The 101,428-nt window shown below is 42.7% G+C and overlaps 2 protein-coding genes across 7 annotated transcripts; both read right to left on the bottom strand.

Moving 5' to 3' along the window:
- Window positions 1-23,881: 23,881 nt before the first annotated feature.
- Window positions 23,882-33,968, bottom strand: zgc:77752 (uncharacterized protein LOC393862 homolog). Its single transcript, XM_052034120.1, has 5 exons — window positions 33,759-33,968; window positions 32,504-32,584; window positions 32,020-32,138; window positions 29,197-29,334; window positions 23,882-26,317 (listed from the first exon to the last, which is right to left on the bottom strand). The coding sequence occupies exons 1-5, from the start codon at window positions 33,935-33,937 to the stop codon at window positions 25,695-25,697; spliced, it is 1,140 nt and encodes a 379-aa protein (XP_051890080.1). The 5' UTR covers window positions 33,938-33,968; the 3' UTR covers window positions 23,882-25,694.
- A 19,784-nt stretch (window positions 33,969-53,752) lies between these two features.
- LOC127580443 (inosine-5'-monophosphate dehydrogenase 1) lies at window positions 53,753-80,909 on the bottom strand. Of its 6 annotated transcripts, none has more exons than XM_052033919.1 (16): window positions 80,670-80,891; window positions 73,209-73,257; window positions 72,270-72,371; window positions 71,035-71,109; window positions 69,318-69,524; window positions 68,358-68,445; window positions 67,765-67,964; window positions 67,305-67,395; window positions 66,861-66,956; window positions 62,838-62,981; window positions 60,592-60,736; window positions 59,967-60,110; window positions 59,704-59,778; window positions 57,649-57,732; window positions 55,973-55,989; window positions 53,753-54,202 (listed from the first exon to the last, which is right to left on the bottom strand). In XM_052033919.1, exons 1-16 carry the CDS (start codon window positions 80,765-80,767, stop codon window positions 54,102-54,104), a joined length of 1,716 nt encoding a protein of 571 aa, XP_051889879.1. In that variant the 5' UTR covers window positions 80,768-80,891; the 3' UTR covers window positions 53,753-54,101. The 6 variants fall into 6 exon arrangements, with proteins under 6 accessions (XP_051889879.1, XP_051889882.1, XP_051889881.1 ...); XM_052033922.1 differs by having other exon boundaries at window positions 57,678-57,732; XM_052033921.1 differs by lacking the exon at window positions 55,973-55,989 and having other exon boundaries at window positions 80,670-80,890.
- Between the last annotated feature and the right edge of the window lie 20,519 nt (window positions 80,910-101,428).

Genomic DNA, 101,428 nt, shown 5'->3' with positions numbered 1-101,428 from the left:
CATCATCTGCAGCTTTTTTCATTTTGCTCCAGTAGAATTGATTATCTAGTCAATATCTCATTGCTCTTTGAAAGACTTTACAGTGCAAAAATGGTTGCTCAGTTTCCAACAACAGTGACCATATGTCAAGTTTCTGTAGGTCCAATTATAAACCACCCAAATCCTTTGACTAGAATCCAGTCTGTATTCTGGGCATCCAATACTGTAGATTTAAAACTTTTAACAAATTAATTAGATTAGTTTGTATCACACCATCCCAACTGCTCGAGTCAACTCCAGATTTTAAACTCACTCCCTGCTGTTTGTTACTGTAGGTTCAAAACTTCAACATGGATCTGTTGCAGACAGCCACACACCTTTGGTACTTGAGTTTATTCTGAGTATTATTTATTACTTGTCATTTATTTTATTAGTTATTTATTATTTATTGGTATGTTGAGTTTATTCTGAGTATAAATTCTCCCAAACCTCTTACTTATCTTTCATCTTATAACTCACCCTCAGATACATTATTCCACACATAATCTCACCCCTAGTATACCATCACAACCCCTCTTCCATCCCCACCGTCTAGCTCACCCCCCCACCACCACTACCACCATGACCATGCAAAACTCCTCAATTACCTTCCAGCTTAAATTTCATTTCCATGTACCTGCTACTTCATGGATAACCTCATCTCTTCCAACCCCACATCAAAACTTTCCCAATGAACTTCCAGCCCATAGTTCACTCCGGAGAGTAATTCTATATAGAAACCACCTAGATCCATTGATAAACATTGATTAATTTAATATTGAAAACTCACATGTATTCATTCTAAAGTAACAGCCAGAAGTGATTATGTTTGCACTATACTATTTATTTTATGAGTTGTGTTTAGTCATAATGTAGATTTTCATGGATCAACAACCTGTTATTCAAAAACCTGACTGGCCAGAAGCAGGATAGTCCAGCACATAGTAAGATGCTGATCAGATTTATAGCCCACATGTTCTCCAGCAGAGGGAAGAGTGCTTTGATTACTTTCCCAATGGAATTCACAGTAAGCACATGCTCTGTTTCTTTGGTGGAGTCCTCAGCATCAACTTCCTCACTCGGTCCTGTATGTCCTGTGCTGCTATCCATGGGGTCTTCACTCAGCGCCCTATTCCCAATGTTGATTCTGTACTTCTGCTCACTCTCTCTCATGCTTCCACTGAAGACTTCCTGATACTCATCACTTGCTGCCATGTTCTGAGTGTTATTATCCTGCTCTTCACCCAGTCCCATTCTCTCCCAAACGCTCACTTCCATGTCGCTCTTCCCCTTTTTGTTAATTCCTGCTCTCTCCATCATTTCACTTCCCAGTCAGCAGTGGTCATGGTGGGCATTCACACCCAGCTCTGGATCTGACTTCAAATACCAGCTACAAGTACAATAACTGTCTTCGAGTTGACGCCTCAAAACTTCTGTGGGCCCCGCCTGAAACAAAGAGTTTCCGTTTTAAGCTTTCAGTGCCGATACTGACTACCGCTGCGCCAAATTTGTGACCGTAACAGGGAGAAAACACTTCCATAAAATTCAGGACTGGAGGACAATAAATTAACTCTTAAAGGGCTTTGCAATTTCTGAGAAACTGGTTTAGCTATTTTTCAATTCACTCTTTGCTCTTGCTATTTTGTAAATCCCCCAAACTGGACTGGAAATGTTTGGCAGAACAATGTAAATGGAGGTTTACTTTGTCTCTAATTTATGATATCCCTACCCTGGACTCATTGGTAGGCCAGTGTGGGAGCTTTACTCTGCCTCCAACTCATGCTGTACCAGTCCTGGGAGTGTTAGTTGGGACAGGGTAGAATGAGCTTAGTTGGTATGCTGTACCTGCGCTCGGTGTGTTTGATGGGACAGTGTTTTACCTGGCATCCAACCCTTGCCATGTTCAGGCCCCCTTCCCGCTTCCCTTATCTCCCAAGCACCCACCCTGTCTGGAAGCATTTCATGAAGCGGTGTGGAGGATGTATCTAACTCATGCTACACATGAACGCTGTCTGAGAAGGAAAATCTATCATCCCTTTTCTGAGCTTAGTTTGAAAGATGAAAGGATGGTGCACAACTCACAACGGTTGTTTTAACCATTTCTTTCACACAATGATTTCTTACCTTCTTACCCAAGAACCGAGAATGACACTAATCCCAGCACTCAGCAGAGGTTTATTCTCGGCTCCTCATTCAATCTCTGGGTGGAATATAGAAACGTAGCAAGTAATTCCAGCAACCTTTGTGATATCATCTAACCACCAACCATCACAATGAGATTGCAAAGGTCATTATCTGATACTTGGTTATAATACACTTGTGTAAATATCCTTGTGTGTTACAGGATGTAACTTTCTGGCATATACTTTATTATTACACTTAGAATATATTTTATTTTAGCGCTCATTGTGTTATGTTGTGTAATACTCCGCACAAGTTAAAAGATATGTTACGTCACAGAGCTTGACATTCATGCAAATTCTATCAGCCATAAAAACACATGCTAGAATCCTGCAGGCTCCCACACCAGTTTACCACTGTGCCTTTAGTGAATGATCTCCGTTGCCACAGCTTGCTCAGTGGGTACATGTGCTTGTTTAGGAAACATCAATCACAATGTTCCTTTGGGGTTGAGAATGACTTGCTTCTACTCCTGATTTTTGAAAAGTGTGTGATTTCTTTTTATGTGGTGTGACCATTACGCACCAGCTACCACTGCCTTGACAGAGGCTGGTTGTGATCAAGTTGTAAAGAGGTCCAGGATAACTGAAGACTAAACTCTGCTGAATGTACTTGGTACACATACAATTGTGGACACACACAGATACAGCAAACCTCATGGAGATGCACTCAAACTGTGCACACTCATGTGGACGCAAACACTCTTGACCTCACTTTTTTTCCTTGGACCCTCTTTCTCACCCTTCCTTTTCAATTCTCTATCAGTTTCCTCTCCCTCTTATCCTCCCTCAGTCCCTCTTCCCTAACTCCTTCCCTTATTCTCCATCCCTCTTTTCCATCTCGCTCTTAACCCTTTTCCTTGTTCACTCAATCCTGTCGCAAATCTCCCTCCCTCTCTGAAGCCTCCCTTCTCAAATGCCTCTTTAGTCAGCTACCTCCTTCTCCCAGGTCCCTTACCACATCATCCTACCTTTCCCTCTTTATTCTTCATCTTCCCTTCCTGTGGCTTCCATCTTCCCTTATTCCTGTAGCTCCCCTCCCCACCTTGATGACCTGCCCATCTCCTCTCCTCCCCTCCCCCATCCTTTATTCCATAGTCCATTACTCCCTCTTTCTCCTTCTCCCTATCCTTCCCCTCATACTTACCCCACTCTCCAGCTGCTGGCCACTCAGGGTCTCCCAAGGTTAGCTCACCATTTGCCTTCTCTAATGTCACTCCCAGATTGCCATTGGCCTCCTGTACCCATTCCTGCACATTGTGTATGAGTTATTTCAGGAATCCAATGCAACAGCCAAAATTAACCTGCACTAATTCACATTAGACCTGAAACTTTTAAAGGGGAGGTGGATGCAACTCAAGGTGCACTGACATTGACAAAGGCAGCACAGACATGGGAGAAGGCACCTCGTTTCCGTGCTCCATAGCTCAGTCCAAGAGATGAACAGAAGTTAAAACATCTAACTGAGAAACTGACTCCATTAGTGACCGTGCTTTAAGTGTATATCATGCATAACTTGACAGGGCTTGCAATTATTTCCAGGTGAAACTGGGCCCATGGGGAAATTGGACAGGTATTCTTCCAGTATATTTCACGCACCTAATAATAATGTCACAAATTGCTCTCAAGTCAGAGGTCACACGTACCTTCCCTTACTGATATAAATTGGAGCTCTGGGTGTACAAAAAATGGTGGAGGCTGAGTTTCAAGATTTAGGAAGTTTATTCATTTTCTTCGAGCCTATGAAAAGCACATGCTCACAAATACAGTTCTTACTAAGATCCACCCAAATGGCATCTGCTAAAAAGCATGGAAGTGTATCCGTGACAGATCCTCCCCCAGATGCATTGACCCTGCTGGCCTGGAGAACACAACCGTCACTAGGGACATTCAGTTATTACATCTATTTGACTACTTAAATTATTCATTACTGCATTCCGCACCTCCACCCCCCAAGCTCATTCAATGTTAGTTAACAAAAGCTTTCCAATACTGTGGAGATCTCCTCTGGCGGAGTACATGACCTTCTTTTGAAGGAGAACAGACTGCAAATGGTGATATCCATAAATGTACTTATGGAAGCACTACACTCTTTACCCATATGAGAGTGTTCATTCACCAAAAAGTATGCTTTTTCCCCTTTAAACATGTGCTTGCCTTTTACAGTCTGTTCCACACTTGCAGATTCTGCAGGTGTTCATCTCCTGAAGCTCCCTTAACCAGGATGTATTCGAGTATGCAGCAACTCTGTGCATGCCCTGTAGCAAATGCTCTTTGGTTTTCTGAAAGACAACCTCTGAAAGGTGGTCAGTCATACAGTACGTGAACAAGTCATGGTGTGTATTGACAGTTAAAAACTTCTTAGACTGCTCCCTTTATCTATTGATCCGCATGACTCATATCCAATTTAGTGAAGCAGTACCCTCCAGACTAAACTGCAGATAAGTCTTCTGTTCTAAGAATGGGATTCTGTTCCAGGGACAAGACTTGTAATTCCCATCATGCTTTAACATTTGCATAATGAATGGTGTCTATTCAGGGTACTCAATAGGTTCAAATATCTTCTCTCTGAAAAGCCTGTCATTTTCTTCTTCCAGTTTTGATTTCTTGACTTGACCTTGACTTGAAGAACAATGGTGAAGCATTGGGATCAACATGAATTTTGGGTTGGACACTGTTCAGTATGCCCAACTCATCTTTGAAAGCTTCTTATTGTCTCCCTAGCACCTTCTGTAATGTTCCATTCTCACCCATTTTAACATGATGACTGTTCCACCAATCCAGGGGAATTTTTTCAGCCAGCCTCTTCCCAACATGTTTGGTCCGGAGCCTGCAATGGCTACTACTGGTAACATTGTCACCTGTCTTTGACATATCACTGTTACATCAGCAACTCTAATACTTTAGTACTTTCACCTGTATAATTTGCTCTGTCTAAGTGCAAGTGTTTTCTGCCACCCAGCTGCATATTCACTCTTGTTCATTAGTGTAAAACTGCATTCAGTGTCAAGCTCAAATGACTCTGTCATTCTCTTTCATGACATTCAGTGGTTCAAGCCACTTCTGTTAAGCCAGCTCCTATTTCATTAAACACTGTGAACAGTTTCCCTGCAATCTTTACTTATTTGGTGGGAATGGTGAAAATCCTTTCTTTAATTTATTTCCATTTTGTTTGCTCAACTTTATTTATACTTTATACAAGCTCTGGCGATGTAGCCTTTTAAACAGTGTACGTGGAGGAACAGCACCTCATATTTCGCCTCGGGAATCTCCAACCTCGATTTCTCTACCGGTAAACCCGCCCCTTCTTTTTCTCCCCCCCCCCCCCAACTCCTTTATCTTCCCTTATCCCCGTGGCTCCCTTCCCCTGCCTTGATGACCTGCCCATCTCCCCTCCTCCCATCCTCCATCCTTTATTCCTCTCCCACCAGATGCCTTCTTCTTCAGCCCCTTGCCTCTTCCACCCATCACTTCTCAGCTTATTACATCTTCTCACCCTCCCCCACCCACCTACCATCCCTCTACCACCCGGACTCGCCTGTCACCTGAACTCACCTATCACCTGCCCGCGTGTGCTCCTCCTCCTACCCCCACCTTCTTATTCTGACTTCTGCCCCCTTCCTTTCCAGTCTGATGAAGGGTCTCGGCCCAAAACGTCGACTGTTTATTTCCCTCCATGGATGCTGCCTGACCTACTGAGTTCATAGAATCATAGAACAGTACAGCACAATACAGGCCCTTCGGCCCACAATGTTGTGCTGACCTTTAAACCTCGCCTAAGACTATCTAACCCCTTCCTCCCACATATCCTTCTATTTTAAATTCTTCTATATGCTTATCTAGTAATCTCTTGAATCTGACCAATGTACCTGCCTCCACCACCACCCCAGGCAACGCATTCCATGCCCCAACCACTCTCTGGGTAAAAAAACCTCCCTCTGGTATCTCCCTTGAACTTCCCACCCATTAAAGTTCCTCCAGCACTTTTTGTGTATTGCTCCAGATTCCAGCATCTGCAGAATTGCTCGTGTCTATGTGACACTTTTCTTGCCTGAAGCAGCATTCAGACAACATGTTTACCTCTGGATAGTAACGGCTCTTGTTTACCTTTTTAAAATGATGTTCAGTTTGCTTTGGGAAAGTACATTTTGTCATTTGTCCACCATGCATGCTATTACATGAAACAGCCAGTCTCACTTGCAAGCCCTGCATGTTTTTACTTGCTGTTTCCACTGTTTGGACAATTTTCAGTGAACTCTCAAAGTGCCGGTTCACCTCTGCTAACAACTACCTCTAAATCTGGTCATCAATGATCCACCTGTCTCTTAGCATTTGAGAGAGTGTGTCGCCATAATTACAGTCTTATGCTAACTTCCTCAATTTGGCTACTGTTTTGTTAGGTTTTCTTAAACCTGAATCAAACGTAAATGTTTGTATGTTCTTGCTTGGCTTTCGGTTAATGTACATCTTCAACAAATCCACCAAATCCTTATGTTTTTCATTATCAAGTTTCTCTGAGCTCAGCAAGTTTCTCATTAAACTATATGTGGGAGCTCCCACCACATTAGTTAGTCTACACATTAGTCTATGTCCTTTGTAACAAGGAAATGTGACAGTTTCACCCAATATTCCTCCTGTATCTGTCTGAAAGCCAAATGTTGCAGATGAACCTAGCAACATTTTCCTTTCCTTATAATTCTTTGTAAAGTGGATGGTTGTTAGATCTTCCTTCTCTCCACCTCCCCCTCTTTGGATCTACCTGACATTGGAAACAACTTGCCACTTTTCCTTCTTTGAATATTGATGGAATGATACTACATTCAGGCATGGACTTGGCGCTCTGTGTGAGCTTTGCACTAGTGTAATAGGGGTCTCTTCTGAGCAATAGGCCTAGAAGTGTGTGTCCTGATAGTACGCCTGAAGTTGGGCCTCTCTTCATCACCATCTATCATCCTCCTCCTACTACTGCTGCTGCATGAGAGGTAAGGCTGTGCTCTCAAGCTGCAAATATGGAATGTGCAGGAGACAATGTCAAAGCCGAAGACCATCTCTCGGAGCCAAGGAAATAATGTTTTATCAGAGCTTATTTAGTTGAAGAATTATCACTCACTTGCAAATACACCTTACAATCTGGTCCTTTTAAACTTTTACTTGATCAAACAATGTTCTCTTAATTTTTTTTTGTCCCTTATAATCTACAATATTTATTTGCCAATTTCTGTCCATGCAGGGATAACTTATACCTAGTCTGTTACTTGGCATTACAAAAAATAAACAACACAGGAAAGCCATTTAGCCTAACTGGTTTATGTTGGTGTTTATGTTCACATGAGTCTCTTCCAACTTTCCTTCATCTAACCCTAACTCTGTATCCTTCCGTTACTTTCTCAGTCATCTAACTTTCCTCCCCTTCACTGCTTCAGGTGACGGTGTGTCCTCTACTCTTGAGGCACAGATGTTTCTCCTGAATTCCCCACTGGATTATATTAGTGGCCATCCTGTTTGTCTGGTATTCCCACAAGGGTAAATATCTCTACATTTACTCTATCAAACCCCAGTATAATCTTAAACACTCCATAATCATAAAGTCTTCCTTTTTCTAAAGAGCACCACCTGTTCATTCTTTCTAACAATTAATCCTAGCATTATGGAAGAGTCTCATTAACATAATTTAAAATAAATTGCGAAGGATTAAAGTCAAATTTATCACTACCTCACATCCACAATGGCTAAAATCAGTTCATTTAGTACCTACTCAGAATAAACAATAGCTATCGTACAATAATCCTTAGCCTGCTGATCAGAAGTGGAACATACCACACATTAAACCAGATTAAACAGGATAAAACCAATTAAATTTATTTCTACTTAAATACTTTACATAAGCAAAGGCATTAGACAGTACAAAGCAGTTTTGTTTTTGAGGAGAATTGTTTTCACTCTTGATTATTTCTTACTCTCTAGTGGGATTAAAAAAAAACTTTTCAAGAAGGGAGCTTCCCCTGAAAATAAATCTCACTAAATGATCTAGTCTTCAGAAATTTGGTAAGAGTTACAGGGCCACAGAAATATCCTCTTTTTTGCCCCATTTATTTCTTCAAAGCAAATACCTCCTTTTAATATCAAAATCATGACCCTCTATGATGATATTAGCCAATGGTAAGGAAGTAGGAAGCCACTATTTTGTAGAATCAGGCCCATGGAAGGTGTTGCCATTTTAACAAAAGGTAAAAATAGAGACGATCACTTCTCTACCTGCTATCTTACCACAACAATTGTTGAAAATTCTACTGAATGTAATTCAATACCACACCATGCTGCCAGGCTGTGGAATTGAATGGATTCAGCAAACAATGTTCAATGCAATGCTTAAAAATGACCCATATCACAGCAGGAACAAAGCCAAGTGATGAGAGTTCTTGTGTGGTACTTGCAATGTTTGCACTAACAATAAAACAGCAGCTTTGACAATTTATCACTGTTGTCATCATCACCTCCCCTCCATTACCAATTGTGCATTTTAAAAATGGGTGTCATGCTTGTTTAGTTATAAGCTGTGCATTTCAGAATGTTCTATCCATTCTCTCTCTCACCCCTCACCACCTTCCACCTCTCCCTACCTCAGAAAATACTTCATTTGCATTTTTGAACAAAAGTGAACTTTCACAATAGTCCTTCACAAAAGATGCTGAATATGTAAATATTGTGTAATTTCCTTACAAATTACACAATAATCAATTTGATAGCTGGTGGAACAAACACCCTCTGACTTTTTATATGAGCCATTGAGAAGGTTGGCAGTGGTCAGAGTACAGAGGAATTATTCATAGAGTTGGAAAACACTGAAACAGGCCCTTCAGCCCAACTCAGTCATACTGACCCTAAAGCCTATCTATGCTAATCCCACTTGCCTGCATTAGCCCCATATCCCTCTACTCCTTTCCTATCCAACTTAAATTGTAGAGCAGCAGAGAATTTTGTAATTTTTATATCGTACACAAAGGTAAGGTTTATTGATTGAACATAAATCTGAACATAATCGAAGCAATTCATAGCAGGCTGATCTCACAGAGCAGTAACTCAGCCAGTCACTGTTGGGAGTGAAGAAGTACATGTAAAATATGAATATCTGATGCAGATTGTAAATAGATACTTTTGTTACAACTTGGGTTATTTTATTGTAGAAATAGATATTGAGCTAAAACACAAGGTCAGGCATTTTATGGGATTAGCTGATGTGATTAATGCCATACAGACACCAATGAAAGTCCTGAATTCTTAAACAGTTTTCATTTATTCAGGAAGGCAAGGATTACTCACAGTGTAACTTTACAGATTCATGGTTTATTCAAGATAATGATTAACAATGAAGATGAGAGGCAGTGACAGATTTAATTGACAGTGTACCTTTAGCATAATTTAATAAATTAACACAAAGGAAGAAAGTAAAATGCATCACTGAAGCTGAATTCTTTCTTTCAATAATGCACAAAATAACTAGTTGTGAGTATCTTAAACTTGCTACTGTTACACACTCAACATTACCTCACTAACAGTAGCAGAAAGATGAACTGGAATCTAGGTTTCTCACTGATAATCTCCTTGCATTGCAAGGAGAATAAAAACTGGGATTAATGTAGGATTGGTGTAAATAGGTGGTTGATGGTTGGTGCAGACTTAATTAGCTGAAGGGCCTGTTTCTGTGCTATATCCCTCTATGATTTTATTCCAGGTGGAGCAAAGGTTAAGGACAGGGTAAAGCTCCCTCAACACTATCCCGACAAATATTCCCAGGGCTAGTGTAGCTTGAGTTAAATAGAGCGTAAAGTGCAAAGTGACAAAAATAATGCATTCCCAAGTAATGTTACTCCTTTTTCAAACTAACCACTACGCAATCATGTCTCTTCAATGGTTGTAACTATCTTTATCCAGACAGTCAATGCACCAAGGTGTTGTAGAGCAGTCAGAGTGTTTTATAGACTTCTACAACTTACAAGATATCGGGGTGAGATGTGGGCATCATCAACCACCTGGCTCATAGCTTGCAGTTCCAGAATTCAGAGCTTCAGAGATCATTCGCAGCTCACTTGAACTATTTGGAAAGGGTTTGAACCCTATACATTCTGATACAGAGGTCCAAATGCTGCTACTAAGCCAAAGGCTCACTCATTGACAAGGCCATTAGTTTAGAGAAAAGAAAACAAAAGTGCCAATGTCTTTCCTTATCTGTGCCCCTCCTGGGTATGGCTTCTGCTTCAAGAAGTTATCTGCCACATTTCATTTCAGGCCACCTTTATTTATCACCACCCACCTTTCCTTGGCTCCCACCTTGTGCTCTAAAAAACTCCAAACATTCCCATGCTATTTGGCAGCAATTGGGAAGGTTCGTGGGATTTCAGACCTTGAAATTTTGCTTTCATTTGCTCTTCCCGTGTGAAGATATCTTCACCAAAGTTGTTGTTCTCACCATGCCTCGAGTGAAGAGATAATGCGAGCGTTTCTCCCTGATGATCATTTTCAACTTCTGCGACAACGCAGCAAAATGCTGCATGTTCTCTTCCCCACTCTGAAACAATAAAGCAAAATTAATAAGATTTGCCATTTTATTTGATAAAGAGGAAGACCTGTGGTGGTTCATATTGATGGGAACCAGATAATGGGGCATGTTCAGCACTGTGATGCACCAAGCAAAATGTCAAAGAGTAAAAGGTGAAAAGTCAAGACCACTGTGCAGGACAGCAGGTTAAGAGTCAAGGGTTGAATTGAAGAATACCAGGTGAACCATCCACAGTGCAGAACACCATGGTTACAGTGAAAGAATGGTAAATCAATAGGAAGTTTGACTTTGCCAGATGTTGATTTTTAAAGCCTACAGATTGAAGGGGGAAGACAAACTTAGGGAGATTCCATAGTTCCAAGGGCTGTGGAACAATGAGTTGGAGTGGGGCAGAATGCAATGTCTTTATTTTGGCTCTGTAAGGAAGCTCTGAGGATGCTCTGTGGGCAGAATATTCAATATATATGTAACAAGAAGTGTATGTTTAAGGGAGAGAGGGAGAGGCGGAGATCAAACACATCGAAATGTGTTAGACAGACCAAGTATTCTTCTAATTCCCCAGTGCAACTAAAATTCTCTCCTTAGTTATAAGAAAAGACTTGGTTACAGGCACCTCTGATTACAGGAAAACAGCAATCATAGCAATAGCACAAGATCCCTCAAATAGCAATGGGATAAATCACTATATAGTCCATTTCAGTCATGTTAGTTGAGGGTAAAATGTTCATCTGGACATCAGATAGGATTTTACAGATCTTCTGTGAAGTATAGTTCTTGGCTATTTAACACCCACCTGAGAGGGCAGGTATGCCCAGATGTAATACTTCATCTGAAAGACAGGCCTGCAATGTGGCAGCACTCCTGCAGAATAACAATGGAGTGGGAACCTAGTTTATGGGATTAAGTCTCTGAAGCTGTATTTGAAACCACGACCTACAGAATAACCACTGAGGATAAGATTACACCAATAGTGGAATTAAAGTTCAAACCTTTGACAGTCTTGGGCATTATAAGAGCAGACAGGTGCATGGACACATGTACATGGGTGTGAATGAATACGAGGAAAGATCACAGAGTTGAAATGCCAAGGCTTACCCCATTGGGCTCCTGCTCCCTACCTGGGCTGTGACAGCGATCGAAGGTTCCTACCTGAGTCAGAGCTTGGATCATTCGGCGAATTATGGGATCTTCCAATCCAGAGGACAAGCCAGTAAATTTACTGATGCAATCCAATATGCAGTTTATTGTCGCTTCCTGGCACTGAGGGATGACAGAGAATGTGTTGGGGAAAACGTGGATCAACTTATGATGCAGAAACAATAGAAACCCTTATTTCTAGATCTAGGCACAAAAATGGACAAAATCTCTAACGGCCAAAAGAGCATGGCAGCTGAAGTCCCTCACAATTCCTACCTGTTATCCCTTTGTTTCCATATGGCCTCATAATGGGTGCAACCTCATCTCTCCCTGACCTGCCCTTTGTGAGGTAGTGGGATTGGGGATAAAGTCCCCCAGACAGGGACCTAACATCACCTGGACCACAAAGCAGGGTCAGACTAGAAGCCAACAAACCAAAGGGTACCAGACTAACTTCTATTCACAGTGTACCGTCAGCTGGGAGAGCATGGGCTGTAGATCCCCAGGAGACCAAGTTTTTTCTTTAACTCAATCATACAATTTGGGCATGTGAGCGGGAATACCAGAATTTATTCGTCATCTCTAATTGCCCATGAGAGAAAAAATATTAGTGTTGAGCTGCCTTCATGAACTTGTACAGTTTGTTTGATGATGGGACATCACAGACCTTTTCTGTAAAGAATTCCAGTCTGTTGATCCAGTAACAATGAAGAAACGGCAAGATATTTCCAAGTCAGAATGGCATGTGACTTGGTGTGGAACTGAAGGTGGTGGTTTTCCCTCGTGCCTATAGCTCTCATGCCAGTAGGTAGTAGAGGGGTCACAAAGAGCGGGGGTCCCAGAACAGATCCCTGCAGAACACCACCAGTCACCAACCTCCAGGCAGAATACGCTCCATTTGTAACCACTCTCTGGCTTCTATGGGCAAGCCAATTCCGAATCCACACAGCCAAGTTTCCCTGGATCCCATGCTTCCCAACCTTCTGAAAGAGCCTATCATGAGGAACCTTATCAAATGCCTTACTAAAGACCATGTACACCACATCCACTGCTCTACCCTCATCAATGTGTTTTGTCACATCCTCAAAGAATTCAGTCAGGCTTGTGAGGCACGACCTGCCCCTCACAAAGCCATGCTGACTATCCCTAATCAGACTATCCTTCTCCAAATGCTCATAAATCCTGTCCATAAGAATCTTCTCCAGTAATTTTCCCACCACTGAAGTGAAACTCACTGGCCTGTAATTCCCAGGGTTATCCCTACTCCCTCTCTTGAACAAATGAATAACATTTGCCACCGTCCAATCATCTGGTACTACTCCTGTGGCCAGTGAGGATGCAAAGATCATTGCCAAGGGCCCAGAAATCTCTTCCCTCACTTCCCATAGTATCCTGGGATATATCCTGTCCAGCCCCAGGGACTTACCTATCCTAATGTTTTTAAAATTCCAGCACATCCTCCTTCTTGACATTGAGATGTTCTAGTTTATCAGCCTGTTTTACACTTTCCTCACAAACATCAAGGTCTCTCTCACTGGTGAATACTGAAGCAAAGTATTCACTAAGGACCTCCCCTACCTACTCTGACTCCAGGCGCATGTTTCCTCCTCTATCCCTAATTGGCCTGTTCTTCACATATGAGTAGAACGCCTTGGTGTTAATCCTACTCACCAAGGCCTCATGCCCCCTTCTAGGTCTCCTATGTCAATTCTTAAGCTCCTTCCTGGCTACCTTGTAAGTCTCTAGAGCCCTGTCTGATCCCTGCTTCCTAAACCTTAAGTATTGGTATTGGTTTATTATTGTCACTTGTACCGAGGTACAATGAAAAACTTGTCTTGTATACCTTTCGTACAGATCAATTCATTACACAGTGCAGATGCAATGAGTTAGTACAGAGTGCATTGAGGTAGTACAGGTAAAAACAACAACAGAGTACGGAGTAAAGTGTCACAGCTACAGGGAAGTGCATTGCAGGTAGACAATAAGGTGCAAGGTCATATCAAGGTAGATTGTGAGGTCAAGAGTCCATCTCATCATATAAGGGAACCGTTCAATAGTCCTATCACAGTGGGATAGAAGCTGTCCTTGAGCCTGGTGGTATGTGCCCTCAGGCTCCTGTATCTTCTGCCTGATGGGAGAGAAGAATAAGCGTCTTTCTTCCTCTTCATGAGATATTCCACATCTCTTATCAACCATGGTTCCTTCACCCTACCATCCTTTTCCTGCCTCAATGGAACAAACCTATACAGAACCCCCTGCAAGTTAGCACTACAGCTGGGAGGTTGTCATGGTCCACAGTGTTTGCTGTAATTTGTACATTCAGCTTCTTAATATATATTAAGAGAGTAAAGTAAATTTGCTGAAGATTGACTCCTATGATGGTGGTGACTTCAGGAGGTGGCTGAGATGGTTCATTCACTCTGCACTTTCATCTAAAGATGGGTGCAAATCTTCTGCCATAGCTTTTGCACACACGTGTGTGCTTCCATCATCACTGATGAGGGTCTTCATGGAGGGCCTTCCTCATTATTACACCACCATTTAAGAATGGATGTGGCATAGTTGATGAGCCTTGATCTGATCCATTGGTTATGCCCACAGTAAACTGCTTCTGCTATTTAGTACACATTGAGCTGTGTGCTATTGCTTCATCATGGACCTCTGGCTTGATAGGAAGGACAGAGTGGGGGAAATACCAGTGTTGAGGTTACAGATTGTGGGGTTTGATACAATACTCCTGCTTTGATGCCCAGTTTGAGCTGCTTAGTCTGTCCTAAGTCTATCCCACTTTACACAGTGGTAGAACCACACAACAAGATGAAGGAGGTCCTCTCAATGAAGTTGGGATTTGGTCCATTGCTGTCCAGAACATTGCAAACGCAACACTCGATTGGTGAGGACAAGACCAAGTGAGTTCTTCTCTCTAATTGATTCTTTCACCTCCTGCCAGAGACCCAGTCCAGTAGCTTCGTCCTTCAGGACTCAACTGACTGTGGTATTACTGAACTGCTCTTGATGATGGACACTGTAATCTCCCCTTCAAACAACATGCTCTGCCTCTGCTACTCTCAGCAGTACTGTTTCCAAGTTATAGTCAATATGAAGGAATAGTAATCAATCAGGTGAGGGGGGGGAGGGTGGTGGTGACAGGCATCAGGATTCCCTGATGTTTTCCACACTGGACTTGACCATATAAAACTTCATGGGGTGCATAGTCAATGTTGAGGACTTCCAGGGCCATTCACCCAACAGTATTATGGTGTCTCATCATCCCTGATGGGTCTATCCCAGTAGTTAGAAAAGTCATTGCTATGGATACCGGACGCTGGATGAAAGGTTCCGTGGGATTTTACAAATATCTCATGGTTTGTCTGATCACCACTGCTCATACAAGCTTTTTATTCCAGATTTATTCAATGCACTAAATTCAAATTCCTTAGTTGCTGTGATGAAATTTTAACCTATTTCCTTAAATCATTAGTCCAAGTCTCTGGTTTACTAATATAGAAACATAACTGCTTTGCAACCATAATCTTCTTCATAGAATCTGTCAGTGGAGGGAATCAATCCACAAGTACACAGGTAAAAGACAGACACACACAGACACACAATCCAACTGTGTGATCTCATTCTATGCAATGCCTAAGGTTTAAATAATCTCAGACAAGGGTTACTTCATCTGCAGAAAGTCAGGGTCACGAGGTGTATCAACCCAACTTTAAGAAGCACCCACCTTCTCCAAACCCCGCAGATTATGCTTGTCTGTTGGTTTTGACAACAGTGTCACCACATCTTCCGATCTCAGCAATGGCTCCTGCAGAGGGAATAAAGTTGATTAGTCACCAGCAAACTCAGAGACAGAACCAATCCCATTATCTCTCTCTCTTTCTCCCACTCATTGACCCCGATTTCCTTTCCTCTTTCCCAAAGGAGCAGACTCCTCCTGTGGATATAGTCCATGCACCGTACTGGTTCACCCTGTCTATGTGTGTGGATTGACCAGCACAGACTCCCAACCAGAATTGCACTGTGACCTGGACCTACAAAACAAGCAGCTTCCACCTAGCAAGGGCAGAAGGGTAGTATAGTTGTAGTATAGTTGCTGGAAGCCTGAAGTAGCAACCCAGAAAACAGGAGTTCAAAGCCCAGGATTGCACTTTGACAACTTGAAAAAAAATCAAGAAATAAAAAAAGTGGGAGCAGTAATCATCGGCAGACTACTGTAAAAATCAATGGGCACACTGATGTCCATTCAAGAAGGAAAACTTCTGCATTTACTGGGTCTGGACCTAGATGTGACTCCAGACCCCACTGCCAGAGCTGTGCCTTAACTCTATTTTGGGGTGCCTAATGAGTCGCTCATTCTATCAATCCATCGCCATTGGTTCAAGAATCAGGCCAGTACCACCACCACCTTCTCAAACCAAGTAGGGAGGGGCAATAAATGCCAGTCAAGGAGAAGATTAAAGTGAAATTTGGGATGTCCTTCGAGACCATGAAGCTTAAAATTCAGGGCAAATGCACAAACATTGCTGTGGGTTGTGGCAGGCAAAAAGCCAAGGCAATGCTGTAGTGTTGCAGTCCTGTTGCAGTTCTGAGTTGTCTTTTACTTAAGCAGATTAATGACCTTGAGATGTTCCAGCCAGCACCACATCAGTGCACTGAGAATCCTGGGGTCTTCTTCAGCACCCAGTCGGCCCCAAGCCCCTTCATTCTCATTTAGCTCCACCTTTAAGAGAAGAAGAAGAGACCCATTAAATCGACAACATATGTGGAACAGGATGCCTGGAGGATGCAGAGAGAGGCAAAGGAAAAGTCTGGTACTGACAAAATGAAACAAAGAGAGACGGAGAGACAAAGGGAGAGACAGAAAGACTGGCAGAATGAGCTTCCCAGTTCTGACATGAAACATTAAATCTGCTTCACATTCCACAGGTACTACCTGACCTGCTGAGTGTTTCAGCATTTTCTATTTTCATTGGCAGAATGGGAGGCAGAAAAGTAGAGAGATAGAGAGAGAGAGAGCGAGTGAGCGAGAGAGCAAGAGCGAGAGACAGGGAGAGAGACAGAGAGACAGAGAGAGAGACAGGGAGAGATACAGAGAACTACAAAAAGAGACAGAAAGAATACCATAGAACCATAGAACAATACAGCACAATACAGGCCCTTCAGCCCACCATGTTGTGCCGACCTTTAAACCATGCCTAAGACTACCTAACCCCTTCCTCCCACATATCCCTCTATCTTAAATTCCTCCACATGCTTATCTAACAATCCCTTGAACTTGACCAACCTATCAGCCTCCACCACCACCCCAGGCAGCGCATTCCATGCCCCAACCACTCTCTGGGTGAAAAACCTCCCTCTGGACATCTCCCTTGAACTTCCCACCCATTACCTTAAGCCATGCCCTCTTGTATTGACCGTTGGTGCCCTTGGGAAAGAGGCGCTGGCTGTCCACTCTATCTATTCCTCTCAACATTTTGTATGGCCTCTGTCATGTCTCCCCTTATCCTCCTTCTCTCCAATGAGTAAGCCCTAGTTCCTTTAGTCTCTCCTCATAATCCATACTCTCCAATCGGGCAGCATCCTGGTAAATCTCCTCTGCACCCTTTCCAACACCTCCACATCCTTCCTATAATGGATGATAAAATAAAATAGTTCTGAAGTGTAATGTGAAAAATAGAGCAGGCCAATTTGTAGTGAACAAGATCCCAAAACAAAATGAAGTAAATGAATAATCGTCTATTTAGGTACAAGTTGAGTGAAGGATATTGGGGAGAGGGGTGGGAGTTTGGGGGGGGGGGTGGTGTTAAGAGGAACTGTACTGCTTTTCTACAAATATTGTTCTTGGATCTCTTCTATCCACAAGATAGCAGATAGGCTTCAGTTTAATTATTCATGCAACAGATGACACCCTCTATTAAAGTCCTGCAGTCCTGCCTAATCAAAACATGAACATTGGTGGACAATTAAACAGGAAGAGGTTACTCCAAGTTCATCCCCCATTCTTAACAATGCCAGGACCCAGCACACGAGTTCTATTGATTAAGATAAAGTGCTCTCCACCATGTCAGTCAGAAGGACGTGGTGAATGATCCATCTCGGTTCCCTCCTGACATCACCTGCAACACAGAAACCAGTCTTCAGTCAGTTCACTTCACCTCACGTAATGTCGAGAAACAGCTGACAGCTCTGGACACAGCAGGCACCACAGCACTAGACAGTATCCCCGCTGCAGTACTGAAGGCAAGTGCTCCAGAACCAGCCACGCCTCTAAGTTGTTCAATGTAGTTACAACACTGGCATCTACCTGACACTGCAGAAAGTTGCCCAGATATGTCCTGTTCACAAGAAGCCTGACAAATCCAATCCAGCTACATACTGCCCTATGATTCATCAGCAAAATCATGGAAGCTATGGTTTGAAAGTGTATCAGTCAGAATTTACTCACCAATAATCTGTTCATCAATGCTAATTCTGGGTTTCACAAGGACCATAAGGTTTCATATCACATCAGAACATGAAACCAAAGAGCTGAATTTCAGAAGTGAGCTAAGAGTGAACGACCTTCGTACTAAGGTAAGCATCAAGGGGGCAGAAATGGTTGGTAGCCACACCATGCACAGAGGAAGGTGATAAGTTTGTTGGAGGTCGATCATGATTTCCTCAGAATTGTGACCCGACCATCGTCAACTCTTCATCAACGACCTTTCTTCTATTATAGTCAGAATTGGAAATGTTCACTGAGGATTTTTCATTCATAACTCACCATCAATCAAAGCACTCCATGTATACAGACCTAGACAACATTCAGGCATGAGCTGATAAGTGGTATGTAACATTTGTATTTCAAAAGTGCCAGGCAATAACCACCTCCAATGAGAGAGAGTCTGACTATCTACCATTGACATTCAATGGCATTCCGATAGCAATGTCCCCCACAAGCATCCTTGGGGGTCACCATTGACAAGAAACCTAACCGGACCAGCCGCATAAATACTTTATCTACAAAAGCAGGTCAGGGCTGAGTACCCTGTGGCAAATCACAAACTTCCTGACACTCCAAAGCCTTTCTCCAAAGTGTATAAGACAGAAATTAAGAATGTGATGAATATTCTCCACTTGCCTAGAAGCGAGCACTGATGAAGCTCAGCACCACCCAGGACAAAGCAGCCACATCCATTATTTTCTCTTTCATTGAGCCCTCGTGGGACAATTTAAAATGCCCACATTACTGTCAGCTGATGTTGAACATTTGCAGTTGGCTTATTGTGATCATTGGAGTGGCCATCAGAGGGAGCTATACCCCGGGAGAGGCAATGCTTTCAAGTGGAAAGGGTAGTAAACGTTCATCAACCTGGTATGCAACAACAGCCATAAAAACATTAGGCAGTTCCACCGGGCATCAATATGGTCAAACGTCAAATCTGTCCTCACCGATTGTTCAGCCAAATTATACTGGGCAATAGCATCCACTGCGTTGATTGGACTGCATTGATTAGTATTTAGTGGCAGAGATTCCTGGGCCTCTTCATCTTCATCTTAGCCTTAATCTCTATGAATACAAGTGCAACCATACTTCCTGCCCTGTGCACAATGCCTTGCTCACCTCTTACCATAGCAGCACTGGAGCTGATATAGGAATCTCTATTCGTCTACAGTGGACCAGCGACAGGCAAGAAAAGCTCAAATGACTGGAGCCAAAGTCACTTAATATTCCTTAATAGAAATTTAGAACACATAATGTCCTGGATTCTAAAATGTTATTTTCTTTTTATAAAAAAAATCAACCTGGATTTGTCTTTATACGGCAGGTTGGGAGCTCAAGCGGACCTGAGAGGGTGAAGCCCCAGCGGACCGAGCAGGTTGAACCACGGTGAGTAGAAAACCTTCATGAACCCGACATGGTAACACAGCCATTAACAACCACGTCGTTACTTGAAAAAAGATTTACGTTTACATGGCACTTCTCAGGACAGCCCAAAGGTTTTTATAACCAATGAAGTGCTTTGAAGTAGTCATTGTTGAAATGTAGGAAATTTGGGCATAGGAAACTCCCATAATGTGACAATGGCCAGATATATTATGGCCACGTAACGTGCATCAATAAAACCTAGAATCTGTCCTCAAATCAGCATCTACTGACCTGAAAGGGTGGAGGTGGTTTGGAGCTCAAACGGACCTGAAAGGGTGAAGGTAGCATGGAATTTAAGCGGGCCTGAAAGGAATACGGCAGGTTGAAAACGCAAACGGACCCGATAGTGTGTAAGTAGGTCGGGCTCAAGTGGGACCTGAAAGGGTGAAGCAGCGTGGGAGTTCAAGCGGACCTGGAAGGAATACGGCAGTTTGGAACTCAAGCGGACTTGAAAGGATGAAGCAGTATGGAGTTCCAGCGGACCTGGAAGGGTGAAGGTGACATAGAATTCAAGTGGACCTGGAAGGGTGAAGCAGCATAGAGTTCAAGCGGACTTGAAAGGGTGAAGCAGCATGGAATTCAAGCGGACCTGAAAGGGTGAAGGTAGCATAGAGCTCAAGCGGACCTGGAAGGAATACGGCAGGTTGAAACGCAAGCGGACCTGGAAGGGTGAAGGTAACATGGAACTCAAGTGGACCTGGAAGGAATACGGTTGGTTGGAACTCAGGCGGACCTGAAAGAGTGAAGCAGCATAGAGTTCAAGCGGACCTGAAAGGGATGGGTAACAACATTGAGTTCAAGTGGACCTGGAAAGGTGGTGAACATGGAGCTCAAGCGGAACCTGAAAGGGTGATGCCCAGGGCATCATGTGAGTGAACCAGGAGCCAGAATGGGCAGAGCTAAGGGGCAACTAAACCAGGAATGCGCAACTGCAATCGGCCGCAGCGTAAAGCGGGGGGAACAGGGAGATTTGAAGTGGTCCACGAAATGAGAAGAAGGAAGCCGACCTGGCAGAATTAAACAGAAACATGTGGATAAATCGGATTAATTGTGGACAGTGCTGGGGCGGCATGGATTTAAGAGGACAAAAGGGCCTGTTGTTTCTCTGCTGTATGACTTTTAATTGATTGACTGTTCCACAGCGTATATCATAGAATGATTCTTTATATTACGACTAGAAAAGCCTTCACCAACCCGGCATGGTAACACTGCCATTAAAAACCCTCATCTTTACTGGAAAAGGGGAGGCTTACCTTCCACCGCTCTTTCAGGACAGTCCAAAGGATTTTAATAGCCAATGAAGTGCTTTTGAAGTACAGCCATTGTTGAAATATTTGCCAGCCAATTTGGGCGTAGGAAACTCCCATAATGTGATAATGGCCAGATAAACTATTTTAGAGTAAATAGCCCACGCCGCGTGGGAGAACTCCCCTGCTCTTCAAAACAGCGCCGAGGAGCCTTTACATCCATGTAGGAGAACAGACAGGCTTTCATCTTAATAGCTCAGCTATGTGACAAAACTCAAGGGTTTAACACACCCTTTTAACAGTACTAGAGTGTCAGCCGAGATTTGTGTGCTCAAGTCTCTGGACTGGGAGTTTCAACCATAAACCCACACTGCCACAGCAACGCACCACGCATGTTCCACTGAGAGTTAAGAACTAAGATAGGGCTAGAAGGACACTGAAATGTAAGAGTTACTGATATGAAACAATCATTCATAAAACCTCGAATCTGTCCGCATTGTTTGTTCAGCCAAATCAGCATTGGATCTGAATTGGTTCGTATTTAGTGATGTTCCTGGGCTGCTTCTTCATCCTTAGCCTTACCGTCAAATGAATACAAATGCAAACATACTTCCTTTCCCGTGTACAATGCTTTGCACATTTCTTACCATAAACAATACCGAACTAGTATAACAATCACATCAATCAATCTCTAGTGTACAGCAGAACCAGGCAAGAAGAAATGCTCGAATGACCGGGACATTTGGGGCCAAAGTCACTTAATATTCCTGAGCTTACGAAACTTAGAACACAGATCGTCTCAAATTATTCATTCACTTGATTCTAAGATGTTATTTTTCTAAAAAAAATCAATCTAGATTGCCTTCGGTGGTGGAGCTCAAGCGGACCTGAAAGGAATACGGCAGATTGGGGCTCAAGCGAACCTGAAAAGGTGAAGCAGCATGGAGTTCAAGTGGACCTGAAAGGGTTGAAGATAACACGGAGCTCAAGCGGACCTAGGAGGATTACGGCAGGTGGAATTCAAGCGGACCTGAAAGGGTGAAAGTAGGTCAGGCTCAAGCGGACCTGAAAGGAATACGGCAGATTGGAGCCCAGGCGGACCTGAAAGGGTGATGTTCCAGGGCACTGTGTGGGGTGAACCAGGAGCCAGAATGGACAGAGCTAAGGGGCAGCTAACCCAGGAATGCGCAACTGCAATCGGCCGCAGCGTGAAGCGGGGGCGGGGGGAGCAGGGAGATTCGAAGTGGTCCGCGAAATGAGAAGAGGTGCAAGGTGACAAGCCAACGCACCAGCTAGGGGGGAGGATGAACAGGCTGAGAAAACAGGGCGAAGCCACGAAGGGCACGGAGGCAGGCGGGCAGCAGCGAGAAGCGCAGAAGGCAGCAGAATGATGTAAAGAGGGAGCGCACATGGTAGGATGAAGCAGAATCGAGGCGGATAGATAGGATTAATGTGGGGATGGTACAAAGGCGGCATGGACATGACAGGACGGAGGGCCTGCCTTCCGTGCTGTATGACTATGACTCTTTAAGTTGATGAACAATGCCTGAGCTAAGATCATCCAGTGGTTCATTACCTGCCAGAGATGGACTTTAGTCAATAAGTTCATTGTCTACTTCTGGTCCCTCTGACATCGCCCTGGCAACCACTTCCAGGAGAGACCCATGGCCATCAGTTTTTCTGACACGTTCTTTAACTGAGAGGTTCCCATGGACTTTACCCTAAAGAGTAAAAATAAAGTAAAATGACAGTAAGTGTTTGCGAGTGGTTTGTGACCAGACCTGTAGGCAGTACCTCCGATCTGTCATAAGAACTAAACTGGACCTGACGTCTTGGCCTGGTGCCCCCCTTGCACCTTACCCAGTGAGCTCCCAACCCAACACACTGCCACTGCTTTACACAGTTAGCTGAAGGGAGATGTGGGCTCCATTAAACCTTGAGCCTTCATCAATGGAAGTATCCCAAAGGAGCACTCACTGGACACATCTTTGGAAAATAGGAGGAATGGTTTGGAAATCTATTTGCATAAATGGGTGGAAAACGGGATAACTGGTGGTGATTTCCAGGTAAATGTGGGCACTGGATTGTCACTCGGTGGAACAGATGTGTCTCAGTGCAAGTCTCTCATCTCGAAGTTAGAAGATCACTGATGGAAGTCTCATTGGAGAACTGAGCATGTAATCCAGTCTACATTCCGGTTCAGGCTGTCTCCTCTCAGGTGAATATAAACCACCCCCTGCATTACTTTGAAGAAGGGCAGTACATTCTCCCCACTCTCCCAGCAAAGTGTATCCCTAATCCTACATTCACAGAGCCACAGAGTCATTCAGCAGGGAAACAGGCCCTTCTGCCCTGCTCGTCCATGCCAACCAAGATGCCCATCCAAGCTAGTCCCATTTTGCCCATGTTTGACCCATATTCCTCTAAACCTTCCTATCCATGTACCTGTCCAAATGTCTTTTAAATGCTGTTATTGTTTTCTTTCATAAAGTTCAGATTTTTCAGTGAATTTAAAATCCACAGCTGCCATGGTGGGGAACTCACATTGAACTCAAATCCCTCACACTTTGGGTGTTACAAGAGAACCATTCTCTGTGATACTCATGGCATTATACTGCTGCCAAGGCTTTGCTTTAAAGTTAGGTTAGATTTATTCCTCAAACAGTTATCTGATAATTTATTTTACTATTGTTTATGAGATTAGGCTGTGAAAAAATTGATGGTGTATTTGCAGTGTTTCACTGTAAATCAGGCTGGTCGAGGGGCATTCCAAAGTTCTTTCTTTTTACATTTTGATCAGAGATGAATCAGGAATCTACATTTTAACCATAGTAGATTTAACACATTCTTCTACTGTCTATCTAGAGAATGGGTTGACCTGTTGCCTGTGCTGTGTTAGCTGAATGTGGATGGCTAACAGTAAGGGAGGTACAAAGGGAAATGGAATTCCTGGTGGGGAGGGGAGACGTTATCCACTGACCTCTGCTACAAAGAACACACTTTGTGTGACCATCAGGCAAAGACAGGATTGGGAGTGACCATGGTTACACTTTGCAATCATTCTGTGTGCTTCACAACCTCTGGTTATCCCTGTATGCATTTCAGCCAGCGACATACTTCCATAACAGCAACCCCCCACAAATAGCAACGTGACAAAAGAATGGATAATTTATTTTTAATTATATTAGTTGGGGCAAGAATGTTGAAGAGGACACTGGGACTAAATTCTTTGAAATAATTCTGTGGGATCTTTCACATCCAGCTGAGGTGGCTCAGCAACTCGTGATCGAGGTCACCCTGACTGAGTAACTAAGCTCAGCTAGAGCTTCAGTGAAGAAGGTGTTGAAATAACTGGCAAGCGTTTAATCTTTCAAGAAGACAGTTGAAGTGGGTAGAGGATTTCGGGGAAGAGCAGGCCGCGTGTGTTATGCAGCATGGGACTGACCCTGATCACGACACTTTGATAGCCGTCCATACCTTCTTCTCAGTCGTGGGCACGAGGCTGCCAGTGCTCAGCGGGGAATTTGCTTGCCTAGGGAGGATGAGTGGTGCTGCTTGGTCAGTTTGTGTCCATCTCCTGTCCCCTGCAAAGTTGCTCTTCCCTTCACAGCTGATGGAGTATTTCAATGGATTGTTTGACCCACTGAAGACATGTTCCAAAGTTTCAGTTTGATTCTGACCCACTGACATAGGCCGTTGACCGATGATATCCTTAAAGTAGAATTTATACCATTTTAGTCATTCAGTGTGATTGAGTGGGTGGAGCTGGGAGCTTTAAACTATCTGCACCCTTCATCCCCCCTCTCTGCACCAGTGTCAAACTGAATCACTACACTTCCAGCTATTGGAACTGACCACTGCTAACATTGACCAAAATCCCTGTAAAGTGCTGGTCACCACACTGGAGGGGAAATGTACTGGCTCTAGAGAGGGTGCAGAGGAGAATTACAGTTCTGGGGATAGACTCACGAGACCAGCGTCAAGAGATCAGCTGTTATTGAAAAGCAAAATACAAAAAGTGCTGAAAATGTGAAATAAAAGCAGAAAATACTGACAATACTCAAGCAGGTGAGGCAGCATCTGCTGTGAGAGAAATAGAAAGGTCTCTTGAAAAATCATAGACCTGAAATGTTAACTCTGTTCCACTGTCCACGGGCATTGCCCCATCTGTTGAGTATTTTAGCTATTTTCTGTTATTGCTTTTAAGCAAGACTTCTGCAGTTCCTGCATACTCTATCCCGAAAGGGACTCTGCCCTCCCATTGATCTCTTTGCAGAGACTTCGTATACTTAACCTGATCACAGACTCGACCCAAGCATGACATTTTCTTCCAAAGCCCATATGCACCCACATTTTCTTTCCAACACTCACTCAATTAATCTCCTATGATGCCCTGACTTGTCTTGGACTATATTCAGTGCTTCTCCTCAGTCAGATCCTGGCCCATATGTGTTCTGAGTATGAATTACCTTTACCCCTCTATCAAATTTTAGCGCACACCTGCTGTACTATAGATGCTGCCCGAACCCATGGATCAGGTCCCAACATGTAACTAACACTCTAACCAAGTCCCTGATACCTTCTTTGCTGCTCAGAACAGATCCTGGCTCCCATTGCTGACCAACCCCTGACATGTTTCAGATTACCTGTGCATTATATTTGCACGTGGAACTGTGGAGATTGGAGTCACTGAGGGATCGTGATATTCTGGCCGATTTGCCAGATTGAATCTCTGTGCATCCACCTGAGGAACTGGCCAGTTTAAGTAAACCTGCTGCGTCCACGGGTGGTCTCAGCACATTGTCGGGGTCCACGGGCTCCTGGTTTGTCTGGCGAGACTCCGGCAAGGAAATGAAGGAAGCGATGGTTTCTCTGATGCGTAGAGTCACGATGCGGTCACTCCTCTCCTTTTCTTTCTCCACCTGCACCGCTGCACCATCCTGTCTATTGAATGCTATCTGCAGAAGCCTCTTGCAGGCATAGTCCACCATTTTGGGCACGTGTTTGAGCTGCCGGGCCTCATAGCCATGCAGGAGGTGCTGCTGGCGATAAAGGTGCTGCTGCAGAGTGACCGGGTGGGTGTGCGAGCTCGCGTTTGTGAACACTGTTCTTTGAGAGTCCACAAACTGGGCAAAGTCAAAGACCAGGTCAATCTGAGTGCGGGTCTGGATGGAGAAGGGACGCTTGATCCGGACAAACTGCACAGCTTCACAGGGGCTGACCCGTGTGGCATAAACCAGGTAGCAGGCAATCAGGACCCCTGTCAGAGAACAAGGAAATGGATGGTGAGCTTCACTTGTTACAGGTGGGGGAAATATTAATTAAAGTGTTTTACAACTTCTTGTGCTCGGTGCTGCTGGAATTTAAGCAAGAATAAATTCCATTTATCCAGAGGCTTTTATCTAATAAAATGACCAAACCATTTCACAGGAGCTTTATTCAAGAAACGTTGACACTAAGCCACGTAAATAATGTGGGTCTAGTGGGTGAGTTTAAGATGGGATGTAAATCAGTAAAGGGAGGAGTGCCAGATAGTTTCAGGGAAGGAACCCTCTGAAGGCCATGCCTTTAATTGCTAGGTCTTGGCAACCTATGGCAGTGAAATAGGAATCAGGTATGGGGCGTGGAACCTGGGAAGAAGATTTTCTCACAATTGGTGAAATAAAACAGAAAACATTTCTGTAAATTTCTGCCATTTACTTTCATCTGGTGCTGAGTTAAATGCTTTCTCTGTGCACGGGAAGAGATTAGTGTCAGTTATTGTTCGGGTGGAAACTGCTCTGAATTTAACAATATAAATTATCTAGTTGTTCACATCTTCAAAAGACATAGGTTTGTTAAACACTAATTAGCATTTTACAAATCTGTGTGGTTGCCCTTCTCAGTAATGTTACTTTGAATTGAGATACAATGGTGAATCAATGCAAAACCTCAGTGGGACCACAGTAGGAAGGAAGACTGTGCAGGCTTGGTGTCTGGACTATAGGAGGGATGTTGAGGCAACAGAGAGCACACCGCAACTTCCTGAGCACATTGCAGCTTCCTGAGCACATCGCAGCTTCATGAGCACACAGCCCGGCAAGAAGAGCAAAAAAAAACTGGAGGAAGAATTGCAGAAAGAACGTGTCTTATGAGGATAGGTTGAGTGAGCTGGGGCTTTTCTCTTTGGAGAGAAGGACGATGAGAGGTGACTTGATAGAGGTGTACAAGATGATAAGAGGCATAGATCGAGTGGACAGTCATAGACTTTTTCCCAGTGTGACAATGGCTAACAGGAGGGGACGTAATTTTAAGGTGATTGGAGGAAGGTATAAGGGGGATGTCAGCGGTAAGTTTTTTTACACAGAGAGTGGTGGGTGCGTGGAACGCACTGCCGGCAGAGGTTGTGGGGGCAGATGCATTAGGGACATTTAAGAGACTCTTAGATAGACACATGAATGATAGAAAAATAGGGGGCTATGTGGGAGAGAAGGGTTAGATAGATCTTAGAGCAGGATAAAATGTCGGCACAACATAGTGTTCTATGTTCTATGAATTGGAGATGTTTCTGTTAAGACTGAGGGGGATTTGAGGTAAAATGATTCATGTGTATAAAATTATGAAGCAATATAACAGGGTCTCAGAAATTTCCTGCGATTGAATGCTGTAGGAAGAGCAAACAAAAATAGAATATAAAGTGCAGGAGATTCAGGATGAAAATCAGAATTATTATGTTCATTTTCGAGGAAGGTTTGTGAGGCTGTGAATTCACCGGTGAAGTTAGTTACTGCAGAGGCCAGGTCCTGACGGTCTCTGAGCTGGTGCTGGAATGGGGAGTGATGGGGGGAGTGGGGCGGGAGCGGACTGGAAAGTCTGGTGCAAGCAGGCGTACAGGCTATCACAATAACCAATAGGGAGGCCAAAGCCAGGCCAGAGTGCCCGTATGTCCATGATTTGTGTGCATTCAATTTGATCAAATTGAAATTTCTGCACAGACCCATTTTTAACCATACAGAATTCTCCTCGTGTCCCACAGATGTTCTAGCAATGATTTTAATCTTGGCTTCTGGTTACTACAGGGGATGGACTTTCTCTATTTACCCACCATTGCATCACATGACCTGATGCTGTATTATAATTTCCATGTAGTTCTATGAGCCACAGATTCTTTGCCCACATGTAACATTACACTAACAAACCTACGGGCACCCAATTCATCCTCGTCCCTCTGTTGTCTTCTGTGTCTGACTTCTTTCATTTGCCAATGGTGTCGTCATCAGGTCCGAGTGACTGATTTTCCCCGAGCTTCGTTCATTGTTTCAGAACGCATTAAAGCAGCAGGTAGAAGCAGGGAGTTCGGTCCTTGCATCACACGGAGCTGAGCTGACATGCAGCATGAAATCTGATCAACTGGCGTGTTCAGTAGCCATAGAAATAACATCAGTAACGCTGTTGGCTCTGTTTTGTGGAGCAATTGAAGCTGTAATAATTTTTGCTAACACAGCAGAGGTCACGAACCAGTCAACTCGATTAGTTACTAACATTACTATTTGGCTGTCACATCCCTGAGGTGCCCCAAAGCAGTACGTTTATTTGAAGGTTCCTTTTGTTGTAATATTGCCAGTTTGAGTACAACAAGGTTGCACAGACAGATGATGGACATATCAGCCACGTCTGTAATGTTAAAGAATAAGCATTGACTATGACACAGAGGATAACTCTTGGATAAGTACTTCAGCACGTGAGGTCAGATGGGCCTGATTTTAACATCCCTTCCAAAAAATGGCACCTCCAACAGTTTAGCACTCCCTCTGCACCGCAGTGGAGCATCAGCCTAGATTCTTGTGCTGAAGTCTCTGCGGAAGTATCTTAGCTCACAGAGGAGAATGAGAACTGGCGCAAGGGGAATAGAACAAGTGTACAGATAAACAAAAGGAAGCCATTCAGCCTTTGAATCAATTCCTCAGTTGTACCACAGATCATTCCAGCCACCCTTGCTGCACATCTCATGATAGCCTCATTCACTGGGAATCTACTGACATTAGGCTCGATTGAACACCCAGCCTCCACAGCCTGGTGTTACAAAAAGTTTCGGGAACCGGTCAACCAGCCGTGTCCCCCCCATGGCCTTATAAAGAAGAATTTTTTCAGCTGACAGACCTGTCCTCCCGAGTCCTGCATGGCAATGCACAGCCACCTTGCCCTCCTGCACAGCAAAGGATGTCACCTTCACCGCATCCAGCACACGCACCAGCGAAGAGACTCCGAAATCTGTCATTCCGAAGTTAAAAAAATAAACTGCAAATGGGGAAAGAGGGAAAAAATTAAAGGGCAGGCTTCTAATTGGGAAAAGACATTCCTTCCAATGGCAAACTACAAGATGCCTGGCTCCTAATACAGTAATTTAATATTGTTGTAGCAGTCAGTTAATGACGTGGGGTTTGTCTGTAGCACAGTGACACAGTATCTGCCTAAACTGCAGCAACCCAGCTTAGTCTCTCAGCCTCTATCAACTGCAGTCTCACCCTCTGATACTCAGATGGTTCTACTAACTCACCACAGTATCAGCTAAAATTACTCAGGCACCCATCCAGTACACACCAGCCTAACACAGAGACACAAACAAAGTTTTTCTGACATCATATCCCTTGTCACAATTCAGTGTTAACACATTCACAAACATAGATTCACACCCACAACCAACATCACCAAAAATAGGTGAACTGATCATTTATTGGATTGGGGAAGAATTAATGTAAGTGGTGCATGATGGTTGGCACAGACTCGGTGGGCTGAAGGGCCTATTTCCATTCTTCAGTGCTCTGACTATTTATCTCATTATTGTTTGTGATATTTTGCTATGCATCACATTTATATATATAGTGTCAATGTAATTTCTGTATATGAAATACTTGGAGATATTTCTGACAGATTTGATGAGATTCCATCTGAGGGATGTCTCTCTCCCTCTTTCTCTCATCTTTTCTCTTTTTTTCCTTCTCTACTGTTTTCTCCCCTTTCCTCTCTCACCCAGAACTGAACTGGACAGATTGTAAACCCGATAAGACTGAGATGCAGCAGGAATAAAGAAGCAAATTCAGAGTAATTTAATCTGGGAGGCCTCTTCTGTTAAACCACTGAATCATCATGATACTCTATACACTCCACAAAATTAATATAATCATTTATAAAACACGAGTTTTACAGTCCTGGAAACTAGTATCAGCAAGAGTCCCCAGACACCAGCCTGACCTCTGTCCCCAACTCCTAGACATGTGGCGAAGTGATAGCTAGCTTTGTGTATTCAATCCCTCAGACATGGAACCATTCTGCTGAGCCAAGTGTAAATAGAAACGGAGACTTTTAATTACAGGCAGGGAGATCGCACAGTGTCAACCGTTCCCTGTAGCCAGCAGAACCTGTTTGCTTTGTGAACATGAGGGGATCTAGAGACGCTGCTCAGTGAGTTAAACTCTTCCCATTCCAGGCATCCGGCACCCAGAGCAGTTACAGCACGGGTTAGTTACAATGGCCTGGAAATTCAGCAACTCTGTACCTGTTTTAATTTGACTCCAGTATGACTTTGAGTTGGCAGTGTGAGGTTGCCATTTTGGTTTAGTCATCAAAGAGCTGTCCAAGGCCCATATCTGAAACAGGTAGTAAGTGCCTATCATTTGTGTATAAGGAGCCCAAGGCCAGTTTGATTTCCCCTTTACCACAATGGGTTCCCTCAATGCAGCTAATATCAGGCTAGCCACATTCAGGAAAACACAGCCAACACATGGCCTAATATATGAAGGGAAAGGCCTTGAAGGGACCCCACCCAACTGGACAATCTCAGGGATTGATCTCTGCATTTAATATGTGCTGTTGTATTTCCAGGCCACTTAGCACTAACCCTCTCTTCAACCAAAACTGGACCAGTATAATAGATCAAGATCAAAATCAAAATACTGCTGGAAATCTGAAGTAAAAACAGAAAGCGCTAAAAAAGCTCAACAAGTCAGGCAGCATCATAGATTTTATTCAACTATATAATACGTTCCTGCTAGACCTCAACTTCCAAACTGCAGGACATTGTTAGTTTAACACTGATAAGTAAAGGTTGTATGGTGACTTCTACCTCCTCAGGACACTGCTTCACAACCAATGAATTACTGGTGAATGACAGTCACTGTTGTAATGTAGGAAAATATTGCAACCAATTGGTGTAGAAGTGTGAGATGGATGACCACTTAATTTGTTGCTGTGATGTCCACTGAGGGTTAACACTGGCCAGTACCTCATGGAGAGATTTGTCATAGGATCTACTACATTCACCTGAAGGTGCAGACAAGGCTTGGTTTAATCTCTTACTGAAGAGAGGCCATTTCCAACACTATGGTGATCTCTCAGCACCACACCAATGGTTTTTTACCTACATTGCACACTCAGATCTCTGGATACCAGCTGAAACCAAGACCTAACTCAGAGGCGAGAATACTTCCAATTGAATCAAGCTTGGATTGTGGCGAATCAAGCATATTTCCCATCCAATTCTCAGAGGCGAATCTCTTACAATGATTAAAGTGAATCTGACATTCCCTGCATTAAATCCAAACTGAACTTAGAAGGGGTCAAACTTTTCCACCAGTGTTGTTTCGTGGAATCATTAAACAGTAACGCATCAACTGTGTACAGCAGCGGGATGCCACAGTTGGAGTTTCTGTGTGGGCCTGCAGTCAGCAACATCCCAGCTCCCAGGTTTACTGACTTGGTTACCAAAGGGGAGCCTCACCGAAAGGGAGGGCGGGTTGGAGAATCAGGGGCCAGGAGTCCTCAGGTTCTCAGCAAATCACAACTGGCTACATGACCCATGTAAACAGTTTCAGGGCTAATATGGTAGGTGATAATCAATAGGTATCATCATTAAATTTGTCCCCATCTGCAAGTTAGTAAAATTTTTCCAGGTTTGGGGGCTGAGAGTTATGTGATAAAACTTACTATCATTCTCCATGAAGATTTCAGGTAAATATGAAAACCCACTCTTTAACTCCAGGGGGTCTCCACAATGACCATGCTCACCAGGTACCTGCAGATTTATCACAGACTTGATATTTAACCTGTGGGAAGAAAGGAAACAATTTTGGTTCTTATAGTCTGTCGTTAACTGGAATCAGGTCTCTGTGACAGAGGGGCCACAATTTACCTCAGGCCCTTTAAAATAGGAAGGAGATAACCCAGCAATGTCAGTCCCAGCAACAACAAGAAGTAGAATAGACATTCACAGCCCCAATATCACAAGATGTCACTAGGGGCGTCAAGAATGGGAGCCAATTAAAGGGAACTGAGAAGGGGAACTAGAGGGTGGGGATGCGTAACTGAGGAGGAGCAAGGAACTGGGTAAGGGATAACTACCAGAGGTTGAGGAGAAATAATAGGTGCTCTGGTGACAAGATGACATTTGCCTCCACTTGTCGACACCTACCCTTTGAACTGTTTGATGATGCTGAACTTCTTAATGAGATGCGTGGATGGCCTCGCCATGGCCAGGATGTTATCGGTAACCCTGCAGAGTGAGAGAGAGGCACATCAAGCTCACCTTACTTTTATTGTCATCCATTCTCAGGATGTGACTGGCAAGAACATCATTTAGTACCCATCACTAATTGCCCCGAGAAGGTGATGGTCAGCCACCTTCTTAAACCACTGCAGTGGGTACTCACGTGGTCCTATTCAAATGGGATGTTCCAGGATTTTGACTTCCTAATAATGATTAATAAGTCCAACTCAGGGTGGTGTGCTATTTAAATCAGGTCTTCCAATATGTCTATTGTCTTTGTCTTTCTAGGCAGTAGTGATCTTGGATTTGGGAGCTGCTACTAAAGAAGCTTTGGAGATTTCCTGCAGTGCATCCCATCGATGGATCATACGACAAAATAAACTAGAAAGGCTGGACCCTACACTCTCCAAACAAAGTAAGAGCTTATAAAAGCAAAAGAGTTTGCAAGACCTTTATAAAACACAGTTTAGACTCCAGCTGGGTTAAAGTGGTAAATTCTGGGCTTCAGAATTCAGTGATGATGACAAGGCCTTTGAATGAGATTCACTGGAATGGGTCCATGGATGGTGATAAATTATGCAGACATACTGGATAAACTAGGGCTATTCTCATTAACGCAATAATGGAGATAAAATCAATGTGTTTAAAATAATAAATGATTCTGATAATGAAGGAGAACCTGTTTACACAGGTAGGAGGGCCAGTAATGAGGACACAGATTTAGGTATGTTGGCACAAGAACCAGAGATAATCTGAGCAAACAAACTGTTGGAATCTGGAATGTATTCCTTGACTGAAGCAGATTCAAAGCAACTTTCACAATAGAATTAGACGCTTGAGTGAAATTATTTGTGGGGCTACAGGGAAAGAGCAATTGGATGGCTCTTTCACAGAGCTGACACGGGAATACCTAGCCAAATGGTCTCTTCCTCTCATGGGTCATTCAATGATTCTATGAGCATATTGACAAAGGACACATGCCTTTATGTTTCCCCTTCCTTCACTCCCGCATGCTGATTATTCCCAGCACTTACCAATCACATTATAAAACATCATTCTCAACTCACAATTACACTTAGTACCTTTCTCTAGAAAGCTACTGCCAAACTGGGATCTCTCTGGCCACTTCCTACTTTCAGCTCCCTTGCAGTCTGACTAATGATTGTTGGGATCAACCTACCATGCTGAGAACACGCCCCGGATTGCTTGTTGCTGCAAGGTCCAATCACCAGGTCCCTCGTAGCGGCACTCCTTCCCTCCACACACCAGAGAGCAGATCAGATGGGGCGGCACTGCCTTGATGAGGTTCTCTCGAGCTGGGGAGTAGGTGGGACGTGGGATGGGGATCTGCAGGGTCATGCCAGGTTGAGAGTGGGAAGTTCCAAACAATTTTAAACTAGAAGGAGCAAAAGGAGGAAAACGTTCAGAATTAGAGACACACAGGTGGAAGATGGAGCACTGGTGATGTCTGGCAATGGCTTGACGCCCAAAAGTGTAAGTAGATGAGTTTGCAATCCACTATTAGCCATGGGAAAAGAGAGGAGATGAAGAGCTATGAGAATGAGTAGAAGAATAAGGGGCAGAAAAGCAGAGAGAAGCACAAAGGAATGGAAGTTCAGATTCACATTTTACACTGTTATATTTGTTATTCTACATAACATCTGCTTGATTACTTTCAAGTAATGCAGAAGCTGATTATTGCAAGAAACTGATTAGTCAGGTGGAGCACTGATTGTGTCAAGAAGCCCACTGGGCAGAATTAGTTGGTTGAAATACTCCTTCAAGAAATCCATTATTCAAGTGATAGCTGACAAATAGTCTTCCGCAAATACTAATTCAAATTGATACTGAAAGATGCTGGGGTCAATGTCATGACCAATGTGGGACATCAAAGAGATTATCAAACACTTCATTCTTTCAGACTCTCATTGCAGATTACATGTGTGACTATTGAGATATCTCCAAGAGGATTTCTCCGTGATTCAGTACTTGTGCCCATGGAGAATGAAGAGCATACTACATTGCAAGTGCATGGTCCTGCTCTCACAATAAGGTGAATATATCTTGGAGCCCACAAAGACAGGGTTGCATTTCTGTAATGGCTTTATCAGCCGCAGGAGACCCCAACATGCTTTACAGCTAATGCAATACTTTGGGAGTGTATTTACTGTTGTAACACAGAAAAAATAACAGCCAATTCATGCACAACAAGATCCCATAAACAGCAGTGTGCTAAGGACCAGTTTGTTGATAGAGGATACTGCCAGGATACAAAGGATAAATTTCACGATCTTCTTTGAAGTAGTGCTGTGGGATCTTCTATATCCACCTAAGGGGTCAGATATTGGTATAGTTTAATTATTCAAGACACTACCTCCAATTATTACATCACCTTTGCTAAACCAAGATCCACCATTAGTGATTGCCAGAGCTTCTGGGAATATTTATTTGTCCATCACCAAAGGCAGATAATCTATTCATCATCATATTACTGTCAATGGAATCCTGCTGCGTATAAATCGGCTGACCTAAAATTTACTACACTTCAGAGGTGCTGCTCTACCTGTAAATTGCTTCAGGACATCCTGAAGGGTGGAAGGTGTTAAAAAAATGTCCAAGTCTTTCTTTGGTGCAACAGAGTGCAGCTTATTGCTTAACACCTCCTCAGACCCCCAGCATAATTAGGCAGTACCCATTTTGTAAATAATGTAGCAATCAGGCTGAGATCCTAAAGTCCTTGTTGCCCTTCTACAGTGTTTCATTTCTTCTGGTCCCGGTATATCCCTTGACCCATAATTCCTAGGCCCCTGTGAATTAAGAACTTGAAATATTTAATCATATTTATCATCCTTAATCCTGACATTAACTATAAATTTACTCATTTCTGCTAAAGGAATACATGGGTTCGTCATCATTTAGAGTAAATGGGCAGCAAGTTCAGGCTAGTGTACATATGGCTGGGACACCAGCTGGATTAGAGATCAGAGAGTAACTAGTTAATTGGGCTGAGTGTCACAAAGTTAGTGAAAGTTGGACTGGCAGTCACTGGCTAGAGTAGGTAAATTGGGGGTCTCTGAATAGTTGAGATATGGGTCACAAGTTTAGTGCATGTGTGGTTGGAAGTCACATTGTTCAAAATGTTAATCATTAGCCATCTGTGACAAATTGCATTTCTGATTAGTGAATTAAAAAAAGAAGGAATGGAGTGTAGGTCCTGTAGTCTCAGTACTGTTATTCGCACACCGAGGCATGAGATCTATAATCTTCTAAAGCATTTGTTAGCAAAGTGATAAGATCAAACATTGTTTCTTTCTTTATCATGTGGGTTTTATTTCCTTGGTTACTGAATTTTGAATGTATTTATTAAGTAAATGTACATATGGACTGAAAGCAAGGGTTAGCTGTTAATGCAGTCATTGAGCAATGAAAAAGATAGATTGGGTACAGAGTAAACACATTCACATGAAACAGAAAGAGAGCTAAAGAGCTCACTATAGGGCTAAAGGAATTGTAAATAAAACAGAAGCAAAGTACATATTAAATGACCAGTTCGTGATACAGGAATGAATCATGCAGGATAAAACACAGAAGGGAAGTGAAACAGAAATGAGGGATGCAGAGTGATTAGATATGAAATCTAAATAAAATGTACTTTACAGACACATAAATGGTAAAATGATAGACAAAGGAAGGATGTGTTGATAAGGAACCAACTGGGAGAAAGTCTATTGGAGCCAAAGGGCATGGTTAGGTTGAGTGTTTTGCATCTGCCTTTGCTGGAGAAGAGGACACTGCCAGAATAGCCATAAAGTAGGAGATATTACAAATACTGGATTGAATAAAGAGAAAGAGGAGCTACTTAAAAAATTGTCAAGTAGTAAAGATGACTAGTAAGTGACAATTCAAAAAGTAAATTCAACAGATGTCAAAGACTGTAAATTCCAAAGCTGCAATAGACAGATTTTTTCCTTCCTTTCAGAAGTCAAAGATCATAAACTCTAAATGTTTTTGAGTAAAGACAACCAGTCTGGATCAGATACATCTTTTGGACTGAGAGGATGGCTGGAATCTGGAACACACTGACTGATTGGGTGGTGGAGACAGGTACTCCTACAACATTTAATCAGTACTTGGACAAGCACTTGAGTCCCCAAGGCATAGAAGGCTATGGACCAAGTGCTGGTAAATGACATTAGTGTGGATAGATGCTCAATAGTCAGCATGGATGTGGTGGTACCTATATGACTCTGTGGCTGTAAGTTGCAGAGGGAAGCAAGCATGGAAATTCTGGGGGTTCTGGTCAAAATGTTTTATTCTTCCCGGAAGATGGGAGAGGTATTGGAGAATAGGATGTCTACAAATGGGAGAGGGATAAATCTGCCTATTATGACATTTAACCTAATATTGGTGGTACAGACATTAATCTGGGACAGTACTAATTCTTGTTTGAAGAACAGACACCCATAAATAAAAGCCTGCAGAAATTTGTCAAAGGCAAATCCAGGCTGACCAACTATGATGAAATAATGAAGAGCTGATAAGGGTAATGAAGTTGTATTGTGTGCATGATCTTTCAAAAAAAGTTTACAAAATATCACATAATAGACTCAACAACAGGTACGGCTGGCAAGTTTGCTGATAACAGAAGGATAGGTCGGAAAGTAAGTGGTGAGTAAGTAAGAAGGCCAGAAAGAGGTATAGATGAAGTGAGTGGGTAAAGATCTGTCAAATGGAGTATAATGTGGGGAAAATGTGAAATTCTCCACTTTGACAGGAAAAATAAAACAGTTTATTTTCTAAACGGTGAGCGATTATGGAGCTGTGCAATGCTGAGTAATCTGGGTGTGCAAGTGCATGATTTGCAAAAAGCTGACATGCAGCTTTTCCAGTAGTTGGAAAAGCTGATAGCATGTTAGCATTGAATACAAAAGCAGGAGGATATGCTTCAGTTATACAAGGTGAGACCAGATCTAGAATACTGTATATGATAATCATCACATTACTTAAGGGAGGATGTGAATATTTTGAAAGCAGTTCAGAGGTTTATTAGTCTACGCCTGAAGTGGGGAAAGGTTGGACAGGTTAGGCTCATACCCATTGCAGTTTACAAGAGTGAGAAGTGATTTGATTGAAATATACAAATTCCTAAGGGGTCTCGACATGGTGGATGTGGAGAGGACATTTCCCCTGATGAGTGAATCTAGAACTAGAGGTCATTTTAAAAGTAAGAGGTGAGTTTTTTTTGTTTTAGAAGGTTGTAAGTCTTGAGAATTCTTTGCCTCAAAGTGCAAAGTGCAATGGAAGCAAAGTCATAAAATGTTTTTTAAGGCAGAGGTAGATATTTTCTATAATTTCTCTACAGGTTAAACCAGTTGCAGTTTTCCAACAGTTTGAATAAAAAGAAAATGTGCTTAATACAATTATATGATTGGAGAACAATTGTTTAAAAACAGAAGAATAAAATCAGACTGCATTAAATCATAGACTGAATAAAATCAGATACCAAGCTCTTGCTTAGGCAGTGACAGTTAATTGATGGAGAAAGTCAGACTCGCCTGTTGTAACTGCACACTCCTGTGGCATTGAACTCCTGGCTTTCTGATGTTTCAAAACATTCCCATTGGTATAGTTGTACTTCTGGTCTGGAGCAGCTGTGCAGTCTTTCTGGTGAGGGACCAGCAATAAGTCCATGCCCACACCACCACCCACAACTCACACAGGGAACTGCTCTGTCAACACACCAGCATCAGTAACTATGGTGCCCTTGGTTTACCAGGTACTTGCACCTGATTCAGTTATAAGGACATTGTGTCTGCAGGGTCCTAGTGCACATCCTGTCTAAGGTTCTACACTGTTCCAGTTCAAGCAGGTTACTGTGATCAAGTTCCATTTTCATAGTCACAGAATCATGCAGCACAGAAGAAGGCTGTTCTTCCCACCAATACTGTGCTGACTCCCTCACAAGTGGTCCCAATTCTGTTTTCTTTTCCTGTAAAACTTTTTTTTTTACTTTTAATGAAATATATCCAATACTCTGATGTTGGTTACTACTGAATCTCTTTCTATCAATTCTCCAGGCAATGCATTCACACTGAAATGTCTATCCATGGCCTCCTGTCCTGCCATGCTGAGGTCAGATGCAGGTTGGATAAACAACTCTGCCTTGGGAGTCTCCAACCTGACGGCATCCACATTGATTTCTCTAATTTCCGGTAACCCCGCCCCTCTGTTTCCCCCTCCCTCCCTCCCTTTTGTTTTCCCTCATTCCTGTGGCCCCCTCACCCCTTCTCTTTCCCCTCCCCCACCCTCATGGCCTCCCTCCTATTCTACACCTCCTTTCTTTTATTCCATGGTCTACTGTCCACCCCTAGCGCATTCTGACTTCTTCAGCCCTTTGCCTCTTCCATCTATCACCCCTCAGCTTCTTACATCACTCCTTTTCATCTCCCCTTTCATCCCTCTGACTCCCACCTGCTCCCCCTCCCGCTCCCACTCCCCCTCCCACTCACCTTCTCCCTTTCACCTGGACTCACCTATTACCTGCCAGTCTGTGCTCCTCCCCCTCCCTCTTCCTTTCCAGTCCTGATGAAGGGTCTTGACCCGAAACGTCAACTGTTTATTTCCCTCCATAGATGCTGCCTGACCTGCTGAGTTCCTCCAGCATTTTGTGTGCAGAACTCCTGATGATAATAACTTGAATAGTAAAGCATATCTCCAAATTGCCAATTATCTTAAATCTATGACCCCTGGATACTGACAGGTTTGCCCCTGGAAATAATTTCACCATATTTTCTCTATCAATACCTTTCATAATTTTGAATGCCTCTACTTGTAAAGTTGGGAATTACTAGTCTGCAGAGCTGGGGTGACTAGATACGATACATGGAGTTTTCATCACAAGCTAGTTTATGGAAGGGGTGGTCTTGGGGGGTTGATCTAGCAGGATGTTTTTCGTTTCTCTACAGTTTAAAAATGTTTCCATGTTTTCAACAGTTTGGCAGAAGGAACAAATTTTAAAAAAGAAGTGTGCAGATTGAAGAATAATTTGTTGAAAACAGAAGAATGGAATCAGAGTGCACTGGTATAGAAGCAGTCACTCAGGTGGTGCCTGTTAATTGCTAAGAGACGATCAGACCCATCTGTTGTATCTGCTGACTCCAGTAGCCCAGGTCTGCCTCAAAGCAGAAAAATCATTACCCCACTGTAATTCAGACAGATCTCTGTAACTCTGATGGAGATCTACTGTAAATGATTGGAAACTATAGTAAATGCGATGTGTCTCTACATTAATTTAGATTGAAATCTATTGCAACTGGGAGTTGCCACTTTGACTAGAATCTTTATAACTCAAAGTCTAATTTACTGTAACTGGGTAAAAAAGAGGCAAAAGAAAGAAGGCCAACCATGAATGAATTGGAATGGTAAAATGGTAAAGAGCTAGCAAAAGTGTCTACAACAATTTCAGCAACAGATCACCTCAGGCAGGAGTGGAGTTGGCCAATGTTATAGATATAGAAATAGGTGATCTTAACAATGGTGTAAATTGTTAATGATGGTTCTGAAACTTTCATATTAGGAGAAGCATGAACTGAACAAGTAAGTGTAGAAACATTTCATTCTCAGGGTTGACTTTTTTCTCTTTGTCTCTGTACACACATCAGAGACCAGATGTTGAACTCCCAGAATCCATTAAAGCACCTCCTTGCACCATGAGGGTGCAAGATTTGACATGAAGGGGGTTCTGTCCCAAGCTCCGTGACACATCATTCCAACACTTCCGACTGCATTCCAAGAAGAAACAAGAGTAGTCCATGTTTGGGTAGAGATACTGTGGGGGCGGAGGAGGGTGAAGGTTGGACACAGAGTAGTTTTACCATTTTTGGGATCAAAATATCAGGGGCTTAAGTAAAAACACAAGTAGCATACAAACTTTATAGATCACATTTTATGTTTCATGTGTCATCAGTCATTAGGCAAAGGAAATCCCTTGAAAGAAAATGAAGTGGCAGGGTCCCCCTGCAGGTTTAAGTAGAACAGTTCTCCTTTAAGAAGCAATGACCTGACCTAATTTTAAATAATGTGACAAGGGATTAGCTTCAGCCAAAACACACTGAGTCAGCAGAGGCACTGATCCAATAGAGTGTGCATTTAATGTTGAGGAGCAATTGGACAATTGACAGCATCATCGAGGTTTAAACATAAACACACAACACCCCACCCAACACATACAGATTCCGACATACAAGCTCTTTAAATACAGGTACTACACTGACGTAAGAACAGAAATGATTTACAACAAGTTTTGGTTACTTTGCTAATATCTCCTTGCATGCTGTTCTCAAATTCTGTTTGGTAATTATTGCTGTAAGGTGCCATGGAATGTTTTACTATATTAAGTAAATTGCATAAATGCAGTTTGTTAATATTCATTGCTTGGCAGTAATTTAGCAGGTCACATCCAATCTATTGAAGATAAATTCTGATGAAAGCTAACTAGGATGTTTCTATTTATATATTTGTTCACGAGCATGTCTGAATTCAGCTTCATGATTATATTACCAACAGTGATCAATATTTTCTGTCCAGCGTACTTTCCCTGTTAAAAGACTGGAATGGGGAGCCTTTGCTCAAAGCTAGGGCTTTTGTAACCTCTTGGCGAAATCTGAAAACTTCCACCTTCTCAATGCACTTTTTAATCTTGCAGCATGAAACTTGTCCCTCTCCATTTCTCAACAATATTTATCTGGGGGCTACCCAGCTTGCTAGAGACTAAGGTCAGTCAAACAGCTAGTACTTTGCACACTGAGACATTGAAATCTTAGGGAAGAACAAGTTTTTCCTGTGGCAGACTTTAACGTACTCCTGTGTCCATCCCACTACTTTTTAGCAAGAAACAGTCATAGTGCAACCCCTGGAAAATCTTGGAATTCAAGTTCTATTCAAATCTCTAATTAAAGAAGATCTCACTATTTTATTGGTTACAGCCAGTTACAGTGCAATTTAAGGCACCACACATGACGAAGGATTTCAAAGCTGCAGAAAGGTACACAGAGAGATCCAAAGAACTGGGTTTATTCTCCTCAGAGCACAGAAGTATGGTGGTCCATGGGCCGTTTTGTGTTATTATTCACTGTGATAAGTAACAAATGACAGAGCTACCATATTTTTTTATGGAAGATAGTTAATATTTAAGAACATAAGAAATAGGAGCAGGGGTCAGCCATCTGGCCCGTTGAGCCTGCTCCTCCATTCAATAAGGTTAAGTCTGATCTGGCCGTGGACTCAGATCCACTTACCTGCCTTTTCCCCATTACCCTTAATTCCCCTACTATGCAAAAATCTACCTAACTGTGTATTAAATATACTTAGTGCGGTAGCCTCTACTGTTTCCTTGGGCAAAGAATTCCACAGATTCACTACTCTCTGGGAAAAGCAGTTTCTCCTCATCTCTTCCCCCTAAATCTATTCCCCCAAATCTTGAGGCTATGTCCCCTAGTTCTAGTCTCACCTACCAGTGGAAACAACCTTCCTGCCTCTATCTTATCTATCCCTTCCATAATTTTGTGTTTCTATAAAATCCCCTCTCATTATTGTGAATTCCAGTGAATATAGTCCCAGGTGAATCAATCTCTCCTCATAGGCTAACCCCCTCATCTCCAGAATCAACCTGGTGAACCTCCTCTGCACTGCCTCCAAATATCTTCTCAGGTAAGGAGACCAGAAATGCACGCAGTACTCCAGGTGCGGCCTCACCAGTACCCTGTACAGTTGCAACATAACCTCCCTGCTCTTAAATTCAATCCCTCCAGCAATGAAGACCAAAAATCCATTTGCCTTCTTGATAACCTGTTGCACCTGCAAACCAACCTTTTATGATTCATGCACAAGCACTCCAAAGTCCCACTGCACAACAGCATGCTGTAGTCTTTCACCATTTAAATAATAATCTGATCTTCTATTTTTTCTTCCAAAGTGGATGACCTCACATTTATCAACATTGTACTCCCTCTGCCAGACTCTTGCCCACACATTTAACCCATCTATTTCTCTCTGCAGACTCTCTGCATCCTCTGCACAATTTGCTTTTTCACTCAGTTTAGTGTCATCAGCAAACTTAGATACACTACGCTCGGTCCCCTCTTCCAAATCGTTAATGTATATCATGAGCAGTTGCGGGCCCAGCACCGACCCCTGCAGCACCCCGCTCACTAATGATTGCCAACCTTAGAAACACCCATTTATCCCAACTCTCTCCCTTCTATTGGTTAACCAATCCTCTATCCATGCTAATACCTTACCCTCAACTCTATGCATCCTTATCTTATGGCTAAGTCTTTTATGAGGCACCTTATCAAACGCCTTCTGGAAATCCAAGTATACAATATCCACCTGTTCCCCTCTATCCATTGCGCTCATTATATCCTCAAAGAACTCCAGTAACTTTGTCAAACAGGACCTGCCCTTCCTGAATCCATGCTGTGTCTGCCTGATGGAACCACTTCTGTCCAGATGTCTCACTATTTCTTCCTTAATGATAGCTTCAAGCATTTTCCCGACTACAGAAGTTAATCTAACTGGCCTATAGTTACCTGCCTTCTGCCAACATCCTTTTTTAAACAGTGGCGTGACATTCGCTGTCTTCCAATCCGCCGGGACCTGCCCAGAGTCCAGAGAATTTTGGTAAATTATCACAAACGCCTCTACTATAACTTCTGCCATGTCTTTTAGTACCCTGGGAGTGCATCCCATCAGGACCAGGGGACTTGTCTATCTTTAGACCCACTAGTTTGCTCAGCACTACCCTTTTGGTGACAGCCATTGCATCGAGGTCTTCACCTCCCTTCGCATCCATAACATCTCTTCAGCATGTTAGATGTATCCGTCACCATGAAGACCGACACAAGATAGTCATTCAAGGCCTCGAAATTCCCAAATTACACAATATTTATTCCCCCTTCTCACCTTCCAAGGGACCTACGTTCACTTTAGCTGCCCTTTTCTGCTTTTACTATGTTTTTATATTCTGTGCTAGTTTACTTTCATAATCTATCTTCCCTTTCCTTATTGCTTGCTTAATAGTTCTTTGTTGCTTTTTAAAGTTTTCCCAATCTTCCAGTTTTCCACTACTCTTGGTGACTTTGTACGCATGAGCTTTTAGCTTGATGCCTTCCTTTATTTCCTTAGTTATCCAAGTCTGGCTCTCCCCACCCTGACTGTGCTTGCTTTTAACTGGAATATACTTATGTTAAGCACCATGAAAAATCTCTTTGAAAGTCTTCCACTGTTCCTCAACTGTCCCACCATATAGTCTGTGTTTCCAGTCTGCACTAGCCAACTCTTCCTCCATCATGTTGTAGTCTCCTTTGTTTAGGCATAATACACTGGTTTTAGATCGAACTATTGCACCGTCTATTTGTATGAGAAATTCAATCATACTACGATCACTCTTTCCAAGAGGATTCCTAACTACAAGATCGTTAATTTTACCTGTCTCATTGCACAGGACCAGAGCTAAGATAGCATGTTCCCTTGTAGGTTCACTGACATGCTGTTCAAGAAAGCTATCATGGATGCATTCTATGAAGTCCTCTGCCTCAAGGCTGCCTTGACCAACTTGATTCACCCAATCTATGTGCAAGTTAAAGTCCCCCATGACAACTGCCGTTCCATTCTTACATGCATCAAATATTTCTTGTTTATAGCCTGTGCCACTATAATGTTATTATTCGGTGGCCTATAGACAACTCCCACCAGTGATTTTTTTTCCCTTACTATTCCTAATATCTACCCAATTGGACTCAGCATTCTGCTCCTGAGATCTTATATCGTCTCTCACTATCGCCCTGATCTCATTCTATATTAAGAGCGCTACCCCACCTTCCTTACCTTCCTGCCTATCCTTCCATATTATCTAATACTCTTGGATATTTAATGGCCAATGATCTCCACCCTGCAACCACGTTTCTCTAATGGCCACTAAATCATATCCTTTTGTACTGATTTGTGCCACGAGTTCACTGACCTTGTTTCGAATACTACAGGCATTCAGATAAAGTGCCCTTACACTCATTGTCCTTTTAGAATCTAATAACCTTTGTGTCCTTTGCATTTGACTTTTCTGTACTCCACTCTTACTTTTCTCTTTTCTAACATTTGCTCTGATCTCTGCTTTGCTTCCCTCTGTCTTTCTGCATGGATTCCCATATTAGTTGTAGATTAGTAAATACCAACACGGGCCTGTGCAGGTCTATCAAAACCCATACCACATAACATACACAGTTTTTAAAGGTACACTCACATTCATATACAGACAGTCCACGAATTTTGTAAGGGTTCCATTCCTGAGATGTAATCTGAATTTTCCATAAGTCAGAAAAGAACAATTTGAGTGAGGGTCGATTAATGTGAACATTTATTCTCTTCCCCTATGTAGTTACAATGGTACAGAACCAAAATGTACCACATCCAATGGCTAATTTCAATGGCTTTAAAATATCAATGGGTAAAGTATTTTACAAGTGTCAATAGAGGAGATTGCCTTGTCAGTTTCCAAAGCAAATCTCTTAAGTGACCACCCGCTGTGAACCTGCAGCCAGTTTTTATTAACAGAGAATAGTGTCAGTTTGACTACTGCAGGGAGATTTCATGGAAACTTCTTTCTTGAAGACTAGCTGTCTTTTTAATTAACCACCTGCTACCCCTATTCCATAACTCCTGGAGATGTTTGCATTTCTGTAACAAACTTTTCTATCTTGAAAAGTTCTTTAAAAATTTATGGAAGGACGTGCCTAAACTTGGATTTCCACAAGTCAAGTCTTCTGTAACCTGGGGAGACCTTGTATATAGCATTACTCACCCTTAGTGAAGAGACACACCAATGTGAATGACCACTATCTGCATATATTATTACTCATTTACATAGAGGTGACTTTATAATAGTTAAAATATTTACATAGTTATCAACAATACATTTATTCAATGTACAGGTTTTCTTAATCTCAGGGATCTTTCAACTTCCACAACCTTCACAAGCTGAAATCTGCTGTTACCTCCTCTGATAGGCTTAGTTTCATCGACTTGGTTTCAGACCTCCTGAGCCTCCTGACCCATGCCTGTCCATCATGAGCCCTGAGATGCAGAGCAATCTGGGAGTCCATGTGTATGATTCACAAAAGGCTGGTATACACGTACAGCAAGTAATTAGAAAAACTAATAGCATGCTACCATTTATTGCAAGCAGAATGGAATACAAAATTAGGTCGGTAACTTTCAGTCAAATGGGACATTGGTGAGACTACATCTGGAGCACTGGTGTGTAATATTGGCCTCCTTATTTAAGGAAGGATGTTAATATGTTGAAAGCAATTCCGGGAAGGTTTACTAGACTAGTACATTGTATGAGTGGGTTGGTTTATGAGGGAAGGGCAGACAGGCATTGTTTCTATCTGCTGGACTAGGAAGTGACTCGATTGAAACATAAAAGGTCCTGAGAAGTTTTGACATGTTGGATGTCGAGAGGGTGTTTCCTCTTTATGGGAAAATTTAGCACTAGGGGACACTGTTTAAAAGAAAAGGGAGGGGGTGGAAGTTGCCCATTGAGACAGAACAGATAGATACCAACAAGCAAAAGGATCAATGATTACCAAGGATAGAGGGGAATGGAGATTCGAGGTTACAGTCAAACTAGTCATTATCTTATTAAATGGTGGAGCAGGCTTTAGCAGCTGAATGGCCTTCTTCCTCTCCTGTTTAATAAGTTTGTATCATGGAACCAATCCTGTTATTAATACAGTACTTCTACAATCTCCCCATGGCTTCATTTTGCTAATCCTCTAAAGCTTAGTGGTCAGGGCACACACGGAGAACCCCCCCCCCCCCCACCGCACCCCCCCAGTTGAGGTCACATGTCACATGTGCCATCTCTTTTCCTCCACCTAGACTGTCTCAAGTTTAGTCATTGTACAACTAGTCTGGAGCGTCCTTTGGTGAAATATTGGATGGTCCTGTATATGAGCAGAAACAATGCCCACGGGTGACTCATTGTTCCCTTCACCATCTGGACAGAATATTTAGCCTCTCCATTAGATGCCAGATATAGTGGGGATGTTAAGATACATCAAGTTCCATAAAACAAAAGGAAATGAAAATCAAAAACACACTTCAGACGCCAGGAATCAGAAACAAAAACTGCAGATGCTGGAAAAATTCAGGTCAGGCAGCATCTGTGGAAAGAGATCTGTCAACATTTCAGGTCTGCAGCCCTTTGTCAGAACAGAGCATTACAATCGTGCCGACTTGACCTGCCAGAACCCAGTTCCTCAGGAAGGTAATGTGTTGCAAAAAGTGACTTGAAAACCTTTGTGGTCCTTTCTGTTGTGCTTAACTCAAACAGCAACTTTTCAAGTGGCTACCAACCAGCACAAGGAAATGGTTCATCTCTACCTGAAAAAAAGTCAGTATGCACCCAATGGAGGGGACAAGTTGACCACTTCCATTGGTGAAGTGAGCAGCTGTGGCTTACAGTCCAGACACTTGGAGCAGAACTTCACCAGATCTTCAATGTCCGGATCACTCCAGTCTAATGCACCTTTCATATGAATAATTCCCATTTGCTGAATATAGATGTCCTTTGGTATGCATCCTTAGAGTATCTTCAGGATCACCACACTGTTATCCCACTTAACTCACCAGGCTCATGCTGCCTTCTCTAGAAAGGTCTGATCTCCACAGTGCTGTACCAATTCACTTTATCCTGAGGAGACATATCCATACACTTGTCTCAAAAGGGACATCTGTAAAAGTGGCCTCAGCAGTCTCCTTTGTTGTGACCTGCAATTCAAATATGCTTTGTTCCACATTAGGAAATGGTCCATCCCCACCTGAAAAAACATCAATAAGCATGCATTGGAAGGAACAAGTTGACTAAATCCATTTTTGCATTGGGGAAGTGAGCAGTTGTAGCCTGCAGTCCTAACACATGGAGCAGGACTTTGTCAGCTCAGATGGTGCATCCACAGTAGTAGACCACTGTGACAAAAACACAACAGCCCCATATTGCAGTCATGCAGTCACCTTTATCAAAATGGCTAACTTTGGACCAAAGGTTGCCAGTGGTTTACAGTCCATGCCTGAAGTGAAATGTCTGCCTGCATGAAATTTATTAAAGTTAGTAACTTCAGAAATGATGGCCAAAGTGCCTTTTTTAATCTGCAGATGTTTTTCTTCTCTGTAGGAGTAATTGGTGTCTCAAGGCATGATTCCATAAAGGCTGCATAACTCCATTGTTGGAGGAATCACATGACAGCCATATCACTTCCATTAATTAAAAAATCACTTCTATGCATCACTGTAAGTAGCTTATATGCCCAGGGTGATGATGATTCAGATCACTCCACCCAGCCATTTTCTGTGGCCATGTGATATGAAGTAGTGACAAAGGAAGTGGCTCTGCTGCTGCCATCACCACTTTCTTCTAACACCCACACTCCAGAATTACATTCCAAGTGAAATGTCTTGCATGCTTAAAGGTCATCTCCATGAAAAACAATTCTGCATACCACTTCAAAAGTCAGGTCTCCCCTGTCAAACTCACCTGAATTCCCTCATCAACCAGTCCACAAATGATCACGTAGCACATGTTCTAAAAAGGGTCTTGCAGATGCACCTCTTTGCCAGTGTCCGTAGTCTGATCAGGTATCAATCTGGCCAGGTTTATAACCTCCAACATCTTTAAAAGAGACTGTACTTCATTCTGCTAATAAATTCATCAAAGTCTCATGTATTGCCGACCCTACTGTCAGCAACTGTATTACCTTCTCCTTTTTGTGCATGGCTGCATTTCTCTATTCTGTTTTCTCTCCCTGGACCTCAATGATATTGTTCATTCTCAAGAACATCGCCACTCATTCCACACACAGAACAAATGGCTGAGATCTCTCAAGGACACTGACATATTCACCACATCTGCTGTCTGCCCTCTACCATTTTAGCTGGTGACCTTCCTGTGCTATTACCTCATACTTGCTTATTACAAGTAGCAGCATCCCAAGCTCAATGACAATGTAGCATCTTTAAGCTTTTGTGTGTTGCTTTTCTCTAAGGCAAATAGCAAGGACAGAGCTACCAACAAAGCATGCTCTATTGAAGGTTATCAAGAGTTAACTAGAAGCAGTGACTGGTATAACAATATATCAAAACTCATACCACATGCACAGTTTATAAAGGTACACTCACATTCATATACACTACAAAAAGGTTAGAGAAGGATTTAGTGTCAGTGTTGCAGGATAAATAAGGGGGAAATGTTTTCATTGGCACAGAACGCACCTTCAAGGTACATATTTGGCAAAACAAGGAGATTCTTTTTTTTTAAATAGCTGGCAATTGTTACAACCTGGAATGTACTGACATAAAGGATGGTGGAAGCAAATTAAATAACTTGCATCAAATTCTTGAAAGGGTACATTTTGAAGGGCTATTGAGAAAATGTAGGGAAAGACTTCACAGGCATTTCTGGGCCAAAATGGCTTTCATTCTCTATTATTCTATAATTTCACCAGTTCCACTTAGATGACAAATTGATTTGATAGGACCCATCATGCCTCTGGGTTAGAAATTATGATATCAAGTCCCACAAGAAACTTGAGCTCATTCCCCATGTAAGTTCCTTCCCATTAACCCAAAGATTTTAAGTATGTCGCTCCAAACTCTAGATTAATTGCACAGACTACTACTAATATTCTTGGGTATCCTATCACCTACTCCAAGTGCCCTAGTGGAGATGGAGAAGATATTTGAATAGGGAGTCACTGGGAAAGATGGGCTAACATACCGTAATTATCTTGGTTAGGACAATTCATATTTTAGTAATAAAAAGATGAAAAATGAGAAAATACAAATTAATAAGATGTATCTCACAAACTCAGAACATCCTAGAGCTTTGGGGTACAACTCTGTATTGGGAAACATGAAAGTAAATGTATTGAGATAATAACCAGCTAACCCATTTGTTTAGTGATATTACTTGAATGATAAACACTGGCCATGATACCAGGTAAACTTCTGTCTTTCTTTCAAAATAATGCCATGGCACGTGTTACATCTACCTGGCAGAACAGTTGGGTATATCTGACTTGCACATTTTACCCAGTCTGCAGACTCTTGAGGCCTGGTGATAATTTTCTACCTTTTGTGAAACATCCTTAATACATAGCACATAAACACTGCTGAGTAACCAGTGGTACCACCAATGTACATGTATTAAGATGGAGGAAGCTTTCCACTTTTCTGTTCAGTTCTTGATTGCCAAATTTCTTAGATTGCAATATAAACCACTTGGAGTTTTCTACTGCCATTTTAACATTGGACTGAGCTCCCCTCATACACCATTCTTGGAATCATAACCCATATCACTGCCTTTAAGGCTCCAACTGCAGCAATTTCATACATAAAAACTGTATTACTGCATTTAAATCCCTCATGCCCCCTCACTTTCTTTGCAACCCCTTTCAAACCTACAACCTTCAGATCCCTGCACCTCACGAGTTTGGACTTCAGTGTATCTTTGAGTGTGATTTTGCCACCAGCAGCCATGCCATTTGGTTGCCTAAACCCCAAGCTCTGGAGTTCATTCACTAAAGTTTATCCACCTGCTGTAAGACCCGATAAGGGCTACTTTTGGGGGAATTAGGCAGGATATAACAGAGGTCACCAGGGTGAGCCTGTTTAAAGGGAAAGGAACAAATGGCAAGTGGGAAGCTTTTAAGAGTGTGATATCAAGAGTCCAGGCATGTTCCTGTTAGGGTGAAGTGTAAACCTGGCACATTTAGGGAACCTTGGCTGACAACATATTGAGGCTCTTGTCAAGAAAAAGGAGGAAGCATACATTGTGTTTAGGAGGTCGGGATGAGTGAATCCCTCGATGACTATAAAAAGATTAATAGTTTCAGAGGGAAACCTGGAGGGCAAAGAGAGGGTATGAGATGGATCTAGCAGGTAAAGCTAAGGAAAATCCCAAGAGGTTCTATAGCTATATTAAAAGGATGGACAGAGAAAGAGTAGGTCCCCTTAAAGATCAGAAGGGCCGCTTATGTCTCAAGCTGCAGGAGGTGGGTGGGATTTTTAACAAATATTTCTCACCGATGTTTACTGAGGAGAAAATCATGGTTGCTCAAGAGATAAGGGAAACTAATGGAGATGTTTTGGAGGACATTCGTATTACCAGGGAGGAGGTATTTGCAGCCTTAAAGTGCATTAAATGGATAAATCCCCAGGGCCTGACCAAGTGCATCCTAGGACTTTGTGGGAGGCTAGAGGAGAAATCGTGGAGACCCTTGCAGAGATTTTTGCTTCATTGTTAGCCACTGGTGAAGTTCTTAAAGACTGGAAGGTGGCTAATATTGTTCTGTTGTTTAAGGTAGCAGGGACAAGCCAAGGAACTACAGGCCAGTCAGCCTGACATCAGTAGTGGGAAGTTACTGGAGGGAATTCTGAGGGACAGGATCTACCAGTATTTGGATAGACAGAGTCTGATTAGGAGTCAGCATGGCTTTGTGCATGAAAAGTTGTGCTTGACAAGCGTTTTAGAGTTTTTTTTTTCCCGCAGAGGTAACCAAAAAATAGATGAGGGTAGGGCAGTGAATGTTGTCTATTTGGACTTAAGCAAGGCCTTCGATAAGGTCCCGCATGGCAGGCCGGTCTGGTTAGGTCCCAGGGAGAGCAAATTAGGTGGATTCAAAATAGGCTCGGAGGTAGGAAGCAGAGGGTGTTGGTTGAAGGTTGTTTCTCGGAATGAAGGCCGTTGACTAGTGGTGTGCCGCAGGAGTCAGTGTTGGGACCCTTATATTTTGTTATTTATATAAATGATTTGGATGCAAATGCACAAGGCTTGATCAGTAAGTTTGCAGATGACACAAAATTAGGAGACGTTGATAGTGAAGGTTAACGTAGATTACAGGGGGCTCATGATCAGTTAAGGAAGTGGGCCAAGGAGTGGCAAATGAATTTCAATGCAAGTAAGTGTGAGGTGATGCATCTTGGTAAGTCAAACCAGTGTACAACTTGTACTATGAATGGGAGGGGATTAGGGAATGTAATGGAACAGAGAGACCTAGGAGTACAAGTGCATAGTTCATTGAAAGTGGCATCACAGGTAGACAGGGTGGTGAAAAAGGCATTTAGCACTCTGGCCTTCATCAGTCAGAGCACTGAGTATAGGAGTTGGGACATGTTGCAATTGTACAAGTCATTGGTGAGGCCGCACTTGGAATACTGTGTACAGTTTTGGTCACCCTGTTATGTGACGAAAACTGTATACAAGGACATATGGGACTTGAGGGGCGACTTTTTCCACAGAGAAGGTGGTGAGTACATGCAAAGAGCTGCCAGAGAAAGTGGTTGAGGCAGGTACAATGGTATCATTTAAAGAAGCACTTGAATAGGTACATGCAGAGGCGGGGCTTAGAGGGATATGGGCCAAACACAGGAAATTGGAACCAGATGGGTGGGCACCATGGTCAGCCTGAACTTGTTGGGCTGAAGGGCCTCTATCTGTGCTGTATTGCTCTATGACTCAAAGACCCATCTTTTGGTCAACTGTCACAAAATCTTCTTGAGCGATTTGATGTGGAATTTTGTCTGGTTACACTCCTTATGGAGCACCTTGGTTTATTTTGCTGGATTAAATGTTTTGCACAAAAGGGAGTAGAGCTCCCTATCTCAAGGGTGATAGGAAAGCTACACCAAGTGCCCAGTGTCAAAATGGGAATGAATCAATTAATGTACTGACAATTTATGACAAAAGGGGTTCAGAATATTGGCCTTCCCTCCAACCATGGGCTGAAGGTAACAGGATAGAGATTATGGAAGAAAACACCACATTCTGCTTCCTCTTACATATGTTATAGGTTAAGCTTCTTCTACAGTTGCCCAGAATAATTTCCCTATTGCAAAATACTTGTCCTGCACAAGATGCCTGTGGATCCTCTAAAACTGTTGATTTCAATGGAATTAGGCTGTAATCCAAAGATGCTGGATCCAACAGAACCTGGAATGATAAGTAATTTCCTGTCAAATATGTTTCTCTACATTAACTGCTTATCACTTCAAATTTCCAGAACTCATAGTTTCTATTTAAAGCACTAAACTAGCAGTGCAATGTTGTGAATTGAAATTTCCAGAATACTTCTCAGCAACCCAAAGAGATTCTCAACATTAACGATTGGCTGGATTTACTGAAAGGCTAAATGACAAATAAAAAAATTGTCAAAACCAAAAGCATTTATTCCATTTTACTCCAACTCATGATTTTTTTTTACAGGCATTGAATTGCAAAAGATTTCTCATGAAGCTTTGTCCAACAGTAAGCATCAGTAATGGAGTATTTCTGACCCACGGTTCTTCCTGCTAGCCTTTGCCCAGATTGCCAAGCCTAGACTTGTGGCTAATACACAGAAGTATCTTGACTTTTGGCCTGAGCACTTGTAACTGAGTGGCAGATTATTGGATGATGGATAAAGGAGGGGGAAGGGTGAACTTGAATGAACAAAAGCAGGCAAGTCGCACAGTGTCAATTTATTCTGATGGATTTTCCTATGGTTCAAATAAACAAAACTGGGACATGCCCTTTGAGGTTCCATCTAGGGTCACCACAGGAAATATCCACATATCTGTAGCTAAGCCAGACAATGGCATGCTACGCGAGGTGTAGAGTGTCCACAGCCCACAGCTCCCCTTTTTCACACTTGAACTGTGTGATGTGATTTCAAATACATGATACGTTGGAAGCTCAGTAAACATTTGGAAACCTGAAAGCGGAAATGATCAACAGTTTCCAAGGCCCACAATCTGCTCCTTTCCCACCACCCTATTGTGTTTTGCTGTGCAACAGGTAGGCGATTAAAACAAAATAATTTCCATCAGTTGCAGTAATGCATTAACTGTTGGAAGTGACAAGGACACAATGTACAACATATAAAACTGCAGATGCAGGAATCTGAAACAAAAACAGAAAGGGTGGAAGACCTCATCTGGCGTTGAGGCAGATGCTGCTTGACTGGCTGAGTTATTGCAGCATTTGTGATTTTGACAAGGACACAACGTTAACCACTCTCTCCATTTCCACCTTTTGACAACTGGTCATTTGGACTGAACAAAAATCATGCTTTTCCCCACCAAAATTATTATATTTTTTAATTAAAGCAGAAACACAAACAATTCTGGTGACAAAAAGAAATTTATGGTCCAATCTGTTGAGTGAAACTATCGAAGTGAAATCTTGCTGTAAAAGCTGGACACCAGGCTTGTCTCTGGGACTCGGGTAAATAGCAAGCACGAAGCAGCCCATCACACCAACAACTCAGTCTCATTGGGTGAGGCAGCTGTTGCATTGCTCTTTTTCTCCCCGACTCTATTCTTCACAGCTCAAGTTACAAAAGTCCAAAAACAAAAGTAAAAAATTGTGCGTCACAAGCCAGGAGGCGCAAAGCGGGGTAGCTGCCTCAGTTCCAGAGGCAGATGAAGATGGTCAAGGGTGCCTTTGCTGTTTGATGGCCAGTGGGGAGGGGACGTTGGGAGCCATGGCCTGGTGAGCAACATTCCCATCTTCAGTAAAGCCGCTTCTCGTAACTGAAAGAGAAAAAAAATATAAAATCAGCACACTCACAATTCCATTCAGGAAGAAAGCCCGTTCATTCCTCAATCTCCCTTCTTCCATAGCCCAATCAGTAGTCTTCAGTCATTCACCCATCAACCTAAACACTTGGTCAAACAATTAGTCACTCAGTGCACTGCCATCTGCAGGATTTTGATGCATCTGCCTATGGTGACTACCTTTGATAGTAATCTTTTGACTTTGAAGCACCTTGAGATGATCCGATGGTATTAAAGGCATCACTTTTGCAAGTTCTTTTTCTTCCTCTTTTTCCCCCCCAAATGGCAGCACATGTATGATGCTGGGCACCCTCAAAAGGACACATGCCCAGAGTCAAAATGGCATAGATATTCTCACACACCTAGAAGCAAGTTAACGAGTTAAACTGGCTTTGTGGTGGGGTGTTACTGATCATTTCGGTCAATGGACCCCAAATGCAAGCTTCAGTTGCACTGGAGGTAACCAATGATTATTGCACTATTTTGCCAACAGAAATATACTGTCTGGAAATGGAGAAAGATGGCCAGTGACCACAGGGGAAGTAGGATTTAGGCTGATGTTTGTGGTCCACCATCATGCTCAAGAACCCTGGCTGAAGATGAGGGTTAGTGGCAATTGGGGGAGGGACAACAATAGTGTAAGGTGGGGGGAATAGTGGTTGGAGCTCAAGGGATCCAAAGGGGGTCTCAGGGAATTGAAGGGTTGGGACAGGATGGAAGCAGAATTGGGGCTTGTGCTGCAAGTGGGCTAGGAGGACCTTGGCCAAGGAGGAGGGAGGGCTCCCCACGTGACAGTTGAAGAGTGGGAAGATATTGAGGGAAGTGGTGGAAATGATCAAGGCCTCAACTGACTTGGTGGATCAGACAGAAATCAGAAGATCAGCAATGAAGTAGAAATTGATAGGGAAACAAGGGTGTGGGGGTGTGTGCGCGCGCGCGCATGCGCATTTGTGGGGGGGGGGGAAGAGGAGAAAAGTGGGGGGGAAGAGGAGAAAGGGAGGAGGTGGTGAAGGAGGAAGATGGGGAATTGGCACCATAAAGTTGCAAGGTAAGTAAAGGATTTATCTGGCAGGGTTCCTAGTCCTGCATTACAATGGGAAGACCCATAGCCCTTGAATAACCAGTGGTCACTGGTTTAGTAATTTATTCTAAGTTTGTCCAGCTGCTCCAAAGGGAGTGTTACACAGGGAATGAGATTATCCCGTGTGTCCAAAACACAACAGTCACTTCAGAGACACAAGAATAACCATCTCCTCAGGATGATGCCTGCTGGAAAACCCTGAAAAGGTGCCACTGGTTTCTCCAGAGCTCACATGAACACAATCTGAAGATTTCACAATAACATAGAGCGCTGAATCCTCAATCGGTACCCTTATTAATAGCCCAGACCCTAAAACCTATCAGTATGTGAGAAAACACAGTAGAGGTGCTTTGATGTTCTTGTGGGCACTGAAGCCAATTGACAGACTGCCCCATCAGCAAAGCCATCCTCAGCATGGCTGTGTGATCCCAGAGTCTTTCCTGGCACTTATAAACTTTGCACAGGGCTTCACCCAGTGAATACTGCAAGTCCAGAATGCACAACTCCAAATTCACTTGGGGCCAAACTTCAAGCCAGGAACTTGAATTTGTGAAGTCACCAAACATTCAGAAACAGGGCAGACTGTTCAGTAACATTCTGTGGCAGACACAACTTAGGATGCTATTAATCTATTAATCAATGTTTGATTACAGTGGTTTACTTACATGGCAAAAATGTGTATCTGATACGCGATTGCATGAGTAAAAGAGAGAAAGAAAAATAAAAATGTGTGGATATAATAGCCATCATGGCAAAATACAGCTCTAGCTTCACATGTAACTGCCAGATACAGTACATCAGGTGAGAACAGCACATGCCCCAGGGTAACAGCAGCTCCTTTCATACTATAATCAAGGCCACTGGTTTGTAAGGTTTCACAGGAGTGGAGACTGTAGAGCCCGATGTATACACAAAAACCAGGGATAAAGTTAACAAATTCATGAAGCAAGAGAATTGACCCTATTGACACCCCACAGACCAGTGACCCTGACTTACTATGTGTATGAGCTGAAGGTGGTTGCCAGGCTCCATACATGCACTATAGGAGACCCTAGAGACCTCATCTGCTGGGAAAGCAAAAGGAAGTGGGTGACTCTGAACAACTTTTATCCCTTCCTTGCAATCCCTTCCTTCCTGGACTCAAAGGGACACTGCACCTGTCAAGACTGGTACCTCCACCACCAACCAGAATTGATTCCGGGCACCATCCAAATTGTTCACCTGCACATGTAAACCATCCACCATCCTAAAATTAAATAAGCCAAGGGATATTCAAGCTCTCCAGTACAGTCATACTTGGCCATCATCCTCAGTTCTGTTTGATAAACCAACTCCAATCTGCAAAGTGCTTCCTTCAAATTCTGGTTGAGATAAATAAAGTTTCCAGAAGATTATTCAGAAGTAGCCACAGAATCAGGTGGGAAACAAATGATGTTTGACCAAGTTTTACTCATGGCTCAGCTGAATGCATTCTCACAAGAGCCAGATGTGGGTACAAAACCTATCACAGAGGGGTGCACATTAAGTCTATACATCAGTGCCGAGGAAACGTTAAACCAAGACTCATTCTGTCCTGTTACATAGATCTAAACTATTCCATGACAATCTGAAGGGGAGCAGGAACATTCCTTCAACAAAGGTCTGCTCAATATTCTTATCAATCAGCATTACAACAGTAACATTACAATACACAGGATCCCAGAGTGCTCAAATTGGCCACATTTCCTGAATTATTACATTGAGAAACATTTCAAAACAGGGCAGGTAGGGCGAGAGTGGGCACCTACACATCAAGAGAGCCAGAGTGGGCATTTGTGCCAGTGAGGGTTAGGGCAGGTGGGAACACCAGGAAACAGGGGGCAAGGGCCAGCTGGCACACCGGGGAGCAGAGGGAGAGGCTGGGAAGCGTGGGTGGCCATTGGGCGCTGCAGCGAGCAGCGCGCAAGGGCCAGCGGGCGCAGCGGACGCCTGCAAGTAGAGAGAAGGTGTGCAGGAGTATTAAACAGGAAAACGGGTAGAAAGACAATCATAATGAGGGAGGTGGGTTGTTGAAGGTTTAGTTCTTCAGTGCCAATGGGTGCTTATGGGTCAAGGAGAACAAGGACAAACTGTTGCTTGATAATGGGTTAAATATTTGTACAATTCCCTCAAGTTAGCCACAGGGCACCTTCCTCATATATCTCAATCTTGCCTGGAACAGGGGAATCAATTCTGTAACCCTGCCATTCTATCCAAGGTGACATGATGAAAAGGTCCTGAGGATGGGCTGCAACTAATCCACCACTAAAAGCAGAAATGAAGTTCTAAGTAAGAAAAAATGGAGACAGGTTGGGAGACTTACGAATGCAGACCATGCACACCTCCTTCTACCTGAGCGGAGATGGTTCTCTTCTCAAACTTCAGCTCCCCTGAGTACATCATTGACCTGAAAAACGGGCAACATTGCAAACAGATTATGAAGAGTTGGGTGGAAGAAATGGTGGAGGAGTGACAGTGGGGACAAATATGAGAAGTGAAAATGGACAAAGTGAATTAAGTACTCAAAGTGTATTCTCCAAATTTTTACAACAATATAATCTAAAACAGGAGTGTTGAGAATCTGACAACCAGTCTCTCTTTTTCATATGCTCAGTCATTCCCCACTACATTAAATTTTATCCCCATTTAATGTAACATAATGTAGGATTTCTATTAGTATATTAAGAGTAAAAGGACATCTAGACAGAGAAAAGGTCACCTTCAGGATTAACGTGGTTGTCTAGGTATGAAGCCACTGAAGATGGGCGAGGTCTTAAATAAATACTTTTTGTCTGTACTTACCACGGAGAAGGTCATGGAAACTAGGGAATTCAGTGAAGAAGATAGTGATAAGGTGAAACAGATCCATGTAACAAGAGGTACTGGTGGTTTTAAGGCATATAAAGGTGGATAAATCCCCGGGGCTTGATCAAGTGTATCCTCGTACATTGTGGGAAGCAAGAGAAGAAATTGCTGAGACCCTGGCAAAGATGTTCATATTATCATTACCTACAGTATGGGTGAGGTACTAGAAAACTGGAGAGTGGATAATGCTGTGCCTTTATTTAAGAAGGGCTGCAAGGACAAACCAGGGAACTACAGGCAGGTAAACCTAACATGAGTGGTGGGAAAGTTACTGGAGAAGATTCTGAGACAGGATCCACTTGCATTTGGAAAGGCAGGGACTGATAAGGGATAGTCTGCATATCTTTATGCATGGGAAATCATATCTCTCGAATTTGATTTGAGTTTTTTTTTGAAGAGGTGACCAGGAGGATTGACGAGGGAAGAATGGTAGACTTTAGCAAGGCCCCACATGGCAGACTGGTCCAGAAGGTTAGATCACCCAGTGTGAGCTAGCCACTTTGACACAAAATTGGCTTGGTGGTAGGAGTCAGAAGTGGTAGTGGAGGGTTACTTTTCATATTGGAGCTCTGTGACCTGTGGTGTCCCCTCATTTGTCATTTATATTCATGATTTGGATGAGAATGTAGGTGGCATGATTTACTAAGTTTGCGGATGACACCAAAATTGGTGATATAGTGGACAGTGAAGAAGATTAGCTAGATCAACTGGGAAAGTAGGCCAAGGAATGGTAGATGGAATTTAACTCTAACAAGTGCAAAGTGTTGCTTTTTGGGAAGTTAAACCAGGGCAGGACTTACACGGTAGATGGCAGGGCCCTCAAGAGTGTTGTAGAACAGAGACCTTGGGAAGAAGGCATTTGGCATGCTTACCTTCATTGGTCAGGGCATTGAGTAGAAGAGTTGGGACGTCATGTTTCAGCTGTACTGGAGGTTGGTAAGACTGCACGGAGTATTGTGTGCAGTTTTGGTTGCCCAGCCATAGGAAGGATGTCATTAAACGGGAAAGGGCGCAGAAAATGTTCACAAGGATATTGTGGGTAGTGTACAATTGAGTTACAAGGAGGAACTGGAAAAGCTGGGGCTGTTTTCCCTGGAGCATAGAGGTATATAAAATCATGAGGGGAATCGATAAGCTGAATAGTCACCATCTTTGTCCCAGGGTAGGGGAGTCTAAAACTAGAGGACAAAGGTTCAAGGTGAGAGGGGAAAGATTTAAAGGGGACCAGAGGGGCAAGTTTTTCCACACAGAGGGCAGTGAATATATGGAACAAGCTGCCAGAGGAAGTGGTAGAGGCGGGTACAATTACATTTAAAAGACATTTTAATATTGACATGGATAGGAAAGGTTTAGAAGGATATGGGCCAAACGCAGGCAAGTGGGACTGGCTAGGTAGGCACCATGGTCGTTATGAACTAGTTGACCGAAGGGTCTGTTTCCACGCTGTATAATTCTACAACTTTATATCTGCTAGGAAAAGACCAAGTTGTCCATCAAGCTGCCCCACACTCACACTGGTCTGTAGCACCATGAGAAAACCTTTCCATCATCCCTTGCAGCCGGGTAAGCTCCCATAAGATTCAAATTACTAGAGAAAAACAGAGGGCCAATTAAAGAAAACACACTGTAAGAAAATTGGTTGGCTTTAATTGGAGCCTTAAAATGACTACCCCTCCTGAGGGGGCTTTTCCAATCTTGAAACAATTGCTTTTTTAGACACTTTCTACCTTACTAGTGAAAGAATGGTGAATGGAAAACACAGACACTGGAACTCACCGAAGGATGGAGAGGCTCTTGGCTCCGATATCCTGGCATCCGTGCTGTATTCCTGCAATCAAGTAAGGTGCAAACTTGTGGATTGATCCCTTGTCCTGAATTGATCCTGAAACTCCTTGGGCCACTTTCACCTTATCACCTTCACTGAACACAACATGACAGAATCAGTATTGAGAACAAGACTCCTGTATACTGCCCTGTGGATTGAGATGAGGGTACAATTCTCTGCCTACTATAACCAGCCTGTTCTGAATAAGGGATCTGGAAGGAGGTAACACGATTTGCCCCAGAGGCAAAGTGAACATGACATCAGGTTCACTGTAGTATTTTACTATCAATCACAAACCAGATCATCCTTAAATAAAGTAGCCATTCACACAGGGTGAGAAGACCTGGCAGGGTTGGGGATGGACTAACTTACCTGTCAATTGTGAGGGTTTTGCAGCCAAAAATTATTGTGTTTTTTTTAAATTGAATCACTTAGCAATGAAATTAAAATATATCAGTACAGACAGACAATGGCTTCTTTCAGATGGGGAGGAACATAGGGATCAACTTGACCTCAGCAGAAAAGACATCACCTTGCTGCAGCCTCCTGGTCCATGACAGCGGCTCCCAAACTTACCTGAAGTATCGTTTCTGACTGTTTGTGCTTTTCTCCATTGCGTCCAATGACCCCATACCACGATATTTCTTCAATCTCACTCCATCGGAGAAAAAATACTCGCCTGGGGCCTCGGTTGTAGCTGCCAGCAATGAACCCATCATCACTGAGAGGGGAGGGTGAGAGAGAAGGGTTGAAGAATGTGAAAGAGAGGATGAGTGGAAGCAGAGAAAAGTAAAGAAAGAACTGATATCAACTTGTTGAGGCATTGAGCTTTCCTTGCTGAGTTAACTTCTGTCAGTCCCACCTTAGCTGTAATGCACGTGGAGGGCAATTGTAGAGCACCAGTTAAATACAAAGTATTAACACCACCACAGAGGAATGGGAAGAGGCAAAGCCATTTCACCCCTTGAATCAAATGTACCATTTCAGACTTAACTCCATAATGCCATCATTTCCACACATCCCTTTACATCTTTGGGTAAAATGATTAAAAACAAGTTTAAAGTTAACATTTAACATCGACTGAAAATCAGGGTTCCAAATCAGATATTCCCACAGCAGGAATTAGATAGCAAGTGAATCATCTTTTATACAATCTGCAAATCCTGACAACAGATACTGTATATGTTAGAAATGGTGTAAAAGTTGTATTGCACTGCAGGATCACGATGGTATACAAACCACTGACCCATCGCCTCCATGGTTTCCTTAGATCCATTCCTGCAAATTCTTTCTCCCTCTCCTCCAACAGACCATCAAAACAATTGAGACCATCTATTTGAGTACCCCTGGTGCTTCCCTGTCTACTTGTAGCCTGCCAGGCGAGCATGCCCCAAGGCTTCCCCGTTGCCCTAGCACTGAACTTGCATCATTACTGGTTTTCTTCATGTTATCCATGAAATGACCCCTGGTCCCTTGATCCCATTTCCTAAATGGCTTACCCTCATCCTAGCCCAACCTTAACTGACACTGTTATGATTCCCTTTATTCAAGTATTGTGCCTTCTTTAAATATACCATCATCTCCTCCTAAAAATTCACACCTGGCCTTTATTGCCCTACCTCTAACATCCTTGTCATTTTACAAGACAAATATATTCTCACAAATATCTGCGAAATGGTGCTTACATTTGGAGAGCTGTCCCAGGGCTGGCAAAGTCTTTAAGGTATGATTCTGTGGCTATGTGCCAGAATCATCTATCATAATCGCCCCAGCAGCAAAACACCCACTAGACGAGCCGGCAGATACAGAGGCAGGAGGAAGTAGCTCTGAATCAAAGTTAATCCCAGACCCCACGAAGTCTCATGGTATCAGGCCAAACCTGGGCAAAGAAATCTCTTCCTGATTATCACTTATCTCTCAGACAATGAAACAGTGCTACTCCGTGTTGAACAATACTTGAAAGGAGCACTGAACATAGTAATGGCACAATATGTACTCTGGGTGGGGACTTCAACAGTCACCACCAAACGTGGCTTGTTTGTGCTATTACTAACTGAGCTGGCTAAGTGCTGAAGACACATCTACTAGACTGGGTCTTTGGTAAGTAGAGCAAACCAATACAAGGGATGTCAATTTAACCTTGTCCTCATCCATCCACCCATGGCAGATCCATCTGTACTTTTAACACTTGTAGAAGTGACAACTGCACAGTCCTTCTGGACAGGTTTTCACATTGACGACACCCTCCATTGTACTGCGTAGACTCAGCACAGATCTGGCAACTCAAAACTGGGCATCTGAGGCCAGAAGCTCAATACCATCCAAGACAAAGCAGCCCACTTGGTTGACACCCTTGCAACTACTCTAAAAATTCATTCCTTCCATCACTAGCTACAATGTGTATCATGTACAAAATGCACTGCAGTTGTTCACCTGGACCACTCATGCAACACCTCCCAAATCTGTGACTTCTATCAATAAAAGGACGAGGGCTTCAGCACATTGAAAGCCATCAGCTGCATGCTCCCCTCAAGTTGCACATTATCTCCACTTGGAAATATATCACTCTCCTACCATTGTTGGATGTAAACCTTGAAGCTCCCTCCCCATTAATAATGTGGGAGCCGCTTCACCAGAGGACCTTCAGCAGTTGAAGGTGGCTCACCAAATTTTCAAGGGCAGTTAGGGAGAGACAGTAAATAACAATCTTGTCAGTGCACCTGCACTCCAAAAATGAACCTTAAACATTGTAAATCTTGTGTATTCACTTTAATTGCATGCCTTTCCAAAACATGGACAAGGATGGAATATTGATGAGGTACCTGTTGAAGCGCCCAAGGCTAGAGCCTTCACTACATGCCCGACCGTCTGGATTCCACCGTCAGCAATAACTGGGACACCAAAACGACGAGCATATTCTGCCACTTTGTATACTGCAGTACCCTGAGGTCTGCCACATGCCATAACTGTAATGGAAACGAATCATACATATTAACCAGATCAGACTCTATCCCTCTTGAATCACACATCACCTGCACAGAAACCAGCACTGCATCAAGGCTGGTCAATAACACCTATCACACTAAGACAGTGGGATAGAGAAAGAGTTGTTACCTTTTCTACCTGACCCCACCTAAAAGAATCACCATTTGATCAGCAGAACAATGGAAGTGGATCAACCAAGCTGGACTGACACCTGACTCGGGTCACACTTTGGGATTAGTACCACTTTACACAAATGCAAGTTGATGTTAAACAATCACAAGCTTGACACTATCCAGAGCAAAGAGCAACAGTTCGATTGTTGTGCACTCCTGACATGGAGCTATGTTCCCATTATCTCCAGCTATGGCTTCAATGTATGCAATCTAAATCATGCAAGAGAAACACAGAAAATCAAAGTGGGTATTAGCCATTCAGCCCTTCAAGCCGGTTTCCCAATTCAATATGATTATGGTTGATCCTTTATCTCAAAGACATATTCTTGCTCAATAGGTATGGGGAATGTCTAGAAATGTATCTACCCCCTTAAATATATGTACTTCAAGATTACTTCTAAAGTCCTTCCTTCTCCTGTGACCTAAGTCAGAACCATTCAGACTTGGTCCATGTTCTCTTACATTACAGCAACTACAATACAGAATGAGGTACTTACATCATCCCACTCATGGGTGGTGCTGCAGAACTCTAGTTTTCTTTCTGTAGTTGCTGAACCTTCACAGAACTAGGGATCAGCAATAAATGCCGACGTTACCATCGATACCCACATCCTAGGAAGAATGACTCCGAGACTAAATGACCAGACACCGAAGGCAAAATGGGTTAGGGACCATCCTAAGGGCTTTGCCCATGGCTGTCCTGCTAAAGCTAACATTCATCACAGTGTGCCAACTGTTGCCAAGAAACACCTCAAGAGTGGAGATACTGAGAATTCTCATAGGCGCATGTCTGCAATGCTGATAACTGCCAGAGGGCAGCAGCATACTCAAGATCTGCAGTACTGCCCTATAGCAGCACTGCACCCACTTCCCCAATTTGCTCACTCCAGCCGAAGGAACAGGGCACCTACAGCAAATATTATGTAAATCCTAATCAGAGCCCTCCTCACACAGGCCTCCCAACCTCCTCACCAGTTAGGAGCATTTTTGTTTCATTCTCAGCCTGTGCAAACTCCTAGTCATCCACAGTGTTGCTAAAAAGTAGGGAATTCCTGCAAGTCGGGATGGCCAAGTTAGGATGGTGCCCACTTCCGCGAATGACTACTCAATAAGAGAACTGAGAGGAAACCTGGGAGTAGCCATAGTACAGAGGACCTGTGCTTCAGAACCAGATGCACCTCCAGCTTAGTTTGTTCCAGTGCAGTTACAATACTGACAGCTACCTGACAATGTGGAAAACTGCCCACGTACATCCTGTTCACAAAAAATAGGCAAATCCAATCCAGCTAATTACCAGCCAATCAGTCTAAACTCAATCATCAAAGTGATGGAGGCTGTCATTGACAGTGCTACTAAACAGAACTTATTCAATGATAACCTATTCACCAATGCCAGCTTGAGTTTTGCCAAGGCCCTTTGGCTTCAGACATTATCACAGCCTTGGTTCAAACATAAACCAAAAAGCCGGATTCCAGAGCTGACGTGAGAGTGACTGCCCTTGATACCAAGATGTCCTGATAAAGTTGGTCAATGAGCCAGTATTTGGAGTCATACCTCACAAAGATGTATAGCTGTGATTTTGGAGGTCAATAATCCCAGCCCCAAGACATAACTGAAGGAGTTCCTCGGGCCAGTGCCTCTGCTCAACCATCTCCAGCAGTTTCATCAATCACCTTCCTTCCATAATAAGTTCTAACCTAGGTATGTTCACATATGATAGTGTAATGTCCAATTCCATTTGCAACTCCTCAACAAATGAGGCAGCTTGTGCCTGTGTGTAGTAAGACCCAAGGCAATACTTCAGCATGGGCTGATAACATTTACACTATAGGAATGCCAGGCAATGACTAACTCCAACATCTGGACGTATGATCCCAAGAGAATACCAAGGATGAAGGGAGAATTATTCCTTTATGATAAAAAAAACAATGGATACTGAAACATGGAGAAACTGCTACAAACAGCTAGCATCTGGGAAGAAAAGAAACATTCCTGGTCTTTGGTCAATGTGCCTATATAATCATAGACTGGTATAAAACAAAAGGCAGCTAATTGTGAATCTGCCAGACATGTTACAAACTATCCAATGATTTCCAATCCATATTCATTCCCCAGAATCCTTGAATATGGCCTGGATGTGTGTGGGAGTGGGAGCAGTGAGCATAGTGTTCTGGACATAGGTCAGCCCATGCACCGGGTGTTAAACCCAAACTCGACTGCAACTCTCAGAACGAGATATTTACAACTCCTCACTGCCCACCCCAGAATCATATTCTGTGGAATATTCTACTGGTTAAATTGATCAATCGTAATAGCCACAGAGAATGCAAGGAAGTGATGCTTCCCAGTTTAGAAATGCTGAATAATTCTGAGCTCAGTCTATGCACACACCTTAATAAACATTGGCCTTGGTGGATATGTAGAACAGATTTACAGGAATTATACCAGCAATTTAAGGACTTAATTGTGAAGACATTATTTTGTGCTTAGACAGTGGAAAAATGTGAACTTGTCCACTTTAATAGGAAAAACAGAAAAGCAGACTATTTAAATTCTTCAAGATTAAATGCTGGTGTTTAGAGGGAGGTTTAAGTATCCCTATCATATAATTAATGGCACAGAAAGAGGCTACTCAGTCCATCAAGGCCATGCCAGCTCCCCAGGGGAGCAATCCCATTAGTCTCATTCCCGCTCTTCTTATTTCCCTGTACAGCTACATAAATTTTAGTCTCAAAGAGATTGATTCCTGGGATGAAGGAGCTGTCCTATGTGGAAAATCTGAGCAGATTGGCCTATGCTGTATAGAGTTTAGGGAAATGAGATTGAAGCACAAAATATTCTGAGGGATTCTTGCATGGCAGATGCTGGAACGGGGAGCATTGTCTAAGGAATTAAAACAAAGATATGGAATTTCTTGTCTCAAACAGCTGTGAATCTTTTAAATTCTCTGCCCCAGAGAAATGGATAGATTTTTGCACCAAAGGGGATCAGCCAAGAAAAGGGAGTTGGGACCAACAGACTGGTCACAACCCTGTTGAATATGAAATGAGCTTGAGCGGCTTTACATTTTTATTGCTTATGCTAGAGGTTGAGGGGTGACCTAAGTGACACGTTTTAGATGGCAAAAGGATTTAACACAGGAGGTGAAGAGCACTGGGTGATCTGGAGGGAAAGTCTATAACAAAAAGGCACCATCCTAAAAATTAGGCCTCTCAGGAAAATCAGGAGGTACCTTCGCACAGAAGGGCAGTGGAAATCTGGATGGGACACAGTTCCGAAGGGTAAATTAGAGCTTCTCACACGGAGGCTGACAGATTTTCTGTTACTTCAAAAACATCAAAGAAGAAAGGGCAAAGGTAAATAAATGGAGTTGTTACAGATTAGCCACAATTTAACATAATGGTAGAGCAGGCTGAAGCTCTGCCTCCTACTCCAATGACTAACTATCATCATTCTTCTTCTTCTGCATTAGATATTATTCTAAATTATGTGCGGCTGTTTGCTATGAGGGGAACCACTGGGGAGAAGATCCTCAAGCACTGGAAAACCCAGTTTGTGTACATCACTAAACTTGGATAGCCTCTGGATCCCTGTTTAAGGCAAATGCTGGATTTATTCTGCTTTCCCAACAAGTCCTTCCGCTGTGCCTCAACATATCACCTCCCCAACCACATGTCCCAGACGCACCTTCCTGAGTGATGCAGATCGAACCACACCCCATCCCGACCCGTAGAGCGTCCACTCCAGCGTCAATCAGGTTCTTGGCTTGTGCTGCAGTTACCACTGTAAAGTCAAAAGAAGCAATGCAGTCAACAGTGAAGGAACGATCAGGTCTCCCAATGACCTGGGCTCCTCAGAAAGGAAGGGACCGTAAACCCCATCAGTGGGGGACACTGTGATGAAAGAGAGAGAGGGAGAGAGGGGCGCAGAGAGGGAGAGAGACAGAGAATCATCTTGCTGATTGAGATAGAGAAAGACAAGAGTATTTAGCTCAAACATTTTAGCCACCTTCACGTACAATCTTCCTTTGTACCGTAATATGTCACTCTAAATCATGGATTGAAGTGGAACTTGAATTATTGACTTTCTGACAGAGTGTCAGAAGGGGATAAAGTTAAGATTTTCACTTACCATTCCCACCAACCACCTGCAGCTCTGGATACTTCTGCTTAATGTATCGAATCATGTTTATCTGGAAGACAGAGTTTCCTTGGGAGGAATCCTGAAAGCAATGGCAAATAAGAATTACAAAATTCACCAAGGTTAACGTCCCCTCCTTCAAAGTGAGCTAATTTTACAGTCACCAGGAAATGAAAACAGGGCTGCGGTTTTACCATCTCATCTGAATGAGGTCACCTCCAAAGCGTGCAGCACTCTGTCAATGCTACACCGAAGTGTGGCTCCCCATTTATGTTAATAACTCTGCAGTGGAACTTCACCTATGACCTTTGGACTTAGGGTGCACTGTGTGACCCACTGAGTCAATGAGTCATTGTCAAGGGAATGGACACGAATGGAGCCTGGTCTCAAGGCTCCCTGCTGACCACCTAGCTGCAGCTGACAACTCGCTACGTTCCCACTTTGCTCTTACCAACACAACAACATCCACCCCCGCCTGCATCAACAGGTCCAGCCGATATTTATCATCCTCCCGTGTTCCAATGGCTGCGCCACAGAGCAGCTGCTTCCGTGAGTCTTTCGACGCCAGTGGGTAATCTCGGTTCTTCTTCAAGTCTGTCCGTGCAATGATCGAGATCAGCTCGTCCATGTCATTAACGATTGGCAGCTTCCCTGAAGGAAGGAATAAAAAAAAATTCAAGCCTCCACAGAGGCTGGTGTCCACAGCTATGACAGGAAAAGCAAAACCCATGGCAGGACCCTGCCTCCCGCTGCCCGAGGACTGAACGCTACCATAATTGCCCCTTTTCCCTCCTCTCCCTGCAGCATACCCACAGAATCCCCATCCCACAAACAGCATTCCCCACGGACATCCACCCCTCCCCTTCAATCACACTATACCCATGGACCTTCTCCCCCCCCCCCCCCCAGCCTCCGCATCATTCCCCATGGACCTCTCATCTCTCCCTGGGGATTTTCCTCTCTCATACAAGAACTCATCCCCTCCCCATCCCAGAGCACTCCCATATCCCCCACCCAACTAGTGCAGCATTACAGCATTGGGACCTTTCTTGCTACGTTGTAGAATTTCATTGGCTTCCTTGAGGGTCACACCAGCTGGGGCAACAACCAGGTCTTCCCGCTTCGTCATCACCTGAATATGGAAAAGGCAACATGTGAGTGAGTGCATATCCCTTTCTGGGCCCTGTACCTCACACAGATTCCATTTCACCTTCTGTACATAGGCACATCTTTATGTCTGACAACAATGAAAAGCCTGCTTTATATGATAGCTTTCACATTCATTGGACATCCTCAATTAATCTGCAGCTACCTAACTACTCTCTAAACCCAGACACTGCTGGAATGTGTGGAAACACTGCAGCCAATTTGTGTACAACAACTTTCCACAAAGAGCAATACAAAAATAACCAGATAATTGTTTTTATTTTTAGGTGATGATATAATCATGCACACGGAAATAGGCCCTTTGGTCTGTTGGTGATAATCCTGCTTTCAATTCCACTAATAGTTTTATTCTCATCAACTCCCCCTCAGGTTCTACCACTCACCAACACACCCAGGGCAATTTACTGTGGCCAATTAATCCATTAACCAGCATGTTTTTGGGACATGGGAGGAAACACACTTGGTCACAGGGAGAACGTGCAAACTCCACAGACACCACTGGAGGTCAGAATTGAACCCAGGTTGCTGTCACAGTGAGGTAGCAGCTCTACTAGCTGCGCCACTGTGCTGACCCAGTAACAAATAGCCGAAGGACAAATATGGACCTCAACCACCAGGGATAATCCATTGCTCTCCTTTTATGTCCATACTTAGTGGATCAACAGCTGATAATTTTGTGGTGGTAATTGTACTCTCAATCTTCTGACTTAAGGGGCAATTAAGCCACCACTGATCCTGCACGTGTAGTACAGAGTAAGAAATAGGTAACCCTTTACTTTCAACATCAATGACCTGCATAATAATCCTAGCTTATAACAGTCATTGTAAATGTTATACCTCATTCAAGGCAGTGTCATAATCTTTCTCCGAAAGGAAGTCAATATCCCGTGACGTGACGATCCCCATCAGCTTGCTTCCCATTTTGCCCGTTTCTGTGATTGGGATTCCTGAGAAGCCATGTCGTAATTTGGCTTCAAATACATCCCCGACTGTGTGGTGGAGGCTCATGACCACTGGGTCGGTGATGAAGCCCTGTTCAAATTTCTGCAGGAGGGAAGACAAAGATGTAAATTGCACACAGGCAGGGGAGTACCAAGGTTACAGGGGTGAGAACAGCCTCATCTGCATACATCCTTGTTATGGTACTGGGTTGTGGGAAGGAAGGTCATCAGGGCAGAGAGAGGTGGTCCCCACTATGCACCCTAGCACCTCACTAGTGAAAGAAATACTTGGAGATGGAAGCCTCCCCCTTCAACTCAGATGATTTCAAGAAAATGAAAAACTAAAATAAAAAAACAAACACAAGTCCGCAGCAACTGTGGAAAAAGAAACAGAGTTAAGTTTGTCTACACAGGTTAACTTTGTTTCTCTTTACCTGGATGCTATCTGTTCTGCTAAACATTTCCTGCATTTTCTCTGATAGTATACAAGCTAGCAAAAAGGGAAATGCAGCCAAGCCAGGTGGACAAAATTAGAACAATCAGATCAGTCATGTTTATTTTGAATGCAGAGCAAGCTAGAGGAGCTGAAAACGCCTCAAAAAACAAAATCATGCTTTTAAAAAAAACAGATTATACTCACAACAATCATTTCTGAAAATAGGATATTTTCAAAATGATTTTGTGAGCAAGGAATATTTGACCGCCTACGATTTCATCATTTATATTTAGCTTAAGATAGGAAAAGGAAGCGAGAAAGCTACAAAACAAAACTACTCATGAGAGATAAAGCAGAAGGGAACAACAATGATGGACGTTTAGTCTTTGTAGCACTTTCTGGCATTCCCTTTTTGTTCCTCTGGAAATGTCAACCTGGATTCATGTTCACGTTCTGGCAATGAATTGAACACCTGTTTCAGACCGAGACACCGAAATGCTACCCACCAAACTAAAGGTACAGATTTTTTTTATGGTGCAGTATGATACAGAACATTAGTTATTTTCTGTCACACTTAACTCACCATAGGCAATGGAACAGGAGAAGAACTAAATATATTTTAACAAATCCTGATTCATGTTGGATCCGGTTATTTTCGAATCCACAGGTTCTTTCAGGAGTCCAGGAACGAGTTGAAAACAACTTGGTGCTTCAAAGTTTTATTGGAAAGTTTAAAACAAAGAAACAGCCACAGAGCACATGGCACTAGCTTTGATAAGCCAAGACAAAGGGAACAAAAGATGAGCTCAGGCCAGGGGAGACGAGCAAGAGAGATTAACAAAAAGTGACACCTTTTATACCCGAGATAAAAGATGCTCCTTAGCTAACAATAGTCCAATCAGGAAACCTATTAAATACTTGTGACCAAACCAACCAATGAAAAAACCACATATTCACCTGATTGACGAATCAAGCAGCTAGTAAGCGGCCATTCCTTGTGCTGCCACTTGAGGTGTATTAAACACTATACATGTTAAAAAGCTAATTAAAAACAGTCAAATCCAACATTCAATTCAACAAAATAACCATCAAGATATTTTACAATTAATTTCAGCTCTGCTAAATCACAAGCCAGTCACGATAATGTGAACCATACAAACATGCAAGTGGAGCCCACCTTAACTTTGCGGACCTCGTTAGCTTGAAACTCCGGGGTGCAGTTATGATGGATGAATCCAATTCCACCCATTAACTACAGGAAGAAGAACAGAACATGAAGACATTGTATCAGATTTATCATATGTCAAACAATCATAGGATGCAACCTACCAACCTGTGCCTCCATTCAGAGAGCAGTAGTGTGCAGGTTTACACAGAGAAAAATCACCCTACACTGCTCCATCAAACTCTCAAGTGACAGAAACAGCAGATGTCGGATGCAGAGTGAAGCTCCCTCCACTCTGTCCCATCAAATATTTCTGGATCCCTGTATTATGCCCCATGCAGCATTTCTATCTCTTCCTGCACCGACTGTGCATGGGATCCCAGGACAAATCACAGTGTGGAAGAAGAGTTGCTCAACCATTTAGAGGTCTGGATTCATTTTGAAGCCCAAAGCTAAGAGGGACTACGTTCTTCCAATTTTCATAGTCATAGAGCCATACAGCGTGGGAACAGTTCCTTCAGCCCCATGAATTCACTCTGTCCATCAAGCACCCGCTTACACTATTGCTACACTAACACCATTTTATTCTCTCCGCATTCTCAAAAACTACCTCCGGATTCTTCCACTCACCTACATACCAGGGGCAATTTATAGTGTCCATTAATGTTGTATATTTCCCTAACACCAGTAACTTTACAAAGCTAGCATTACAATAAACAATTGTAGAATTAATGTGAACTGTCAGTACAAAGCAGACAATTCTCAAAATATCTCAAACCTTGGGAGTAGTGTGCACAGTTCTGATCTTCACATTACATGAATGACATCACAGCACTGGAGAGGTGCTAGAAAGTTAACTGATACCCAAACAGAGATTTTAACTTCTTAAGACTAAAGAAACTGGGGATCTTTTCTCTGGATTAAGAATGATTTTAATAGGGTAAAACTTGAATAAATGTTTCTAATTGTGCAAAAGACCAAAACTGAGAATAAGAGGCTCATTAATAAATCCAAAAGGGAGCTCAAGAGAAGCTTTTTTTTCCTCAGTTAAGATCACTCCCCTGCATTTTTCCTCAAGGAACACAATTTACTTTTGAATGATATTGACTCTGATTCCAATACCTATTCAAGGCTTGCATTCCACATTGCAATTTCGTGCATAAAAATACATTGCCTCTGGCCACCACCGGTTTTCTTGGCTTATATAATACTCATGAAGAAAGAAGTATAATTTTCCTGTTACTCACCCCCATAGCAATTGCCATGTTGGATTCTGTCACAGTATCCATGGGAGAAGAGACAAGGGGAGTCTTCAGGGTAATTTTCTTGGTGAGTGCAGAGGTCAGGTCCTATTGGTGGGGGAAAATGCTTCTGGTAAGACACAACCCATTTGAATCAAATTAAGTCAGCTTTATTTGTTTCACAATGCAATCCAAACCCCACACACTATTGAATTAAAAACCTGAGATGACCCAGTTATTGACCAAAATTTAATTGAATGATTTGGGAATTTATGCATTGGATAACATACATCCAGGAGTGAATCTAATCAATGGATCAAAGATTGGGGAAAGGATTTGCATATACAAAAATATGCACCCTGGAAATAAGTTACAAGCTGAAATCATGTAATCCAATAAATGGGTACCCAGGAATGAGTTACAGGCTGGAAGCTAAAGCAGAGATTTGTCCTAGAGTTTTATTCTAAAATTTAAATTTCTTTATTTTATAGAAAGGAATTTTTTTTCCCCACAGGAAAAAGGGTGCTCTGCTAAAGACAAAATACATCATGGCTCTCACTGCAACAAAACAGAGGATGCATGTGAAAAGCTCCTTAACCCTATTCTCACTACAAGGTCCACAACAAATCTGACAAAACCTTCTTCCCTCTGTAGCATGAATACTGCACAGTGTAAGATATTGAATTAGCAGCAAAATTGCCTGATAAAAGCACACTACACATTCTGGGGAACCATCTACAACCAGACAAATTTAGGGTAAGTGGCAGGGGAGAAATGAGGCAGAGTGAAGGGGGGAGAGCTAAAGCAGAGGGGACAGGGTCCAAACAGTCACAGCTTAATTGGACACTTTAACAGTATTCTGCAGATCTGATGTTTGTTGATTTAATTTATAAACCAATCCTGCTCTCTGCATCTGACTGGAAACTTAGGACGTTCTTAACTCACCACTTCATCTGCAGCGAAGTCAATGAAACCGGGAAGAATCAGGAAGTCACTGTATAGAAAATATGGGGAAAAAAAGCAAGAAAAAAATTAAACCAGTCAGACATCATCAGCAGTAAGCATTTGTGAGGGCTTGTGTAAGGAGATTGCCCCCACTACCAACAGTCCTACACAAGCAGAGCAAGGTTTTAAGAAGAGTCTTAAAGGGAACGGAGGAAAGTAGTGGATAAAGAACTGAGAAAGTAAGTCTGAAAACACAGCTCAAAACATGGCTGTGAAACATGGAATCATGAAAATTGGACATGTCCAAATGACAACAAGTGCAGAAATACTGGAGAGCTGGAGGTCAGGGAGGGGCATAGCCCACAGCGGGATTTGAAAACAAGTTTGCAGTTTTGAAATCATGACCCATCTTATCCAGGAGCCAAGGTAAGTCAGCTTCACAGAACAAAGTGAAGAATGTGAAGGAGCAGGTTTAGGCTCAGGCTGGGCTGATCTAAATCTATAAGGGCACTGTGATACCCCCATCCTGTAAGCAATTATACCAAGCACATGATATAATCACTCCCGAATCAGGATATGGGTTTGATCCTTCCTCCAAACCAGAGCCTACAATCCAGGCTAATACTATAGTGATACTGAGAGAACATTGAATTCTTGAAGCTGTTGTCTGCTTTCTCAAATGGATGCTAAAAATTCCATACAACTATCCAAAGGAGCAGAAAGTTCTCATGGGTTCCATATTTATTCTTCAACCTAAAATTGGATTATCTTAGGTTCTTCTCCTTGCGTCTCATGGGTTCCTGCTGTACACAGAACAAGATGCATGATTTGCTTGCATACAAGTCACTGACTACAGGTTTGTGAGGTACAAACCTAAGTGATAAATTTGGAGTACATGGTTGCTGGAAAATTCTCTTGCCAGATGGTCAGCGCAGCAGATTCCTACAGCCACTTGTCTGTGGCCAGCCATTGTACACTTCAGCAGTGCCCGAAGCCCAGGCCCTTGAGTGATAGCAGAAGAGCAATGCACTCATTTGTAGAGAGGAAAATGTATTGCCAAGGGAAGGTGATGTGGAAGAGAGGGCTGGCACCAGGGTCCTAAGAGTGTAACACAGCCTCAGTACTGGTGTTGAGTGTGCAACACTCCCTCAATACTGATGTCCGAAGAGTGCAATGGTTCCTCAGTACCATGGATTTAACACTTTCTCAGTTCTACATTGAATTTTAACCTCTCTGGAGCAGGATGTGAGCCTTCCGTTCATAGGTTGTTAACCATGTACCTACCGACAGGCTGGAATTCATACCCACAGGATTTAGCACACATCCCAGACACAAACATAAAGCTTTCAGCTCAAGGCCGAGTCTGGAGCCAAAATAAAAACTGCTTTTTATTTGTTGAGCTGGTGTTTTAAAAATACAAAATTAACAAGCAGTTCTGCCTTCCCAATACACTGTGTGAAACTCAGTGGCTAGTGTCAACAGCTTCACAACAGATAACACCCCATTAATAAGATCAGATCATAACTGCCCACTGCTGAAATAGCTTTCCCACAAGCTCCTCAAACATCTATGACCAAAGTGTTTGCTGCTAACAGAAGCAGTAAGTCAGTGCACTCAACATTCATTGCACAATTGATCACAAATTGATAGGATTCGTCAACTGAGGAGGGTCCTTGAGACAAATGTGTCAGTTTCAAGACTGTGTATGTTGGCATCCATGGGAGTCAGCCCCTCTCTCAAGTGATCAATATTACATGTAATGTACAGCATCAAACTGAGACTTTCAACCCAAATGGTTAATTGTGGTATTAATGCTTCATGAGGCTCTCATTATCTCTTCTCACCCAGTCCATGCTATACTTGCCCTGGGAGTAATTTGCTAAGGTAGTCAATAGTGAAAAGATCAAGGAGAATGAGGATGGTTATCACAAAAGATACCATTAGTGATCTAAGCCAAGGCAGTACATCATGACATGATAGAAACACGATGTACATAGAGATTGCTCTTGCTCTGGGGATACAATAGGAAGAAAGTGTTTGCTTCGTCCCTTCCTGATGCAGTTATGAGCGCTGAGGGTACAGCACAAGGATCTGTGACTCCAATCACTACCCTGGATCTGACTTCTCAAGGGGAAAAGACAAGTCAAGTCAGGGTGACAAGATTTCATGTTTCTTTTTAAACCTACTAATGGCAAGTAATGAGGACTGAGGGAAGATTTCCATCAGGTCCTGGGAATGAATAAATTAGCATGGCAGTCAGAGTCCAATTCAACAGATTCAGGACGGAAAGATATGTTTATACAGGACCATGTGGCACTGCTCAAAGCTTCAAGAAACTCAGGGACATCATAATACAAAAACCTCTAATTTATAGCATTCTCTAGACACTTATGGCCATGAAACCAAGATCAAATTAACCACAGAATCTGCCCTTACAAGGCTTATCAGTGTTAGCAGTGCAGTTAAGGGAAGGCAAGGAGGATTTAGCATTTCTAAGTTCTGATGATCTGCCTGAAGGATCCTGGAAGAAGATTCAAATGCAACTTTCTAAAGGGAAGTGGGTCTTTAAAGAATAGATACTGGCAGAGCCATGAGAAACAGCAGAGCAGTGCAACTAATTGGGTAACTCTCCTGTCTTCGCCAGTTGCTACATCCTTCAGCTTTTAAAAACCTGGGCTTGATGTTGCCACATCACTATTTAGGGGAGGGTTTTCACAGTGGGGGCCCCTTCCCACCTGCTTCCTTTCCTTCACTCTCTTCAACCCCCACAAATAAAATCCTTTCCACTTAAAAACATTCCATTGTAAAGATTATGGAACAGACACCATTCACAAATAAAACTTATAATAAAACGCTTCCAGAGGTAAATCTCTAGTAGGACACCCAGCAACAAAATCTTAATAGGCTGTCAGATAAATACTTTATTTCAACACATTGGTGATTAGGCAATTTAGGACAGATGTCGAAAAAAAGGTCTCAATAAACAAAACATACACAAATTGAGAGAATAACTTTAACCTTCTAAAATCTCCTTCAATATACTGCAGATTATCACCACCTAAAAGAACAAGGGGAATAGGTGTAAGGGATAACAAGTTTCACACTATGTCAGGTTAGACATACACAAAACTATTTCCTTTAACTCTCAAACTTCCTATCTAACAGAACTGTGTGATCATCTTCACCACAATGAACTGCAACTCAAGGAGTCATGGAGTTATCTAGAACAGCAACAAGCCCTTCGGTCCACCAACACAGCACCAACCATCAAGCACCCATTCACATCACTCCTACACTAATCCCGTTTTGTTCCCTCCACAATTCCATCAACTCCCCTTAGATTCTATTTCTCATGTGCACACTAAGGGCACTTTACAGCAGTCAATTTCCCTACCAGCCCACGCATCATAGTCAGAGCTTGGAAACAGGCCATTTGGCCCACTGTGTCCACACTGACCAATAGGCCTTTATCCACATGAATCCCATCTTACAGTACTTGGCCCATAGCCTTCTATGCTTTGGCAATGCAAGGGCTCATCTAGACACTTCTTAAATGTTGTCAGCGACTCTTTCTTCCACCACTCTCTCAGGCAGTGTGTTCCAAGTTACTCATCACTTTTGGGTGAGAAAGCTCCTCCCCTCTCAGTTCAAAGGTCCCCCCTCAGATCTTTGGGCATGAAACCCACGTGGCCACAAGGAGAATGTGCAAACTCTACCTAGGGCAGGAATGAACCTGGGTCACTGGAGCTGGAGACAGCAGCATTACTAGCTGAGCCACTGGCTCACCCAGTCTTCTCACTGGCAATTTAGGGGTAGACAATACATGTTGGCACGGCCACATCAATGAGAATTACTTCAAAAATAAACTATTCTGAATGGATGAAACAAAATGGTCTAAACATCATGCCTTAATTAATGGGTTGTCCAGGTTTTGATCAAACCCTGTCCACATTCTCAGAAATCAACTCATGAAATACATCCACTTGCCGTTATCTCCAAGGCTGCTTAATGAGTAAGATCTGGGAAGTTTTCCTGCAGACCTACATTGGCAGTGTTCTTGTGGGAAATGTATGCACCAAAGGAAAACAACACTGTTCTGGAACAATATTTTCCAGGGCCAGATTATATTGGATTTAATGCACAAGGTTCTTGTATAAATCTCTTCATAGGTAACAAGGAAGCATTAATGTGGAATGTGTATGTTTGCTGGTCCAAAAAATAAGCAATCCATAACCTAGACTATCATGTGATCCAGAGAAGAGCCTGGAAGGGAATGGGAATGAGAAAGACTGAAGCTCACAATGGAAAGTAATTTGCTCGGATTTTAAATTAGACAGCTTAACACCTTCCAGGGAACAAAGTATTCCTTTATGTCTTTAGGACAGAACTTTGTTGATTAACATTCTATATCAGGAAGGAGTACAAAAATTTAGAAGCACGTCACTGTTGCATGGACAGCTTACAACAGATAGATGGGCCCAGCACATTGATGCAAGCATGGAGGCCGCATGTCATCATCTCTACTTTCTTGGAAGTTTAAGGAGATCTAGCATGTCATCGAAGACTGACAAACTTCTACAGATGTACAGTGGAAAGCATTCTGACCGGTTGCATCATGGCCTGGTATGGAAACTCCAATGCACAGTCCCTAATACTGCTTTGGACTATGTTTCTTTTCTCTCTCAACTTGCACTAGTGCCATGTTTAGTTTGTCATGTAAGTATGTATAATTTATGGTATTATATTAACTTATGTTTGTCATATTTAACATACCGTGCTGCTGCTGCAAAAAGCTAATTTTCATGGCATTTATCCCGTGTATGTAGTCTTATGACAATAAACTTGAACCTGAAAACAAGGTATTAAATTGAGGCCTAATCTACTTCCTCATGTGGATGCAAGAAATTTCATTGTACCATCACTTGGCCGATACTTATTCTTCAATCAGCATCGTTAATAATAAAGCACATGTCCATCAACACAATATTGATGTTTTTAAGTAGCTTGCCAGGCATAAATTGGTTGCTATGTTTACAACATTATAACCGATTTCAGAAGTCCTGACACATCATGAAGTTGTGAAAGGTGACGTTTAAATGCTCGTTTCTTTCAAGATGGGCACATTGGATAGAACAAGATGAGGAACTGCAAAACCTGCTAGCAGGGAATCCAGGAGACTTATTGGAAGATCAGGAGTAAAATTGAAAGTGCACAGGGAAAGAAGGCTCTGACTTCAGTTTGTGGGAAATTGAGAATGTGCCAATGCGCCAGTGCAACTATGAATTTCATGAATTGCTCTAATCTGATTACTAAAAGTTCACTATGTTTTTTCTGAAACCTACCTTTCAAACTAATATATGAAACCATGTCCAATCTCCTTCTTGTGAATCTAATTTATCCACTTACAGTAAATGATAATTTTTTATTGAATTAGCTCAAATTAACTTATCATCATTCCAGTCAAACAAAAAAGGAATCTTTCGACATTTAACATGTGATGAACTTTTAAACAATTATGTCTCTCAATAAAGAACGTTCACAACATACTCAATTAGTAGCCTGAGTATGTTGTGAACATTCTTTATTGAGTCACAATGTTGTGGGTTCAAGACCAGTTCTAGGACTTGAGCATAAAATCATGTCCACGATGCCAAGTAAGCTTGGGGGAGCAAGCACTGTCAAAGGTGTTCTCTCTTAGTTGAGGTATTAAAGTAAGGTTCCATTTACCTGTTCAGGGCTGAATGTTCAAAAACATAAACCCTGCAAAATCCTTCACAGATCTGAAAGACAAAGCTCTACCCAGATTTGCCTACTTTCAAAGACTGTCGAAAACTTTTAGAGATAAAACCTGCACCATAACAGTAGAGGCCAAGTTACAGCTGGTACCTCATCACCTTTCCAAGGGACTTGTGGAAGACACTGAAATGAAAAAGTTAACGCAGAGAAGGATTGAGATAAAATTAAGGAAAGCACAGCTAAAGAAACAAAATAGGCACATAATTGGCAAATGAATTTTAACATGGTAAAATGTGAGATGGTAAAATAATGAGCCTACCATGTTCCTGGATAAGTAAATAAGGTAAAAGAGTGGACACGTTAGGGCACTACTGGGTCAATTTTTAAAAGCAGTAATACAAGCTAAAAAGGTTATAAAAGGAAAAAATATAGAGATTCAGTTCGAGATGGATTAAGTAAAAAGCAGGGAATTTATGTTAAGTAGTTGAATGCAACTATGTTTAGACCACCACTGGAAGTACAGTGAATGATTCTGATCTCCTTACTATGATTAGCACATGGAAGCAATGTGAATAAATTAATTTAAGAAGGGGCTAGCCCAGGAGGAGAATACACAAATATGGTTCCAGAAATCAAAGAAGACAAGAGACTTTAGATCTGGACCCAAAAACAAGGGGTGGAGAGTCAGGGGAGGGGTGAGGCAGAGGTCAAGGGGGGGAATGGGAGGCAGAGGGGATGCAGGAATGGGGTATGGGGGGCAGGGGGATGGGGAGCAGAGGGTGGGATGCAGGGCCGGGGGGGGCATCGATGGAGGGCAGGGCAGGGGGGGCGATGGAGGGCGGGGTGGGGGGCGATGGAGGGCAGGGCCGGGGGGGGGCGATGGAGGGCAGGGCCGGGGGGGGGCGATGGAGGGCAGGGCCGGGGGGGGGCGGCGATGGAGGGCAGGGCGGGGGGGGGGGCGGCGATGGAGGGCAGGGCGGGGGGGGGGGCGGCGATGGAGGGCAGGGCGGGGGGGGGGGCGGCGATGGAGGGCAGGGCGGGGGGGGGGGCGGCGATGGAGGGCAGGGCGGGGGGGGGGGCGGCGATGGAGGGCAGGGCGGGGGGGGGGCGGCGATGGAGGGCAGGGCGGGGGGGGGGCGGCGATGGAGGGCAGGGCGGGGGGGGGGGCGGCGATGGAGGGCAGGGCGGGGGGGGGGGCGGCGATGGAGGGCAGGGCGGGGGGGGGCGGCGATGGAGGGCAGGGCGGGGGGGGGCGGCGATGGAGGGCAGGGCGGGGGGGGGGGCGGCGATGGAGGGCAGGGCGGGGGGGGGCGGCGATGGAGGGCAGGGCGGGGGGGGGCGATGGAGGGCGGGGGATGGTTCAGGGCAGGGGGATCAGGGGGATGGGGTAGGGGCAGGGGTGAAGAGGAATGGGGCAGGAGAAGGGGCGGCAGAGGCGGGGAATGGAGATTTTGTCCAAAGGACTGGAGGGTGGCACAACCGCTCCGGGGGGAGGGGATCGGGCGGTCCGAGGGGGGAATTCAGCCCAGCAGTTCGGGTCCTGCTCCCTGCCTTCACCTCTCCTCTGGCAGAGAGCGAGGTCCGGGTCCAGGCCGGGCGCTGTGGGGCGGGGATTGATGGAACGGGTCACCGACTTCCCGGCCACTGCATCCACCCTGCAACGTGGAGCCAGGATGCGGGCAACGTGTCCTGCCGGGGAGGACCCGTGGGCGCTGGAACTCTTACTTGTAGGTGAGTCCGTCCGCAGAAGCGAAGAGGATCTGTGCAGTGAGGCCGTCCTCGGGCACGTAACCAGTGCCGCCGCTGATCAGGTAGTCGGCCATGCTGCAGAGAGAGACAGAGGAGAGAAGCGGTGAGTGAATGAGCACAGCCCAGGGGGCCGAGGGCGGGCGCCAGGCCACTGGCTCGGGCACGCGCCTCGGGGGAGCCAGGGGCACGCGCCCGCTCTCCTGACGCACGGCGTGCTCGCGCACGGGGCCCCACCCCGGGGGCGGGGGAGGCCGCTTGTGCGCATGCGCCCGAGTGTGGCAGCCGCCGCTCCCGGGGCTGCAGCCGCGGAGAGTCATTGGGACTTACGTTGCAGGAGGGGATCTTATCGTTATCGAGCAAAATTGCAACTACTTCACTTCTTGGTCAATTTATGACTCTTCAAGTTCATGAAATAACTTTTTTTTTAGTGGCGTCGGTTGATGGATACACATAGGATAGTGCCGTCAACTTCGCTGCTCTTCTTCGACTAGTATCCACCAGAGAAGGCAGGCAGAGCCCTGTTTAAATGTACATTGGATTAGGCAGTACTTCAATATTTTACATGCAATTCCCTGTAGCTGTGATACTTTGTATTCTGTTATTGTTTTTACCCTGTACTACCTCAATTCACTCTGTACGAGCTCAATGTATCTGCACTGTGTAATGAATTGATCTGTACCGACTGTACAAGTGACAATAATAAACTAATACTAATATACTGAACTGAGACTTGAACCCTTCACTTTTTAACTCAGAGAACTATATATGACACCTGGTCAAAATTCTTAGATCAATCTCAACCAAAGCCTTAACAAAAGAATTTTTTTCCCAAGGTGGAAACAGATTAGTAGAAACCAAAAATTCATTAATGAAATTTCATTGATTTCAAAAGAGCAGGGTTTGTTTGAATGACACAGCATTCCCTGAATTCTGTGAACAGCTAAAAAGCAAAGTAAACGAGATTGTATATATACATTGAAATTTCCAAAGGGCCTTCCGTAAAGTATAGCATAATTGACTAATGAATGTCAGAATGTAGGGCTGAAAAACAAATCAGAGAGCACGGCTAAAAACATCTATTCAGAGTAAGAGAAGTGAGTCCTGGGGCCAGTGTTGTTCCAAATTTGTATTAGTGATTCACTTTAAAACCCTGTTTTCTAAATGTGTAAATAATGTCAAATTGGAGGGATAAGATTCATGGAGGGCCACAACATATTAAAAGAATACATCAATAAACTGTACTGCTGCCACAAAACAACAAATTTCATGTCATATGTCAGTGATAATAATTCTGATTCTGATTGCACCAAGGGCACATAAATAGGTGATTAAATATCAGCACTTACTTTCTTAGATATTATTAAACAGTTGGAGGATATTCAGACTATGAGGTTCATGCCAGCTCTCAGCAGAGCAATCCAATCAACCCCATTCCCCTTCTTATTTCCCTGTAACCCTACAACCTATTTCCTTTCACATGCACATCAACTCCCTTTAATTCTTTTGCCATTTACCTACACTAAGTAGTCAATTAATCTACCAGCATATCTTTGGAACGTGCGAGGCAACTGAAGCACCCAGAGGAAACTCATGTGGTCACAAGGACAACATGTAAACTTCCCACAGGCAGCACCTAAAGTCCAGATTGAATGTGGGTCACGGGGGGGGGGGGGGGGCAGTAACACTAACAGCTGTGCCAATGTGCTGTCCTGAAGCTGAATGTGAACTATTCTGAGAAGGAAATAAGAATCAAAATGGGGTTCAAGAGGAAAATGAGCTGGGAGCACAAATAGAAAAATCACTAGAAGTTGTGACACAGGTGAATAAGGCCATAATAAAAAATAAACCAAGTACTAAAACTTGCTTCTAGAGGTATGGAAGTGAAAGATGGAGACATTAGAATCATAGGATGGTTATGGCACAGAAGCAGGCCATTTGACCCAAGATGTCCTTGCTAGCTCTCTACCAGAGCAACCCACTAGTTCCACTAATGGTCCTTTCTGTGTAGCTTGCAAATTTTTCTCCACATAGGTTTATCCAATTCCCTCTAGAAGGCCACAAAGGAACCTGCCTCCACCATATCTGCAGGCAGTGCATTCCAGAATCCAACCATAAAGAAGTTTTCCCTCATGTCACTCTTTATTTTATATCTGTGACTGCTAGTCCTTGACACCTCCACCAAAGGAAAGGGCCTCCACTATCCATTTGCCCAGATGCCTCATCATTTAAATATTATCAAATTTCCCCTCAACTTTCTTCTCTCCAAAAAAGTCCCAGCCTTTCTAACCTATCCTTGTAACTGTTGACACTCTTCCCAAGAACCATTCTCATAAATTATGTTAAAGTTGCACTGAATTTTGATTAGACCATTGCAATATACATTCAGTTTCAGGTTCTGTTTTGCAAGAAGAGTATCGAAGCAAGGAAAAAATGCAAAGATGATTACAAAATAAAACTAGATTTGCAAGATCATACGAATCAGGAAAATATGAACAGACTTGTTCTCTTTCCTTTGCTAAAAAAAATGGCTGAAGGGACCTAAAAGAAGACTTAAAATTATAAAAGGTTTTGACAAAATATTCATAGTGAGTGTTTTTCCACTTCTGGGAAGAAAAATTAAGGGCCATCAATGTCATTCGTGAAAGATGGCCAAAGAAACAGAAAGAATTCAGAAGAAATTTGTTCATCCAGAGTGGTGAGAATGCAAATTCATTATCAAAGGAAATAATTGAAGAAAATAATAAGGATGTACTATTAATGAGAAGCTGGATAAGCAGATGAGGGAGAAGAAAACTGAGGGATATGGTGACATAACTAGGTAAGGAAGGAGAAAAGGATCAAGTGGATCATAATTCTGGAGTGAAACTGGTCGGACCACATGGTCTTTCCTGCAATGTCTGTTCTAAACAGTGTTATTCCTGGTAAATCCTTATGGGATAGCCCTCAAAGGCCAGCACTTGCACAGTGGGGTGGTCCTTGGAATCTTTGATTCTATAATGTTACTTTTGTTTCTTAAAGGCCGTTTCTAGCCAATGCTCATGGTACAGTCTAATCAGCACTCAACAGAGTACTGAATTACGTGGCCCAAGAGTGCTTATTTGTGCAGTGTGTGCTGTCCATATAGTTGTAAAAGTCTTCATGTACACAACAGCCAAACCAGTTCTCCCTAAATGGACAGATCATGAGGCTGCCACCTAGAAGGTAAGGCGATTGTTACCATTAAGTGATTGCAAGACTATTGATGGGTTTTAATATCAGAAATGCTTGTTTTAAGCTGACAAGTTCATCTGAGCTTCTAACTGTCCTTTCAGTGGATGTGAACAATGCCAATGCACTATTTGAAAGAAGAAGAGCAAAGTCCTTCCCAGTGCCCTGGTGAATAGTTAAGACTTCAACCAAGACCTTTAAGACAGAGTACTTAATGATTGGCTCCTTGCTAACTGTGGAACTTGGCTGTGTGCAAAGTGGTTGCTATAGTTTTTTTACAGTGGTGAATGCAATTCAAAAGTACTTCATTGGCAGTGAACATGTTGAAGCACCCAGAGGTTGAGGAATGTGTCTTAGATTTTCTGTTTGTGATGTCATTACAAGGTTACTGCAACATAATTTGGAGAAATTACTGCTAAACACTGCTGCATTGGTAAAAGGTCACAAATAGTGGCTGCCCATCTGTGACTCAGCATCTTGGAACTGCCCAAGAATACATTAGTAGGAAAACAGCATGACCTGGCTTTAGCTGCCTTACAGTGGGATGACAGGCATGACCTGAAGCCAGGTTCCACACAGTGAGGAAGAACTGTTGCTGCTGCTTTTACTCCATGGAATAAACCAAAATAAATGAGAGTCATAAAGAAAAATGCTGGCAGAATTAGACAGACCATGAGTGGAAAGGAATAAAATTTTATGGAAAGAGAGAGAGAGAGATAAAGGACAATATGTTATCTTATACATACTGTATAACAAAACCAAGAAACAGCTAGGGAAACATGGCAAAACAACGCGGATAAGGGGAAAAAGTTGGAAGAAAGACAAATGGATTAATCTAAAATAGAAATTGAGAGCAATATGAATAATCAAAAATACATTGTGTGTGTGTGTGTGTGTGTGTGTGTGTGTGTGTGTGTGTGTGTGTGTGAGAGAGAGAGAGAGAGAGAGAGAGAGAGAGAGAGAGAGAGTGATATTGGCAGGCAGATAACTAAAGAAAACCAGATGGAGGAAGTTTTGAGAAAAGTGAGAAATCATCAAAATACAGGCAAAAGGAATGGGTTGAAGCTGGCAAACAGAAACAGAGATAAAGTGATATAGACGAAAGTATGCAGAAGGTGGTAGGTAGTAAAAGAAATAAAACGACAGACAGAAGGAATCCTAAGACAGATGGACAGAGAGATTGTTGGAAAGGAACTAAAACAAACAGCTGCCCCTCTGTTAGTACCAAATATAAGGTCAAAGATGATATCATTTTCCTAATGTTAACAGTGTACAGGAATTAAGGGGCTGAAAATAATTCCACAACAAGTCTAAGACAATGAAAACTCCAAGAATATCAGTGAGCAGAATATCAGTGAGCTACCCGCCAATCCATACCAGTACAGACTAGGGCAAACTATATCTCATTTTCAAAAGGCAAAGTTCAGAGGAATAAAACACAAAATACAAGAAATTAAAATTCTGCAAGAGTTCTCAGCTGAGAAGAAAACAACAATGCTGAGTTTACAAAAATAATGTACAAAATACAAGTTACCAAATGGAGGAACAGGGTGTATAAAATGGAAATATCCAGATGCATTCACATTGTACCTTAACAAAAACATTCCAAAAATGTAACCTAAAATGAAGTACATTGTGCAATTGAAAGATCACAAGATTGTTATCATTAAGAAAAATAATTCAGCAATCTTGGTTCATCTTGACAGTGAGATTCTATCTCCCCAGTACAGCATACAATCAGTGCCTGAATGATCCAGCCTTTATGCCTCCAACCTACACAATCCGGCCAACTTCAATTGGGTCTGGAACTTCCAACATTGCAAAGCAGCCTTTTCAGGGTATTTGGTACTTTAATGTTTTTGTCTTTGTCACAAAGTTCCAAAGGGGAAAAAACTTTTCATTAAACTAAAAACAAAGGAAAAAAGGGAGTAAAGGGGAAGGACAGAAAAGAAGGGAGGAAAGAACAGGAATATAATGTAAGGAAAGGATGTGGAAAGAAAGAATAAAGGAAGGAAAGAACATAGAACATTACAGCACAGTACAGGCCCTTTGGCTCACAATTTTGTGTCAACATTTTATGCTGCTCTAAGATTGATCTAACTCTTCCCTCCACATAGCCCTCCATTTCTCTATCATTCATGTGTCTATCCAAGAGTCTCTTAAATGTCCGTAATGTATCTGGCCCCACAACCTCTGTCAGCAGTGTGTTCATGCACCCCACACTCTCTGTGTAAAAAACTTACCTCTGACATCCCCCTTATATTTTCCTCCAATCACCTTAAAATTATGCCCCTCGTGTTAGCCATTGTCGCCCTGGGAAAAGGTCTCTGACTAATCCACTCGATCTACGCCTCTTATCATCTTGTACACCTCTATCAAGTCACCTCTCATCCTTCCTTTGCTCCAAAGAGAAAAGTGATGAATAAAGGCAAAAAATCTTCAAGAAATGAGAAATAGGCAATGAAAGAGAAAGAAGGAAAGGACAAAGGAAATTTATATTTAAGAAATATTTTGCTGTTTGTAATCTCAGGGCATCCATAAGTGCTTTACAAACAAGGAAGGACTTTGAAGCATAGTCACTGTTGTAAATTTGTACACAAATTGGATATTAAGGAATCAATGGATATTGGGTTAGTACAGGAAAGTGATATTAAGGTAAAAGATCAGTTATGATTTTAATGAAAGATAGAGCAGGACCAATGGACTACTTCTGCTTTCTTATGCCCACAGCAAGCTCCTAGGAATGTGATAATGATAATCTGTTTTATTGATGCTGATTAACAAATAAATAAAGTACTTTTGACGAGTGGTCAGTGTTGATGTGGCAACTGGATAACAATTTGGTTAAAATATTGGAAAAAAGATTAATGATGAGAGATGTGATGTCCCACTAGAACAAACTTGTTGACATGATTTCACAAAGGGTCAGCACTTGGATCCTTAGTTGTCCTAGGTTTGATTTAGGTTTGGAGTGCAAATATTTCCCTTGTTAAATTTTCCTCATAACATTTGAATTGATAGCAGCAAAAGCTTAATTAATCCATCAAACCTTCCTAAACCTTAAGATGGTAGGACCACTGGAATTAATCACTTTTCCTCCATCTCCCCCCATCCCCACCACACGCCCCACCACCCCCCCACCCCCACCCAAATATTCAATGCCATATAATTTCCAGGGAAAGGGCAAAATTGGAGAAAATACAATTTCTTTTGCAATATACAAGGAATGAATGAAATTGCTTCAGTGCATAAGAGTACAGAATGAGACGTGGCAGTAAATGGGAACACAACACTTTCATTTGCCAGATAAGTAGTAAATACTTGGTGACAGCCCACACTGTGGAAGACAAGTATGCAGATACAAGATGCAAATAAATGCTTCCTCACATTGAAAAAATGATGTCAGTCATTGCAAAGAATTGCAACAATCACAGGAGGAGGCTCTTGCAAACATAATATTGAATACTTGTGATGATGCCCCTGAATCAAGCTGCAATCATTCTACCACCATACCAACATTGAGTTTAAAATCAACATTGAACTTCCCTGGTCTACAAAATTATTTCAATTGCAGTTTGATTTGGTTTCACTTGCATATTGGCTTCATAAACAAGATATTCAACAGAGCGATAAATGACAACCAGACAAATATACCAAAGCTATCATCTCCCTTAGACACAACTGACACAGATCACATCAGATGGACAGTACCTAAGCTGATAATCATCTATCTTATTCACCTTCAGTTAATGTTGTTAATGATGAAATATTCTTCCATTACTCCAATATGATAACATTACAAAATTGTTTCCCCTGGAACTGCAGTAAAAGTTGGTTTGTTTTCAATAATAAAATGTACAACTGTTATTGATCAAGGTAAAAACAAACCAGTTTTCAACACAAAGAAAACACCATACCTTCTGTTTCTTTACGAGTACTTGACATTTTTGTTGCTGTTATCCACAAAGTATACCATAGTAGCATAGCAATAACAACAAGAGCAATTATTATAATCTGTTGATCTTCACTGGGGTTGCTGTCCATAATTGTGGCCCATGATATTTACTATCAGCTAGACAACTGTTGCCCTTGACTTTAACCTGTGGTTCTGATGGGCAATCTAGGAAGTGGGACAAACCTTGAGCTAAATCAGAAAGCAGTTTTCTGGTGGATTAGTGGATGAAGGCAATTCAATGGCTTTACACTAATTGGGGGGGGGGGGGGGAAGGGTTCTAATGATGAGAAGTTTGATAAATCAGTAGCACTGGTTAGTGAGGGGAGAAGGAAAATCAAGCTGTGACATGTATAACCAGAATATATAAGCAAAAGAGTATGGCAAAAAGAGAATCCAGAGTAAGTAACAATTATAAAAAGTCAAAGCTTCAGGTTCTTTGTATGAAAGTACGTAGCATTTATAATAAGGCAGTTAAAGGCTCAAATAGTAACAGGTAAGTTTGATCTAATATCTAATTTCTGAGACATGGTTGCAGGGTGGGCAGGATTGGAAACTCAATATTCCAGATTATTTAATGTTCCAAAATATCAGGCAAACAGGAAAAGGAGGAGGAGTGGCTTTGTTAATCATAGAAGGTATAAGCACGGTGCTGAGCAGTGGATAGTGATGTGGAATCAGTTTGAGTGGAAGTAAGGAATAACAGGGGAAAAGTAAACACAGATGGGAGTAATCTACAGGGCCCAAAGTGCTGAATCTCAATTGGTCATTGCCTATATGGGGAAATATCAAAGGCAAGTAGAAGGGAATATCAACCAGCCTGGAAGTGGTCACCACAACATGGTAGAATTTCAGATACAGTTTGAAGGCAAACACCCCAGGTGCAAAACCAGTGTCCTCAAATAAAATATTGGCAAAATATGAGGCCATTGTTGCCGACAGTAGACTGTGTAAATAAGCTAAGGGATAGGTCAATGGATGAACAGTTAAGCAGCTAGTTCACAATGCTCAACAGAACTTATCACCTTAGAAAGAGGGTTCTCATGAGAAAGATGAACCATCTATGGTTAACAAAGGCAGTCAAGGAAAATATTACATAACCAGTCATTTAGAAAAGTAATCAAACAAAGACAACAGACGTGAATGAAAGGTAAATCATGTTTGACAAATTGCTAGAGTTTTTTAAGGATGTAACAAACTGCGTCGTTAGAGGGGAAACATACAAAGAGGGAACCTGTAGACATAATGTATTTGGATTTCCAGAGAGCATTTGACCAAGGTGTTGCATAATAGACAGGTGCACAAGATAAGAGTGCATGGATTGAATGTGTAGCATGAACTGAAGACTAGTCATTACATAAAAGACAGAGTCAGAATAACTGGGTCCTTTTTCCGGCTGGAAGTACTGCCTGTAACTAGTGGAGTGCCATAAAGCAATACAAATATCCATATGAATATTAGAATTAGGAGCATGAGTGAATAAGCCACTCAACCCCACAACCCTGTTCCACCATTTAATAATATCATGGCCCATCAAGTTACCACAGAGAGATGGGAAATGCAGTAACTCTTGCTTATTAAGTGATTATCAACATTGGCCTTAAAATATCATAAATTCTGCTTCCACTGCCTTGGAGGAAGAGAGCTCCAAAGACTCATGACCCTCAGAAAGAAAGAAATCACTTCATCTCTGTCTCAAACTGATGATCCCTTATTTTTAAAGAGCAATTTTAGGGAAGTGCTGAGATGAAGTCCAACCTTGGAATTCCCCCACAGAGTGTGAGACCTGGATCTGTGCCAGAAGTTTCATAAACAGTGACGAAACCAAGGTTTGCACCAAGGTTCTGAGGAAAGGTCATTGATCTGAAATGTTAACCGTTTTTCTCTCTTTCTCTCTACAGAAGCTGCCTGACCTGCTGAGTATTTCCAGCATTTTCTATTTTTACTTCTTCCTTTTACCTTCCATCTCTCCCATGCTCACATACCTGTGTTCCATTACTCACATAAAATCCATTCCACTTCTCCCATAATTGCAACATCTCTTCCATACTTACCATATTCCTCAAACACCTGTTTTGTCTCATCAATACCTGAGTCATTTTCCACACTTGTTTTGGTAGTGACAATCAGTTAGGAGGCACAGTGAGCTGGGTACATGATGCAAAGAGAGACCACGTGAGCTGGAAAGACCATTATAGATATAATTCAATATGGAAGACGTGAGATCATCCTCTCAGAAAATTTTCTTCACAGTGAGTGACTAGAAACTGTGAAAAATAAAGGGATTCTACACAAATCATTAAAAGCTACTGGACAGGGTAAAGGCAGATGGAATTTTAACCATCTCAAGGGAGTCAAAATCTAACAGTGAAGAAGCTGAGAAGAGCATTGATCAGATATGAACTTTTAAGACACTAAACCCCAGAAACAAATATTGGCAAACTCTTAAAGTTACAGCCTAGCTACTTAACCATTATGGAAATCTGAAATCATCTCTCCCAGAAGAATGTGGATACTGGGATTCAGTGAGATCTTTGAGGTTTAGGTTGCATTAGATTTTGTTTGGAAGGATATCAAGGGCATGGAACTAAGGCTGAGAATTGGAACTGAGGTAAGTCACATGTACATCGAAACACAGAGTGAAATGCATCTTTTGCGTAGAGTGTTCTGGGGGCAGCCTGCAAGTGTCGCCATGCTTCCAGCGCCAACATAGCATGCCCACAACTTCCTAACCCATACATCTTTGGAATGTGGGAGGAAACCAGAGCACCTTGAGGAAACCCACGCAGACACACAGGGAGAACCTACAAACTCCTCACAGAGAGCGGTGGGAATTGAACCTGGGTCGCTGGCGCTGTAATAGCGTCATGCTAACCTCTACGATACTGTGCCTGCAATACAGGTCAGCCATGATCTAATTCAATGCTGGAAAAGGTTTGAGAGGCTGAATGGCCTCCTGGTCTTTTTTTCCCTTGAAAAATTATAAATTATATGGAAAGGTAAGGCTGGCAAGACCTAAGAAACCCTTAAGCAGAATAGAGTATAGGAGAGTACTTAAAAAAAGAAATTAGGAGGACAAAGATGGGCCATGAAGTTTCACTGGCAGACAAGTTAAAGAGAATCCCAAGACAAGTTTATGAGGAACAAGAGGCTACCATGAAAATAGTATGTCCCCTTCGGGACCAAAGAGGCAATCTGTGCAGAACCATGGATGTGAGTAAAGTTTAAGTGAATACTTCTCATTTGTATCCACTAAGGAGAAAAGTATGGCAGATGGAGAGTTCACAGTGAGAGGGGCATGATGTGCTGGAGCATGTGACCATTAAGAAAGAGAACGTGTAAGATATCATGGAGGATATAAAGGTGGATAAATCCCCAGGGCCTGTGGACATGTATCCCAGGCAGCTATGGGATGCAAGGGAGGAGATTAATGGGGCCTTGACGGAGATTTGTAGATCTTCATTAGCCACAGGTGAGGTGTCAGAGAACTGGAGGATAACAAGTATGTTTCCTTTATTCAAGAAGTGATAAGCCACAAACAACAGGCCAGTGAGTCTTACATCAGTGGTAGGAAAATTACTGGGGAAAAATTCAAAGGGACAGGATTTCTTTAAACTTGGAAAAGCAGGGATTAATTTCGAATAGCTTTGTTCTGGTTACTAATTTGATCAAAATTTTTGAAGATGTAAAGTAAGATCTCTTTATTAGTCACATGTACATTGAAACACACAGTGAAACACATCTTTTGCGTAGTGATTTGGGGGGCAGCCCACAAGTGTCACCACGCTTCCGGCGCCAACACAGCATGCCCATAACTTCCTAACCTGTACGTCTTTGGAACGTGGGAGGAAACCGGAGCACCCGGAGGAAACCCACACAGACACAGGGAGAACGTACAAACTCCTTACAGACAGTGGCCGGATTTGAACCCAGGTCAATGGCGCTGTAAAGCATTATGCTAACCACTATACTACTGTGCCGTACTTAAGTATATGATGAGGGCAGTGTGGTAAATCTTGTCAAAGGTCTTACTCAAGTCCATGTAAATGTTATCTGCATGAACTTGAGTTAGGCTTATGATAAGGCCCCGCATTATAGGCCGGTCCAAAAAGTTAGACACCATGGGATCCAAGGCAAGTTGGCAAACTGGATTCAAAATCTGCATGGTAATAGGAGGCACGGAGTGGTAGTGAATGGTTGCTTTTTAAACTGAAAGTCTGTGACCACTGTGCACAACAAGGATGAGTGCTGGGACCCTTGATGTTTTTGATATACATTATCCACCTGGATATGAATGTAGGAGGTATGATTAGTACATTTGCAGATTACATGAAAATTTGTGATGTTGTAGACGGTGAGGAGAATTGTCTTAGTTATAGCATGATACTGATCAGCTTTAAATTTGGGAGGATAGCAGACGAAAATTAATCCTGACAAGTGCAAAGTGATGCATTTTGGAAGATAAAATAAGGGTAGGACATACAGAGTAAATGGTAGAGCCCAAGGGACAGTACAGAGGGACCTTGGGGAAAAAGTCCATAGATCCCTGAAAGTGGCAACACAGGTAGGCAGGGTGGTGAAGAAGGCATATGGAATGCTTGCTTTCATCTGCCATGGCATAGAATGTAAGATCAGGGGACATCATGCTACAATTTTATAAAACATTGGCTCGGCTGTACCTGGGGTACTGGGTGCATTTCTAGTCACCACACTATAAGAAGAATGTGATTGTGTTGGAGAGGATCTAGAGGAAATTCACCAGGATGTTGCCTGGATTGGAGCAGTTCATTTATAATGAGAGAATGAAATATCTGGGTTTGTTGTCCCTGGAGCAGAGGAGGCTGAGGAGTGAGCTCAGAGGTAAATAAAATTATGAGGGGGATAGATAAGGTAGATAGGAAGAATCTTTTAAAACAAGAGGGCATAGGTAATAAGGTGAGAAGTTTAAAGGGGATCTTACAGGGAAATTATTAAGTGATTTGAATCTGGAACGCACTGCCTGAGGAGGTTGTGGAGGTAGATACTCTCACAACATTTATGAAGTATCTAGGCAAGCACTTGAATTGCCATGACGTAGAATGTTATGGACCTAATGTAGATAAGTGGGACTGATATAGATAGGTACAATGGAGGGCATGGACAACGTGGACTAGTTTCTTTGCTGTATGAGTCTATCACTCTATTTTTTTTATGCAGTCCTTGATCTGATTCCAACAGTAGGTCTTTGGAAGTGGCATCAGCTCTCATGTCCCACTCAGTGTTTGGAGGACAACAGCAATCTGTTCACTGGACAGAAACCCTCACTAGTACATTAAGGCTCAGTTGATAAATTCACTGCTCATTGTGGTGCAGAGTACAAAAATTATACAATTAATTCCTAGTCTGATTTGTATCGGTATTACCCCCAGCATTTCTGAGAGAGCAGAATTATTAGGCAGCATTTCCATACCTGGTAATTTGCACAGAATTCCAACATACAACTAACTTGAATCACAGATCACAGCTAATCACTACAGTGAGGTACAACAGTGATCTCCACCTCATCTATGAAGTTCCACTCTGCACATAATAGTGCCTCATTACTTGTATGTCATCTCCACATCACTCCCACAAATGTTCTATCTGTCCCATCTTTCACATCCACCTCTTCCATCTCTCTTACAAATCTGCTTCAATTTTTAGACACACCTGTTCTGTCTGTCAGATATCAGCTCCCCTCAAAACACCAGTTCTATCGCTCTAGTCCACGTGGTCCATTTCTCATCCATGTTCCATCTTTCTCCAACACCTTTGTATATCTCTTGCTCACTATCCCTACTCCCCCACACACCATGTCTATCTCTCCCACAAAGCTTTCGTCTCTATCACACAGAGGTTACAAATGTCTCATGAACATTTTGCAAACTTATTTCATCTCTCTGACTTTTCCATCTCTCATGCACACCTCTTCTACCTCACCTCAAACCTGTTCTCTCTCTCTCCTCCCCACAACTGCTCCAACTCTTCTACCAATCAATTATTTTATTCCCACACACCTTTTTATCTTCCCCTCTCTTGCTTCCTAGACACCTGTGCCTCCTCACTGCACCAGCTTCATCACTCCTATGTACCTGTCCCATCTCTCCCACACACCTGTCCCACCTCTCCCACACACCTCTTCTATCTCACCTAGAACTTTTTTTGCCTCCCATACACCTGATCAATCTCTCCCATACACCTGCCCTAACTTGCATAATAGTTCTAAACCTTGCACATGCTTATAACATCTCTAGCAAGCATGTTGCAACTCTCACAAGCACCTGTTCCATCTCTGAGACACCTGTTCTTCCTTACCATAGCAGTTCCATCTCTCCTCTACACTTGTTCCATCTCAGGTAATTGTTCCATCTCTCCTACACCTTTCCAGTTCTCCAGCATACATTCCACCTCTCCCACATACCTGCTCTATCTTGCACACTTGATCTACCTCTCCCACCTACGTGTTCCAACTTGAGCACACACTTGTTCCATCTTCCTCACACAGCTGTTACAATTCTTTCACAAGCTATTCCATATCTCAGACGTACCAATCCCATCTTTCCCACATAGCTGTTCCATCTTCCCCACAACAGTGCCATGTCAACCCACACCCGCTTCATCTCTCTCATACCTGTTCCACTTTTCTCATGCCTGTCCTATCTCAATTCACATTCACTCCACACACCTGTTCTACTTCTTCTGCATATTTGCTCCAACTGCCACACACACCTCTTCCATTTCTCCCACACTAACTGGTTCAATTCTAACACACTCATTCCATTTCTCATAAACTCCTTCCACCCTTCCCACATACTGCCATATCTTCAGTATGTCCACTGTTTCCACACACCTGTTCCACATCCCCACACACTTGATCCATTTTTCCTACATGCTTGTTCCATACCCACACACCTTCCACTTTTTCTGCATGTGTTCCACCTCACTATTGCACCTCTGCCACTCTCCATCCCTACCGCCGACCTGGTTCATCCCATCCCGACATCTGTTACCTTCCCTTTTACTATTCCTTTCACTTATGAACAGATGATCCTTCTTGAGCCAGCTTTTGGCAATGGTATTAACTGGTACATGAGGCATAAAATCAAAATTTATTCCATTATCACAGTGACACTGTAGCATTATACATAGAAAACTGGAAAGACTCTTGTGGTCACACATCTCTACTGCTTAGACAGCATTTAGACAGTTTCTGCCACCTCAAGGGAGAACATATTCCATCTAAACAAAGCCACACAAACAAGTTGAAACAGAATGTCCAAAGCATTGTTTTGTAGCATGTGCACTGCAGTACCTAAACTGGGGCGTACAAATTCTCTAGTAACAATGAGTGGTTGTCAAAATGTAGGAAGTACTGATTCTTCAATAATATTATCTTATTTTCTGATATATACTGGGCAGCTGCAATGCACAACCTCACAAAATGACTAAGCAAACGGTAGTGCTTAATGCAACAGTGTTCATTTTTAATGGAAAAGGTTGTCTCAAAACAGTAATAATAAAAGCAGAATTTGGTGGAATTTCAATGACAATTGTGATAACTGTGTTTTGAGACTTCTCAGTTAGTTTCTAACTGCCTGTGATTTTCATGAAGGCAGACCTCTGGAGGGTGAACAGAGACTCTCCTTGAATCTTTGGACTTTGCTCACCTCATGAATCAAGCGATAAAACTATAAGCAGCTTAGGCGCACAGACCAGAAATGTCCCAGGTTTGACTGAATTATCTGACCTCAGCCAGGATATGGGAGTGCTCTGATTGACATCAAAAGTCTGAGGTTAGGAAGGGGAGATTTGTTGGGGTACCCACTCTTGCAAAATTCCTCCTGACAATCCTTGGAAGCTATTTCTCTCTTTGGCTCAACATCTCAAGTTCTTCAAACTCGTATTCAAATTCTCCAGACTTTGTAAAGCTGCCTCAGTTAGCCTGTCATCTGTTCATTTGTGATGTATTTTCTGTGGTGGGATTACTTCCACTAAAGGTGCAATATCCAACCTTCCTTACCTCTCAGGCTCAAAGCCAGCCTGAATTCTGGTGGCAGTGTAGCGTTGTGCTGCAGTCTCATGCCCGTGCCCATGATGATATCCACTCAGAGATCCCACTCCAGAGGGCAACTGATCTCCAGTGGGCCGAGTCAGCTCCATTTCTCCCACAATTGTCCGATAGTCGATCCGGTAAAGGTCCCGCTCCAAACTGCTAAATCCACTGTGATTCTGCCCATCCATTCCCTTTCTCTCAGGGAAGAGTCTTCCTAAATCTTCCAAGTGTCCAAGTGCAAATCCCTTCTCGAGCACAGGTCGCCAGGAATGCGTGGGTGGGGATGGGAGGATTCTTTCTCAGACCGTGTACTGGCTGCCAGGGTGAATACACATCCTGCCAGAGTGAGCATGCATTAAAACAACAAAGCACCAAGAGTTACTGGTCAAACTGTTCGGGTAACAAAACCTCCTTCACACTGCCCTGAAGACTGCAAAAGATAGCAACAATTTCCACACATATGTAAGGAATTTTTAAAAAATCTTAGAAAATATTGTTTTCCTAATGTAAAATTGGTGCTCGATAATTAAAATAGATCATATTCAATTCTAAGTCCATGTATGCTTTCGCTCTTTTATCTCTCTCTCTCTCTCTCTATCACTGACTCTCAGCTGATGTACATTGGAGAATATTTTTGTTCCATAGCCCAACCCTGCAGCTTCAGATTAGCCTTATTCTGACAATGCCAGACGTCACTTTGCTAAAGAGGATTGGAGATTCAAGAGAGATACTGGTAGTTCCCGCCCCTTGACAAACACACACTCGTGTCAACTGTTCCCCTTGGTGCCCTTGCTAGTTCCCCTAGGAGCAATATAGCTACAAGTATGAGTATTCAACAAACACAGGCATAACAACTTAATGAGGCAGAATTCAATGAATTCTTACAGACTTACTAAATATTATGGGCCTTCTATTCCCCATTATTACCTATGGTCCAGTCTAATACCTAGAGTTCCAAATATTCAGCTAATGTATTTAGTTGATATTGTTCCTCCAGTACTCTCACACCACATTACTCTTCTAGTACACTCAGGTTATATACATATCTCTCTGGTTCTCTCACTCTGTGCTACTCCTCCAGTACAATAAACATTGCACCTCCATTACATTTGGTTATCGTTGCTCCTATTCTTTCAGCACACTCATCGTTAAGCCCCATCCAGGACACAGCTGGTTTCACTCCTCCAATACACTGTTAGCGTAAATCTTCCTGTAGACTTAGTCTATGTTACTTCTCCTCTCATACACTCACTTTATGTTACTTGTCTAATACTCAGACACTGTTGCTCTTTCTCCAGTGTCATATAGTGTCAGACTAAATCTGCTGATTAGATGCAGAGTAATGGCATACATCAAGACACAGACAGATATGTAAACAGTAAACTCTTAAAGGCAATACCTTTTATGTGCAAGGATCAATATTCACTGATCTTCCAGATCATAGAATCACAGAATGTTTATAGCACATTTAGCCCATCAAGTTCCATCTCTGTGCCCTCTCCCCATAATCGTGCAAAACCTTTACTTTCAGATACTTACTCAGATCCATTTTGACTGTTGCAGATGAATCTGCCTCCACAACTAACTTAAACAATGAATTCCAGATCCTAACAACTTGTGTAAAAATATCATGTCACTTCTGGTTCTTGTGCTAATCACCTTCATTCTACATCCCCAATTTTTGACCTGTCCAGCCTACAGACAGAAGAGATAGAGCATTTTCTTGCTATCTCCCGTGTCTAAGCTCTTCATGATTTTAAACCAGATCTTCTTCAACATCTTCTGTTCCAGCAAGAATAGCCCATATAGTTCAAAGATACATCAAGACTTTCTTGCTCTTGTATTCTATGCCTCTATTGATAAAGTCCAACATAAAATATACTTTTCTAACCAATCAACCTCCCCTTCCATTTTCCCAGATCTGCCCGTTCCCAAATCCCTTTTAAAAATGTGACATCTGGTTTATATTGCCTCCTCTTATTCTTCTACCAAAATGTAAATTTAACATTTCCCAGCATTAGATTCCTCCCATTCCATCAGGTCTCCTTGAAATCTGGTATTATCCTCCTCACAGTTCGTTTCACCTCTAGATTTTGTATTATCTGGAAATTGTGCCCTGCACTCCCAAATCCAAGTCATTAGTATATATTAAGCAAATCAGTGGCTCTGGAGAACACCACTATGGACACCCCTCCAGTCTAATAAACAACCATTCATTGCTACTCTCTGTTTTCTGTTACTCAGCCAATTCTGTATCCATATTGCTACGGACCCTTTTATTCCATAGGTTTTTGTCTGAATGACAAATCCTATTCCATAGCATCTTTTCATGGTGCATGGAAGACTAAATACCACTTTATTTCCCTCCTTGACCCCCTCTGCTCCTTCAAAAACTCTTACCAAGTTAGTTAGCCATAATTTGCCTTTAACAAATCCATTCTGGCTTTCTCTAATCAATCTATACCTGTACCACCAGCAGAAATACTAGATGTTACTGTAGTGACCTTATAGAGTCCATGGCTGGAACTTGTCAGAGGCCATTAAAAGTGGCAGTATATTTACACCTTATCCTCCTGCTCATCTTCTACATCTGACAAACCATTCTGATTTACAAACTGCAGGTGGTGGAGATATGGACCTCCCTTCACCAGAGGCTCTTGTGCTTTCCTCTGCACTCTTGGAACCTCCACCTGGCTAGGTAGCAACAGAAGGATGAAGAAAGCACCCTGTCACTCGCTCTGAAGTAGACACTTTTCATGCTGTAGATTTCAGCTTAGAGGCAGGATTTATTGTGTTGAGTCATTAGGTGACAACGGCTTACTGGCAGAAGAGTGGAGCATGAACTTGCTGTGGTTTCTTGGGACGACAATATCTGTGATTTCACCACTGCACTCCTGGTCTCATAGCTGTTACCTGCTAATTGTTATGATCAGCTGAAATAGTGTGCAGCTCTCACTATAGAAAGGCATACTGCTTCATTCTCTGTGGAAATTAAGATTAGATTCTTTTTACTGAAATTTCAATGTCATCAATCTCTCCCAAATCCCTAACCAGAAAGGGCTCCAAACTTTGCAATCTTCTTTCCTCTTCCTCTTTGTTTTGGTCTTCTTTATCTTCCTCATTCTCCCATCTTCTGCTTCCTAGCTGTTGACAAGGGCAGATTTATATCATTCCCACATTGGGAAGGATACAATAGACAATTATGACAACTGCCCTTTACTATATTGCAAAGCACTTACATGTAAAGTAGTCCAGGCAGCTTGTGAATCTCAGTCAAAGAAGGCCAAACACAAGGAGGAAGAGGAAAGGAGATTGCAGAGTCTCACTTAAAATGAGTCACTGATTGATGCAAGTAATTTGCATTAAACTGGCATTGTTCTTGTGCAAACAACAGGCGTCATATTAACAATCACCAAATTCTGCTGTGCTAAACTGTACAGTTTGAAGGCCACAGACAGTTCAGACTCCTACAGCTTCCTATCCTATCCCTGGAAGGTTTTAGATGATAGCATGCAGAAGACTCAGGAACATCCACTAACTCGGGATGAGTGGACGAGTTCTGTTTCTTCAAGACAAATAAAATTCCTGCAAGCAATGGCTCTTTGGCGTAGTTGAACTTTGACTAATTCTGCCCAAACCTGCTGGTTGTGTACAGTGCTGTGTTTCTAGTTGGCAGCATGACAGAATCCACAAAGAAGGCAAAGGAGGAAGAAATCAGTAATCAGCAACCATCTACCACTTAATATGGATTACAAGATTCTGCATAAGGTGATGGCCAAGCCTGCTCTGGAACTAGTGATTCACTCGGATTGACCAGCGGCATACTTGTGTTATTCAGGGATACAATCAACAATATACAGGAAGGAGGGTGGATGCTTGCCTAATCAACTTGATGGGGAGAGAGCCTTTGATAGAATATTATCTCTCTCACACACACACACACACCCATGATCGATGTGCCCTCCAAAGTCGGAGGGCAACTGCAATTGGACATGACTGCTCTTCAATACTGTAGTGCTAACTAATGGGTGGGAAATGAAAGGTTTCTGATCAAATGTAAGTTTGGCATGGCTGCCATCTGTCTTGTTCTGTGCCTTTTGCCATGAAAAAGGATGTGGGTATAAGATGGTTGACAATCCCCAACAGCAGAGGTGCTCAGGTTAAAGCCTCCATGAACATGGACCATGTTGATGTTTTCTACTTGGATCCACTGTTGGTCCACAGATTGATGAGCACATGCAACCAGTTTGAGTATTTTAATAGCATTTAAACCTCTCTTTGAGAACTGAGCCCAGTGATTCTTTTCCCTCTTCACTATCAGATCCAATTACCTGAAAGTGCTGGGAAGATGGCATGGAGGTGGCAGGGCATGCACCAGTAACGAGACAAAGCACATAGCCAAGATGAAGCAGAAACTGGGATTGTGGGGCAGTGCTTTCACTTGACTCCAGAAACATCCTAGTTTTTATGTACAAGATGCTCTAAGTATTACTGAATATGGTGCAGATATGGCCCACACCTTGCACCTACACCTACACTGCAGCAATCACATGAGCTGCTTCCCACTTCATCTAAAGATTGGTATTGGTATTGGTTTATTATTGTCACTTGTACCGAGGTACAGTGAAAAACTTGTCTTACAAACCGATCTTACAGGTCAATTCATTACACAGTGCAGTTACATCAAGTTAGTACAGAGTGCATTGATGTAGTACAGGTAAAAAAAATAACAGTACAGAGTAAAGTGTCACAGCTACAGAGATCAAAAACAGTTTGTCTATAAAGATCCAATGTAGAGATCCCTCATGTACAGTTGAAATATCAGCACTATTGTTTACTTCCTGCAAGACAGTTTAAGTGGGGATGAGATTAATGTCCATCCCCTTCTGGAATTTGTATCTGCCAAGAAACTTCACTGTGTAATGAATTGACCTGTACGATCGGTATGCAAGACAAGATTTTCACTCTATCTCGGTACAAGTGACAATAATAAACCAATACCAATACCAATACTTTGGAAACACATCTTTGTCAAGGTCCATCCTGTTCAGTTGTGTAACACAGGGCTCTGTGCTCTATGGGCTATTCCCAGAGACATGCACTGAAGCAAACATTAATTGTTCCTGGAAGATTATCATTTGGTCTGCCTGAAACTAGCTGGTCTTCCAATGTCAGAAGCTGTCCCAGACCTGCACATTGCAAGGTCCAGGACTACACTGGAATTGGAATTGGAATTGGAACATGGTGCAGCTGCCCAGAAGTTTTATGAGGCAAGGCCACAGCATAAGGAACACTGAGAGGCTGGAACCTGTGGAAAGCCCTTTGGACTGTTTGGTCATAGAACATATGTAAAAGCAAAACTGATGTCATGGCAATATAATATTAATTTTGTAAGTAAGTGAAATTATTTATCTTGTTGACATATGAATGCACCGTGTTATATATGCAAACTGTATTAATATGTTTGTTTTTACAAAAAGGCAACAGCATCAAAGAGCCAAATTT

Source organism: Pristis pectinata, chromosome 19, assembly GCF_009764475.1.
Source record: "Pristis pectinata isolate sPriPec2 chromosome 19, sPriPec2.1.pri, whole genome shotgun sequence".
NCBI lineage: Eukaryota > Metazoa > Chordata > Chondrichthyes > Rhinopristiformes > Pristidae > Pristis > Pristis pectinata.
Note: the sequence above shows the minus strand (reverse complement) of the source record. Positions and strands in the feature narration are given on the sequence as shown.

Bases quoted from the DNA above. Each gene is read 5' to 3' on its own strand.
- LOC127580443 (XM_052033919.1), bottom strand. From the start codon at position 80,767: ATGGCCGACTACCTGATCAGCGGCGGCACTGGTTACGTGCCCGAGGAC. The intron at 73,258-80,669 runs GTAAGAGTTCCA...TTTTCTATACAG, and splicing joins GCGGACGGACTCACCTACAA to TGACTTCCTGATTCTTCCCG. The intron at 57,733-59,703 runs GTGAGTGTGGGG...CCCGTTTTTCAG, and splicing joins TCATGGTGCTACAGACCAGT to GTCAATGATGTACTCAGGGG.
- zgc:77752 (XM_052034120.1), bottom strand. From the start codon at position 33,937: ATGACCCTGCAGATCCCCATCCCACGTCCCACCTACTCCCCAGCTCGA. The intron at 29,335-32,019 runs GTAAGTTTTATC...CCCCATTTGCAG, and splicing joins AATCTTCATGGAGAATGATA to TTTATTTTTTTAACTTCGGA. The intron at 26,318-29,196 runs GTCTGTCAGCTG...GTTCTCTGACAG, and splicing joins TGCAGGACTCGGGAGGACAG to GGGTCCTGATTGCCTGCTAC.